The following is a 132,894-nucleotide window of genomic DNA, read 5'->3' as shown; positions in this document are numbered from 1 at the left end:
GTACTGATTGGCCCTTATGGGTGTAGTACTTTCCTATGCATATTATTTCCCCACAAGGGAGGTGCCTGGTTGTCGGTGAAGGGTTTTTAATCCAAGAAACTGGACCTACCCTTGCCTTCCTTGAATCAGCTCTGATTGCCTCCATTTCTCCAGGGGCTATTATGGTTTAGAACTTTTCCCTCGACTAAAATTGAAAATATGACCCTTGCAAGTTAAGCTCTCCCCAGTGAATAAAATAAATAAAAATTATGTATATTTTGTTACAATAATAATCACTGGTCAACACTCCTTTTTCTGGCCAATATTACATTGATTTTTGGTTTTGTTTGACTTTTTGATAAATTTAATGTCCCATTGAAAAGCATAAAAGATGTGAAAAATATACTGATCAGAAGGGGCTAACTTACATATTGCATGAAATTATTTTTTAGATCATGCAAGTCGTATCATGTAATACACATTAGCATTTCATTCTATATAATAACAGATTAACATAGTAAGATAATTCAGATACCACTAGTTACTGCATATGAAAACTTGTATGATTTTCTTCTATGTTGGTTATTAGCATAATTTTGTTAATTGATTATTATTATAATCAAAACGAAGCGTTAAACCTACTAGAGTCATACAACGCTGCAGGGCAGGAATTGATGTGGGATCTAAGGATAAGTAAGGATGAAAAAGACAACAGAGGTAAAGTTAGGAAGGGCTGTAAGGAGTGCTCCTCTTCAAGGGGGGCTCCTTGGCGTGGTGAAGAGGCTCTTGGTCTGAGGAATTAGCCCTGTCGGTCTTCTTCCTCAGACCGAACCTAATTACCCCCCATTCTCCCCTCCCCTATCCCATCCTCCCCATCCTCCCCTTTTTCCATTCCTCCTCCTCCTCCCCACCCCTCCCTTTTGCCCTTCTTCTTTTTGGCCTTTGGGATTTCTCCCACAGGCGCGCTAGTTCCTAGGTAGGGGAAAGGACACCGGGGTCCATCCCATTCCGTTGAGGTTCTTGGCGGTGGCGTAGTTTGCCGTGGAATCTGGATTGCCTGGGGATGTCCCGATCCCTCTCCGGTATCCCGGAGTAGCTTTGGGTGTCTTTCGGGCGACGGGTGTATCTCAGGAAGCCACCTTTCGGATTCCGGGGGTGGTGGCCAAAGGAGGTATGCTTTGTGGCGGATATCCGGCCGCCCTCTCTTTTGTCCACCGAGGTAGCTCGGCAGATGTGAGGTTGCTATCCCGGATTGCTGGTTTACTGGCATGAAGGGTAGGGTATGGCACGGGTTCCATGCTGCATCTGCGCTACTAGCGGTGCTGAGGTCCTCTTGGGCGCGGAGGGAGATTTCAGGCCCTTTCATTCCTCCTGGGAACTATTCCTCCCCGCTCCCCCCTTTTTTTATTTTTTATTTTTATTTTCTTTTCTTCTTTCTTTTTTTTTTAAAAACAAAAAGCAAAGGAGTAACCTAACCATGGCAGCCCTAGTCCATGAACCCACTACCCCCGGGCCCCTTCTTGATACCGCACCCCATTCTGACCCTGCCTTGTGTTTAGACCACTCTTCGGACACTCCTGATGCCCCTGTACCTCTTGCTGGTGCTGTTTCCTCACCCGCTTCAGGTACCAGGGCTTCGACTGACTCCTTCGATTTGTCTGAACTCCGCTCTCCTTTGACTATGCTTCCGGCTTCTCCCTCTACGGTACGGCAATTTTCGAATCGCCCGCCCATTTCACGCCGGACCAACTCCGGTCCTACTCCTAAACGCCAACGTCAATCTCCTGATGATGCTCCTTCGTTACCTTCCCATTCTACTCGGAAAAGACCGACACGTCAAGCACTCCCTCTCCACGCTCAGTTTTGGACCACACAATGGACTAAATTCTTTACTTTAAGACCGACTTCTTCTTCTGCCTACCTTTCTGACCATAGTATTGGCAAAGCGCTCCTGCGTCATGTTGGTAGAGATATTTCATTTCATGCTCTCAAGAGCGGTATGCGCATCGTCACTGTCCAGAATGCTACCCAAGCTCATGATCTTTCTCTCCTTTCGAATATCGATACTACTCTTATCACTATTGAAAAACATCTTTCTCTCAATTCTTGTAGTGGTACTGTCATTCTGCCCCATACCATAGTCCAACAGAAATTCCAGTCATGTGGCAATGACATTTTTGAACAGCTGGAACTCCAGGATCTCCCAATCCTCAAAGTAGACACTTATGTCCTTCCTGCCCGGGGGCGGAGACGTTACCCTTGCAATGTGGCTCGTTTAACTTTTGACAGCCGAGAACTCCTGTCCTCTGTATATGTCGTGGGACATCGGTTACAAGTTCGAAAGGTGATACCTACACCGCAACAATGTAGAAATTGCTGGCGTTTTGGTCACCCAGCGAAATTGCAGATCTATGGCCGAATGCCCAGTCTGTGGTGCCGACGACCATTCTAATACATCTTGCAGTCAACCTCCATCTTGCCTTAATTGTAATGAAGCTCACCCTTCGTACTCCCGCCGTTGTCAGGTCTACTTAAATGAACGTGAAATCCGTTGCCTCAAAGAGGCAGAAGGTCTCCCTTATGCTATGGCAGTTACTCATCTCTGCCTCCAAGGGAGACTACCCCGTGTTTCTTATTCTCGTGTTTCCAAACATCCCCCCACTTCTGGGGTCCCATCTTCTGCAGCCTCCTCTGTTGTTACCCCTCCCATAGCCACTACGGCATCTAATCCTTTTGCTGTCCTTGGCTCTGACGTCCCGACTACAACTCAGTCTGTTCTCACATCTTCGCGTCCTTCCTCACAAGCCCCAGTATCAACAAGACCTCGTACGACACCTAATACCAATCGCCCCTCTACTCAGAAGTCCAAAAAATCCACATTGCTCAAATCTTCTTTGCCCCTTCCTTCCCTTCTTCCACCTCCACACTTTACCTTTCCAGTCTCTGTATCTAGTTCTTCCCCTCTCTCTGGCTCTATTACAAGTGTGGAGATTCACCCTCCTCCTCGTACTATGCCTTCCACCCCCGTCCCCTCCCAAGTTTCTCCCTCTTCTGCCACCTCCCAGGTTTCTGCCTCTTCTGTCCCCCCCCACACTTCATCTCCAGTCCCTTACACTCTTCCCTCCCCCTCTACTTTGGTACAGTCCATTACTGTCCCAATCTTTACTCACCCTCCTCCTTCTATCTCCAATATGGTCTCCCATACATCTTTGAATTCAGAAACACTTGAAGCCATTTCAGAATATATTGCAGAGACTAAACCTTCAATGGACACTGATTCACTTCCTGTTCCTTCTCTTCCCTCTCCTCCATCTTCACAACCCCATTCTTCGCAACGCTCCGTTCCTTCGCTACTTGAACGTCTTCCAATGCCACCACACGTTGACTTTTCTAACCCCTCTAGTCCGTAGGTGCCTTTACCTACAGATTCCTGGTATTTTCTTAATCGCCAATCATGGCCTATTTACAGTGGAATATCCGTGGCCTCAGGGGTAATCGGGGTGAGCTTCAGATGTTGCTTTCCAGGTTTTCCCCTGTTGGTGCTTGCTTACAAGAACCAAAATTACACTCGGCTGTTTTCCAACCTATCTCAGGCTATAATTTATTGTATTCTTCGGATCCTTTCTCAGATGGGACCTTTAATGAAAGTGCCCTTCTTCTACGCAATGATATTCCGTACTGTCAACTATTTGTCCATACCTCGCTGCATTACACTGCAGCCCGTATCCACTTGAATAAGTGGTTTACAATATGTTCTTTATATCTCTCTCCTTCTCGGGCATTTTCTATCCCAGACTTTGCCTTTCTTGTTTCATCCTTACCACCACCACTTCTGTTACTTGGTGATTTTAATGCCCACCATTTCCTCTGGGGGGGGGGGTCTCATTGTGACTCACGTGGCATCCAGTTGGAGGCTTTTCTCGCCTCTCACCCCCTCCATGTTTTAAATACGGGTACTCCCACCCATTTTGATCCTCGTACTCATACTCTCTCTTGCATCAATCTATCAGTCTGCTCTTCCTCCACTGCACTAGACTTCACCTGGTCTGTTCTACCAGACTTACATGACAGCGATCATTTTCCGATCATTCTTACTTCTCCTTCCTATTCACCACCTTTCCGTAGCCCTCGCTGGCAATTTGATCGGACAAATTAGGATCTTTACTCACACCTCACTGCTTTTAGTGAGGTTCCTTCTTCATCCTCCATTGATGAGCTCCTACACATCTTCTCGACGTCAGTTTATACCGCAGCTTCTCATTCTATACCCCAAACCTCAGGCAGGCATTCTCAGAAGTGCGTGCCTTGGTGGTCTCCTGCTTGTGCTCGTGCAGTACGTTTGAAATGTGCTGCATGGGGCAGGTACCGGTACAATAGAACCGCTGAGAGACTTCTTGATTTTAAGCAGAAGCGTGCGATCGCTCGCCGTGTCATCCGTGAAGCTAAATGCACTTGTTGGCGAGACTATGTTTCCACCATCACCTCTGCTTCTTCTGTGAGTGCAGTCTGGAAAAAAGTGAGGAAATTGAGTGGTAAATACTCTCCTGACCCGGCTCCTGTTCTAGGGGTCGCTGGTGTTGATGTAGCAAACCCTCTCGACGTTGCCATTGAACTTGGCACTCATCTGGTCCGTATTTCCCGAGGGCTCCATCTATGCCCCTCGTTTCTTTCCTCAAAGTCTGCCAGAGAGTTAGTACCCTTGGACTTTTCTTCTCTCAGAGAAGAACAGTATAATGTGCCTTTTGCACTTCAAGAACTGGAGGCAACGCTCTCAGCTTGCCGATCATCGGCAGCTGGGCCTGACGACATTCATATTCGTATGTTACAACATTTACATCGGTCAGCCCTTGTAGTCCTCTTACACCTCTTCAATCTTATTTGGGCACAAGGAGTTCTTCCCCAGCTGTGGAAATCTGCCATTGTTCTCCCTTTCCGCAAACCGGGTACTACAGGACATGATGCCTCCCACTATCGCCCCATCGCTCTTACTAGTGCAGTTTGCAAAGTGATGGAACGTCTCGTAAATCGACGTTTAATGTGGTATTTAGAGACACACAACAGTCTCTCCGCTAGTCAATATGGCTTTCGTAAGGGTCGTTCTACCATAGACCCCTTACTACGCTTGGATACGTATGTTCGTAATGCCTTTGCGAATAATCACTCAGTTATTGCCATATTTTTTGACCTTGAGAAGGCATATGACACAACTTGGAGGTATAATATTTTGGCCCAGGCCCATTCCTTAGGCCTCCGAGGCAATCTACCATCCTTCCTTAAGAACTTTTTAACTGACAGACATTTCCGTGTTCGAGTCAATAATGTGCTTTCCCCGGACTTTGTCCAAGCTGAAGGTGTCCCTCAGGGATGTGTTCTGAGCACAACACTTTTTCTCCTTGCTATAAATGATTTGGCCTCTGTTCTTCCACCCAATATTTGGTCATCACTCTATGTTGATGACTTCGTTATTGCTTGTGCAGGCGCTGACTGTCATCTCATTGCAGTTTCTCTCCAGCATGCGGTCGACCGTGTTTCCACTTGGGCCACCACGCATGGGTTTAAATTTTCCAATACCAAAACTCACCAAATTACTTTCACTAGACGCTCTGTCATCTCCGATCATCCTTTGTATCTCTATGGCTCTCGTATCCCCGAACGTGATACAGTCAGGTTTCTAGGCCTTCTCTTCGACCGTAGGTTATCCTGGAAACCTCACATTACCTCTCTGAAGGCAACTTGTCACAGCCGGCTAAACCTTCTTAAAACCCTTGCTCATCTTTCCTGGGGAGCTGATGGTCGAACTCTGCTTCGCCTACATTCAGCCCTCGTTTTATCGAAACTCGATTATGGTGACCAGATTTATTCAGCGGCCTCTCCTGCTACTCTCTCTAGCCTTAATCCCATCCATCACCAAGGATTACGTTTATGCCTTGGTGCTTTTCGCTCTTCCCCTGTTGAGAGCCTCTATGCAGAAGCGAATGTTCCATCCTTGTCTGATCGCCGTGATGCCCATTGCCTTTGCTACTATGTACGCTCTCACGATCTCCACAATCCTTCCATTTATAGAATCGTCACCGATATTAGTAGACATTCTTTATTTGTTCGCCGCCCCTGTTTGCTCCGTCCCTTTTCTCTTCGCCTACATTCGCTCTTGTCTTCCCTTCAGTTACCACCTTTATATGTTCATGTAGCATCTCACTTTTTCCTACCCCCCTGGGAAGTTCCAGCTGTTCGGATCTGTTCTTTCTCACTCCCTCGCTCGAAAGCCCAACTGCCTACGGTAGCTTCCCGCTCTCTTTTTCTTAATCACTTCCACTCTCATTCTCATGCCATCGCTGTGTACACAGATGGCTCTAAGTCTTCAGACAGTGTCGGATTCGCAGCAGTGTTTCCGATCAGCGTCGTGCGAGGGCATTTACTATCTTCGGCTAGCATTTTTACTGCTGAATTGTATGCCATTCTTGCAGCACTTATTCGTATTGCATCTATGCCTGTGTCATCATTTGTGGTAGTCTCAGACTCCCTTAGTGCTCTACAGGCTGTACGAAAATTTAATACATCTCATCCCCTAGTTCTCCGTATCCAACTTTGGCTACGACGTATCTCTACCAAGCATAAAGATATTGTTTTTTGTTGGGTCCCTGGTCATGTCGACGTACAGGGCAATGAACAGGCAGACACTGCTGCACGGTCAGCAGTACATGACCTACCAATTTCCTATAGAGGTGTTCCATTTCTGGACTATTTTGCTGCAATAGCTACCCACCTTCACACCCGTTGGCAACAACGTTGGTCAACTCTGCTCAGTAACAAACTTCATTCTATTAAACCGAGCATAGGCTACTGGCCGTCTTCTTGTCATCAGTGCCAAGGTTGGGAGACCATTCTCTCCTGCCTTCGCATTGGCCGCACTCGTCTTACTCATGGGTATCTCATGGAGAGGCGCCCTGTTCCTCTCTGTGAGCTGCGTCAAGTTCCAGTATCGATTAGCCACATTCTGTTAGACTGCCCTCTCTATAAACGAGCACGCAGAATTTACCTCCAACGTCGTCTTCGTTCTACTACTCTCTCTTTACCTTCCCTTCTTGCTGATGGACCCTCCTTTAATCCTGGCTCTCTCATTGACTTCTTGACAACGACTGATTTACTCCACAAACTCTGATGATGATATCTTTCGCACTCCCCTCAGCCCTTTCTAGCTCAGTCTCTTGCTGCCCTTTACCCTTAAACCATCCACTGCCCCGCTGTTATCCGTAACCTATTACTCATCCATCTCCCTTTTGCCACCTGATGCCCTCGCTTCCTTCCTGCCCTGTAGCGCTGTATAGCCCTTGTGGCTTAGCGCCTCTTTTTGATAATAATAATAATAATGTGGGACTAAAACAAGTCATGGTGGTTTTTCGGTTCTCTCCACACCATAGATACACCCAAGTTTAAACTTTTCCTTTGCCCATTTTTTCCACTGCCGTCAGCATTCTACACAGGTTTACAAACCATACTGGGAGCCCAAGACATGTTCTCCAAGTGTCACTCCAAAATTAGCTTGTTTTACAAACTCTGTGATTTTTTTTCTTTGCTTTTGCAAAAAGTATTTGCCACAAATGTAGCAAAATGCACTGGGATTGTTTAAGCAGACTTTTCGTGAAGAACTCATGTTTATCTGGAAAAAATAAAAGTTACGATATTGTTAGGTGGTCGTTGTTAATGCAGCTTTCGTTAAATATTAAATCATTAAAAAAAAAAAATTCTAATCGTTATTAAAATCATCTGTATATACAAATCGTCACTACATATACACAAGCTATGGCTAAGATTCCTGTTAATTACCTGGAGTTACCTGGAGAGAGTTCCGGGGGTCAACGCCCCCGCGGCCCGGTCTGTGACCAGGCCTCCTGGTGGAACAGAGCCTGATCAACCAGGCTGTTACTGCTGGCTGCACGCAAACCAACGTGCGAGCCACAGCCCGGCTGGTCAGGAACCGACTTTAGGTGCTTGTCCAGTGCCAGCTTGAAGACTGCCAGGGGTCTGTTGGTAATCCCCCTTATGTATGCTGGGAGGCAGTTGAACAGTCTCGGGGCCCTGACACTTATTGTATGGTCTCTTAGCGTGCTAGTGACCCCTGCTTTTCATTGGGGGGGATGTTGCATCGTCTGCCAAGTCTTTTGCTTTCGTAGTGAGTGATTTTCGTGTGCAAGTTCGGTACTAGTCCCTCTAGGATTTTCCAGGTGTATATAATCATGTATCTCTCCCGCCTGCGTTCCAGGGAATACAGGTTCAGGAACCTCAAGCGCTTCCAGTAATTTAGGTGTTTTATCTCCGTTATGCGCGCCGTGAAGGTTCTCTATACATTTTCTAGATCAGCAATTTCACCTGCCTTGAAAGGTGCTGTTAGTGTGCAGCAATATTCCAGCCTAGATAGAACAAGTGACCTGAAGAGTGTCATCATGGGCTTGGCATCCCTAGTTTTGAAGGTTCTCATTATCCATCCTGTCATTTAGGGCAGGTATACAATATCTCAGAAACTAGAGCCAATATGAAAAACCTACTGACATTTTCGAATTCAGCAACCCCAAAATACCGTAAATACTTTTAAATATCTTTGATAATTTTTTTTTTGACCAGTGTATTATTGATTGTAGACTTTGAAATCAATCAAGCTGCTATTACATCGCATGCTATTACATTACTTTTTAACAAGTCACTAGAAACTAGCACCTTCCCGACACTACTCAAGACAGCAAGGGTTACACCAATACATAAAGGTGGTGACCCTACAGACGTAAACAACTATAGGCCAATATCAAACTTACCATTGCTTTCCAAAATCTTTGAGAAACTCGTGCACAGGAGACTATATTCATTTATAACGTCACAAAACATACTCAACCCCTGCCAATTTGGATTCAGGAAAAATAAAAGCACTAATGATGCAATTATAAAAATGCTAGACCTGCTTTACACAGCATTGGAAAATAAAGAATATCTGCTAGGAATTTTTATTGACCTAAGAAAAGCGTTTGACACAGTAGACGACGGCATCCTACTCCACAAACTTGACCACTATGGCATAAGAGGCCATGCGCTTGCATATTTTAAATCTTACCTTTCTAATAGGTATCAGTATGTCACCATTAAAGACACAGCATCAACAACACGGCCACTTGATACTGGAGTTCCGCAGGGAAGTGTCCTTGGACCCCTGCTCTTCCTCATTTACATCAATGATCTTCCAAACATATCCCAACACCTGAAACCCATTCTCTTTGCTGACGACACGACTTATGTCATCTCCCATCCTAATCTTGCCACCCTCAACACCATTGTTAACGAGGAGCTGCTCAAAATATCGACTTGGATGACAGCCAATAAACTTACACTTAACACTGGCAAAACCTACTATATTATGTTTGGTAGCAGAGCAGGTGTTGCGCAACTTAACATTAAGATCGACAACACTCTAATTGCCAGACATAATAAGGGCAAATTCCTTGGCCTATACCTCGACAACAACCTAAATTTCAGCACCCATATCCAACACATAACAAAAAAGTATCCAAAACGGTGGGGATCCACTCCAAGATACGATACTACGTACCGCAAACTGCCCTTCTCACACTATACCATTCACTTATATATCCATACCTCACCTATGCTATCTGTGCTTGGGGTTCAACTGCAGCAACACACCTAAAGCCAATAATAACCCAACAAAAAGCTGCAGTAAGAATAATCACTAAATCCCATCCCTGGCAACGCAACCCCCCCCCCCACTCTTCATAGATCTAAACTTACTCCCTGTTCAGAACATCCACACTTACTACTGTGCATTCTATATCTACAGGACTTTAAATTCCAATATTAACGTTTACCTAAAACGGTTTCTTGATAGTTGTGACAGGATCCACAGGCATAACACCAGACACAAACATCTTCATGACATTCCCCGTGTTCGACTAAACCTTTACAATAATTCAATGTATTTCAAAGGACCTAAAATCTGGGACACCCTACCTGAAAACTCGAGAGCTGCAGACACACTCATCACTTTCAAAACTACAGTTAGAAAACATCTTATGTCCCTGATCCACCCCGACAACTACCTACATGATAACCACCTGGTGGTTCACAATTACACTCACTCACCCACTGACTATAAACCCAGAAATACTAATCTCAATCTTAAAATAATAAATCCTAACTAGTCATAAGTTTGCCTATGATACTCAAATATAAACACCTTGTATTGTGCCAAAACAAAAGCATTCACATTGCTAAACTCACAAATTATGATGTAGTCACTTAGCCTTAATACCATAATCTGTAAGGATTTAATGTTAAGAATTAATCTAAGTCTGCTCGAAATGCCTAGCCATGCTAGGTGTCCTAGTGGCCCCCTCTGTAATTAGTATTTTATAACATGTAAACCACACAATACCCAAAACCTGTAAACCCCACATTGTAACCCTTATAGAGAATAAACTTGAATTGAATTGAATTGAATCGAATAGTGGGAGATTTCTTGCTGCCGGTGAGGTGGGTTATTGATCCAAGGAACTGGACATCCTTTTCCTTGGATCGAACCTGAACACCTCCCAGGCGCTATTTGACCCCTACGGGCTAAGCTCTTTCCCCTTATTATAAGAATAATGTGCCACGTATTAGTTTAATATGTTTATTATGCACCCCATACCCATCCTGTGGGCGGTAGTCAAAAGATTACAGAGGTACATAATGGGTCCAGGGACTGGGCCTCAAAGTTTTGATAGCTGAGCAAGTTACAGAGGTAATGAATTCACAATTTACAAAGGTAATGAACTCACAATTTACAAAGGTAATGAACTCCAGGTAGGTCTAGTCACAATCATGACAAGTTACAAAGGTATTTACAGATTACAGAGGTACACAATGGGTCCAGGGACCGGGCTCCAAAGTTTTGATGGCTGAACTAGGTACAAGGTAATGAACTCACAAGTTACAAAGGTAATGAACTCACAAGTTACAAAGGTAATGAATACTGTAAGAATGGTTACTTACGTTTATACATGGCTGCAATCATGAACAAATTTTAGAGTAATGAGCAATTCACACTTCCACACCCGGTCACAACTGTAGTGAGTTATTGGTGCAAATGTTGATTGCTGAGTCTCTCTGTCTCACACACACACACACACACACACATACAAATTCTTACACACACACACATAAACACACACACACACACACACACACACACACAAACTCATACACACACACGCACACACACGTATACCACGTATGCCATGCGCAAAACCATGTTTGGTCACCATATATATACAGGAGCCCGCTGCCTCATTCATCCTGCTGTGCTGTACTGTGCCACTCCCTGTGACTGCACACCCTCCTGTGCAACAGTTTAGTGCTGTGTGCTGTGCTGTATGCACACTCTCCTGTACAACAGCGATGATATCAGTGAAGATCGTGCAGCTGTAGCCACAGTGAAGCGTCAGATACAACCACGAAACTGTAACGTCAAATGTTACAAGTACAGCGACAATAAGTACAGCAAAACAATCTTCAACAGCAACGGGACCAGTAACAAGAGTCGAATCCTGCAGAAGCAACAACAGGAAAGACGGTGAAGGCATCAACAGCAACAGCAGGAAAAACAATGGAGACGAGGAGTGGAGGAGAAATAAAAACCGTAAAGGCAACAGTAGGAGCAGTCAAGGCAATAAAGACAACAGCGTCAGAAAAAAAAAATGAAGAGGGACGAATGATCAGTTGTGAAGAGGTGATACAGGTGAGTGTATATGGAACAGGTGCAAAACAAAATTTTTAGATGAGCCAAGGTGTACGAATGGTTGCCACGAGGTTGTTAGTAGGCTGATGCGTCTCTTACCAGCATGTAATAAAACACCTGCCTCTTAAGGAGTTACCTGGAGTTTACCTGGAGAGGGTTTCGGGGGTCAACGCCCCCGCGGCCCGGTCTGAGACCAGGCCTCATGGTGGATCAGGGTCTGATCAACCAGGCCTCTCAGGAAGGGAAACAATACCTGTTTCTCAAGGAGGGAAACAATACCTGCCTCTCAGGAAGGGAAACAATACCTGCCTCTCAAGTGAGGGTGCTGTGATTCTGGTGAAGGACTCTTGATCTAAGGAACTGGAGCTTTTTATTTATATACACACACATACAGCGAAGAGGTGGGGCCAGGAGCTGTGACTCATCCCCTGCAGCCACAAATAGGTGAGTACACACACACACACACACACACACACACACACACACACACACACACACACAAGGAGCTAGGACTCGACCCCTGCAACCACAAATAGGTGAGTACACACACCGGCCAAACTGATTTTCAAGACAGAAATGGTGCGGAACAGGATCCTGCAAGAGAAATCATGGCTGAAGGAATCATCTACACAAAAATAGAACGACAGCATCTGTGGGAGAAGACACAGAAACGAAAGGGGCTAGGAAGAGAGACAAGGACAGTCAGCAGAGGACAACCAGAGCCGGTTAGAGCAACAAGAGCAAGTACACACAGAACCACCCTCAGAACCCCATAGCCAAACACGCTATCCCAACACAGAACACAATCCACACTTACAACCCCCGCCCCACACTATGCTGTAGAATCCAACAGCACACTGCCAGGTCCCCCACCCCCACAGACACCCCAGAACACAATGGTGGAGAGAAAACTGAAGGTATGGTACACCAAAGCTGATGGTATAACGAGTAAGTGGATGGAGTGGCACGAGAGACTCAAATAGGCATCACCAGATATCATAGCTCTCACCAAAATCAAGCTCACAGGAACAATAACAGATGCCATCTTTCCAACGGGATATCAGATCTTGAGGAAAGACAGAGGATTTTGATGAGCTGGAGAGAGGAGAAGCAAGAGGCTACATATGGAACACTTCAGTCTGGAGGCCCCAAAGTGGTGACTGCAGTGAAGTATATCCCACTACAGAACAGAAGGAGGCCAAGGCAATAATATGATGAGAGTAACAGAGTGATGGTTGACACACTGGCTGAAGTGGCCGGAAGGGCTCATGCGAGCAGGGCAAAGCTGCTGATTGTGGGTGACTTCAATCACAAAGAAATTGACTGGGAGAACCTGGAGTCACATGGGGGCCCAGAAACGTGGAGGGCTAAGATGATGGAGGTGGTACTGGAAAACCTCATGTACCAACACATAAGGGACATTACCAGAGAGAGAGGAGAGGACGAACCAGCGAGACTGGACCTAGTATTCTCCGTTCTCTACGTGGTCACTGGCCTCGGGGCCAGTGACCACGTAGTTCTGAGATTCGAATATATAGTAGATTTATAAGTGAAGAGGGAAGCAGGAAAGGATGGACAAATGAGGCCAAACTACAAGAGAGGGGACTACACAGGCATAAAGAATTTCCTGCACGAGGTTTAGTGGGACAGGGCACTAACAGGGAAGTCGGTAAATGAGATGGAATATGTGACAACAATATGCAAGGAAGCTGAGGAGAGGTTTGTACCCAAAGGTAACAGAAATAATGAGAAGGCCAGGATGAGCTCTTGGTTCACTCAAAGGTGTAGAGGCCAAAAGCAAGTGTGCTAGAGAATGGAAGAAGTACAGAAGGCAAATAAACTAGGAGAATAAGGAGAGCAGTTGTAGAGCCAGAAACTAATATGTACAGGTAAGAAGGGAGGCCCAACGACAATGCAAAAATGACAGCAGCAAAAGCCAAATCTGACCCGAACCTATTCTACAGCCACATCAGGAGGAAAACAACAGTCAAGAACCAGGTAATCAGGCTGAGGAAGGAAGGAGGGGAGATCACAAGAAACGACCGAGAAGCATGTGAGGAGCTTAACATGAGATTCAAAGAAGTGTTCACAGAGGAGACAGAAGGGAACCCAGAAAGATGGAGAGGTGGGGTCCACCATCAAGTGTTAGACACAATTACATACAACCGAGGAAGAAGTGAAGGGGCTGCTAAGCGAGCTAAATATCTCAAAGGCGATGGAGCCGGATAACATCTCTCCATGGGTCCTGAGAGAAGAAGCAGAGGCACTAACAAGAAGCATGGCACTAACAACAATCTTCAACATATCTATCGAAACAGGGCGACTGCCTGAGGTATGGAAGACAGCAAATGTAGTCATAGTTTTTAGAAAAGGAGACAGACACGAAGCATTAAACTACAAACCAGTGTCACTGACATGTATAGTATGCAAAGTCATGGAGAAGATTACTAGAAGAATGGTGGAGCACCTAGAAAGGAATCAGCTTATCAACGACAACCAGCACAGTTTCAGGGATGAGAAATCCTGTGTCACAAACCTATTGGAGTTCTATGACAGGGTGACAACAGTAAAACAAGAGAGAGAGGGGTGGGTAGATTTCGTTTTCCATGACTGTAAGAAGGCTTTTGACACAATTCCACACAAGAGATTAGTGCATAAGCTGGAGGACCAGGCAGGTATAACAGGGAAGGCACTGCAATGGATCAGGGAATACCTGTCGGGAACACATCAGAGAGTCATGGCATGAGACGAAGTGTCAGAGTGAGCGCCTGTGACGAGTGGGGTTCCACAAATTCAAATTCAAATTCAAATTCAAAGTTTATTCTCTATAAGGATTACAATGCTGAGTTTACAGAAATTTGGTTATTGTTTGGTTTACATGTAGTAAAATTGTGATTACAGAGTGTACCACTAGAACGCTTAGCATGGCTAGGCATTTCGGGCAGACTTAGTTTTATTCTTAATTGTAAAATATTACAAATTATGAGGTAAGTTGGTATTAAGGCTAAGTGATTAAATACTAGTTTGTGAGTTTAGCAATGTGAATGCTTTTGTTTTGGCACAGTACATAGTTTCAGTATTGGAGTATCACAGGATTCATTATTTTAAGATTGAGGTTAATATTTCTGTTTATGGTCAAATGAGTGAGTGAGTGTAAGTGTGAACCACCAGGTGGTATTCGTGTAGTTAGTTGACGGGGTGTATCAGGGAGATAAGATGTTTTCTAATGGTAGTTTTGAAGGTGATGAATGTGTCTGCAGGGGTCAGTCCTAGGACCGGTGCTATTTCTGGTATATGTGAACGACATGACGGAAGGGATAGACTCAGAAATGTCTCTGTTTGCAGATGATGTGAAGTTGATGAGAAAAATTCAATCAGATGAGGACCAGGCAGAACTACAAGGGGATCTGGACAGGCTGCAGGCCTAGTCAAGAAACTGGCTTCTAGAGTTCAACCCCACCAAGTGCAAAATCATGAATATTGGGGAAGGACAAAGAAGACTGCAGACGAAGTACAGTCTAGGGGGCCAGAGACTACAAACCTCATTCAAGAAAAAAGATCTTGGGGTGAGTATAACACCGGGCACATCTCGTGAGGCGCACATTAACCAAATAACTGCTGCAGCATACGGGCGCCTAGCAAACCTAAGAATAGCATTCCGACATCTTAACAAGGAATCGTTCAAGACCCTGTACACTGTGTATGTCAGGCCTGTATTGGAGTATGCAGCACCAGTTTGGAACCCACACCTAGCCAAGCACGTACGGAAATTAGAGAAGGTGCAAAAGTTTGCAATAAGACTAGTCCCGGAGCTAACCTGGAGTTTACCTGGAGAGAGTTCCGGGGGTCAACGCCCCCGCGGCCCGGTCTGTGACCAGGCCTCCTGGTGGATCAGAGCCTGATCAACCAGGCTGTTACTGCTGGCTGCACGCAAACCAACGTACGAGCCACAGCCCGGCTGGTCAGGAACCGACTTTAGGTGCTTGTCCAGTGCCAGCTTGAAGACTGCCAGGGGTCTGTTGGTAATCCCCCTTATGTATGCTGGGAGGCAGTTGAACAGTCTCGGGCCCCTGACACTTATTGTATGGTCTCTTAACGTGCTAGTGACACCCCTGCTTTTCATTGGGGGGATGTTGCATCGTCTGCCAAGTCTTTTGCTTTCGTAGTGAGTGATTTTTCGTGTGCAAGTTCGGTACTAGTCCCTCTAGGATTTTCCATGTGTATATAATCATGTATCTCTCCCGCCTGCGTTCCAGGGAACACAGGTTCAGGAACCTCAAGCGCTCCCAGTAATTGAGGTGTTTTATCTCCGTTATGCGCGCCGTGAAGGTTCTCTGTACATTTTCTAGGTCAGCAATTTCACCTTCTAAGGGGTATGTCCTACGTGGAGAGGTTAAGGGAAACCGACCTGACGACACTGGAGGATAGGAGAGATAGGGGGGACATGATAACGACATATGAAATACTGAGAGGAATTGACAAGGTGGACAGAGACAGTATGTTCCAGAGATGGGACACAGCAACAAGGAGTCACAATTGGAAGTTGAAGACTCAGATGAATCACAGGAATGTTAGGAAGTATTTCTTCAGTCACAGAAAGTGGAACAGTCTGGGAAGTGATGTACTGGAGGCAGGATCTATACGTAGCTTTAAGAAGAGAGAGGTATGATAAAGCTCATGAGGCAGGAAGAGTGACCTAGTAGTCACCAGTGAAGAGGCAGGGTCAGGAGCTGTGACTCATCCCTGCAACCACAACTACGTGAGTACAACTAGGTGAGTACACACACACATACACACACACACACACACACACACACACACACACACACACACACACACACACACACACACACACACACACACACACACAGGAGCTCAACACAAGATTTAAAGAGGTATTTACAGTGGAAACCAGTAGGACTCCAAGAAATCAGAACAGGGGGGCACACCAGCAAGTGCTGGATGAGGTACATATAACCAAGGAGGAGGTGAAGAAGCTGCTATGCGAACTTGACACCTCAAAGGCGGTGGGACCAGACAACATCTCTCCATGGGTCCTTAAAGAGGGAGCAGAGATATTGTGTGAGCCATTAACAAAGATCTTCAACACATCATTTGAAACTGGGCAACTCCCTGAGGTATGGAAAATGGCAAATGTAGTCCCAATTTTTAAAAAGGGAGACAGACATGAGGCACTAAACTACAGACCTGTATCTCTAACGTGTATAGTATGCAAGGTCATGGAGAAGATCATCAGGAGGAGAGTGGTGGGGCACCTGGAAAGAAACAAGTGTATAATTGACAACCAGCACGGTTTCAGGGAAGGAAAATCCTGTGTCACAAACCTACTAGAGTTTTATGACAAGGTGACAGAAGTAAGACAAGAGAGAGAGGGGTGGATCGACTGCGTATTTTTGGACTGCAAGAAGGCTTTCGATACAGTTCCTCACAAGAGGTTACTGCAAAAGCTAGAGGACCAGGCACACATAACAGGAAAGGCACTGCAATGGATCAGAGAATATCTGACAGGGAGGAAACAACGAGTCATGGTACGCGACGAGGTGTCAGAGTGGGCGCCTGTGACAAGCGGGGTTCCACAGGGGTCAGTCCTAGGACCTGTGCTGTTCTTGGTATACGTGAACGACATAACGGAAGGGATAGACTCAGAAGTGTCCTTGTTTGCAGACGATGTGAAGTTAATGAGAAGAATCGAATCGGACGAGGATCAGGCAGGACTACAAAGAGATCTGGACAGGCTACAAGCCTGGTCCAGCAACTGGCTCCTTGAATTTAACCCTGCCAAATGCAAAGTCATGAAGATTGGGGAAGGGCAAAGAAGACCGCAGACACAATATAGTTTAGATGGCCAAAGACTGCAAACCTCACTAAAGGAAAAAGATCTGGGGGTGAGTATAACACCGAGCATATCTCCTGAGGCGCACATCAATCAGATAACTGCTACAGCATACGGGCGCCTGGCAAACCTACGGATAGCGTTCCGATACCTCAGTAAGGATTCGTTTAAGACTCTGTACACCATCTACGTCAGGCCCATACTGGAGTATGCAGCACCAGTTTGGAATCCACACCTAGTCAAGCACGTCAAGAAATTAGAGAAAGTGCAAAGGTTTGCAACAAGACTAGTCCCAGAGCTACGGGGATTGTCCTATGAAGAAAGGTTGAGGGAAATCGGCCTGACGACACTGGAGGCCAGGAGGGTCAGGGGAGACATGATAACGACATATAAAATACTGCGCGGAATAGACGAGGTGGACAAAGACGGGATGTTCCAGAGATGGGACACAGACACAAGAGGTCACAATTGGAAGTTGAAGACTCAGATGAATCAAAGGGATGTTAGGAAGTATTTCTTCAGTCATAGAGTAGTCAGGCCACGGAATAGCCTAGAAAGTGATGTGGTGGAGGCAGGAACCATACATAGTTTTAAAGCGAGGTATGATAGAGCTCATGGGGCAGGGAGAGAGAGGACCTAGTAGCAATCAGCGAAGAGGCGGGGCCAGGAGCTGTGAATCGACCCCTGCAACCACAAATAGGTGAGTACAAATAGGTGAGTACACACACAATGGATCAAGGAATACCTGACAGGGAGGCAACAACGAGTCATGGTACGTGAAGAGGTATCACAGTGGGCGCCTGTGACGAGCGGGGTCCCACAGGGGTCAGTTCTAGGACCAGTGCTATTTTTGATATATGTGAACGACATGATGGAAGGAATAGACTCTGAAGTGTCCCTATTCGCAGATGATGTGAAATTGATGAGAAGAATTAAATCGGATGAGGATGAGGCAGGACTGCAAAGAGACCTGGACAGGCTGGACATGTGGTCCAAAAACTGGCTTCTTGAATTCAACCCTGCCAAATGCAAAGTCACGAAGATTGGGGAGGGGCAAAGAAGACCGCAGACAGAGTATAGGCTAGGTGGACACAGACTACAGACCTCACTCAAGGAGAAAGATCTTGGGGTAACCATAACACCGAGCACGTCACCGGAGGCACACATCAACCAAATAACTGCTGCAGCATACTGGCGCCTGGCAAACCTGAGAATAGCGTTCCGATACCTTAATAAGGAATCGTTCAAGACACTGTACACTGTGTATGTTAGGCCCATACTGGAGTATGCAGCACCAGTCTGGAACCCTCACCTGGTCAAGCACGTCAAGAAGTTAGAGAAAGTACAAAGGTTTGCAACAAGGCTAGTTCCAGAGCTCAGGGGAATGTCGTACGAGGAAAGGTTGAGGGAAATCGGACTGACGACACTTGAGGACAGAAGGGTCAGGGGAGACATGATAACGACATACAAGATACTGCGGGGAATATACAAGGTGGACAGAGACAGGATGTTCCAGAGAGGAGACACAGAAACAAGGGGTCACAATTGGAAGCTGAAGACTCAGACGAGTCACAAGGACGTTAGGAAGCATTTCTTCAGTCATAGAGTCGTCAGGAAGTGGAATAGCCTAGCAAGTGAAGTAGTGGAGGCAGGAACCATACATAGTTTTAAGAAGAGGTATGACAAAGCTCAGGAAGCAGAGAGGTAGAGGACCTAATAGCGATCAGTGAAGAGGCGGGGCCAGGAGCTGAGTCTCGACCCCTGCAACCACAATTAGGTGAGTACACACACACACACACACACACACACACACACACACACACACACACACACACACACACACACATACACACATACACACGCTGGACAGGCTGCAGACATGGTCCAGCATTTGGCTCCTGGAGTTCAACCCCACCAAGTGCAAAGTCATGAAGATTGGGGAATGGCAAAGAAGACTGCAGACGGAGTGCAGTCTAGGGGGCCAGAGACTACAAACCTCACTCAAGGAAAAAGATCTTGGGGTGAGTATAACACCAGGCACATCTCCTGAGGCACACATCAACCAAATAACTGCTGCAGCATATGGGCCCCTAGCAAACCTCAGAACAGCATTCCGACATCTTAATAAGGAATCGTTCAGGACCCTGTACACCGTGTACATTAGGCCCATATTGGAGTATGCGGCACCAGTTTGGAATCCACACCTAGCCAAGCACGTAAAGAAACTAGAGAAAGTGCAAAGGTTTGCAACAAGACTAGTCCCAGAGCTAAGGGGTATGTCCTACGAGGAGAGGTTAAGGGAAATCGACCTGACGACACTGGAGGATAGGAGAGATAGGGGACACATGATAACGACATGCAAAATACTGAGTAGAATTGACAAGGTGGACAAAGACAGGATATTCCAGAGATGGGACACAGCGACAAGGGAACACAGTTGGAAGTTGAAGACACAGATGATTCACAGAGATGTTAGGAAGTATTTCTTCAGCCACAGAGTAGTCAGGAAGTGGAATAGTTTGGGAAGCGATGTAGTGGAGGCAGGATCCATATATAGCTTTAAGCAGAGGTATGATAAAGCTCACAGTTCAGGGAGAGTGACCTAGTAGCGACCAGTGAAGAGGCGGGGCCAGGAGCTTGGACTCGACCCCTGCAACCTCAACTAGGTGAGTACACAACGGAGAGCAGGATCGCAGATAAACAACGAGGCTTTAGGGAAGGGAGGCGGGTGTGAAGAGGTTTTCATTTCATTTATAGATTTAGAAAAGGCATATGATAGAGTGGATAGGGGAGCAATGTAGCAGATGTTGCAAGTGTATGAAGTAGATTGTATGTTAATGACAGTAGTTAAGAGTTTTTACGAGGATAGTAAGGCACGGTTTAGATTATGTAGGAGAGAGGGAGATTATTTCCCAGTAAAAGTATGCCTTAGACAAGGATGCATGATGTCACCATGGTTGTTCAATATATTTATAGATGGGGTTGTAAGAGAGGTGAATGCTCGCGTGTTTGGAAGAGGTTATCTGGATACCTGGAGGTTATTCCGGGGATCAACGCCCCCGCGGCCCGGTCCACGATCAGGCTTCCTGGTGTGGGATTAAAAGATTAACACTAACACAAAGTGGGAGTTATTACAGTTCCTTTTTGCTGATGACACTGTGCTTTTGGGAGATTCTGAAGAGACGTTGCAGAGATTGGTGGACGAGTTTGGAAGGGTATGTAAAAGAAGGAAATTGAAAGTGAACATAGGAAAGAGCAAAGTGACAATGATAACAAAAACTCTAGGCAATGAAAGATTGGAGGGAGGGAGTATGGGGGACGTGAATGTATTCAGATATTTGGGAGTGGGCTTGTCAGCAGTTTGATCTATGAAAGATGAGGTGAATCATAGAACTGATGAGAGGGGAAAAAGTGTGTGCTACACTTAGGAGTCTGTGGAGACAAAGAACGTTATCATTGGAATGTGAAGCCGAAGAATGAGAATGGAGATGAGGAGTGGAAGATCTCGAAGACGTTACAGGGGACGGGGTTCACTAGTAGAAGCAAGAAGGCAAAAACTGAGGAGCACTGTTCCATGTTAAGCAGGTCCACCTCATATCCAACCCTTCTCACTCATAATTAGGGGTTAAGAAATGATGTTGTGTAAGATATCCTCTGTACCAAGATACCGTTGTGTTGCTGTATCAAACAAGTATGCTGAAAATGGTATACAATACTGACAAGTTGATTAGTAGGACACATGTGCATCCATTCTTTCTTGCTTTCATTCGTCTCTATGTCGGGGTTTCTCTCCAATTAGCCATTCTTTATTACTCTGTGATGTAGTACCAATATAAATATATGTTCATTATAATCTGGACGAAGCTCGAACCCGTGGATACGTGTGTATGGAGCCTACGCTCTACCATTGGGTTGTGATAATTACAACAGGAAAGCACAACCTAAAATACATTATGGACGATTATAGTTAAATTCGCTACTAACTGGATGGGATTCAAATCTGAAGTAACATATAAAGCATACGCTCTATTAGTGGCAGAGGCGGCTGCTACACAAGTTTGTAGTTGGCGTTGCAAATAGTAGCGCCTGCTAAAAGTACCTGAAATAGTTGTTGCCTTTATATTGTAACCACCACGGTGCATTGTAGGCTTCGTACACAACGTTAAGTAGACGAGCGTGTGGGAGGGGATACCCGTGGGTGAGGCTGCACCAATCACTTCGTGGGTCAGTGTTTACACCATATAATCTCCCTGTTGATGTAATTAATTACGGGTTAGTCCGCCAGGTGAGGGCAGGAATGAGGCTGTGGGTGAGGGTTAGGATGAGGGCGTGGGTGTTGGCAAATGTGAGGATATTAGTAAGGTCAGGGCTGAAGATGAGGTGCGAGGGTGTGGGTGAGGTCAAGGCAGTGGTTAAGGTCGAGGGAATGGAAGAGGTCGAGGCAGTGAGTGAGGTCGAGGCAGTGAGTGAAGTCGAGGCAGTAGTTGAGATCGAGGCAATGGGTGAGGACACACAAGGGAGGGAATTCCTCTAGGACGTATTGCTTCATCATCAGAAGGATATTTCGAGTATTAATCTTGAGTTCCTTCAGTTTCTTGTACATCCTTTCATACCGTACATACCTGCGCGCGTACCGTGACACACTGACAGCAGGTAATGAACTATGCAACATAGAGTAGATTGATTTTTTATATGAAAGAGTGATGGGAAGGGTGGTAGGGTAGAACTTCATGGATTTCTTGTTAACTTTGTTGACATTCTTATTTTCTTGCTTAACCTCTTGTCCTTAATGTCAATGGGCATAGTATGCCCAGAACAATGTTATATCTCTCTTCTCTGACGCCGAGGCACTTTCTATGATTCTGAACAGTGAATGCATCATCTCTAGTCCCTAACGTCAAGGGATCCCTTACGCCCTGAACAATGATCCATCTCTCTTTGACGTCAAAGGACCTTCTATGGCTCTGAACAGTGCTCCATATCTCTGACATCAATTGTCTATGACCCTGAATAATGATCTTCGCCTCGCTGACATCAATGCATCTCCTGCGACCCTGAGCAATGTTCCACCTCTTCTCTTCCACCTTGCTCTGATTAAGTCACCTACTGATATGAAATTCTTAATTCTGTTCCTTCCTTCAGTGTTATTGTTTCTAAGTTAAATAAGCAATATAATTTCTTAAAGCTCTATATAAAATAGGTGAATAAGGATTCTTGTCTGTTGACAGGGAGGAGGCAGCAGTAGACGCAGCAAACCACGGCGGGTGGCGCAGATGGAGGAAGACCTGCGAGCGGCCCTTATTCTCTCCTTCTGCAGCCCTTCTACTGTCCCTTATAAGGTTATCGCCGCACCAGATATCTCGTAACGTCAGTGTATGTGTATACTCACCTAACAATGTATGTGTATACTCACCTAACAATGTATGTGTATACTCACCTAACAATGTATGTGCATACTCACCTAACATGTATGTGTATACTCACCTAACAATGTATGTGTATACTCACCTAACAATGTATGTGTATACTCACCTAACAATGTATGTGTATACTCACCTAACAATGTATATGTATACTCACCTAACAATGTATATGTATACTCACCTAACAATGTTCGAGGAGATTTGAGCTCAGGTTCTACCATCGACTGGTGTAGATCATGTCTGACTGTCACCCTAACTATGGTGGAAACCATGAATTAGTCAGCCTACTCCACTCTCCTGACGCTCAGTGACAAACAGGAGTTTATCACCCTATTAGATACCACTGTTCTTCTTTTTCTATTCTCTCACATGTCGAATAGTACGTCCTCGTCGATCTTGTTTACATCCAGTTAAGTGTACCTATTTAGGAATGATCTGAGGGGTATGAACAACAGGTCACACACATAACAAATTAAAATTAAAGTGAAAAATGTTTTAAGAAAAAACAAAAACTTTATCAAAATTATTTGTTTATTTAATGTTTAAAGAAACAGTACGCCAGGTAAATAATTAATATTTCAGATTATTAACATCAACTCCTAACACTTAATTATTAAAACTTCCTAGCTAAAATCCTAAATGAACTGTAAAAAGTAACTTATCTAAGTTGCAGGGCGCCAGTACATCCCCAGGTGCAAAGTATAAGGAAAAAAAAAGCTTTCACTCCTTAGCGTGTAGTCTAGTTTAATAGCTTTAACAGGTACCCATCCTGTTAACTCCTAGTCTCGTCTTAGCATCGGACAAACTCGTCTATCACTGCCCTGTCTATCACTGAGCACGACGAATTTTTCTCCGACGTTGTCACTACTCTTAACAGCCTCACTGTATCTTCCCTCCTTGCTGACGGAGCCACCTTTGACAGACTCCCTCTTCGACTTTTTGACAGCAACTGATTTTTTACACAAACTTTGATAATCCTTCCTTCAGCACTCCTCACAGCCCTTCCTAACTTTACCTTTGTTGTCCTCTCCACCCTTATTCATCCTTTGATCCTGCATCAATTCCTACCCTGTAGTGTTATATGACCCTAGTAGGTTTAACACTTCTTTTTGATAATAATAATAATAATAATAATAATAATAATAATAATAATAATAATAATAATAATAATAATAATAATAATAATAATAATAATAATAATAATAATAATAATAATGTTAGCTCCTAGTACAAGTCACTGCTATGTCTCAGATAACACTGATTCATTTATTCCATTCATTCATCCCATCCCTGGCAACAACACCCCTCCCCCACTCGTCATAGATCTAAACTTACTCCCTGTTCAGAACATCCACACTTACTACTGTGCAATCTGTATCTACAGGACCTAAAATTCCAATATTAACCTTGACCTAAAACACTTTCTTGATAGTTGTGACAGGATCCACAGGCATAACACCAGACACAAACATCTCTATGACATTCCCCGTGTTCGACTAAACCTTTACAAAAATTCAATGTACTTCAAAGGACCTAAAGTCTGGAACACCCTACCTGAAAACTCTAGAACTACAGACACATTCATCACTTTCAAAACTACAATTAGAAAACATCTTATCTCCCTGATCCACCCGGACAACTAACTACATGATAACCACCTGGTGGTTCACAATTCCACTCACTCACCCACTGACTATGAAGCCAGAAATACTAATCTTAATCTTGAAATAATAAATCCTAACTAGTCATAAGTTTGTCTATGATACTCCAATATAGACACTTTGTATTGTGCCAAAACAAAAGCATTCACATTGCTAAACTCACAAATTATGATGTAGTCACTTAGCCTTAATACCATAATCTGTAAGGATTTAATGTTAAGAATTAATCTAAGTCTGCTCGAAATGCCGAGCCATGCTAGGTGTCCTAGTGGCCCCCTCTATAATTAGTATTTTATAACATGTAAACCACACAATACCCAAAACCTGTAAACTCCACATTGTAACCCTTATAGAGAATAAACTTGAATTGAATTGAATTGAATCCTGGAGGAATACATTTCTCCTCGCGCAGTTGACAAGCACTTCTCAGATCTGTCATTTCAGCAGAGCCTTCAACATAGGAGGGATGTGGGTGGCCTTACTGTTATGTACAAGGCCAATATTGTCAAAGTACCACACTTGGATCCACTTCGAGGACAGCGTGAAACAAGCTTTTATGCCACAAGACGGGCAGAAAGCAGCAACTTCACTCTGGCTGTACCCTTCTCCAGAACATCACTCCATCTGAGATCATATATACCCAGGATGACTCGAGTATGGAACACATTCGTACAGCATAATGATGTCAACGAGATAAAGTCAGTTGATCACATGAAAATGCTGGCCCACAGATGGCTCCAATTTCATCCTGTTCCCTACTTGTATGTCTCATAACAATAAAAATGCTTTCAAATGAGCTGATGTAGGTAACAGCTCTTAGCTTGTCAATAAAGCTAGGGATCCTTAACCTTGTCAAACCCTGTGAAAAAAAGAAGAAAAAGACAAGAATTCCTCATAACGTCAAAACTAACATGTTCTGGCGATTTTAACCGTAATTATATAAACTCGATAAACGTCTTAATATTTACTTTAGAAGTTAACGGAAAAATGACATTAAATAAATGCAAACATAATGGAGTGAATGAGATGTGAGTGAGAGCTGGTTGTGTTACAGGTGTTGGAGGAAGGTCTGAGGGCAGTAGAGGCATCCTTGAGGCAGCTGGTGGGTATAGTGAGGCCCTACAACACTCTCCTCACACTCTTACATCATGGATACACTCACCACATCCACCATCTCCAAACACGCCTTGCAAATCTTCAGGTAACGCCTCTCATATATATATATATGTATATATATATATATATGTATATATATATATTTATACGTATATATATATATTTTTTTTTTTTTTATTATCACACCGGCCGATTCCCACCAAGGCAGGGTGGCCCGAAAAAGAAAAACTTTCACCATCATTCACTCCATCACTGTCTTGCCAGAAGGGTGCTTTACACTACAGTTTTTAAACTGCAACATTAACACCCCTCCTTCAGAGTGCAGGCACTGTACTTCCCATCTCCAGAACTCAAGTCCGGCCTGCCGGTTTCCCTGAATCCCTTCATAAATGTTACTTTGCTCACACTCCAACAGCACGTCAAGTATTAAAAACCATTTGTCTCCATTCACTCCTATCAAACACGCTCACGCATGCCTGCTGGAAGTCCAAGCCCCTCGCACACAAAACCTCCTTTACCCCCTCCCTCCAACCCTTCCTAGGCCGACCCCTACCCCGCCTTCCTTCCACTACAGACTGATACACTCTTGAAGTCATTCTGTTTCGCTCCATTCTCTCTACATGTCCGAACCACCTCAACAACCCTTCCTCAGCCCTCTGGACAACAGTTTTGGTAATCCCGCACCTCCTCCTAACTTCCAAACTACGAATTCTCTGCATTATATTCACACCACACATTGCCCTCAGACATGACATCTCCACTGCCTCCAGCCTTCTCCTCGCTGCAACATTCATCACCCACGCTTCACACCCATATAAGAGCGTTGGTAAAACTATACTCTCATACATTCCCCTCTTTGCCTCCAAGGACAAAGTTCTTTGTCTCCACAGACTCCTAAGTGCACCACTCACTCTTTTTCCCTCATCAATTCTATGATTCACCTCATCTTTCATAGACCCATCCGCTGACACGTCCACTCCCAAATATCTGAATACGTTCACCTCCTCCATACTCTCTCCCTCCAATCTGATATTCAATCTTTCATCACCTAATCTTTTTGTTATCCTCATAACCTTACTCTTTCCTGTATTCACCTTTAATTTTCTTCTTTTGCACACCCTACCAAATTCATCCACCAATCTCTGCAACTTCTCTTCAGAATCTCCCAAGAGCACAGTGTCATCAGCAAAGAGCAGCTGTGACAACTCCCACTTTGTGTGTGATTCTTTATCTTTTAACTCCACGCCTCTTGCCAAGACCCTCGCATTTACTTCTCTTACAACCCCATCTATAAATATATTAAACAACCACGGTGACATCACACATCCTTGTCTAAGGCCTACTTTTACTGGGAAAAAATTTCCCTCTTTCCTACATACTCTAACTTGAGCCTCACTATCCTCGTAAAAACTCTTCACTGCTTTCAGTAACCTACCTCCTACACCATACACTTGCAACATCTGCCACATTGCCCCCCTATCCACCCTGTCATACGCCTTTTCCAAATCCATAAATGCCACAAAGACTTCTTTAGCCTTATCTAAATACTGTTCACTTATATGTTTCACTGTAAACACCTGGTCCACACACCCCCTACCTTTCCTAAAGCCTCCTTGTTCATCTGCTATCCTATTCTCCGTCTTACTCTTAATTCTTTCAATTATAACTCTACCATACACTTTACCAGGTACACTCAACAGACTTATCCCCCTATAATTTTTGCACTCTCTTTTATCCCCTTTGCCTTTATACAAAGGAACTATGCATGCTCTCTGCCAATCCCTAGGTACCTTACCCTCTTCCATACATTTATTAAACAATTGCACCAACCACTCCAAAACTATATCCCCACCTGCTTTTAACATTTCTATCTTTATCCCATCAATCCCGGCTGCCTTACCCCCTTTCATTTTACCTACTGCCTCACGAACTTCCCCCACACTCACAACTGGCTCTTCCTCACTCCTACAAGATGTTATTCCTCCTTGCCCTATACACGAAATCACAGCTTCCCTATCTTCATCAACATTTAACAATTCCTCAAAATATTCCTTCCATCTTCCCAATACCTCTAACTCTCCATTTAATAACTCTCCTCTCCTATTTTTAACTGACAAATCCATTTGTTCTCTAGGCTTTCTTAACTTGTTAATCTCACTCCAAAACTTTTTCTTATTTTCAACAAAATTTGTTGATAACATCTCACCCACTCTCTCATTTGCTCTCTTTTTACATTGCTTCACCACTCTCTTAACCTCTCTCCTTTTCTCCATATACTCTTCCCTCCTTGCATCACTTCTACTTTGTAAAAACTTCTCATATGCTAACTTTTTCTCCCTTACTACTCTCTTTACATCATCATTCCACCAATCGCTCCTCTTCCCTCCTGCACCCACTTTCCTGTAACCACAAACTTCTGCTGAACACTCTAACACTACATTTTTAAACCTACCCCATACCTCTTCGACCCCATTGCCTATGCTCTCATTAGCCCATCTATCCTCCAATAGCTGTTTATATCTTACCCTAACTGCCTCCTCTTTTAGTTTATAAACCTTCACCTCTCTCTTCCCTGATGCTTCTATTCTCCTTGTATCCCATCTACCTTTTACTCTCAGTGTAGCTACAACTAGAAAATGATCTGATATATCTGTGGCCCCTCTATAAACATGTACATCCTGAAGTCTACTCAACAGTCTTTTATCTACCAATACATAATCCAACAAACTACTGTCATTTCGCCCTACATCATATCGTGTATACTTATTTATCCTCTTTTTCTTAAAATATGTATTACCTATAACTAAACCCCTTTCTATACAAAGTTCAATCAAAGGGCTCCCATTATCATTTACACCTGGCACCCCAAACTTACCTACCACACCCTCTCTAAAAGTTTCTCCTACTTTAGCATTCAAGTCCCCTACCACAATTACTCTCTCACTTGGTTCAAAGGCTCCTATACATTCACTTAACATCTCCCAAAATCTCTCTCTCTCCTCTGCATTCCTCTCTTCTCCAGGTGCATACACGCTTATTATGACCCACTTCTCGCATCCAACCTTTACTTTAATCCACATAATTCTTGAATTTACACATTCATATTCTCTTTTCTCCTTCCATAACTGATCATTTAACATTACTGCTACCCCTTCCTTTGCTCTAACTCTCTCAGATATATATATATATATATATATATATATATATATATATATATATATATAATATATATATATATATATATATATATATATATATATATATATATATATATATATATATATATATATATATATATATATATATATATATATATATATATATATATTCAATTCAATTCAATTCAATTCAAGTTTAATCTCTATAAAGGTTACAATGTGGGGTTTACAGGTTTTGGGTATTGTGTGGTTTACATGTTATAAAATACTAATTACAGTGGGGGCTACTAGGACACCTAGCCTGGCTAGGCATTTCGAGCAGACTTAGATTAATTCTTAACATTAAATCCTTACAGATTATGGTATTAAGGCTAAGTGACTACATCATAATTTGTGAGTTTAGCAATGTGAATGCTTTTGTTTTGGCACAATACAAGGTGTCTATATTGGAGTATCATCGGCAAACTTATGACTAGTTAGGATTTATTATTTTAAGATTAAGATTAGTATTTCTGGGTTTATAGTCAGTGGGTGAGTGAGTGTAATTGTGAACCACCAGGTGGTTATCATGTAGTTAGTTGTCCGGGTGGATCAGGGAGATAAGATGTTTTCTAACTGTAGTTTTGAAAGTGATGAATGTGTCTGCAGCTCTAGAGTTTTCAGGTAGGGTGTTCCAGATTTTAGGTCCTTTGAAATACATTGAATTTTTGTAAAGGTTTAGTCGAACACGGGGAATGTCATAGAGATGTTTGTGTCTGGTGTTATGCCTGTGGATCCTGTCACAACTATCAAGAAAGCGTTTTTGGTCAAGGTTAATATTGGAATTTAAGGTCCTGTAGATATAGATTGCACAGTAGCAAGTGTGGATGTTCTGAACAGGGAGTAAGTTTAGATCTATGAAGAGTGGGGGTGGGGGGTGTTGCCAGGGATGGGATTTAGTGATTATTCTTACTGCGGCTTTTTGTTGGGTTATTATTGGCTTTAGGTGTGTTGCTGCAGTTGAACCCCAAGCATAGATAGCATAGGTGAGGTATGGATATATAAGTGAATGGTATAGTGTGAGAAGGGCAGTTTGCGGCACGTAGTATCGCATCTTGGAGAGGATCCCCACCGTTTTGGATACTTTTTTTGTTACGTGTTGGATATGGGTGCTGAAATTTAGGTTGTTGTCGAGGTATAGGCCAAGGAATTTGCCCTCATTATGTCTGGCAATTAGTGTTGTCTATCTTAATGTTAAGTTGCGCAACACCTGCTCTGCTACCAAACATAATATAGTAGGTTTTGCCAGGGTTAAGTGTAAGTTTATTGGCTGTCATCCAAGTCGATATTTTGAGCAGCTCCTCGTTAACAATGGTGTTGAGGGTGGCAAGATTAGGATGGGAGATGACATAAGTCGTGTCGTCAGCAAAGAGAATGGGTTTCAGGTGTTGGGATATGTTTGGAAGATCATTGATGTAAATGAGGAAGAGCAGGGGTCCAAGGACACTTCCCTGCGGAACTCCAGTATCAAGTGGCCGTATTGATGAGGCTGTGTCTTAATGGTGACATACTGATACCTATTAGAAAGGTAAGATTTAAAATATGCAAGCGCATGGCCTCTTATACCACAGTGGTCAAGTTTGTGGAGTAGGATGCCGTGGTCTACTGTGTCAAACGCTTTTCTTAGGTCCGTAAAAATTCCTAGCAGATATTCCTTATTTTCAAATGTTGTGTAAAGCAGGTCTAGCATTTTTATAATTGCATCATTAGTGCTTTTATTTTTCCTGAATCCAAATTGGCAGGGGTTGAGTATGTTTTGTGACGTTATAAATGAATATAGTCTCCTGTGCACGAGTTTCTCGAAGATTTTGGAAAGCAATGGTAAGTTTGATATTGGCCTATAGTTGTTTACGTCTGTAGGGTCACCACCTTTATGTATTGGTGTAACCCTTGCTGTCTTGAGTAGTGTCGGGAAGGTGCTAGTTTCTAGTGGCTTGTTAAAAAGTAATGTAATAGCATGCGAAAGGACATGGGCCACTCGCTTGTACAATAATGGTGGGACGTGAGACAGAATCCCCGAGTTATTTTTAAGTGACTTTATGATCGCAGTGACTTCCGTGGGCTCAGTTGGTACAAGATAGAAGGAATTTGGGAAATTCCCATCTAGGTAGTCCCCGGCACGGGCATTGGTACGTGGGATTTTACTGGCGAGATTAGATCCTATGTTTGAGAAGAAGTCGTTTATCTTGTTAGCTGTGTCAGTGGGATGCAGTGGTGTTTCATGAGGTTTAGTTAGAACAATATTCTTGTTTTTTTTTCAGTTTGTGGGTCCCCAGAATCTGGGAAAGTGTTTTCCAGGTCTTTTTTATATCTCCTCTTGTGTCAGTGAATCTGCTGGAGTAGTACAGTTGTTTGGCTTTCTTATATAATACAAAAATCGCGAACAAGCGATACAGGATGCAAAACAACCACGGGGTAGTTGAATGATAACCTAGGCCTTTCGTGTAGCAATCAACACATCATCAGGAGTTTGCAGTGTTGCAGAAGAGGACCTCCTCATTTTTTCTGCAACATTGCAAGATCCTGATTATATATATATATATATATATATATATATATATATATATATATATATATATATATATATATATATATATATATATATATATATATATATATATATATATATATATACACACACACACACACACACACAAAGTATGATGTATGAGTTGGAGAATGTTTCTGACGTATTATGATTCAGACGCTGCTGGAGAATAACATGTCGTACGGATGTCAGCATAAACCAGAAGTGACCCGCCTCAGCACTCTTAACTCTGACCTCCACTACCGTCTTCAAGATTCTGACCTCCTGCTCGGTGACCTCAAGAACCAGGTTTTCAAGGTAAGAGGTCATATTGTCAATCAATAATATGATTAGGCTACATTTCCGTGAATTTATATATTTAAAATTGATAATAATGAAAATTATAGGTTTATCAAGCGCATCAAATATAAGGTACACTTTTAAGTTAATGATTCTCGTGTTGTCAATAGTTAGTAATTTAATATGTTTATTATGCACCCCATACCCATTCTGTGGGCGGTAGTCAAAAAATTACAGACACATTATGGGTCCAGGAACTAGGCCCCAAAGTTTTGATAGCTATGCAAGTTACTGTCCTTAAGGCTAAAAGTGGTATATTAATATTTTATAATAATGTATTGTAAGTAAGTGTAATTACTACTTGAAAGTTTTTGCCGATTATTATTATATTTATGTGAAGCGTTAAACCCGTGTGGGTTATTTAGTGCAAAGATTAGTGGAGGCCTGATCCCCTGTCCGGTAATACGGTCTGTTTGACCTGTGTCTTTAATAGACTGAATATACCTCAGTGTAACGTTCATGTGACTGACTTCACTAAAAGTATAATGGAGCTGAATACATTATTCCCACAAAGAGCTCATGACAATTGTAACTTGACTGGCTAACAGACGGCTGTCATCCACTGTCCACTTTGACGCTATTTAAAGTTATTTTCGGTGTACTGTTGTTCATAATTTCTTACGCGTTCATTTATGTAATATACTTATTCTATAACTATTTTATTGTATGTTTAATCTTTAGTCTGCCTGAGATGCATTGCACAACTGGTGGCTTTTCCACGTACGACAGAAAAATATTTAATGCTAACCTATGTAATGATATGGAAAATAAGCTTTTACTTTATTTACATTAGCAGGATGTGTATAGAGTAACTGCCACCCACTGGAGGGTCTGGTATGTATAATAATAGTAGTGTTAATCTATTACGCAGCTTGAGGAACTGCTTGGAGAAGAGAGACGTCGAGGCCAGTGTCTGGAGGACGAGACACGGAGACTGGAGGGTCAGCTGCTGGAGGTGATCACCGCCGTTGCTGTCTCATGTTAGTTAAGGTGTAGTAGGAACTGTCATTGAACTTGAAGAGAAGCGTCTGGATGCTTATGAAAGAAACTCGACCAAAGAAATTGGAGTTATCCTTCCCTTACCCTGATCAAGCATCATTACCTTCCATTTCACATGCGGTGTGTGGCGCAGATTTAGTTCCTCGCGAATGTATAATAAACGAACCAACATTGAGACAGTATAACATCATGTATTAGAGTCACTGTATCTTTCGACCTCATACCAAGGATCTGCTGAAGAGGACTTTAGAGTGAGGGCCGTGTTTTCTTCTATGATACTGTCTCAATGTTGGTTCTTCTGTCAGAGTGTCTGTATGTTGGTTAGGTGGTGACATTCACAATAACATGCGAACAGATACAAATCATATTAGTGATTAATTAGACGTTTAGGCTGTGTGTACAGTGTGGTACAGGCTGTAATAACACAAGCACTTCCGTGCCTGGAACAACTCACAACTAACCAACGAAAAAGGAAATGGAAACAAGGGGTCATTTCGGTCCATTGTAGACCATTATCATGTCGCAAGTGATAATGACCCAAGCCTGACAGAAACGTTATCTAATTTCCAATTTGTGGGTTACTTTCGATAGCTGACACTGGTGTGTCTCGCAGGCTAGGGTCAGATTAGATAACAAATTCCTCCTGGCTTGGGGCCTCTAGTCAGTATGATGACCCGCTGTTGGGAAGTATAGTCACATGACCGAGTCCTTCCACTAGCTTACTGGTCCAACTTTTTAAATATTTTAGATAAAATCGTATTAATTCAAATAATTTTACGCAGGCGAGGGTGGAGGCCGGAGCACTGAGAAGGAAGGTCGCCAGCCTCCTGGGTGACCGACCATACTGGGACCCACAACTCCTCAAGGTCGCTCTCTGCAAGTGCAGGTCAGACGTATCTTTTTTTTGGTATTATTATTATTATTATTATTATTATTATTATTATTATTATTATTATTATTATTATTATTATTATTATTATTATTATTATTATTATTATTATTAGCGAATAAAACTGATCTATGTCACGTTCTACAAGGCATGAGAGAGAAGCAGTGAGCGTTGGGTTACCATTATTATACTCTGCATGCACGACTAGACTTACTACTACTACTACTACTGCTACTACTACTACAACTACTACTACTACTGTTGCTGCTGCTACTACTACTGCTACTACTATCATTACTACAACAGTTACAACTTTTGCTACTACTACTACATATAAAGTAATATATAATTAATAATAGCAATAAAAATACGATGATTATGTTTAGCAATAAACCCGTGTGGGTCATCTAGCACAAGGAGTGGCAGATGCTCGATTCTCCATCTCGAAGTGCTCGATGAACACATTAATGACCAAGAGTTTAACATCAGGGAGGAGCTGAGTGAGAAGACTCGCCTTCTGCATGATATTGAACGCCAATATCGCGACGTTGTGCCTAGGGCTGACTACGATCGTCAGCAGCGCCGCCTTACCACCCTCAGCAACGCCCACAAGCAGCTCTCTCACGCCCACGACATGCTCAAGGATCAGCATGACGCCCTCCTTGGTACGTCGCCAATCCTTCATGCTGGCTAGGTTCCTCTTCACCTGGGAGTAGACAGGTACCTGGGTGTTAGTTGACTGTTGAGGGATGGTACCATGGCAAGGGCGGCACCATGGCGGGGGTGGCACCATAGCGGGAGTGGCACCGTGGAAGGAGTGGCATCATGACAATGGTGGCAACATGGTAGGGGTGGCACCATGGCAGGAGTGGCACCGTGGAGGGAGTGACATCATGGCAGGAGTGGCATCATGACAGGGGTGTCACAATGGCAGGAGTGGAATCATGGTAGAGGTGGCACCATGGCAGAAGTGACATCATGGCAGGGGTGGCACCATGGCAGGAGTGGCATCATGGCAGGGGTGGCACCATGGCAGGAGTGGCATCATGGTAGGGGTGGCACCATGGCAGGAATGGCATCATGGTAGGAGTGGCACCATGGCAGGAGTGGCATCATGGTAGGGGTGGCACCATGGCAGGAATGGCATCATGGTAGGAGCGGCACCATGGCAGGAGTGGCATCATGGTAGGGGTGGCACCATGGTAGGAGTGGCACCATGGTAGGAGTGGCACCATGGCAGGAGTGGTATCATGGCAGGGGTGGCGTCATTGGTGGTAGTAACATAACTTACACAAGGTCAGGCTTTGAAATAAACTCAGTAATTTTTCATTTAGGCTTTGTGTACATAGCATATAATTTTGTCACAGTAGTTTTGAGTCTACACAGATGTTTTAGGTACGTAAAAAGTATATTATATTAATGTAACTCAGGATAACCCTGTATAGTACACAAATAACCCGCAATCACGAGACTGAAACTTACTAAGACATTTCAGTAGTCACAAATTCTCCTGTTAAGTAAAAGAAGAAAAAAGACTACCATTGAAGTCTTTAGGGTAGGATAACTACTCTGACTTAACCTGGAAACTGAATGGCGTGAGGGAATGTCAACAGCTCCTGACTTACGGGTTATATTAAGACCTGTGACTGACGAGATGCGTTGGCTGATGCGTTGACAGGTGTGTACGAAGCAGCTGTGACAGAGAGGGATGAGTTGAGTGCGGAGAACCACACGCTGCGCCGCGCCGCCACGCCAAGACCAGATTGGAACAGGTAGATCACTTCTTGTAAGACCATATCTTGAAAGTCTTGATGGCTCGCAACTAGTCATCTAGCCTACTCAATATTGCAACTGTAGAGGCCGCTTATCATCGCTTATCATGAATTATTAACTGACCAAGACCTGCCTCTTCTACACCAGGGCAAATAAGCCTACACCGAAAGGTGTATTTCTAAGTTCATACGTACCTTTTAACTATAATGGGGCTTCAAGCATACTTGACGTTGAGAGTTAGTTTAATATGTTTATTATGCACACCATACCCATCCTGTGTGGAGTAGTCAAAAAATTACAGAGGTACATAATAGGTCCAGGGACTGGGCCCCAAAGTTTTGATAGCTGAACAAGTTACAAAGCTAATAAACTTTTACATGTCTATATCTGTCACAATCATGGCCAAGTTACAAAAGTAATGAACCATCTACATGCCTATACATAGTCACAATCATGAACAAATTATAAAGTAATGAGCCATTCACACGTCCACTCCGTTGAGAAACACGATTGTTCACTTGCTTAACAATCCTTGCAGCTTTAAATCTAGATTCCAGACCTTCAACCGAAGCACTGATTTACGCATTGCTGTTGTCGTTTCTGCTCTCTTTGCTGTTAATGGTCTTGCTGTCACTTGTGTTCTTTTCCTGTGCAGGGCAGCTGAGTACGTGGAGGGAGGCATTAGTCGCTGGAGGGAGCTGTCTTGTGGTAAAAACAGCGACCAGTTGGTCGACGTTCTCATCTCCGAGCTGACAGGCTCTCAGCTCTCCACCTCCAGTGAGTTCATTGATTGCAAGGTGGGTACACATTTAGTTTAATGTGTAGGAGCGACATACACTGGTCAGTACACACGTAGCTCGCTGTATAGGGACGATATACGCTGGTCAGCACACACACTTGGCTCTCTATACAAGAACGACATACACTGGTCCCTACACACCTGCCTCGTTGTATAGTGACGACATACACTAATCACTACACAGGGATAACAAGCATGGTATAGGCCCACCTAAGCAATAATGGACAATACCGTCACAAGAACAATTCACAACTAGCTCACAAATTGGAAATGGAAACTAGAGGGCGTTGTTATGCGTCCTAGCGATTTGCACATCAATGGTTCAAGAAGGCCCGAAGCAGCACCTAATTTTTAGTTTTAATTTTTTAGTTGTGAAAAAAGAGTGACAATATTTACCAGATTTTTTGATCTGATCATTTGAGCTTCCAGTATTGACGAGAAGAAGAGATCAAGAGCACCTCAGCAATAGTTGAGGTACTCTTGCAAATATATTTACCAGGTAACATCAAACGTTTCCTCCTTTGTAATGAGAGCCAGTAAATTCAGTAATAATCATAAAATATAATTCACCATAAACACGCGCTTAGGAAAGGAACCTGGTCACGACGTTTCACTCCCTCCTGGACCATTGTCAAATCACAACTGACTTGGCACAATGGTTCAGGACGGACCGACATGTCGTCAAACTTTTTTTTTTTCCGAAGTGAGAATTTTTGGTGCATTTTCCAGCCACGATGTGTTGTGACATTTTGTTCTTCTTGAAATATGTGACGAAGTTCATATTTTAAACATTCAGTTTGAAATTGTTATATGTATTCAGATCTTTCCTCAGTTTCATTTAGATGTGAATATGGTTACAAAAGCTTGATTGTTCATAATCGTGTGGAAACTATACAAATAATGGTAGTTGATTGTCAAGGAAGAAGAGTAAGAATATTCGTGTCAGTTGTTACTAATATGGTGTGAGGTGTATGATATAGTGTGTGTGTGTGGGGGGGGGGAAGGGTTGTGTATGTTTTGTGACTATGTGGAGGACAGGATCACCCTCCTACCTGAATGTGTCATACCGGAGGGTATGTCTGTGGACATGGCGTGTAGGACAATACACCAACCTACCTAAATGTGTGTGTACCTATCTATATGTACTCACCTATATGTGGTTGCAGGGGTCGAGGCACAACTCATGGCCCCACCTCTTCGCTAGTCGCTACTAGATCACTATCTCCCCGCTCCAAGAGCCTTATCACACCTCTTCTTAAAGCTATGTATGGATCCTGCCTCCACTACTTCACTCTCCAGATTGTTCCACTTCCTGACAACTCTAAGGCTAAAGAAATATTCCCTAACATTCCTATGACTCATCTGAGTTTTCAACTTCTAGGTGTGTACTCCTTGTTCCTGTGTCCCATCTCTGAAATATTTTAGCCCTGTCCACCTTGTCAATTCCTATCAATATTTTATACTGAGAGGAACTGGCAAGGTTCCTTATAGCCCTCCTATCTTCTAATGTCATCAGGTTAGATTCTCTTAAACTCTCTTCGTAAGACGTACCCCTTGGCTCCGGAACTGGTCTTGTTGCAAACTTTTGCACTTTCTAATATCTTGACGTGTTTGACCAGATATGGGTTCCATACTGGTACTGCATATTCCAATATGGGCCCGACGTACACGGTGTACAGAGTCATGAATGACTCAATACTTAGCTGTCGAAATGCTATTCTCAGGTTTGCTAGGCGCCCATATGCTGTAGCGGTTATTTGGTTGATGTGCGCCTCAATAGACGTGCTTGGTATAATGCTCACTCCAAGAACCTTTTCCTTAAGCGAAGTTTGCAGCCTTTGATTCCCTAGCCTGTACTCCGTCTGCGGTCTTCTTTGTTCCTCCCCAAGCTTCATGACTTTGCACTTGGTAGGGTTAAACTCCAGGAGCCATTTGTCGGACCAAGCCTGTCAAAGAGCCCCTTGTAATCTTATCTGATCCTCGTACGCTTGTATTCTCATTATTTTCATATCATCAGCGAAAAGGGACGCCTCTGAATCAATTCCTTCAATCATATCATTCACATATACAAGAAAAAGCACCGGACTCGGGACTGACTCTTGTGGAACCCCACTCTACACATGAACCCACTCTGACACCTCATCACGTACCTATACTCGTTGTTTCCGTCCTGTCAGATATTCCCTGATCCATTGCAGTGTTTTCCTTACTATTCATGCCTGCTCCTCTAGTTTGTGAATCACTGTCTTGTGTGATACTGTACTCACCTATTTGTACTCATCTGTTTGTGGTTGCAGGGGGGTCGAGTCTTAGCTCCTGGCCTCGCCTCTTCACTGGTTGCTACTGGGTCCTCTCTCCCTGCTCCATGAGCTTCATCATACCTCGTCTTAAAACTATGTATGGTTCCCGCCTCCACTACGTCACTTTCTAGGCTATTCCACTGTCTGACAATTTTATGACTGAAGAAATACTTCCTAACATCCCTTTGACTCATCTGACTCTTCAACTTCCAATTGTGACCTCTTGTTTCTGTGTCCCCTCCCTGGAACATCCTGTCTTTGTCCACCTTGTCTATTCCGTGCAGTATTTTATATGTCGTTATCATGTCTCTCCTGACCCTCCTGTCCTCCAGTGTCGTCAGGCCGATTTCCCTTAACCTTTCTTCATAGGACATTCCCCTTAGCTCTGGAACTAACCTGTGTGTGTGTGTGTGTGTACTCACCTAGTTGTACTCACCTAGTTGAGGTTGCAGGGGTCGAGTCCTAGCTCCTGGCCCCGCCTCTTCACTGGTCGCTACTAGGTCACTGTGTGTGTGTGTGTGTGTGTGTGTGTGTGTGTGTGTGTGTGTACTCACCTAGTTGAGGTTGCAGGGGTCGAGTCCTAGCTCCTGGCCCCGCCTCTTCACTGGTCGCTACTAGGTCACTCTCCCTGAACCGTGAGCTTTATCATACATCTGCTTAAAGCTATGTATGGATCCTGCCTCCACTACATCGCTTCCCAAACTATTCCATTTCCTGACTACTCTGTGACTGAAGAAATACTTCCTAACATCTCTGTGATTCATCTGTGTCTTCAACTTCCAACTGTGTCCCCTTGTTGTTGCGTCAATTCCTCTCAGTATTTTGTATGTCGTTATCATGTTCCCCCTATCTCTCCTGTTCTCCAGTGTCGTCAGGTCGATTTCCCTTAACCTCTCCTCGTAAGACATACCCCTTAGCTCTGGGACTAGTCTTTTTGCAAACCTTTGCATTTTCTCTAGTTTCTTTACGTGCTTGACTAAGTGTGGGCTCCAAACTGGTGCCGCATACTCCAGTATGGGCCTAACGTACACGGTGTACAAGGTCCTGAACGATTCCTTATTAAGATGTCGGAATGCTGTTCTGAGATTTGCTAGGCGCCCATATGCTGCAGCAATTATTTGGTTGATATGCGCTTCAGATGTGCCTGGTGTTATACTCACCCCAAGATCTTTTTCTTTGAGTGAGGTTTGTAGTCTCTGGCCCCCTAGACTGTACTCCGTCTGCGGTCTTCTTTGCCCTTCCCCAATCTTCAAGACTTTGCACTTGGTGGGATTGAGCCAATTGCTGGACCATGTCTGCAGCCTGTCCAGATCCCTTTGCAGTTCTGCCTGGTCTTCGATCGAATGAATTCTTCTCATCAACTTCACGTCATCTGTGTGTGTGTGTGTGTGTGTGTGTGTGTGTGTGTGTGTCTGACAGGGAGTGTAGGACAATATACCAGCCTTTCTAATTGTGTGTGTGTGTGTGTGTCTGGCAGGGCGTGGAGGAGAGTGTGCCAGTCTACCTGAGGTATGAGGGCAGCGTCAGGAACCGACGTCTGGGCAAGCGAGACGTCTCGCTCGTCATCGACGACATCTGGAGAGAGAAGAGGAGGCTGGCAAACAAAGACCCCATGGACGAGTTTGTCGATAGCTACTTCAAAGAGAGGTGAGGTCTGGTCAGGTCTTAACCTCATCCGGAAGACATGACTTTGCAAAGTAATATGAAAATGCTGATATATAAAGATTTTTTTTAAATGATTTTAAACGTACAAAGAGTGTACTTCCCACAAGTTACATGTAGCAAGTACTTTCAAGGGCTGCGATGGATGTAAGTGTGACTGACCAAACATGCTCACAGGTACCACATGGAGGAGGTGAGAGCAGAGTGGTGTTACTCCTTAGCTGACGCCTGCCAACGACTTGCTTACGAGGAGCAGGTCAGTTTCATATTAGTTTAATATGTTTATTATGCACCACATACCCATCCTGTGGGCGGTAGTCAAAAGATTACAGAGGTACATAATGGGTCCAGGGACTGGGCCGCCACAAAGTTTTGATAGCTGAACAACTTACAGTGGTTATCTGGAGGTTATTCCGGGGATCAACGCCCCCGCGGCCCGGTCCATGACCAGGCCTCCCGATGGATCAGGGCCTGATCAACTAGGCTGTTACTGCTGGCCGCACGCAGTCCAACGTACGAGCCACAGCCCGGCTGATCCGGCACTGACTTTAGGTATCTGTCCAGCTCTCTCTTGAAGGCAGCCAGGGGCTTATTGGCAATTCCCCTAATGCTTGATGGGAGGCTGTTGAACAGTTTTGGGCCCCGGACACTTATGGTGTTTTCCCTTCGTGTACCAATGGCGCCCCTACTTTTTATTGGGGGCATTTTGCATCGCCTACCCAGTCTTTTACCTTCGTAGGGAGTGATTTCTGTGTGCAGATTTGGGACCATTCCTTCCAAGATTTTCCAAGTGTAGATTATGATATATCTTTCCCTCCTGCGTTCCAACGAGTACAAGTCAAGTGCTTCCAAGCGTTCCCAGTAGTTAAGGTGCTTGACAGAACTTATACGTGCAGTAAAGGATCTCTGTACACTCTCTAGATCTGCGATTTCACCTGCTTTGAATGGAGATGTTAATATACAGCAGTATTCCAGCCTAGAGAGAACAAGTGATTTGAAAAGGATCATCATTGGTTTGGCATCTCTCGTTTTGAAAGTTCTCGTTATCCATCCTATCATTTTCTTTGCACGTGCGATCGTGGGACTGTTGTGATCCTTGAAAGAGAGATCCTCAGACATTACTACTCCCAGGTCCCTTACATTATTTTTCCGCTCTATTGTATGGCTGGAGTCAGTAGTATACTCTGTTCTAGTTATTATCTCCTCCAGTTTTCCATAACGGAGTAGTTGGAATTTGTCCTCATTGAACATCATATTGTTTACCGTTGCCCACTGGAAAACTTTGTTTATATCTTCTTGGAGGTTAACCGCGTCCTCAGCAGATGACAGCCTCATGCAGATCCTAGTATCATCCGCAAAGGATGATACGGTGCTGTGGTGTATATCTCTGTCTATGTCTGATATGAGGATAAGGAATAAGATGGGGGCGAGTACTGTGCCTTGTGGAACAGAGCTCTTCACTATGGCAGCCTCCGATTTAACTCTGTTGACCACTACTCTTTGTGTTCGATTTGTTAGGAAGTTGAAGATCCATCTCCCCACTTTCCCAGTTATTCCTTTAGCACGTATTTTATGGGCTATTACACCATGATCGCATTTGTCAAATGCTTTTGCAAAGTCTGTGTATATTACATCTGCATTCTGATTTTCTTCCAGTGCATCCAAGGCCATGTCATAGTGATCCAGTAGTTGTGAGAGGCAGGAGCGACCTGCCCTGAACCCATGTTGCCGTGGATTGTGCAGATTTTGGGAATCCAGGTGATTTGCAGTCCTGCTTCTTAGCACTCTTTCAAAGATTTTTATGATGTGGGACGTCAGAGCTATTGGTCTATAGTTCTTAGCTAATGCTTTGCTGCCACCTTTATGGAGTGGGGCTATATCCGTTGTTTTAAGTGATTGTGGAATTTCACCCATGTCCAAGCTCCTCCTCCATAGTGTACTTAGGGCACGCGAGAGGGGTTTCTTGCAGTTCTTAATGAAAACAGAGTTCCACGAGTCTGGGCCCGGGGCTGAGTGCATAGGCATGTTGTCAATGGCTTTTTCGAAATCTATCGTAGTTAGGGTAATGTCGGAAATCTGGCATACATTTATGGAGTTTTGAGGCTCATTCATGAAGAAATCATTTGGGTCGTCGATCCTCAGACCGATTAGTGGTTCACTAAACACAGAGTCGTACTGGGATTTCAATATTTCACTCATTTCCTTGTTGTCATCTGTGTAAGTCCCATCCTGTCTGAGTAAGGGCCCGATACTAGATGTGGTATTTGCCTCGTTTTTGGCATATGAAAAGAAATATTTTGAATTTCTTTCAATTTCACTAATAGCTTTAAGCTCCTCCTGCCTCTCCTGGTTCCTGTAAGAGTCATTTAACTTAAGTTCGATAATTTCCACTTCCCTGGTCAGCGCCTCCTTTCGTGTATCAGATATTCTAGCACTCCTGAGGAGCTCAGTGACTCTTCGTCGTCTTCTGTAGAGGGAGCGTCTTTCTCCAGTTTACTCCTGCTCTTCTTCTTTCTTAGGGGAATATGCCTAGAACATGCTTCGGCTGCCAGGAAGTTGATCCTTTCAAGGCACTGGTTTGGATTCATGTTATTTAAGACATCTTCCCAACATGTTTCGTTTAGGACATGGTTTACCTGGTCCCAGTTGATGTTCTTGTTGTTGAAGTTGTATTTTGTGAAGACACCTTCACAGGTACATGCATTCTGCTGATCACGACCCCTATGCATGTACGTCTGGACTTCGATTAGGTTGTGCTCAGAATTAGTTGTTTTTGATATTCCTATGTCTCTTATCAGGCCCTCATTATTTGTGAATATAAGGTCAAGTGTGTTTTCTAGTCTTGTTGGCTCCACTATCTGCTGGCTTAAGGTGTGTTTTTCGCAGAGACTTAGTAGCTCATGTGTGTGTGACCTTTCATCTGCGCTACCTCCGGGGATTGTTTCAGCTATAACATTATTTGCTACATTCTTCCATTTTGTATGCCTTAGGTTGAAATCACCAAGCAGTAAGATGTTTGGGGATGGAGCTGGAAGGTTTTCCAAACAGTAATCAATTTTCAGTAGCTGTTCCTTGAACTGTTGTGAGGTTGCATCTGGTGGCTTGTATACAACCACAATGACTAGGTTTTGGTTCTCGATCTTTATTGATAGAACTTCAACTACCTCATTTGTGGTGTTCAGCAACTCCGTGCAGATAAGGGACTCTTTGACATACAGGCCAACCCCCCCTTGTTGCCTGTTTTTTTCTGTTTATATCTGGTCACAATTGTAATGAGTTATTTATGTAGACATTTATACTCTTTTTGCTATATAGCATTAACTAAACTACAGTAGGCTTCTTTTTAATTATAATAATAATAATTTGCTATACTAGTGACGCTTTGCTTCCCGCTCCTATTACATGTTCAGTTGTTTTCCAAAAATTGCCTTCTCAGTGGCGTCGCTAGGGCGGCATCTTTAGTGTCACTCCCATGTAATCCAAGGGCTGGGGGATGGGGGGTGTAAACTACAGTTACGTCACTACTGCATGACCAATGACTAATGTTTAGCAATGAGAACGTTTAAGGGCCATAAACCGAAGAGAATACTTCTCAACTTTATTAATGATAAAATAAATAATCGTAGTAATATTGAGTAAACATAAACTCAAATACCACTTTGAGTACAGCCAACAGATCCTACATTTATTCATCTTCAACAATGCAAAAAAAAATGAAAAAATAAAGAAAAACATTGCAATATCAGAGAAACACTAGTTCCGATTTGACCTTGAGTACAGGTAACATCTCAGTGAATCTGATCTTACATTTCCTTGCCTTCAATCCTGCAGGATCATTTATCACATCACCAAAACCAATGATTTTCCCTATTGTTACAAAAAACGCGATTCTAAAAGCTTAGAGATATCCAGTGAATACTAGAAAGGACTGCCCTTCTAGCATCCAGCCTGTTACTGGGTTTTCGTAACAATTAGTCAGTATCCTTGTCCAATTATCCATTAGAATTCAGTATGATTCAGTAGTGCTTCAGGATTACAACTGGTAGGCTACTAACTAGAGAAAATAAAATTTAACAAATTAAATTAAATTAATCACAGTAATCAAAATAATATTAATCACTTCTCTCGTGTACAGTAGTATTGTGCTGATAGCACATATCACATTTTTAATTCTTAAGTACCGTCTGGTACATTAACATTTAATAAAATATTACAAATATGTACAATTAAGTTTGTGTGTATGTGTGTAAGTGCTCTAAGTAGTTCGCTAGGTCTCAAGACTCGACTAGACTTGAACAAGTGACTGACAAAGTCCTCAAATAAACTAACTTCTTGACCAACTGACAATCAGAACAGTCTGCTTGAACAATAAAAAGAATGCTAAGCCCAATAGCAATATAACAAGCAACTGCGACACAAAATCAGGAACAAGGAGATAACATAACGACACTAAGTAGGGACCATCTGCAGATCCTCTACAAAAGTCACAAAACTCCCATACTACTGAATCTAAGTTCAGCATAAGAAAATCCCCGACTGTGATAATACACAGATACCAGTACAAATTAGGTCAGAAGCTACAGCTCAGGACCTGAGTTGCTCAGAGTGTCTATGCGACACACAACCTCAGTACAATGTCGAAAATCACTAAGTCTATACAATGTTCTGTGAACAGAGTCTCCAGAACTAACAAGAATAATGAGACAAGAGACTATCTTCCAACAAGGGCCAATAAGGGAGATTTAGGCACTTGTCAGGAATACGTCCAACCACCAAGAGAGTCTAGACCAGACTGAATACTTCAGGCGAGGTGAGGACATCCCCCCTCGATCACGTGATAGCTCCGTGGACAGCTGCAGCTCAGGAACAGAAGCCGGCAGAGTAACGAGCCACAAGCGATAATTACAGTAGTTAGACAATCAAGACTTGAACTTTGAGCACATAATATATGTGTTACATCCTACCTAACAACATAACTAAGTCAAATAATAATATAAAGCAATATATTCACGATTTAGCTATTATCGCAAATGTAAGCAGTATAAAATTATATGAAAAGGTAATAAACATGTAATATATATACATAATATATATTGCAACCCATTCAAGGGTTGCAACACCTATATAGGCCTATTTGTATTCTGTAATCATATAATAGGCGACATAAAAATGAAGGATTCTTCTCTTATGTTGGTGCAGCACTGTTTTGTGCATTAGTGTCACCTTCTTTAGAGGCTCTGTGGTGTCACCCGGGGCGGCCCATCCCCCGCCCCCGCCTTACGACGCTACTGACTGAATGAACATAGGTGGGCGGCTTCTCTCCTGGATCAAAACCTTCCAGTCCAACAGAAAGACTTTAGTGCTTTTTCCGAAGACATAGAAGCTTATTTAATGAATATGAACTGTTCATGCCTGATATAACACAGTATATTACTAAGTGCTATTCTCGTGCAATCCAGTTGTTGATATCCAGAAACTGAAGTGAACAAAAGCCGCAAAAATTTCTTCTCTGATCATATATTGTTAAAATAAAGCATAAATAGGGAACTTCTATGTAAAACCAAAGCTTTAAAATGCTAGTATCAATAAGGTAATTTATTCTCTATGCATTTTCAGTGTTGCTGGAAAGACGCAATGTTTAGCAGCAAAGTTAAAAATGATGTAAGCGTTTTCCTTCATCAGATCGGTCTATTCTGGGGCATCCTGTGTGGTCAGGTCCAGGAGCAGGTGTACCACCACCAGGTCGATAGTGTCAATAACCTCTACGACGTCCTCAAAAGCCGGGACCCCGAAGATAAGGTCAGTCATATTGAATGATCAGTGTTCCAGGTCACCTTTATCAGTGTTCCAGGTCATCTTTATTAGTATTCCAGGTCATCTTTATCAGTGTTCCAGGTCATCTTCATCAGTGTTCCAGGTCATCTTTATTACTATTCCAGGTCATCTTTATCAGTGTTCCAGATTATCTTCATCAGTGTTCCAGGTCATCTTTATCAGTGTTCCAGGTCATCTTCATCAGTGTTCCAGGTCATCTTTATCAATGTTCCAGGTCATCTTTATCAATAATTATTTCCTGGGTCTCCGTTTCTAAGCGTGACTTTCATATATTGCATCTTTCATTTGAATATTTCATAAAATAATATGCTAGAATATTCTATAGATTAAATCACACAGAAAGCAAAAATTCAGGATAATAAAATTAAGTTTTACAGATGAATGGCGAGTTATGAATAAGAAATAAGGTACGACTGAATTATGGTAGGCATTAAGCTCACTAGCGTTACAGAACAGGTGAAAGTTTTTCTTTTCCGGGCCACCCTGCCTTGGTGGGAATCGGCCAGTGTGATAATAATAAAAATAATAATAATAATTACAGTTAATCGATTTATGCTCAGTCTAAACATGTACAAAAAATTTAATATTTGCTATTCTAGGTTATGTTGTCAGTCAGCTAAATCACCAGCCAGCCTAACAGCCAAGTAGTCAGCTAATCAATATACCTCCCATGACAGGGAGTGGTGAGCCGAGGGGAGGTGGAGGCGGCCATAAGACAAGTTTTTCCCCTCAAATCAGAGAGTAATGTCAAGGTTCTCATGGAGACAGCGGCTCGAGCTTCCTCACTCAAGGACCCCACGGTCATCAAGTATCATAACCTTTTCTCCCAGGTGAGTCAGCCTTCCTTAGGAGGCAACTTCTTTCAGATGAGACAACCTTTGTAATAATTTAGGTAGAATTATCGGCAATATGTTGAGTAAAAGGACTCGTGTGCAACAAATATGACATTTTATAATGACAGCATTTCACTCTCCATGAGCTTCGTCAAGCCTTTACTTAACAAAGCTCACCAGTAAAATGGCATATTAGTTGCAGTTCAACATCTTTTTTATGCATCCCATACCCATCCTGCGTACATGTGTCCATCTACCTAACAGAGGCAACTTTCTCAGATGAGGCTCATTCGCCGCTTAATATCGGTCAAGGATGCACTGAAACGTATTTCAGTTTTCTTTTCTACTTTGTGATTTAAGTAAGTTTATTCAGGTTAACACAAATACAGTTACATAGATTATCATACATAGCAGCATATGTGTAAAGAACCTAGGATAACCCAAAAAATTCAGAGTGACTTGTTTCCATTGGGGTCCTTTTCTGAAGTCTCCCAGATGTACATCTTCATCTCATGTGAAGCAACAGCATATAAGGTACATAATAAACTAGCCCCTTATGCGGCTAGTTTATTATGTACCATCACAGGATGAATTGCTGGTGCACGGTAAACCAGCCGCTCAGGAGGCAAGAATACTAATATATTGGGAATGAAGAAGCATCTTGTGCCGAAACGTTTCCTTTAGCTAGATTCCTGAAATGTACATAAGTGCCTTCATTCACATTAGATGATGTGTTGGTGTACAGGGCAGCACGGGAACCAGGACGGGGCTCGTCACCGAGGTGACACAACAAGCGAGGGACGAGCAGGACGCCTACATCCAGGAGGTACTTGATGAACTGGGGTATGCTGCTATGGACGTCTCCGTTAACGAGTTGAGTCGCGCCTTCACCATTGTCGACCCCAGGATAGGTGAGTGTTCCCTCTTGCCCCAGGATAGATAAGTCGCCTCAGGATAAATGAGTCTTCCTTCTCGCCTCAGGATAGGCAATTCTCCCTTTTCACTCCACGAGAGGCGAGACTTGCAACTTAGTAATTACCATTTTTTAGTGGTAATAAGGTACATGTTTTGAGATGGTATTTGTATATTGTATTGTGCACATTAGCTATATAAAAAAATGTAAAATGTGAAATGACTGCATTTTTTTTGTTGTAACTATTTCCAGTGGAGTATGAAAAACACTCCTTGACTTTTGTAATCCTGTTCTTTTGCACTACCACTCACAGGATGGACATGGCGGTGCAATAAACTGGTGTATATACACCAGTAGATGTATGAGCTGTTTTAATGACCTTTCCAGAGCAACGGGAGTTGGATGCATACCTGGAATGGATCTTCAATACCACTAAGAACCAACTTAAATCTACCGCCCCTATACCTCTTCCCTTGCTGGCAGCCAGACTCCAGACTGGTCATATTGTCAGGGTAGGGGCCAGGTCCTGAGCTGTGAATCAGTGTGGGGGGACCAAGACTTCTGCTGTGGACCAGTGTGGGGGGACCTGGACCTGAGCTGTAGACCGGTATGGGACACAGTTCCAGAGCTGTGGACCAGTTAGGGGGGACCAGGACCTGAGCTATGGACCACTGTGGGGGGACCAGGTCCTGAGCTGTGGACCAGTGTGGGGGACCAGGACCTGAGCTGTGAACCAGTGTGGGGGACTAGGACCTGAGCTGTGAACCAGTATGGGAACCAAGTCCTGAGCTGTGGACCAGTATGGGAACCAGGTCCTGAGCTGTGGACCACTGTGGGGGGACCAGGTCCTGAGCTGTGGACCAGTGTGGTGGACCAGGTCCTGAGCTGTGGACCACTGTGGGGGGACCAGGTCCTGAGCTGTGGACCAGTGTGGGGGGGGACCAGGTCCTGAGATGTGGACCAGTGTGGGGGGGGACCAGGTCCTGAGCTGTGGACCAGTGTGGGGGGGGACCAGGTCCTGAGATGTGGACCAGTGTGGGGGGGGACCAGGTCCTGAGATGTGGACCAGTGTAAATTGTCATAACTATTAAGGAAGCGTTTAATGATTTATTTGTAAATAAATTCATAAGCGCTAAACCCGCGGGGGTCATGCAGAGCCTGAAGAATGGGAAGTATTCAAAATTTGATCCATTGAAGGGAATGTGTAACTATAATTCCTCATATCAAATTATTATTATTATTATTATTATTATTATTATTATTATTATTATTATTATTATTATATAAAAAGCCTGCGTTAATCTTGCGCCTAGAAATAAATTAATTTTAGTTATGTTTCGACATATGTAACATTTACGTTTGACATATTTTTGTGTGGAAATGTAAAATAATAAAGTGAAATAAATATTAACTTTCCAGTGTTTTTTTTTCAAATATCATTTCCAAGTAATTTAAAAAAAATATATATATGCCCTGATCCACCATGAGGCCTGGTCACAGACCGGGCCGCGGGGGAGGGCGTTGACCCCCGAAACCCTTCCCAGGTATATATAACGTAATGGTGAGTGGTGGAAGGGATTACTCTCTCGGGTAATTTCGTCCATATACCGTACTTCCAGGTCTGCTACCTTACCGTCTGACACTTTCCATGTTTGTTACTTTTCCCTGTCTACTACTTTCCCTGTTTACCACAATCTGTCTGCTACTTCCCTGTCTGTCACTTTCCCGTCGTCTGCTACTTTCCCCTACCTGCTTCTTTACCGTCTACTACTTTCCCTATCTACTTTTCTGTCTACTACTTTGTCTTTTTCCCTATCTACTAGTTCCCCCTGTCTGCTACTGTGTCTGCCGATTTCCCTGTCTTGGCTGTCCTATAACCACCAAAATACAGTGAGGTAAGACTGATCACATTACGCTAAATCAGTCGCATGCTAAGATTTTTTTTATTGAATATAATTAGATACAATTAGATGAGTACAATTACTGCATGATAGTTACACAATGGGAACAAAAGCAGTGTTTCCCATTCATATTCCATGTCTGTCAGACATGGAATATGACACAGGTACACATTGCATGTTTAAATAAAATATGGCACAGGTACACATAAGTACAATTGTCATACATAATCTAAATTACTTAGGATAAACTCCAAGAAGGTCAGAGTGACTTATTTCCACTTTATCCTTGTAATATCACAGGTCAGCGACAGTATTTCATGTTGCCCAGACTAATGAAAATAAGGAATGCCCTGTTGTGACTCGCAGAGCACACTACAACTTTTGCAGTTATCCAGAGAAGAAACCTTCCAATAAACCTGTACTTGGGCAGTTATCTAGAGAAGAAACCTTCAAAGAAACATGCACTTGGGCAGTTATCTAGAGAAGAAACCTAAGAAACCTGCACTTGGGCAGTTATCCAGAGAAGGAACCTTCCAATAAACCTGCACTTGGGCAGTTATCTAGAGAAGAAACCTTGTACAGTAAAAGAACACAAGTGCAACTAATGTGACATTTTATTGTGGCAACGTTTCGCTCTCCAGGAGCTTTGTCAAGCCGATGCAAACAGTATTTGGACACAGAGGGTATATATAAAGGCTCAGAGGTGCAATACTAGTGAGGTACCATATCGATGTTCACAGGTGGTAGTAGTAGTAGTAGTGACAAAAGTTGTAGTAGCAGTAGTAAGACAATATGGTAGAGCAATTAATTCGTACATGAGTGAAAGGATATAAAAGCTATTACTTGGGTAACATAAAAATAGGTTGGACAAACATAGACTGGAAAGAGAAGGCCTGTTTCAGTGTTCACCCTCTGTAATGTGCCCTGTGTAGTATAACAGGAGAGACTATGTGATGGCAGGGTTTACTGTTTTCAGGAGGATTCTAGCTAAGACTTCAGAGATGGTGAAGCTGCCGTTGTTTTGTTTAATAGTATTCGAAACAGCGATCAGTGCTGATTCGAGGCACTTGCGTCTGCGGAAATTAGTTTCTTTGATCACTAATTGGGCGTCCCTGAATTTCATGAAATGATTGGTGGAATTTCGGTGTTGTACACAGGCGTTGTTCAGGTTATTGTTCCTACATGCGTAAATGTGTTCATTGAGGCGGGTGTCGAGTTTTCTTGCTGTTTCACCTACATAAAACTTGTCACAGCCTCCACAGGGTATAGTGTAAACCCCTGCATTGACTGGTTCATGGTGCTTTGATTTTGTCCTGGTTAGATCCTTTACTGAAGTGCTAGAAGCGATGGCGACTCTGATGTTAGCTAGTGAAAGTACTTTGGAAACGTTCAGTGCAACCTGGCTGTTGGGAAGAATTATAACCTTGTTGGGAGTGGTGTTGGTGCGTGGAGAATTAATGATCTGAAGAGCTCTTTTCTTGCAGTCTTTGATGAAAAAGGAAGGAAAATGTAACTCAGTGAAGGTTTGGTGAATGTATGTACATTCCTCGTCAAGAAACTCAGGACTACAAATTCGGTATGCTCTTAGGAAAAACCCGATGATGATGCCTCTTTTGGTCTTGGTATCTTGACTGGAATAGAAGTGTGTGAGATCATTTTTATTGGTAGGTTTCCGATAAACTTGAAATCTTAGGTTGTTGTCTTTGTGAATGAGGACGTCGAGGAAAGGTAGCTTGTCATTGGACTCTTCTTTTAGTGTAAACTGGATCGCCGGTTCACCTTCAAGGACCATAACATTGTATCAATCGCATCTGCTAGAAAAATGACAGGATGGATAATGAGAACCTTCAAAACTAGGGAGGCCAAGCCCATGATGACACTCTTCAGGTCACTTGTTCTATCTAGGCTGGAATATTGCTGCACTCTAACAGCACCTTTCAAGGCAGGTGAAATTGCCGACCTAGAAAATGTACAGAGAACTTTCACGGCGCGCATAACGGAGATAAAACACCTCAATTACTGGGAGCGCTTGAGGTTTCTAAACCTGTATTCCCTGGAACGCAGGAGGGAGAGATACATGATTATATACACCTGGAAAATCCTAGAGGGACTAGTACCGAACTTGCACACGAAAACCACTCACTACGAAAGCAAAAGACTTGGCAGACGATGCAACATCCCCCCAATGAAAAGCAGGGGTGTCACTAGCACGTTAAGAGACCATACAATAAGTGTCAGGGGCCCGAGACTGTTCAACTGCCTCCCAGCACACATAAGGGGGATTACCAACAGACCCCTGGCAGTCTTCAAGCTGGCACTGGACAAGCACCTAAAGTCAGTTCCTGATCAGCCGGGCTGTGGCTCGTACGTTGGTTTGCGTGCAGCCAGCAGCAACAGCCTGGTTGATCAGGCGCTGATCCACCAGGAGGCCTGGTCACAGACCGGGCCGCGGGGGCGTTGACCCCCGAAACTCTCTCCAGGTAAACTCCAGGTTCAACTGCGTTGAGCCTTGCCTGAAGATTCCGTACATCAAAACGTTTGGGAGTTATTACGAGGGCGTCGTCCACGTAACGTAACCAAGTGACGCTTGAAGGGATGATGTTTGCGAAGTGTTCGGACTCTAGGTGTTCCATGTATAAGTTGGCTAGGACGGCACTGATGGGGGACCCCATTCCCATGCCGTAGGTTTGTTTGTAGAGCTTGTTGTTGAAAGAAAAACAGTTGAAATTAACACAGAGTTCAATCAAGTCAACAAAATCTCCGGGAGGTAGAGGAAGATTAAGGTCCTGATTGACTTTACGTCGTAGAACCTCGATGGCTTTTGTGGTAGGTACTTTTGTGAAGAGGGAAGTCACGTCCAAACTGCTTAGTTTCTTGTTACGGATGGAGAGGTTGCAGATGCGGTTGAGAAGGTCGCCTGAGTGTTTAAGATGAGCGGGGCTGATGGTCCCCAGAAGGCAGGAAAGATGTTTGGCAAGAACTCCTTCTAGTTTGTGTGGAGCACTGCCTATACCTGACGTGATGGATCTGAGAGGAATATTGTGTTTATGGGTCTTGGGTAAACCATACATGTGTGCTGGTTTAGGGTTGCTTGGTAACAAGTACAGAAGTTTCTTCCCTTCTCTAGTGCGTTTGAGTATTTGTCTGGTTTTGTATAGAAAATCTTTGGTGAGTGTTTTTCACTTGGACAACGAAATATGGATCCCAGGTTACAACCTATACAGATGTGACAGAGTGAACAGGCAAAAGGGGGGGGGGAGGGTTGGCCTGTACATTGCAGAGTCACTTGTTTGCACAGAACTGCTTAATGCCTCAAATGATGTAGTGGAAGTTTTAGCAGTAAAGATCGAGAACCAAAACCTAGTCATTGTGGTAGTGTACAAGCCTCCAGATGCAACATCCCAGCAATTCCAGGAACAGCTGTTAAAAATTGACCACTGTCTGGAAAATCTTCCAGCTCCTGCACCCAACATCTTGCTCCTGGGGGATTTCAACTTAAGGCACCTAAAATGGAGGAATATAGCAAATAATCTTGTTGCAGCAATAACACCAGGAGGCAGCTCTGATGAAAACTCCCACTCACACGAGCTTTTAAATCTCTGCACAAAATTCAATTTAAACCAGCAAATAATAGAGCCTACTAGACTGGAGAATACACTAGACCTCATCTTCACTAACAATGATGATCTGATAAGAAATGTCACCATATCAAAAACAATATACTCAGATCACAACATAATTGAGGTTCAGACATGTATGCGCGGAGCCCCAGACCGACATAATGAGACTAGTCACGAGGGAGCATTCACCAAATTCAACTTCAATAACAAAAACTTAAAGTGGGGCCAAGTAAACCAAGTCCTAACCGATATAAGCTGGGAAGATATACTAAGCAACACAGACCCCAACTTATGCCTAGAACAGATTAACTTGGTGGCACTCGATGTATGCACAAGGCTTATTCCTCTATGAAAAATTAAATCTTCATCAGAGTACAAAACAAATTCTGGCCACAAAATAGAGCGAAACACCAATGTCAAAGACCTGGGAGTGATCATGTCGGAGGATCTCACCTTCAAGGACCATAACATTGTATTAATCGCATCTGATAGAAAAATGACAGGATGGATAATGAGAACCTTCAAAACTAGGGGGGCCAAGCCCATGATGACACTCTTCAGGTCACTTGTTCTATCTAGGCTGGAATATTGCTGCACACTAACAGCACCTTTCAAGGCAGGTGAAATTGCTGACCTAGAAAATGTACAGAGAACCTTCACGGCACGCATAACGGAGATAAAACACCTCAATTACTGGGAGCGCTTGAGGTTCCTAAACCTGTATTCCCTGGAACGCAGGCGGGAGAGATACATGATTATATACACCTGGAAAATCCTAGAGAGACTAGTACCGAACTTGCACACGAAAATCACTCACTACGAAAGCAAAAGACTTGGCAGACGATGCAACATCCCCCCAATGAAAAGCAGGGGTGTCACTAGCACGTTAAGAGACCATACAATAAGTGTCAGGGGCCCGAGACTGTTCAACTGCCTCCCAGCATACATAAGGGGGATTACCAACAGACCCCAGGCGGTCTTCAAGCTGGCACTGGACAAGCACCTAAAGTCGGTTCCTGACCAGCCGTGCTGTGGCTCGTACGTTGGTTTGCGTGCAGCCAGCAGTAACAGCCTGGTTGATCAGGCTCTGATCCACCAGGAGGCCTGGTCACAGACCGGGCCGCGGGGCGTTGACCCCCGGAACTCTCTCCAGGTAAACTCCAGGTTGAGTGCTGATGGGTTCGTATGTAGACTGATCATTCAAAAGGTCCATCATTTTAGTGTTGTAGCCACTGGTGTTGATTATGACGACTCCACCTCCTTTGTCAGCGGTGGTGACGATAATGTTAGGGTCGTTGGCGAGGTCCTTAAGGGCAGTGATGTATCGTCTAGGAAGATTAGGAGGTGGAGTCGTCATACTCAACACCAGTGACTACAACACTAAAATGATGGACCTTTTGAATGATCAGTCTACATACGAACCCATCAGCACTCAACAGTGCGAAACACTCACCTAAACCAGCACACATTTATGGTTTCACCAAGACCCATAAACACAATATTCCTCTCAGACCTATCACGTCAGGTATAGGCAGTGCTCCACACAAACTAGCCGGAGTTCTTGCCAAACATCTTTCCTGCCTTCTGGGGACCATCAGACCCGCTCATCTTAAACACTCAGGCGACCTTCTCAACCGCATCCGCAACCTCTCCATCTGAAACAAGAAACTAAGCAGTTTGGACGTGACTTCCCTCTTCACAAAAGTACCTACCACAAAAGCCATCGAAGTTCTACGACGTAAAGTCAATCTTCCTCTACCTCCCGAAGATTTTGTTGACTTGATTGAATTCTGAGTTAATTTCAACTGTTTTTCTTTCAACAACAAGCTCTACAAACAAACCTACGGCATGGGAATGGGGTCCCCCATCAGTGCCGTCCTAGCCAACTTATACATGGAACACCCAGAGTCCGAACACTTCGCAAACATCATCCCTTCAAGCGTCACTTGGTTACATTACGTGGACGACGCCCTCGTAATAACTCCCAAACGTTTTGATGTACAGAATCTTCAGGCAAGGCTCAACGCAGTTGAACCGGCGATCCAGTTTACACTAGAAGAAGAGTCCAATGACAAGCTACTTTTCCTAGACGTCCTCATTCACAAAGTAGATAACAACCTAAGATTTCAAGTTTATCGGAAACCTACCAATAAAAATGATCTCACACACTTCTATTCCAGTCAAGATACCAAGACCAAAAGAGGCATCATCATCGGGTTTTTCCTAAGAGCATACCGAATTTGTAGTCCTGAGTTTTTTGACGAGGAATGTACATACATTTACCAAACCTTCACTGAGTTACATTTTCCTTCCTTTTTCATCAAAGACTGCAAGAAAAGAGCTCTTCAGATCATTAATTCTCCACGCACCAACACCACTCCCAACAAAGTTATAATTCTTCCCAACAGCCAGGTTGCACTGAACGTTTCCAAAGTACTTTCACTAGCTAACATCAGAGTCGCCATCTCTTCTAGCACTTCAATAAAGGATCTAACCAGGACAAAATCAAAGCACCATGAACCAGTCAATGCAGGGGTTTACACTATACCCTGTGGAGGCTGTGACAAGATTTATGTAGGTGAAACAGCAAGAAACCTCGACACCCGCCTCAATGAACACATTTACGCATGTAGGAACGATAACCTGAACAACGCCTGTGTACAACACCGAAATTCCACCAATCATCTCATGAAATTCAGGGACGCCCAATTAGTGATCAAAGAAACTAATTTCCGCAGACGCAAGTGCCTCGAATCAGCACTGATCGCTGTTTCGAATACTATTAAACAAAACAACGGCAGCTTCACCATCTCTGAAGTCTTAGCTAGAATCCTCCTGAAAACAGTAAACCCTGCCATCACATAGTCTCTCATGTTATACTACACAGGGCACATTACAGAGGGTGAACACTGAAACAGGCCTTCTCTTTCCAGTCTATGTTTGTCCAACCTATTTTTATGTTACCCAAGTAATAGCTTTTATATCCTTTCACTCATGTACGAATTAATTGCTCTATCATATTGTCTTACTACTACTACTACAACTTTTGTCACTACTACTACTACTACCACCTGTGAACATCGAAATGGTACCTCACTAGTATTGCACCTCACTCTGAGCCTTTATATATACCCTCTGTGTCAATATACTGTTTGTATCGGCTTGACAAAGCTCCTAGAGAGCGAAACGTTGCCACAATAAAATGTCACATTAGTTGCACTTGTTTCCTTTTACTTTACATATTGTCGGTAATTCTACGAACATTATTACAGAAGAAACCTTCAAAGAAACCTGCAATTGGGCAGTTATCTAGAGAGGAAATCTGCACTTGGGCAGTTATCCAGAGAAGAAACCTTCAAAGAAATCTACACTTGGTCAGTTATCCAGAGAAGAAACCTTCAAAGAAATCTACACTTGGTCAGTTATCCAGAGAAGAAACCTTCACTTGGGCAGTTATCCAGAGAAGAAAGCTTCACTTGGGCAGTTATCCAGAGAAGAAACCTTCACTTGGTAAGTTATCCAGAGAAGAAACCTTCACTTGGGCAGTTATCCAGAGAAGAAACCTTCACTTTGTAAGTTATCCAGAGAAGAAACCTTCACTTGGGCAGTTATCCAGAGAAGAAACCTGCACTTGGGCAGTTATCCAGAGAAGAAACCTTCACTTGGGCAGTTATCCAGAGAAGAAACCTTCACTTGGGCAGTTATCCAGAGAAGAAACCTTCACTTGGGCAGTTATCCAGAGAAGAAACCTTCACTTGGTCAGTTATCCAGAGAAGAAACCTTCAGTGATGAATGGTTTTGAAAACCGACAAGTTGAAGAATTGAGACACTTATGCAACACATGGGAATCTTTATTGAAGAAACGTTTCGCCACACAGTGGCTTCATCAGTCCAATACAAAGTAGAAGTGGGTAAGTAGAGTAGAAGTTTGAGGTAATCAGTCCCTCAACCTGGATTCGATGTGTTCAGTCCATCACTCTTGTGATGAAGCCACTGTGTGGCGAAACGTTTCTTCAATAAAGATTCCCATGTGTTGCATAAGTGTCTCAATTCTTCAACTTGTCGGTTTTCAAAACCATTCATCACATCTGTCAGACACTGCAACATCATGGGATCTTGGTACAAAGACTTCAACATTTGCCCAACCTTTGGACGACGACCTACTTACACTAGTGGCAGGTCCCACTGTGATCCCGCCTCCTCCTGCTTCAAGTCATCTTACCGCAGTATATAAGCCACCTCTCTGGCCCTATGCTGCACTTCCTACAAGAGTGATGGACTGAACACATCGAATCCAGGTTGAGGGACTGATTACCTCAAACTTCTACTCTACTTACCCACTTCTACTTTGTATTGGACTGATGAAGCCACTGTGTGGCGAAACGTTTCTTCAATAAAGATTCCCATGTGTTGCATAAGTGTCTCAATTCTTCAAGAAACCTTCACTTGGGCAGTTATCCAGAGAAGAAACCTGCACTTGGGCAGTTATCCAGAGAAGAAACCTTCACTTGGGCAGTTATCCAGAGAAGAAACCTTCACTTGGGCAGTTATCCAGAGAAGAAACCTTCACTTGGGCAGTTATCCAGTGAAGAAGCCTTCACTTAGGCAGTTATCCAGAGAAGAAACCTTCACTTGGTCAGTTATCCAGAGAAGAAACCTTCACTTGGTCAGTTATCCAGAGAAGAAACCTTCACTTGGTCAGTTATCCAGAGAAGAAACCTGCACTTTCAAATTCAAATTCAAATTCAAAGTTTATTCTCTATAAGGATTACAATGCTGAGTTTACAGAAATTTGGTTATTGTTTGGTTTACATGTAGTAAAATTGTGATTACAGAGTGTACCACTAGAACGCTTAGCATGGCTAGGCATTTCGGGCATACTTAGTTTTATTCTTAATTGTAAAATATTACAAATTATGAGGTAAGTTGGTATTATGGCTAAGTGACTAAATACTAGTTTGTGAGTTTAGCAATGTGAATGCTTTTGTTTTGGCACAGTACATAGTTTCAGTATTGGAGTATCACAGGATTCATTATTTTAAGACTGAGATTAATATTTCTGTTTATGGTCAAATGAGTGAGTGAGTGTAAGTGTGAACCACCAGGTGGTATTCGTGTAGTTAGTTGACGGGGTGTATCAGGGAGATAAGATGTTTTCTAATGGTAGTTTTGAAGGTGATGAATGTGTCTGCAGTTCTAGAGTTCTCAGGTAGGGTATTCCAGATTTTAGGGCCTTTGACATACATTGAATTTTTGTAAAGGTTTAGTCGGACACGGGGAATGTCATAGAGATGTTTGTGTCTGGTGTTATGCCTGTGGGTTCTGTCACAACTATCAAGAAAGCGTTTTAGGTCAAGGTTGATATTAGAGTTTAAGGCCCTGTAGATATAGATTGCACAGTAGTAAGTGTGGATGTACTGAACTGGGAGTAGTTTTAGATCTATGAAGAGTGGGGGGGGGGTGTGTTGCCAGGGATGGGATTTAGTGATTATTCTTACTGCAGTTTTTTGTTGGGTTATTATTGGCTTTAGGTGTGTTGCTGCAGTTGATCCCCAAGCACAAATAGCATAGGTGAGGTTTGGATAAATAAGTGAGTGGTATAGTGTGAGAAGGGCATTTTGCGGCACGTAGTATCGTATCTTGGAGAGGATTCCAACCGTTTTGGATACTTTTTTGGCTATATGCTGGATATGGGTGCTGAAATTCAGGTTGTTGTCAAGGTATAAGCCTAGGAATTTTCCCCCATTATTTCTGGTAATTAGAGTGTTGTCAATCTTAATGTTAATTTGTGCATCTCCTGCTTTGCTACCAAACATAATATAGTAGGTTTTGTCAGTGTTAAGCGTAAGTTTATTGGCTGTCATCCAAGTCGATATTTTAATCAGCTCCTCATTCACAATGGTGTTGAGGGTGGCAAGATTAGGGTGAGAGATGACATAAGTCGTGCCATCAGCAAAGAGAATGGGTTTCAGGTGTTGGGATACGTTTGGAAGGTCATTGGTGTATATGAGGAAGAGCAGGGGACCAAGGACACTTCCCTGCGGAACTCCAGTATCAAGTGGCCGTGTTGCTGATGCTGTGTCTTTAATGGTGACGTACTGATACCTATTAGTAATGTAAGATTTGAAATAAGCAAGCGCATGGCCTCAGTTATCCAGAGAAGAAACCTTCACTTGGTCAGTTATCCAGAGAAGAAACCTTCACTTGGGCAGTTATCCAGAGAAGAAACCTGCACTTGGTCAGTTATCCAGAGAAGAAACCTTCACTTGGTCAGTTATCCAGAGAAGAAACCTGCACTTGGTCAGTTATCCAGAGAAGAAACCTTCACTTGGTCAGTTATCCAGAGAAGAAACCTTCACTTGGTCAGTTATCCAGAGAAGAAACCTGCTCTTGATCCCGAGGTTTCACTGGTAGTTTATACGGCTCATGCATCCTTCACAACCCTTAAACCCATCACAAACAACAACAATGATAAAAAAAGGAATACAGGTTGGTGTCAGGGCCCAACATGCAGTCCCTAGACACTCTTAATGTGTTAAAACTAAGACAACTTAAAGTTACATAGTGTTACGTAGGCAGGGCACTCGCCTCACACTGAGTGTCCGAGGTTCAATCCCCGGCACAAGTGGAAGCGTTGGGTATGTTACCTTACACCTGCTGTCCATGTTCACCTAGGTACCTGGGTGTTAGTTACCTTACACCTGCTGTCCCTGTTCACCTAGGTACCTGGGTGTTAGTAGGTACCTGGGTGTTAGTTACCTTACACCTGCTGTCCCTGTTCACCTAGGTACCTGGGTGTTAGTTACCTTACACCTGCTGTCCCTGTTCACCTAGGTACCTGGGTGTTAGTAGGCACCTGGGCGTTAGTTACCTTACACCTGCTGTCCCTGTTCACCTAGGTACCTGGGTGTTAGTAGGCACCTGGGCGTTAGTTACCTTACACCTGCTGTCCCTGTTCACCTAGGTACCTGGGTGTTAGTTACCTTATACCTGCTGTCCCTGTTCACCTAGGTACCTGGGTGTTAGTTACCTTACACCTGCTGTCCCTGTTCACCTAGGTACCTGGGTGTTAGTTACCTTACACCTGCTGTCCCTGTTCACCTAGGTACCTGGGTGTTAGTAGGTACCTGGGTGTTAGTTACCTTACACCTGCTGTCCCTGTTCACCTAGGTACCTGGGTGTTAGTAGGTACCTGGGTGTTAGTTACCTTACACCTGCTGTCCCTGTTCACCTAGGTACCTGGGTGTTAGTTACCTTACACCTGCTGTCCCTGTTCACCTAGGTACCTGGGTGTTAGTAGGTACATGGGTGTTAGTAGGTACATGGGTGTTAGTAGGTACATGGGTGTTAGTTACCTTACACCTGCTGTCCCAGTTCACCTAGGTATCTGGGTGTTAGTAGGTACCTGGGCGCTAGTTACCTTACACCTGCTGTCCCTGTTCACCTAGGTACCTGGGCGTTAGTTACCTTACACCTGCTGTCCCTGTTCACCTAGGTACCTGGGTGTTAGTTACCTTACATCTGCCGTCCCTGTTCACCTAGGTACCTGGGTGTTAGTAGGTACCTGGGTGTTAGTTACCTTACACCTGCCGTCCCTGTTCACCTAGGTACCTGGGTGTTAGTAGGTACCTGGGTGTTAGTTACCTTACACCTGCTGTCACTGTTCACCTAGCAGTAAGTAGGTACCTGGGTGTTAGTTACCTTACACCTGCTGTTACTGTTCACCTAGCAGTAAGTAGGTACCTGGGTGTTAGTTATCTTACACCTGCTGCCACTGTTCACCTAGCAGTAAGTAGGTACCTGGGTGTTAGTTACCTTGCACCTGCTGTCACTTCACCTAGCAGTAAGTAGGTACCTGGTATTAGTTACCTTACTCCTGTTGTCACTGTTCACCTAGCAGTAAGTAGGTACCTAGGTGTTAGTTAACTTACACCTGCTGCCACTTCACCTAGCAGTAAGTAGGTACCTGGGTGTTAGTTACCTTACTCCTGCTGTCACTGTTCACCTAGCAGTAAGTAGGTACCTGGGTGTTAGTTTACACCTGCTGTCACTGTTCACCTAGCAGTAAGTAGGTACCTGGGTGTTAGTTACCTTACACCTGCTGTTACTGTTCACCTAGCAGTAAGTAGGTACCTGGGTGTTAGTTATCTTACACCTGCTGCCACTGTTCACCTAGCAGTAAGTAGGTACCTGGGTGTTAGTTACCTTGCACCTGCTGTCACTGTTCACCTAGCAGTAAGTAGGTACCTGGTATTAGTTACCTTACTCCTGTTGTCACTGTTCACCTAGCAGTAAGTAGGTACCTAGGTGTTAGTTAACTTACACCTGCTGCCACTTCACCTAGCAGTAAGTAGGTACCTGGTATTAGTTACCTTACTCCTGCTGTCACTGTTCACCTAGCAGTAAGTAGGTACGTGGGTGTTAGTTTACACCTGCTGTCACTGTTCACCTAGCAGTAAGTAGGTACCTGGGTGTTAGTTATCTTACACCTGCTGTCACTGTTCACCTAGCAGTAAGTAGGTACCTGGGTATTAGTTACCTTACACCTACTGTCACTGTTCACCTAGCAGTAAGCAGGTACCTGGGTGTTAGTTACCATACACCTGCTGTCACTGTTCATTTCGCAGGAAGTAGGTACCTGGGTGTTAGTTACCTTACACCTGCTGTCACTGTTCACCTAGCAGTAAGTAGGTAACTGGATGTTAGTTACCTTACACCTGCTGTCACTGTTCACCTAACAGTAAGTAGGTACCTGGGTGTGTTAGTTACCTTACACCTGTTGTCACTGTTCACTTAGTAGTAAATAGGTACTTAGGTGTTAGTTACCTTACACCTGCTGTCACTGTTCACCTAGCAGTAAGTAGGTACCTGGGTGTTAATTACTTCACATTTGCTGTCGCTGTTCACCTAGCATTAAGTAGGTACCTGGGTATTCGTTACCTTACACCTCCACTCAAGGGAGGTTCCTTGATGCTGGTGAGGGGCTCTTGATCTAGGGAATTGGATCTGTGCTCTGGTTCCCTGAATTGAGCCTGAATACCTTCCACCCCCCCACGGGTTTAGCGCTCCCCCATAATTATAATAATACCTTAAACCTGCTGTTCCTCTTCACCTAGCAACAAGTAGGTACCTGAGTGTTGAGGGGCTCTTGATCCAAGGCATTGAATGGGTTTTCTCCCTTAGATATAACATTATTGCCTCCTATTCCACAGGTTATATGTCCCCTATGGGTTTAGCACTTTCCTCTGAATATAATAATCCAGAGGTTTAGTGACCCAAGATAACCAATTAAAGCCGTGTCATCAGACTGTCTTGCTTATTTTCATTAGGTCATCTTAAACCTATCATCCAGGATGTGACCCACACCAGTCAACTAACACCCGGGTGCCTACTTAGTGTTAGGTGAAGACGGGCAACAGGTGTAACAAAACAGCAACTGTTTCCCCTTGTCAAGGGATTGAACCCAGGTCTTTCAGTGTGTTAGCTGAGACTACTACCAGTTAAGCCATAAGCACTTATATACTCCTGCAAAAATGGGCAGTAGGTGTAACACGACTTACCCAAATGTTGTGCTGTCTGAGTGGCTAACATTTGTGCACCCGCAGCTCATTATGTGAGTGGTAGCACATGTAAAAGGATTGCAGTGGTAAAAGTGGGTCTTTGTCAAGCTCCGTAATTAAATCCAGGACATTTCTGTTGTGTCATTCGCTCTACAACTGATCTAAAGGTTGACTGATTTCCTCTTGATTTCAGCACCGGTCTTGATAGTTTACGGACATCTCGCTCTGCACAAGGCATTAAGTTTTCCTTTTAATTTTTAAGTTTGCTTGTCTGTCCTCCCTTCATGGTGCTATTCCTCAAGTGTTACATAACCCCTACAGTTTAGTACTTCTTCATAAATATAATAATACGTACTGTAATAATACAGTAATTGTCAAGCCTGCATGGCCGGCTTGACACATTGGGAATGACACCAAACACCATCTCCCTTTTTCTATTCAGCATATTTTATGCAGTCAAGAGAGGCTTCTTCATGCTTAAGAGCTCTAGATCCAAGGAATTGGACCTATTCTCTCCTTGTATCAAAACCAATTGCCTAATTTCCAGGTGCTGTATAAGCCCTACAAGTTTAATGCTTCCTCCTCCTACTTGTAATACATGTAATAATAATAATAGTAATAATAATAATAATAATAATAATAATAATAATAATAATAATAATAATAATAATAATAATAATAATAATAATACTGTATTGTATTTATAATAACAATAGCAAAGAGATCATGGGGCATGGCAATCACTGTTTCAATTAGAGTGCAAACCATGTTGCAATGCCTGGGTTTAGGTGGTGAGGTCCACCTTTCATGTGTGTTAATATGTCTATGGGACTTGCCAGGATGTGTTCACCAGACCACATCATGACAGACTGTCTTATGTAGCTGTCTTAGAACACCATGTATTCATTTTTAGCCATTCCTTTCTCTCATCTGTGCTCACACTCTTAGAAAACTTTTGTATGATTTATAATTAGGATACTGCCTATTTTTTGTATTCTTTACATAATTATTGTGTTAATGTTGCAGTTTAAAAACTGTAGTGTAAAGCACCCTTCTGGCAAGACAGTGATGGAGTGAATGATGGTGAAAGTTTTTCTTTTTCGGGCCACCCTGCCTTGGTGGGAATCGGCCGGTGTGATAATAAATAAAAAAAAATGATGTAAAATGGATTACTGGATGAATTTGAAATACTGTACATGAAGAGCTGTGAAAGAAAGCAACATTTGTTGAAGGCATAATAGAAGGAAATTTAAATGCAAGATTTGTCATAAGAACATACTTGAATGTCATAGAATACTTTAGCAATTATTATGTAGTGTGAAAAGCTTCATTTATAAGGACACTTTACCGTGTTTCAGTATGAGTCATGTTCGATTTTTTAAATATAAAATTAACAGTACAAAAATACACTTTCATTTTATAAAATGCTGTATGCTGCAAAGTACCATGAGATTCATTTTCTTTCAGGCTGATTAGCAAAGATGAATAAACAGTATAATGATAAGATAATAGTGGCACCAATGGTTAGGGTGTGTACCCTACCATTCAGGTTATTAGCCATTGACTATGGCACAGACCTGGTGTACACAGAGGAGACGGTCGATTTCAAGATGCTGCGTTCTGTTAAAAGAGAAAATAGTAAGTACAACAATGACTCATTGATAACTGTATGTATAAGTGATAGTTAATCCAGTGTCTTGTGTATAGTACGTACTTCCTTGTGAAGGTATAAATCCACATGGGAGACACTTTTTCTCTTTATTCAAATGAAACATATAACAGTATGTACATATATAACCAATAAAAATGTAATAAATTCTTATCAGTGCCAAGAGTTTAGTGCATAAATTGATTATTTTATTATTATTATTATCATTGCCAAGTAATGAACCTCATGGCAACAAAATCTTGAAAAAAAAAAGTTGTCATGTACATATTTATTATTATTATTATTTTATTAACACACTGGTCGATTCCCACCAAGGCAGGGTGGCCCGAAAAAGAAAAACTTTCACCATCATTCACTCTATCACTGTCTTGCCAGAAGGGTGTTTTACACTACAGATTTTAAACTGCAACATTAACACCCCTCCTTCAGAGTGCAGGCACTATACTTCCCATCTCCAGGACTCAAGTCCGGCCTGCCGGTTTCCCTGAATCCCTTCATAAATGTTACTTTGCTCACACTCCAACAACACGTCAAGTATTTAATAACCATTTGTCTCCATTCACTCCTATCAAACACGCTCACACATGCCCGCTGGAAGTCCAAGCCCCTTGCACACAAAACCTCCTTTACCCCCTCCCTCCAGCCTTTACTATGCCGACCCCTACCCCGCCATCCTTCCGCTACAGACTGATACACTCTTGAAGTCATTCTCTTTTGCTCCATTCTCTCTACATGTCTGAACCACCTCAACCCCTCCTCAGCCCTCTGGACAACAGTTTTGGCAATCCCGCACCACCTCCTAACTTCCAAACTACGAATTCTCTGCATTATATTCACACCACACATTGCCCTCAGACATGACACCTCCACTGCCTCCAGCCTTCTCCTTGCTGCAACATTCATCACTCATGCTTCACACCCATATAAGAGTGTTGGTAAAACTATACTCTCATACATTCCCCTCTTTGCCTCCAAGGACATGTATATGTAGAATTATTATTATTGTCGTTACATTCATAGAGGAAGTACTATGCCTGTAGGGGTCATGAAGTGTCAGGGGGGATGGGAGGTAATCAAGTTAGATCCAAGAAAGAGGAGGTCATGTTCAGTTCTTTGGATCAAGAGCCCCTTCTCAGCATCAAGGAACCTTCCTTGAGGGGGGGAGGGGGAAACATGTCCATTAATTTAAATGGTGTACCATCATTTATATTAGTTACTATATTACTTCATGGATTTCTTTTAGACATTGGTGATTTTTAATTTACATACAGTAAAACCTAAATTTAATGGACTAGTAGAAGAAAGCAGGTGCCTGGTAGTATTAATGTCCATTGTTTCTGAATCATTTGACCCAGCAGATTTTGTCTTGTATTTCTGAGGTCCAATACCTTGAGGTCCATCAAATGAAGGGTTCAGTAGAGTGTTCCAGAACTGTAATGCAGTTAAGAATTAGGCATATTATGAAATATCTGCTGGACAGTAATCCATTTCTCATATATAATTTTTTTGTATTATTTCAGATGCCTTGGGTACAGTAGACTTCATTGACAAGTCAGATGGAACAGTTTTCTTTCGTACGTGTGAGAGAGAAAGAACAAAGGTGATTTTCCAGATTGGAACGAGTGATGCACAGAGAGCTCTCAAAGTTGGCAAGATGGTGTAAGGCTTGAAGAAACAGTATTTACAATTCTACGTGTATTAGCTTTTGTATTTGTGATTACTGTACCTATTTATAGCTACAGGAGCCAAGCTATGCTTTTGATGTCCCATCTTCAGTGTTTAGTCTATTAAATAATTTTTAACATATCTACTGGTTATAACACTTAATACTTTTGGTTGCATCGTCTTCCACTTTTATACCACTCTGTGAAGGAAAACTTTTTAGTACATAAACTTTCTCACTGTATTATACTCAGTTTACAACTGTGGCCTCTTGTTTTTCCTGTTGGTGCTAAGACATTTTCTTTGTCTATTTTTCATATCCTTTTATCTTATGCAGCATGTGGTAATTACATCTCTTATTCCTACTGTCACCTAATCAGTATTTTTATAATTTTCAGCATTTCTGTCTTATCCACATTTTTATTTTTTGGGGAGAAAACATCACATTATCCATTTTTTTGTCTAACATATGTTGTGAATCTCCATGGGGAAGTGAAGAATCCTTTCTCCATTAGCCATGCATGTCGTAAGAGGCCACTAAGATGCTGGGAGCAATGGGTTAGTAACCCCTTCTCTTGTATAAATTGCTAAATGTAAAAAGAAGAAAACTTTACATTTCTTCTTTTTCGGGTCACCTTGCCTCGGTGGGAGATAGCTGTTGTGTTAAAACAAATATTTTGTGAATGGCTTTTTTCAGTATTTCTTAATCTATATGACTGGTATATAAAGTATGTGAGGGATATTTTTTGTCCATTGTGACTCCTCAGTCTGTCTGTGTCTGATGTTTGTCTGTGTTTGAATATTTTATCGGTCATTTACTTGTAATGTGTGTGCACTTCTGGTAAGACAGCTATTGAGTGAAGGATAATGAATGTGTTCTCTTTTATGGGTCACCCAAATTTGGTGTGAGATGACCAGTGTATTAAAAAGTTATCCATTTTTGTCATTTGGTTTATTCTTGCTTTCTTTCATTTACATTACATGATACCTATATGTATTAAATTCCATCCTTTATTTGTTACTCGACTTGCTTAATTTATCCAAGTCTTCCTGTAGGGATTTACAATAAATTAATTATGTGAGTGATGCTTGGTTACCTTCCTTAATGCAGTGGAGAGGTTTGAATAATTTGTGCATTGGGGTATGAGTCTTGTCCTGGAAGGGTGCCAGTCTTACTATAAGATTCCTGCCTGACTTCAGACTCAGTATTTCTCTCAGCATAAATGTTGGGGATCTTTCCCCTTTAGTCTAAATTTGCTGACATTGCAGATAACATGGAACAAATTATAGGTATCAGTTGCATAATGAGAAAAATAGACTTTGAATAGTTACTTGCTTTGTGATTAGAATTTATGAAATGTGAAAGTACGTTGGTCATTATTAAAGCAGCAAATTGATAATGATAATGTAATTTTGGGGAATCAAATTCAAAATGGGAATTGACACAGTTACTTTTTGCTGATGATACTGTGCTTATGGGAGATTCTAAAGAAAAATTGCAAAGGTTAGTGGATGAGTTTGGGAATGTGTGTAAAGGTAGAAAGTTGAAAGTGAACATAGAAAAGAGTAAGGTGATGAGGGTGTCAAATGATTTAGATAAAGAAAAATTGGATATCAAATTGGGGAGGAGGAGTATGGAAGAAGTGAATGTTTTCAGATACTTGGGAGTTGACGTGTCGGCGGATGGATTTATGAAGGATGAGGTTAATCATAGAATTGATGAGGGAAAAAAGGTGAGTGGTGCATTGAGGTATATGTGGAGTCAAAAAACGTTATCTATGGAGGCAAAGAAGGGAATGTATGAAAGTATAGTAGTACCAACACTCATATATGGGTGTGAAGCTTGGGTGGTAAATGCAGCAGCAAGGAGACGGTTGGAGGCAGTGGAGATGTCCTGTTTAAGGGCAATGTGTGGTGTAAATATTATGCAGAAAATTCGGAGTGTGGAAATTAGGAGAAGGTGTGGAGTTAATAAAAGTATTAGTCAGAGGGCAGAAGAGGGGTTGTTGAGGTGGTTTGGTCATTTAGAGAGAATGGATCAAAGTAGAATGACATGGAAAGCATATAAATCTATAGGGGAAGGAAGGCGGGGTAGGGGTCGTCCTCGAAAGGGTTGGAGAGAGGGGGTAAAGGAAGTTTTGTGCGCAAGGGGCTTGGACTTCCAGCAAGCGTGCGTGAGCGTGTTAGATAGGAGTGAATGGAGACGAATGGTACTTGGGACCTGACGATCTGTTGGAGTGTGAGCAGGGTAATATTTAGTGAAGGGATTCAGGGAAACCGGTTATTTTCATATAGTCGGACTTGAGTCCTGGAAATGGGAAGTACAATGCCTGCACTTTAAAGGAGGGGTTTGGGATATTGGCAGTTTGGAGGGATATGTTGTGTATCTTTATATGTGTATGCTTCTAGACTGTTGTATTCTGAGCACCTCTGCAAAAACAGTGATAATGTGCAAGTGTGGTGAAAGTGTTGAATGATGATGAAAGTATTTTCTTTTTGGGGATTTTCTTTCTTTTTTGGGTCACCCTGCCTCGGTGGGAGACGGCCGACTTGTTGAAAAAAAAAAAAAAAAATGTAATTATCATAATGTTAGAAGTGATTCAAGTGCTTTTTATATATAATAAAATTAAAATTGTATTTAACAATAATTCTACGAGAGGGCTGAGTTACTGCTCTTATTTTGCTATACCATTGTGGTTGTATTAAGTTTTTGCAGTGCTAATGAGTTGGAATGGTAATATACAAAATATTGGATGTTAATACGAAGTGTTAGGTTTTAGTGTGAAAAGCTGAGTTTTAATGTTCATTTTTAACCCTCTTTTTTTCTTTAATATTTGTCCATCAGTTCCTGATAGTTGTTTTCCACTCCATGAAAGGTGGAAATGGGTTTTTGTATTGAAAATGATTAGAGGTGTAATGAGTCACAATAGAAGTATTACTACTAGTAACTAAATATATCTTGGTAGTGAGGTGCTACAGATACCGGATACAAAGTGACTATAAAAGATAGTGAAAGAATAGGTAGCAATTATGATTACTAAGCAGACATGTGCAGTGTTATTGCTTTGATGAATATTCTTTATTACATTCCTGGAAGTTGAAGTAACAATTGATAACTCAAATGTAAGATCATAGTTTTATACATGGGTGTGTAGTCACTTATTGCAATGTCCTGCCAACAGTGAACCATATGTAGCTGGCTTGGATGTAAATATGGGGTGCCCAAAAACATTCAGCTTGAAGGGAGGCATGGGAGCAGCTCTCCTTACTCAACCAGACAAGGTTTGTTATTTACTCAGTAGTCTGCAGAAAAGTTGATGGATATTTTTAATATTTTTCAACATTTGTGTTTGGCCTGTCATATAATGCTAAATGTAAAAATTTTTAAGAGGATAAAAGTTTAATTATGACTGGTACAAAATAATTACAGTAACATGAAGTGAGATTTTTCTAACACATCAGCTTTTTCCTGGAAAGGTAAGGTGACTCAGAAAAGGAAGCAGTCACCATTACTTATTCTTTTGGTGTCTTAGAGAAATGTACTAGCATCACATTTCAAATGGCCCTCCAAACAACATCCCATCTGTCCTTAGAGTGTAGGCACTGCACTTCCCACCTCCAGTACTCAAGAACTTTCTGTTTGTTCAGTGTAGTTAATTTGTAAGAAAGACAATGATGAATTGTTTATTTGAATTTGTAAAATGATTACTATTTCTTGTGGGGCCAAGAATGCGATTTACGAAGAATATGTGTGCTATTTACATTTGCCATAAATAATACAGTATTGTATAAGAAAGATTTTTTATTTCAGGTGAAATCTATACTCAGCACTCTTGTTCAAGGCCTTTGCATACCAGTAACTTGCAAGATTCGTCTTTTAAAGACACTGTCAGAGACAATAGAACTATGTAAGGTGATAGAGAAATGTGGGGTATCTGCCATTGCTATCCATGGCCGCACTAAAGAGGAGAGACCCAACCATCCCAATCATAATGACATGATCAGAGAAATAGCTAAAGCTCTTAACATCCCAGTTATTGCAAAGTGAGTACTCTACTATAAATATTGAGTTTTATAAAAAATTACAGCACACAAGGAAAAATATAGTAATATTCTTACAGAATCTTGATTATTAATATTATATGAGCATTTGACTCCATGGGGAAGTGGAACAGAATTCTTCCTCCGTAAACCATGCGTGTCATAAGAGGCAACTAAAATGCCAGGAGCAAGGGGCTAGTAACCCTTTCTCCTGTATAAATTACTAAATTTAAAAAGAGAAACTTTCGTTTTTCTTTTTGGGCCACCCTGCCTTGGTGGGATACGGCTGGTGTGTTGAAAGAAAGAAATGAGCATTTGACACACCTACTCACAATTTTGGGCTACCTTGGACAACTACCAAGTTCTTCTTTCAATGTACCAGCCATATCCCACTGAGGTGGGGTGGCCCAAAAGGAAAAACGAAAGTTTCTCCTTTCAAATTTAGTAATATATACAGGAGAAGGGGTTACTAGCCCCTTGCTCCCGGCATTTCAGTTGCCTCTTATGACACGCATGTCTTACGGAGGAAGAATTCTGTTCCGCTTCCCCATGGAGATAAGAGGAAATAAACAAGAACAAGAACTAGAAAGAAAATAGCAGAAAACCCAGAGGGGTGTGTATATATATGCTTGTACATGTATGTGTAGTGTGACCTAAGTGTAAGTAGAAGTAACAAGACATACCTGAAATCTTGCATGTTTATGAGACAGACAAAAGACACCAGCAATCCTACCATCATGTAAAACAATTACAGGCTTTCGTTTTACACTCACTTGGCAGGACGGTAGTACCTCCCTGGGCGGTTGCTGTCTACCAACCTACTACCTAGAACTACCAAGTTATGATTTGATAATATTTAAAGGAAACACATACTATGCAAATTTAAGAATAATTTTATTATTTCCAGTGGCGGTTCAAAAGAGATAAAGTGCCATGAGGACATTGAGAAATTTCGACAAGAGACTGGAGCATCAAGTGTGATGATTGCACGAGCCGCCATGTGGAACTGTTCTATTCTCAGGCCTGAAGGTCCACTTCCACTTGACACAGTGGTCAGTTTCTGTGTCCTGTATACAACAGTTTTTATGGGTTTATATAATAGTAATGTCACAGTTAATCATACATGTCACCATCAAAAGTCAACATAAAAATGTTATAAACCTAAATTTTTTTTTTTTTTGTAATTTTTGAAGATTTTAATTTTATTATTTTATTATAATTTTTATGCACAACCTTGAGCCTACACACAGATTCAGCCATCCTCACATTTTAATATGTTGATGTGCAAGTATTGTACCTAAAGAATGCTGGTGTTTTATGCATGATTAAAAATCAAGGTGCAGAATTTTACTAATAAATACTTTATTGATTCTTACTGAGCCTTTAACAATTTCAGGGTCCAGAGGCCAAATTTCAGTGCTCACCAGGGTCCAAGAATTTAAAAAAAAAAAATTTGTTATTTTTTCTTATGAAATGATAGAGAATCTTTTTCTGAAGGTAATAAAACAAAAAGTACGAAATTTGATGGAAAATTGACGAAATTATGCTCTTGCGAATTTTGATGTCAGCGATATTTACAAATCGGCGATTTTGCCGACTTTGACTCCCATTTTAGGCCAATTACATTATTCCAGTCTACCAAATTCTTAGCTATTTCACTAATATTACTGTACTTCTATTCTATCGATTGAGCACAAGAAATTGCCAAGTCAACTGTTTCAATTACAAAATAAAGAGATCGGAAATTGGTAATTTGGCCAATTTAACACAAAGTTCAAAATATTCCAATTTCAAAATAGGGTCCAGAATAAACAATGTAGGTATTCCTGGCAATAAGCTAACATTTCCTCTGTTCATTAGTTATGTTTTGAGGCTTTACAAATGAATTCCATTTTGATTTTTTATTCACATAATGAATTTTTATTCAGACCAAAAAATTGAAGATTTACTGTTATGCAATATTGTAATAATTGTATAAATATCATCACCACATTTGTGAATGTATATTAGACCCAGCAGCTGGCGTGTATTAGATGTGTGATGTCATTTGTTTAAACTTGAACATCGGCAAAAATTTAACGTTTCCGCTACTTTGAGCTCAGTTTCAAGCCATTTCCAGTGCTAAAACCAATCAAAATCATTTCTATTTCTGTAATATGTCTTCCATTCTATCAAATGAGACCAAGAAATCGCAAATACAACTATAAAAAACATATGAAAAAACATTGCAAAGTCACAGTTTCAGTTTTTTTTCCTCTCATTATACACTGTGTGCTGCAGGATTTGTTTTATGTGGTGCACACACATACCACATAAATGTATTCTCTCATATCTAGGCCCAAATTTACCACTCACAGCTTATCAGAGTGAGCTGAGCTCATGGCATAGATCTACAGTTTGGGCCCTGAACATAAAGCCGTAGATCTATGGCACGGACCGTGAAAGGGTTAACAATGGTAGGTTCTTGACTGGTGAGGAAGGTTTTTGAAGAAATTTGAGTGCTTGGACTCTCATTGGCAAAAAGCATTTGAGAAATATTTGTCATGTACAGTATTACCTTGTGATAGGTGTCATACATATAAGAAATAGTATACAGTTCCTACGAAAATTTTTCCATGAAGAATAATTATCATAATTTCCATCTTCCAGGCTGAGGCTTACTTGAGGTACTGTATAGATTATGATAACCCATTCACATACAGCAAATACACCATTCAAAACATGTTGCGGGACCTTCAGGATACTCCTCGGGGCAAAGCTTTCCTGGAAACACAGACTCTGCAAGAAATATGGTAAGCAATTGATCACCCATTATCTGACTCCAGTTGATCGGAGGGTGTTTTGGATTTTTGAATTATTATTATAATCAAAAAGAAGCGAAAATTCCAGATGTATGAAATTTTATGGTCCCTGTTTTTTCCATAACTTATTTTTTACTTTATCTGTTTAAGTGGTCTGTACATAGGCATCCTGTAGTTCAGTTAATAGCACCCTCAGCTTGCATACTGAGGGGTCTGTAGATCGATCCATGGCATGGATAGATATGTTGGGCGTGTTTTCTCACACCAATTGTTCCCTGGGTGTTAGTCAATTGTAGTGGGTCACATCCCAGGAGGTATTAGTATACCTTATAGGGCTTGGCCTTGAAATGATTTGAGGTAGGATAACATCAAAAGTTGGGAGGGAGAGGAGGGGATGTGGTGGCAGTGGTGGCAATGGTGGGAAAAGGAAGTGGTGGTGGGTGAGTGCAAGGAGAAGAGAATTTTTTATTATTATAATCAAGGGGGAAGTGCTAAACCCGTACGATTATACAGCGCCTGTGTGGGGTGTGTGTGGAAGGTATATATTATATTATCACACCGGCCGATTCCCACCAAGGCAGGGTGGCCCGAAAAAGAAAAACTTTCACCATCATTCACTCCATCACTGTCTTGCCAGAAGGGTGCTTTACACTACAGTTTTTAAACTGCAACATTAACACCCCTCCTTCAGAGTGCAGGCACTGTACTTCCCATCTCCAGGACTCAAGTCCGGCCTGCCGGTTTCCCTGAATCCCTTCATAAATGTTACTTTGCTCACACTCCAACAGCACGTCAAGTATTAAAAACCATTTGTCTCCATTCACTCCTATCAAACACGCTCACGCATGCCTGCTGGAAGTCCAAGCCCCTCGCACACAAAACCTCCTTTACCCCCTCCCTCCAACCCTTCCTAGGCCGACCCCTACCCCGCCTTCCTTCCACTACAGACTGATACACTCTTGAAGTCATTCTGTTTCGCTCCATTCTCTCTACATGTCCGAACCACCTCAACAACCCTTCCTCAGCCCTCTGGACAACAGTTTTGGTAATCCCGCACCTCCTCCTAACTTCCAAACTACGAATTCTCTGCATTATATTCACACCACACATTGCCCTCAGACATGACATCTCCACTGCCTCCAGCCTTCTCCTCGCTGCAACATTCATCACCCACGCTTCACACCCATATAAGAGCGTTGGTAAAACTATACTCTCATACATTCCCCTCTTTGCCTCCAAGGACAAAGTTCTTTGTCTCCACAGACTCCTAAGTGCACCACTCACTCTTTTTCCCTCATCAATTCTATGATTCACCTCATCTTTCATAGACCCATCCGCTGACACGTCCACTCCCAAATATCTGAATACGTTCACCTCCTCCATACTCTCTCCCTCCAATCTGATATTCAATCTTTCATCACCTAATCTTTTTGTTATCCTCATAACCTTACTCTTTCCTGTATTCACCTTTAATTTCCTTCTTTTGCACACCCTACCAAATTCATCCACCAATCTCTGCAACTTCTCTTCAGAATCTCCCAAGAGCACAGTGTCATCAGCAAAGAGCAGCTGTGACAACTCCCACTTTGTGTGTGATTCTTTATCTTTTAACTCCACGCCTCTTGCCAAGACCCTCGCATTTACTTCTCTTACAACCCCATCTATAAATATATTAAACAACCACGGTGACATCACACATCCTTGTCTAAGGCCTACTTTTACTGGGAAAAAATTTCCCTCTTTCCTACATACTCTAACTTGAGCCTTACTATCCTCGTAAAAACTCTTCACTGCTTTCAGTAACCTACCTCCTACACCATACACTTGCAACATCTGCCACATTGCCCCCCTATCCACCCTGTCATACGCCTTTTCCAAATCCATAAATGCCACAAAGACCTCTTTAGCCTTATCCAAATACTGTTCACTTATATGTTTCACTGTAAACACCTGGTCCACACACCCCCTACCTTTCCTAAAGCCTCCTTGTTCATCTGCTATCCTATTCTCCGTCTTACTCTTAATTCTTTCAATTATAACTCTACCATACACTTTACCAGGTACACTCAACAGACTTATCCCCCTATAATTTTTGCACTCTCTTTTATCCCCTTTGCCTTTATACAAAGGAACTATGCATGCTCTCTGCCAATCCCTAGGTACCTTACCCTCTTCCATACATTTATTAAATAATTGCACCAACCACTCCAAAACTATATCCCCACCTGCTTTTAACATTTCTATCTTTATCCCATCAATCCCGGCTGCCTTACCCCCTTTCATTTTACCTACTGCCTCACGAACTTCCCCCACACTCACAACTGGCTCTTCCTCACTCCTACAAGATGTTATTCCTCCTTGCCCTATACACGAAATCACAGCTTCCCTATCTTCATCAACATTTAACAATTCCTCAAAATATTCCTTCCATCTTCCCAATACCTCTAACTCTCCATTTAATAACTCTCCTCTCCTATTTTTAACTGACAAATCCATTTGTTCTCTAGGCTTTCTTAACTTGTTAATCTCACTCCAAAACTTTTTCTTATTTTCAACAAAATTTGTTGATAACATCTCACCCACTCTCTCATTTGCTCTCTTTTTACATTGCTTCACCACTCTCTTAACTTCTCTCTTTTTCTCCATATACTCTTCCCTCCTTGCATCACTTCTACTTTGTAAAAACTTCTCATATGCTAACTTTTTCTCCCTTACTACTCTCTTTACATCATCATTCCACCAATCGCTCCTCTTCCCTCCTGCACCCACTTTCCTGTAACCACAAACTTCTGCTGAGCACTCTAACACTACATTTTTAAACCTACCCCATACCTCTTCGACCCCATTGCCTATGCTCTCATTAGCCCATCTATCCTCCAATAGCTGTTTATATCTTACCCTAACTGCCTCCTCTTTTAGTTTATAAACCTTCACCTCTCTCTTCCCTGATGCTTCTATTCTCCTTGTATCCCATCTACCTTTTACTCTCAGTGTAGCTACAACTAGAAAGTGATCTGATATATCTGTGGCCCCTCTATAAACATGTACATCCTGAAGTCTACTCAACAGTCTTTTATCTACCAATACATAATCCAACAAACTACTGTCATTTCGCCCTACATCATATCGTGTATACTTATTTATCCTCTTTTTCTTAAAATATGTATTACCTATAACTAAACCCCTTTCTATACAAAGTTCAATCAAAGGGCTCCCATTATCATTTACACCTGGCACCCCAAACTTACCTACCACACCCTCTCTAAAAGTTTCTCCTACTTTAGCATTCAAGTCCCCTACCACAATTACTCTCTCACTTGGTTCAAATGCTCCTATACATTCACTTAACATCTCCCAAAATCTCTCTCTCTCCTCTGCATTCCTCTCTTCTCCAGGTGCATACACGCTTATTATGACCCACTTCTCGCATCCAACCTTTACTTTAATCCACATAATTCTTGAATTTACACATTCATATTCTCTTTTCTCCTTCCATAACTGATCATTTAACATTACTGCTACCCCTTCCTTTGCTCTAACTCTCTCAGATACTCCAGATTTAATCCCATTTATTTCCCCCCACTGAAACTCTCCTACCCCCTTCAGCTTTGTTTCGCTTAGGGCCAGGACATCCAACTTCTTTTCATTCATAACATCAGCAATCATCTGGAGCACAGATCCAATTCCCTAGATCAAGAGCCCCTCACCAGGGGAGAAGAGAAGGTATGGTAGGTAGGGGTATAGAGGGAGAGAACAAACAGCAGTGTGTGGAGGGCAGGAGTGTTTTTCTGTATTGTTGTATTTATCAGGAAAACATGAAGCAAGTAGCTGCTTCTGTCTGTAATAAAATGCAGAGGGTGCTTGTGCTGCTATGACACGTATTTTCCATGTTAGATATCATGTTAAAGCAAGTACTTAGTCTTTCACACACTCAATATAATTTTGTGTATCATTAATTTCACACGCTTAATAATTTTGTGTATCATTAAATTAAATGTGTATAATATAGTAACTGTCAATTTTTTTACTCATTTATTGTATATTACAGTGTAATGTGGGGTCTGGATGAATACTTCAAGACACAGTTGGCAAAACAAAGTGAGTCTCGTAATTGTATGCACTTTGAACACAAGAGTGGCAAGACAGCCATGCCTCCTAGTGCCGACCATGTAGGTATTATCAAGAGAGAAGAAAATGGCCAAGAAATTGTTGAGATGCCCATCCAGTTTATACGTGGAAATTTTAATAATGCCGATCTTCCAAAAATGCTTCTAAATGTGAGTATTGTTTACATTCGTATTTGTTACGTCATACAGTAGTAGACTGTATTTGGCTATGAATCATGACCCAGGAAAGCCAGTAGAAGACAGATAATGTAGAGTCTACACCACTGAAAGGTGACACGTACAGTAAACCCCCATACAAAATGACTTTGGATTGCACAGTATTCTTGATATACAGACTTTATCAGGTGAGGTGCTCTAAGCTGGTACTTCATACTCTATATAATATGTGAGGCTTTCCTTAAAGGGTTGTGAATGACTGTAGAGTATTTATAAGCACTGTACCTTGTGGCTTAGCGCTTTTTTTTTATTATAATAATATAAGAACTGTAATATTAAACTCATGGTAACTGGTGCAATGATCATATTACAGACGTATGTGTTTCGTAACAAGTTATCTCATCCTCACTATGACCATGTTGTTGTTGATAAATTCTTCTCGGCTTCAGTAGTTGTGGATGGCATCAAGTATGCTTCAACACTCAGGTGAATATTTGGTAACTGATTTTTCCCCAAATTATACTTCCAATTTTCTCTCGTATACAAAATTTTATATAAATATATTTGACATTTGCAAGGTTTCAGGTACACCTTGCTGCTACTACTTACACTTACTATAGTTTTTTTTTTTTTTAACAAGTCGGCCATCTCCCACCGAGGCAGGGTGACCCAAAAAGAAAGAAAAAATCCCCCCCCCAAAAAAAAAAATACTTTCATCATCATTCAACACTTTCACCTCACTTACACATAATCACTGTTTTTGCAGAGGTGCCCAGAATACAACAGCTTAGAAGTATATATGTATAAAAATACACAATATGTCCCTCCAAACTGCCAATATCCCAAACCCCTCCTTTAGAGTGCAGGCATTGTACTTCCCATTTCCAGGACTCAAGTCCGGTTATATAAAATAACCGGTTTCCCTGAATCCCTTCACTAAATATTACCCTGCTCACGCTCCAACAGCTCGTCAGGTCCCAAATATCATTCGTCTCCATTCACTCCTATCTAACACGCTCACGCACGCTTGCTGGAAGTCCAAACCCCTCGCCCACAACACCCCTTTACCCCATCCCTCCAACCTTTTCAAGGACGACCCCTACCTCGCCTTCCTTCCCCTACAGATTTATACGCTCTCCATGTCATTCTACTTTGATCCATTCTCTCTAAATGACGAAACCACCTCAACAAACCCTCTTCAGCCCTCTGACTAATGCTTTTATTAACTCCACACCTCCTAATTTCCACACTCCGAATTTTCTGCATAATATTTACACCACACATTACCCTTAGACAGGAGATCTCCACTGCCTCCAACTGCCTATAGTTCTTGTTCTTGTTTATTTCCACTTATCTCCATGGGGAAGTGGAACAGAATTCTTCCGTAAGCCATGTGTGTCGTAAGAGGTGATTAAAATGCCGGGAGCAAGTGGCTAGTAATCCCTTCTCCTGTATACATTACTAAATTTAAAAGGAGAAACTTTCATTTTTCTTTTTAGGTCACCCTGCCTTGGTGGGATATGGCCAGGTTGTTGGAAAAAAAAAATTGACATCTATAGCTGGTACATTAATTTTCATTATTCAGTGGTACCTCAGGATATGAACAGCTCAAAACTTGAACAGTTATGTAAGTGTATTTATGTAAGTGCTTTTGTAAGTGTATTTTTGGAGGTCTGAAACGGATTAATCTAACTTACATTATTCCTTATGGGAACAAATTCGTTCGGTATTGGCACTCAAACAGCCTTCTGGAATAAATTAAGTCCGTATCCCGAGGTACCACTGTATATGTACTAGTGTATTCAGTATTACAAGTTAGTAAATTTTCATTTATTACAACTTTTGAGTTTAGCACTTCATTTTAATAATAATCTTTATCCTTGTATTTCTCTGAAAATTCAGCATTCTTTCCCTAGTTGTGTAGCTCAACATTTGTTTTTTTTTTTGTTTTTTTGTGTTACTTGCTCTGTACATTATTTTATATACCCAGGCAAGTTGTGTTTTATGCAGACTGCAGAATGATATCACTAAGTAAAATTTACTTCAGTTTTTATTTCAATAAACAGTGTGATGAATTATTTATCATATTTTGAAAAATAAGTTCTGTATTCATACAAAAATATGGTAAGAGTTTGTTGAACAATGCGATTGTGTTAGCAAATTCCAATGTAAGGCAGAGCAATGACAGTACACCTTGGATTTAATGGACATCTATTTATTATTATTTATATTTATTTTTTTTATTATCACACCGGCCGATTCCCACCAAGGCAGGGTGGCCCGAAAAAGAAAAACTTTCACCATCATTCACTCCATCACTGTCTTGCCAGAAGGGTGCTTTACCTTCTCTTTGTGTGTGGGAAAATGTATATTTCATGTGGTAAAATTTTTTTTTTCATACTTTTGGGTGTCTTGCACGGATTAATTTGATTTCCATTATTTCTTATGGGGAAAATTCATTCACATAGCGATTATTTCGCATAACAATTACCCCTCTTGCACGGATTAAAATCGTTAACCGGGGGTCCACTGTAATGGACCTCTATTTATTATTATTATCATTACAATAAAAAAAGACCCCTCTTTATTATCATTACTGTCAAAACAGACTTCTATTTAATGTAATCAATTGTAAGTTTTTATCAGATTCTACTCATTTTTTCTTATTAAACTCATAAAAATGCATCCTTTCAATCTTTAAAAAAAAATTTCCCAACATCTTGCAACATTCACAGGAAATTTATTTTCTGAGTATGCCACAGTTTATGGCTTAAACTCCATAATCTAAGTTATACTAATAGTAGGTATGGGCAGTCTTTCTGGAATAGCTTCTCATTATAAAGTATTTATAATGAGAACTCCACACTACACACATTCACTGTGCACTCTCAGGTTTTTCAGTAAGCATACCAAAAGTCCAAAATTGGACTTACGGTATGCTTATGTATACATTGAAATAGAACATATTTCATTTTGTAATGAAAGGTTAACAGATATAATCCTGTAATTCCTATCTTTGAGAGACCAAGTTGAACAAATTTTATTACTTACAGGGAAAAGAGCAAAAGATACGCTGAACAGGGAGCAGCAGCCGTTTGTCTGCATGCTTTGGGAGCAGTCGACAAAACTTACGGTTTTGTTCCTGCTGATGGTGCAAGAAAATACCAACATGTTGTGATGAAGGATCAGTGTGAAAGGGAGAAGACAACGAAGAGAGTGTGTGCAGAAAATGATGATCTTGAAGAAAAGAGTGAGGATACAAGGAACTCCAAGAGAATAAAATCTAAAACCAATATTTTTGAAAATAATTTTAACGTGAATCATATACAGACTGAAGAGTGTAATGACTTAAAAAGACCTGTAAATTAAAGAATATTAAGACTAGGATGATGATTACACACTAATAGTAATTAAATATTGTAACGGAACCATTTCAATGTGATATTTAACTTTTGGAGTATGCAGTACTAAATTGCAGTAGTACAATAAAACACTGGGCAATTAAATGTAGATGAAAAAAATCACTTTATTTATAATTGAGTGTACATCATATTTTTTCTTAAAAAATTACTTCAAAAGTGTGGTATGGTTTTGTAATACCTGTGCACTGCCCATACTGTACTCACTCAGCTATGGTAGTATGTGACCTCTTTAGTTGCTCTAGCTTTATGGGGGGAACACATCCAGTGCTTCATTTTTTCTCTCATTTCACATGTATTGTACAGGTCTTCTTTAAACAAACCAGCTGTATCCCACTGAAGCAGGGTGGCCCAAAAAGAAAAAAAAAAGTTTCTCTTTTTAAGTTTAGTAATGTATACAGAAGGGGTTACTAGCCCCTTGCTCCCAGCATTTTAGTCGCCTCTTATTACATGCATGGCTTATAGAGGAAGAATTATGTTCCATTTCCCATTTTGAGTTTGGAAGCCATCAAAAACTTAAAATTGTATATTCACAAAAAAGTGCTAAATCCCTTACACTGACATGAATTGCAGTTAAATGCATGTCTTTACATACTGTACATCCACTGCTTAGCTGGTTTTAAGGGATGTTGAAATACCCTGGACTACTAATAGTTGGTGTTGTAAAGTTGGCAATAAGCTGCCACATATTATTTCAGAACTATTTTTTTCCAAATTACTGTATTTGTGTGGGCATCATGTACCTATCTGCCTTATAGTACAGTATCTTCCACCTTGAGCTGACTCAACATAAATCACCTTATGGGGGGGGGGGGGGGCAGAGGCCTTAATGCTGTTAAGTCTCTACTTATGAAACTGGAGCAACCATTCCCTTCCTTGGATCAAACCTAATAATCTTCGATTCCCCAGGTACTATATTTTACATTTATATATAAGATTGTAATAAAGTTGGTAGAATTACCGACAATATGAAAAGTAAAAGGACACAAGTGCAACTAATGTGACATTTATTGTGGCAACGTTTCGCTCTCCAGGAGCTTTATCAAGCTTGATAAAGCTCCTGGAGAGCGAAACGTTGCCACAATAAATGTCACATTAGTTGCACTTGTGTCCTTTTACTTTTTATATATAAGATGAAGAAGCTGCCAGTGGCTAGACAGAACTTGCAAAATGATTTTCAATTATTATTATTATAATCAAAAAAGTGCTAAAAATGGTTTTCAATTGTATTACAAATCTGCAGACTTGTGATTAACCCCACCCTCTCAAGGGAGATGCCTTGATGCTGGTGAAAGGGCTCCCCATTCAAGGAACTGGACTTATTCTTCCCTTGGATTGAATCTGAATGGTTCCCATTCTCCAGGTACTATATGATCCCCCTCCCATTACAATACAAACAAAGTAGACTTCTGGCACTTAAGCAGGTTGAAGGTATAGCTTAAATGTCTGAGGACCTATGAATAAATAGTACCAGTGAGAGGCCTTTGATCCAAGGAAAGGAACTTAAACTCCCCTTAGACTGAACCTGAATGCCTTCATTCCCCAGGCACTATATGACCTCCTCATGAACAGAATAAAATGAAAGAATATTATTACAATCAGAACTAAGTGCTAAAAATGAAAGTATAAATAAATGGGAACTTAAATTTGTAACAGTTTTATAACTTACTATCCCATGAACACTTGTTATTTAGAGAAGCCAATGAAGAAAGATCTGCACAATTTCAAGCGTGAGTAGTGGATATCCAGAATAATGATGGAATTTGATGTATAGCTGAGTGGTCTACCACTGAGCTACAGCTTACAATATATAACAAAAAAAAAAGGCCAGAGGACACCTGTCGAGGGCCTTGCAGAACACCATTGCTGATGAATATAATCAAACTAGAAGCTAAACTCAAAAAGGTCAGATTCTTGAAAAAGAAAGTAACAGTGTGTCAAGCAGAGAATATGTTGACATTTTATATAAGTACAAAAATAAACATGTCTGATTAAATAATGACATTGTATACAAATACGTACATTATTATTATTATTATTGTTGTTGTTTTTAATTAAGTGAACTTATTACTCATTCATCATCTGTACTGTTGTCATGGCTATATGCTGCATTATATTTGGCTTTAACAAGTCCTTCACCTGAGGAAAAAATCAAGTTAAATAATTAATTCAGGTAAGATATTTTTAATATCACCAACATACATTGCAATGGATGCCTTGTTGATATTTTTATAGTGTGTATGAATTTTAAATAAAATAATGAATTTTATCTCATTTTCAACATTTTTTTATCAATATCATATGAATTTATTCTATCATTAAGCCTGCTGCTTCAAATTTTAAGAACTTCTATCAATATATTAAGGTTGAAACAGTAAAATTCAGGCATTGTAATCTATGAAAACAGCTTCAGAAATAGAAGAATCCCTCTTTAGCAAACATTTTTTTGCACATCCCACATCTTGAGTGCCTAGGGATAACTACAATTATGAATAAATCAGTCAGAATTATTAAGACCAGTAGGATTACTAAACTTTAGGTAGCAATTCTCTAAATATGCCTCATACTGTGAATGGCTTATTTGTATTAAATTTGAAACAAAGGTCAAATAATGATCCAAGAAGATTTGGTGTTCATATATAGTGCTTCAAAGGTCAGGGTTAAATTGAGAAAGAGGAGTTGTAAGCCTAAAAAAATAAATTTTCACCCTTTCACTGTCTGTCATGTAGACCTTCATTACTGATGCCAGGGTAGATCTATGTCTTGACCTCAGCTCACTCAGATAAGCTGATAGCAGTAAATTTTGGCCTAGATATGAGAAAATGGGTCTGTGCAGTCACTGTGCACAGTATAAAAAGAATCCTGCCCTACATGGTGCATGATGGGAAAAGCAAAACCTTGACCTTGTGTTTGATTTAAAATAGGAAATTTGAGATGTTTTCTAGGATTTTTTATATGGTTTTATTGGCTGTTTCTTGGTATCATTTGACAGAATGGAAGACATACTACTGAAAGAGAGATGCTATTGTAATACTGTATTAGGTCTGCATATTTTAATTTTATTAATTACTTTAATATGGATTTACAAATTGCATAGATCAATAGCTTACCTCATATTCTTGTTCGGTGGAGAGATCAAAAGCTGCCATAACACTTGTTGGGGAGATCATAATAGAATGATGCGCCAAAAGTTTAATACAGTTGCGTAAACGTCCAATTGTTTTCCGAATGTCAACAGGGACCTGTGGAAATACAAACTGAAATCTCACACACACACACACCAAGAATAAAAGAAACACAAGACGTGCTAACAGAGTTTCCCCTATAAAAGGCTACTGTGCTAAAAAATACTGGATAAACAAGAGCATCTAAATAACAGGTATGTGTTCAGCTTTTTAAAACGAACAACACAAAGTCATATGAAACAAGATATTACCTCTTCAAAGTTCACTGTGTAGGATGAGGATTGTTCCTGGGGAATTATTGGTGTTATGTATACATAACCATTTGCTCCAAAGACAACTCGTGCACCACACGGAAGGTCGTGCATCCTCTGCTTATCCTGCACAATAAGTGACGGTGACACAGCCAACAAGGTGCCTTGGGACAGCTGCCAAGTAAACAACAACAGGTATTAATTGTAATAATTATTACAAAGCACATTAAAAGTGCATGAACCTGGGCAAAATTCACACAAAGCATAATTAAAATCAATAAATACCTAATCAAACAATTTATAAATGCAGTACAATTAAATTATGTATTTTAATGTACAAAAATGAAACTAAAGTCAAGAACAATATTTGTGTAAGAAATAATACTTAAAAATCACAAGCAAACAAATCAAACCTTTGCAGACATATTTGCAAACAATACATTCCAGTCATGCAGTGTCTTCTTGACTAATCCAAATTGTTACGATGACGTTATAACTGTACTTGACTATGCACATTTATTCTACTTCATTTCTAAAACAGTTTCATCCAGTAACTACCTTTGAAGGATACAAAATACTTCCTATAACTTTGTTTTTACACATTCGTATATGTCACTTCAAAATACTCCAACATTATGCTATCGTATAACATATTTTATACAGTATTTCCTAATCTTTCAAACATTCCCTCAACTTATTAATTTAATCTCTGTATTTATGATTATAACATTAAAAAATAGTCATTGATGGGATTATGTTACCCAAAGTATTAAATTATTAAATTTGTGGGTTATTCAGCATATATTACTTTACAGTGCATATATATTTTATGATTAATAAGAACCTACTAACCAGAATGGGAAATACATAATACTTTACTCAACAAACCTTTCCAAACTTGGTAGATCGAGCAGCAAGTCTTAGTAATCCATCATCAGTAATCTTTTGAACTTCCACACAAACCAAGTCACCATTTTTCAGCAGCCCTCGCATGCCACGCTCATCCTCCAAATTGCTTCGTCGCTAAAATTTCAAAATAAAACAGAAATGCTTATACATGATAGTTCATATGAAGGCATTTATAAAGCAACATGATCATAGAGGGAAGGAGGAGCAGCAACTATGCTCACAAAAGCAATTTGAGCAGGTTATCTCAAAGCCCCTCCCATCCCTTGGTAGTATATGAACAATCTGTCATTAAGGACATATATATGCACACATGCATGCAAATACACACACTTTTTTTTTTTTATAAAGCACCGGCCATCTCCCAAGGTAGTGACCCAAAAAATAAGAATACTGCTCATCATCACTCTTATCACTCTGTGAGCATGTTTGATAGGAGTGGAGGTTAGCTGGAATGGGGTCCTGGAGGTAAGAAGTACAGTGCCTGTACTCTGAGGGATAGGTGGGGATATTTGGAGTTTGGAGGGGTATCTGAGCTGTAGTATTGGAACACCTCTGGCAAGATGATGGTGAAAGTGTTTCTTTTTTTTCTTTTTTTTTTTTTTGGGGGGGGGGGGGGAGGGGCCCCTTACCTCAATGGAAGACAGCAGATGTGTTAAAAAAAAGCTTATATTATAATGTTAAACATTTACAGAAATGCTCTGAGGCACTAACCAGAAACACTTAAGGTACAAAATTTTGCTAAAATGAACGTGAATAGCAAGAGACTTTTTTCAAGAGGCACAAGTGAATTTAAAATATGAACACAGTACAGATCTATATGCAACTACAGTGGTACCTCGGTATACGTCCACTATGGAATAAGTCCAACTTGGTATACGTCCTGTTTGGATGCGAAAATTTTTGCTTGGTATACGACCTTTGCTTGGAATATGATTTGCGTGCTAGAACTTATATGGGTCAAAATGAGTCACGACCTCTCATTTGAGACAAAGCCACAACTGGGCAGGCCAATGGGTCTGGATGTGAGTGATGGTGATGTGGAGGGGCACAGGGAAGAGCTGACCACTGAGGAGCTGCAGGAACTTGAGAAGGAGGTGCAGAAGACTAAGATGGATGCACTCTCTTCAGGCTTGGAAAAGGAGATAAAGGAAGCCCCTACTTCATTTATCAAGGACAATGTCACATTTCCAAAACATTCTGAGGAGAAGGCAGAAGCAAAGTTCTTTGGACAGATTTTTATGAGAAGTTTTTACAAAGTAGAAGTGATGCAAGGAGGGAAGAGTATATGGAGAAAAAGAGAGAGGTTAAGAGAGTGGTGAAGCAATGTAAAAAGAGAGCAAATGAGAGAGTGGGTGAGATGTTATCAACAAATTTTGTTGAAAATAAGAAAAAGTTTTGGAGTGAGATTAACAAGTTAAGGAAGCCTAGAGAACAAATGGATTTGTCAGTTAAAAATAGGAGAGGAGAGTTATTAAATGGAGAGTTAGAGGTATTGGGAAGATGGAGGGAATATTTTGAGGAATTGTTAAATGTTGATGAAGATAGGGAAGCTGTGATTTCGTGTATAGGGCAAGGAGGAATAACATCTTGTAGGAGTGAGGAAGAGCCAGTTGTGAGTGTGGGGGAAGTTCGTGAGGCAGTAGGTAAAATGAAAGGGGGTAAGGCAGCCGGGATTGATGGGATAAAGATAGAAATGTTAAAAGCAGGTGGGGATATAGTTTTGGAGTGGTTGGTGCAATTATTTAATAAATGTATGGAAGAGGGTAAGGTACCTAGGGATTGGCAGAGAGCATGCATAGTTCCTTTGTATAAAGGCAAAGGGGATAAAAGAGAGTGCAAAAATTATAGGGGGATAAGTCTGTTGAGTATACCTGGTAAAGTGTATGGTAGAGTTATAATTGAAAGAATTAAGAGTAAGACGGAGAATAGGATAGCAGATGAACAAGGAGGCTTTAGGAAAGGTAGGGGGTGTGTGGACCAGGTGTTTACAGTGAAACATATAAGTGAACAGTATTTAGATAAGGCTAAAGAGGTCTTTGTGGCATTTATGGATTTGGAAAAGGCGTATGACAGGGTGGATAGGGGGGCAATGTGGCAGATGTTGCAAGTGTATGGTGTAGGAGGTAGGTTACTGAAAGCAGTGAAGAGTTTTTACGAGGATAGTGAGGCTCAAGTTAGAGTATGTAGGAAAGAGGGAAATTATTTCCCAGTAAAAGTAGGCCTTAGACAAGGATGTGTGATGTCACCGTGGTTGTTTAATATATTTATAGATGGGGTTGTAAGAGAAGTAAATGCGAGGGTCTTGGCAAGAGGCGTGGAGTTAAAAGATAAAGAATCACACAAAGTGGGAGTTGTCACAGTTGCTCTTTGCTGATGACACTGTGCTCTTGGGAAATTCTGAAGAGAAGTTGCAGAGATTGGTGGATGAATTTGGTAGGGTGTGCAAAAGAAGAAAATTAAAGGTGAATACAGGAAAGAGTAAGGTTATGAGGATAACAAAAAGATTAGGTGATGAAAGATTGAATATCAGATTGGAGGGAGAGAGTATGGAGGAGGTGAACGTATTCAGATATTTGGGAGTGGACGTGTCAGCGGATGGGTCTATGAAAGATGAGGTGAATCATAGAATTGATGAGGGAAAAAGAGTGAGTGGTGCACTTAGGAGTCTGTGGAGACAAAGAACTTTGTCCTTGGAGGCAAAGAGGGGAATGTATGAGAGTATAGTTTTACCAACGCTCTTATATGGGTGTGAAGCGTGGGTGATGAATGTTGCAGCGAGGAGAAGGCTGGAGGCAGTGGAGATGTCATGTCTGAGGGCAATGTGTGGTGTGAATATAATGCAGAGAATTCGTAGTTTGGAAGTTAGGAGGAGGTGCGGGATTACCAAAACTGTTGTCCAGAGGGCTGAGGAAGGGTTGTTGAGGTGGTTCGGACATGTAGAGAGAATGGAGCGAAACAGAATGACTTCAAGAGTGTATCAGTCTGTAGTGGAAGGAAGGCGGGGTAGGGGTCGGCCTAGGAAAGGTTGGAGGGAGGGGGTAAAGGAGGTTTTGTGTGCGAGGGGCTTGGACTTCCAGCAGGCATGCGTGAGCGTGTTTGATAGGAGTGAATGGAGACAAATGGTTTTTAAGACTTGACGTGCTGTTGGAGTGTGAGTAAAGTAACATTTATGAAGGGATTCAGGGAAACCGGCAGGCCGGACTTGAGTCCTGGAGATGGGAAGTACAGTGCCTGCACTCTGAAGGAGGGGTGTTAATGTTGCAGTTTAAAAACTGTAGTGTAAAGCACCCTTCTGGCAAGACAGTGATGGAGTGAATGATGGTGAAAGTTTTTCTTTTTCGGGCCACCCTGCCTTGGTGGGAATCGGCCAGTGTGATAATAAATAATATATAATTTTTAGTAAAAGTCAAACCTGATGAGCTTCAACCAGGTCCAAATAAGGAAAAGAGACAGAAAAGAGAAGGAGACTCTCCTTCCAAACAATAACATTTCCTTCTCTCTCTTCTCAGCACCATCCTAGTAGGCACTCGACTTTTTTAAGCAAAGTGAGGTTAAATTTGCATTTATTTCATCTAATTTATGTGTGTATTTTAGTATTAAGCAGTGTTTAAGTTACATATTTTAGTATTAAGCAGTGTTTAAATTATTTTAAACAACCCCATCAATGTATAATATGCCAATAACAATAAGATTTTTTCACGGGAGTGGATTAATCGTTTTCCCTATACAGTGGACCCCCGGTTTACGATATTTCATTCCAGAAGTATGTTCAGGTGCTAGTAATGAACGAATTTGTTCCCGTAAGGAATATTGTGAATTAGATTAGTCCATTTCAGACTCCCAAACATACACGTACAAACGCACTTACATAAATACACTTACATAATTGGTCGCATTGGGAGGTGATCGTAAAGCGGGGCTCCACTGTATTTCTTATGGGAAAATTCGTTTGGTATACGTCCCGTGTGGTATAAGTCCAAGGTCCTGGAATGGATTAAGGATGTATATTGAGGTACCACTGTATTATACTTTCTGTTTACCTAGCACCTAAACCTTTTGAAGGTGTAAATCTCATTTACCTGTTCTCCTCCTGGTAAGTGAATATTTGACAGTCTGAGCTCTGCATCCAATCTTGAATTTACATCAACTTTCCACCTGTTGTTCTGGACTTGTGTAATGCGTCCAACAATTGTATCACCAACTGCACCTGTTAATGAAAACTCATTCACAACTTTGTACCTCAACTTAATATCAAGTCCTATTAATAACCTTGCTGAATACTGTATGGTACTGCAGTATCTATCCTGTACTAATAAAAAAAACATTCTTTTAAAATGCCAATGCACTATACCAATTATGACAATGAGTAAGGTGAGATGTCTATGATACCTGATGGAAGTAAGTCAAAGAACTTTGTGATTAGTGTCTGTACTTGCCACTGAATTTGTGCAAAAATGGTAAATCTTTGGAACTGAACATAGTAGATATATGGTACACTGCATTTGTGTACTGATGATAGAACTAATGTCATCAAAATAAAATAAGTACAGTACAGAAAACACTCAAAATATTTCAAATTTTCTGAATCTGTTTCTCAATAAAAACTTAACACAGTATCCAGCAATATGCACAAAGTTCCAAATTGTTTTAACAGTACGTGAAATTAGCCTTATACCTTGATATACCTGGCGCAAGGGGGTCACAGTTATGAGACGATTTACTCGAGTTACATAACCTGCAACTGATGCTACCTGAACACCTTCTTCCATATATGTGCCATGACCTCTGAAAAATAAGTACATGTATAATGCATGTGTATTTTTATATTCTATCCCTACCAACATTTGTCTTTCTTTCATAGTATTAACAGATACTAAACTAGCAACTAAATATTAAAATTACAGTAGTTTTTCTTGTTAATTTACCTGATAATTAAGAAATGCATACCAGAATATATACATACAGTACAAATAAAATAGTCTCCTCACTAGATACTGAATTTATGAACCAAAATGCAGAGAATTTTAAAAAATTAGAAAAAGTATACTATTTATTGTAATGATAATGGGAGAATATTGAGACTATTAAATGACATAGTCAAATTAATGAACAAATAAGGAAGAAAAGTGAGACCTCCCTTTTATTTCCCAATTACAGTATTTCCATATTTAAATGAAGCCAATGCTCTACTACTTTATCTTATTGGCCCTCCTTAAAATTCATCATTTCAATGATTCAGAATATTTTAATGTACCTTAATAAAGCTATAGTTACCTCATAAAACTAGTATCTTGGGATATCACCTCTCCTGGAGTAACTAGCCTAGGTCTTGACGAACCTTGGGCACCAACCATTGCCTTCACTCGAGGGAGTTCACTCGCTAGTTGAATTTCCATGGTTATAACCTGAAAGTACCAGAAAGTATACAGAGGATTATTAATATATTTAGTATGTAGTTGCTAATTATAAAAAAGAGATTGTTGTTAGTTCAACTGAATATGTAAAAGATTGTACAGTGCTGGATAATTTGAGGAAATTGAGTTTCATCTAGGAAATAGGATTTACTCAATATTCCTTGGATGAAGAGCCCTTGAACATCAAGGCAGCCCCGTTCAAGGGATATATATATTACATATTCCAATTTTGTATACGATACATATTTCAGCTTAATTACCCACTATTGTTTCATTTGTTTATGAAGGGTTAACTTATATTAGACTTTGTTAGTGATAAGTATTGGATTTAGGAGTTCTTGTACATCTTAGTATTCAAGGATACAGTTACCTGGAGTTTACCTGGAGAGAGCTCCGGGGGTCAACGCCCCCGCGGCCCGGTCTGTGACCAGGCCTCCTGGTGGATCAGAGCCTGATCAACCAGGCTGTTGCTGCTGGCTGCACGCAAACCAACGTACGAGCCACAGCCCGGCTGGTCAGGAACCGACTTTAGGAGTAATTTTAGCCATATTATAGATACCAAAATCAGTAATAAAAAAATATAGAAATTATGTTTATTTAGTAACTGAATGAGACATAGCAAGGATTTGTAAATTATTATTATTATTATTACTAGCCATGGTAAAGTGCTAAAACTGTAAGGATCATATAGAGCCTCGGAGAATGGGAGGCATTAAGTTTATTCAGGTACAAGTACACATAAATAAACTTACATACATTATCATACATAGTAGCATATGTGTAGATCACTTAGGATAACCCAAAAAAGCCAAAGTGACATATTTCCACTGGGGTCCTTGAGCCTATTTCCATTTAGGTTCGATCCAAGGAAGGGACGGCAAGGCCAAGGGTTTTATATAATAAAAAAAAGTGCTAAATGCGTATGAGTTAGAGCATCAAGACTTACTATTATGTACTGTATTACAAATGAAGTCCTTCTATTGGAAATGTATAACAAATGTAGCTTTCTTGCAGGACACGTGTGGTGCACTTGCAGGTTTCCTTCCTCTCCTGTTGTGTCATAGAAGCTACGGCAACCTTAGTAATAAATCTTGGGTTTAAAGAGCGCCCATCCTAGGAGTATAAAGAAACAGGATCATCCGGACTAACGACTAGACAGAAAAATTATAATGTCAATGTTGTTATTGTTGATACTGGGAGGGTTGTTGAGGGCCACCAAAAGTTGCGCCTCCCGAGAGGCGGCCCTAGGGAAGCTGCAGCCGGGTATGGGCGGGAATTTTAAATGAAACATGTTCCTCTAGAGAGAATTTTTATCATGATCAATAAATAATACTAATAATAATAATAATAATAATAATAATAATAATACTAATAATAATAATAATAATAATAATAATAATAAAATCAAGCGCTAAACCTGAACGGGTCACACAGTGCTGCTTTATTATCAATTTAAGTGCTAAAACCATAAGGGTTATTCTGCGAAAGTAGGAATGTGCAAAGGGTAGGGGTGTGAGAGAAGCAGGGGCATGTAAGGGTAGGGGTGTGTGAGGGGCAGGGATGTGTGAGGGGTGGGGTTAGGAGAGGCAGAAGAGATAGCAAGAGCAAAATTTAAATCAAGATTAGTGCAACAGGCTAGTTTCTGTTAAAAAAAAAAGTCCAAGAGTCTGCATTAAAAGTGTGATTTTCAGCAATGAAGTCAGTTAGAGTGTGTTGGGGCAGCGAAGATATCGGAAACGAATCCTGTGTGCCCGCTGATAGAACAATTTATTGAGATATAGTGGACTGGCAGTGGTGCTAGACAGCCCATTCAAAGCAGGTTCAGGTAGAGTGGGTCCCTGCCCGGATCTTTATGAGGTGACCCAGCATCTTGCAGAGCGTTGCTTGTTTTTTTTTCCATGTTGTCCGTGTGTCGCATGTGTTTGATATGTAAGCAGGAGAGTGTAGTATCCCAAACACAACAGCGTTGTAAAGAAAGCCAGACAACAATTTGCTGTGGTCCAATTCGGACAAACGTTGTTGCTAGTACTTACCTATTTGTGGTTGCAGGCGTCGAGGCATCACAGCTCCTGGCGCGTGGCATTGTGAGAGATCATTGAAAACTGGTCAGAGAAAGACATACCTTTGTGGAAAATCGGGAGATCACTAATAACTAAGCGGCTGAGTCTGCTTATTCATTGCCCCTGCATCGTCACGTCCAGCGACACAGCAAAAATGATTTCTTTGTGCTTAATAGTTATGTGACAAAACCAAAGCTGTATACGAAAGATGATGGAGTGAGGGAAGTCGAATTTCTGGATACCTGTAATGCACGTTAGGTTGGAGGTCCGAAACAACCATTAATGACATCGTGGAAAGGGAAGAAATGAATATGTCTGGAAACAGAAACCGGAACAAAATATTCCAAAAGACTCTACAGGCGGTGCAACATCCTCCAGTGAAAAGCAGGAGCATCATGAGTACGCTAAGAGACAACACAGTAAATATCAGGGGCCCAAGACTGTTCAACTACCTCCTAGCATACATAAGGGGGATTACCAATAGACCCCTGGCTGTCTTCAAGAACTGGACAGATACCTCAAATCAGTACCTGACCAGCCGGGCTGTGGACCGTACGTCGGCTTACATGCAGCCAGGAGTAACAGCCTAGTTGATCAGATTCTTACCCACCGTGAGGCCTGGGCATGGACCGGGCCGCGGGGGCGTTGACCCTCGAAACATCTTCCAGGTAAGAGGTTACACGGACACCCTTGCCGATCCAGATGCCCACGACATTATACTCTGTTTATATTTATTTGGAAGCACTAAATCCTTAGGGGTTATACAGCTCCCTGGAGAATGCAACGCATTCAGGTTGAATCCAAGGAAGGGGAGGACGTCTCACTCCTTGGATCAAGGGTCCCTCGTTATCATCAAGGCACCTGCATTGAGGAGGGACGCTTACAACAGTTGCCCAGCAGCGGACAATGTATAATGAGGACAAATGTCCCAGGGAAAGAAGACAGGGAAAAATTCATTACTAATGCTGACGGCAGGGGTAGAGTGACGTGACCACACTCTTCCAACGTTGTTGCAAATGTCACAGCTGTGACACTAACATTGCTACTAACTGAAGCTGTCGTTTAGCTAAATCGAAGAATGTGTTCTTCAAACTTATTATATCAAAAAAAGATTCTTTGAATAAATTTCTTGTTTGTGGTCTTACCAACAGCAAAAGGCAATTCGACTTCGTCCATAGTGCCTTAAGCCAGTGGAATCACTGGCTTAAGGCACTTGCCTTTTCTTTTTTTATTCCTTGCATTTCGTCCTCAGCATCGCTATGTAGCACTTGACCTGTTGAAAGTTATGATGAAGAAAGCACATAGAAAAGAATATGCTGCTTTTCACTGACAATTAAGTCAATGGACTCCATCAGTAGCTTAGTGGTAAAATATTCGGTTTATAACTGAAAGATCCGGTAGCAAGAAGGCACTGACTGTCGACAACCTAACTTAATTATATTTTGTACAAAGCAGTTCTCAAGTATATACTCTTGCATAACAGATTAGCTGGTCCGAGTTTCATAAAGATAAATCAATTAGTTTCCGCGATATAACAGAGACCGATACATCTTTCCTAGAAAACTAATGGCAGGTATACTCTACACATATGCTGCTATGCATGATAATTCTATAACTATATTTATGTATACCAGATGTAAAGTGAGTATAAAAATTCTACGGATGTACCAAGCCAAATTTCAGAATATGATTCATCTCATATTTTTAAGATTAGTAAGTGAAGCTACAGAAAACGAGGCATGTAATTTCTTACAGAGCCATCTTATTTTCTTTTTCATGTATTTGATTTACTGAGTGTGTTGTTATTATTAAAAATCATAATGGATTTGTACTGTATCTGAAAGTCAGGCTGCTAAACACAATGAAGTTTTTAAAAGAAATGGAAACATAACTTTGCCTTTTGGGATCTGTTATCCTTGGTAGTTTACACATCTTACTGTGTAAGGCAATTGTTATCATCCAAAATTGTGTAAAATTATACCCAAATAAACTTACCTACTCATTTAAAAACTCGCAGGCATCTTACATATTTTGATCTCAGTTGTAGACCTCTTGGGAGGGAGGGTTGACTTATCGTTCACAGTTCTCTCCAGGGAGCTGTTTAGTTTAATATGTTTATTATGCACACCATACCCATCCTGTGGGTGGTAGTCAAAAGATTACAGAGGTATATAATGGGTCCAGGGACTGGACCCCAAAGTTTTGATAGCTGAGCAAGTTACAAAGGTAATGAACTCCAGGTAGATCTGGTCACAATCATGGCAAGTTACAGAGGTAATGAATCATCTACACTATTTCTTCAGCCACAGAGCAGTCAGGAAGTGGAATAGTTTGGGAAGCGATGTAGTGGAGGTAGGATCTATACATAGCTGTAAGCAGAGGTATGATAAAGCTTACGTTTCAGGGAGAGTGACCTAGTAGCGACCAGTGAAGAGGCGGGGCCAGGAGCTTTGAATCGACCCCTGCAACCTCAACTAGGTGAGTACACACACACACACACACACACACGCAGCTGAGCTGCACTTCTCTGCATTTTGTGGGTTGTGAAGTGCAATTACTATAGGCCTGTTGCATGAGTTGAGGTACCGGGGGTTGGTGTGTCATACCTGGCATACCTATCTTTACACCGTGACAGGTTTAATTATTATTATTATTATTATTATTATTATTATTATTATTATTATTATTATTATTATTATTATTATTATTATTATTATTATTATTATTATCATTGTTTTGTAAAAAATCCAAAACGTCATAATCATAACTAGAGTGTTAGAGGTGATGTCAAAGATTGCAAACTTTAACATTCTTGTAAAGCAAAGTAATTACTGAGATTCTCAGAAGGGATACCTTTAAGAGGATAAACTGAATTTGTTTGTCTTCCAATTGCCATGGGATATTACCCCATTCCAATCTACCATTCCTCCATTTCCCCCCAAACTACTTTTAAATCACAACCAAAACTTCGCCTTGAAGCCAAACATGATGCCTTAAGCTGTATTGATAACTTAGTCACACAGCACACACTCTCGCAAATTATTTACGTTGATGGTTCTGTTCACCAATCCACTGGTGCAGCTGGTAGTGCTGCTGTTGTCGTACAGAGTGATGGCTCTCTTAAAGAATTTGGAGCACGCATCAATAATTGGGCCTCTACACTTCAGACAGAACTGTTTGCCATACTCCTTGCACTGAAATGCATCTATGTATCTAAGATTGACAGTTTAATTGTAACTGATTCTCTGTCATCCATAAATGCTCTCAACTCATTAAGTATAAATTGCGGCATGCTTGTGTCAGAAGCCAGACACAGGTATGGTAAGATTGTGGACAGTGGAGTCAGAGTGCACATGCTGTGGATTCCATCTCATATTGGTCTTCAGATGCATGATAGAACTGATAAATTGGCTAAGCTGTATGCTTTCAAAGAGGGAGGAGATTACAATCTTGGCTTGTCATGTAGTAGTTTGAGAACAATAAAACGAAAAGAACTTCAACTGAATTTTATTGACTTAAGACTCAGGGAGATTGACACCAGTCAGTCCATCTATCATCATTCTATCACGCAGGAGGAGCCACATGTCTATGGTGCATCCAACAAAATAAGCAGACTCTTGGATGTCACTACCGCCCGGCTCCGGCTGGGTTACAAGTATCTTTGGCAGGTTAAATCACCACCACCAGATGTAGACCAAACGAAATGTAAACTTTGCCATATGGACTATTGTCACACCCTGCGTCATTATGTACTGGAGTGCGATAAAATTAATGAATTTAGAAACAACTCACTCAGAAGTGTTCAAGAAATGGCAAAGTATTTTATCCACAGTGGTATATTACAGACCATTCTGGAGAAATACCCTGACTTTGCTAGCTGTAAATAATGCATTACCACGTGTGTGTGTGTGTGTGTGTGTGTGTGTGTGTGTGTGTGTTACTCACCTAGTTGAGGTTGCGGGGGTCGAGTCCGAGCTCCTGGCCCCGCCTCTTCACTGATCGCTACTAGGTCACTCTCCCTGAGCCGTGAGCTTTATCATACCTCTGCTTAAAGCTATGTATGGATCCTGCCTCCACTACATCGCTTCCCAAACTATTCCACTTACTGACTACTCTGTGGCTGAAGAAATACTTCCTAACATCCCTGTGATTCATCTGTGTCTTCAGCTTCCAACTGTGTCCCCTTGTTACTGTGTCCAAGCTCTGGAACATCCTGTCTTTGTCCACCTTGTCAATTCCTCTCAGTATTTTGTATGTCGTTATCATGTCCCCCCTATCTCTCCTGTCCTCCAGTGTCGTCAGGTTGATTTCCCTTAACCTCTCCTCATAGGACATGTCTCTTAACTCTGGGACTAGTCTTGTTGCAAACCTTTGCACTTTCTCTAGTTTCTTCACGTGCTTGGCTAGGTGTGGGTTCCAAACTGGTGCCGCATACTCCAATATGGGCCTAACGTACACGGTGTACAGGGTCCTGAACGATTCCTTATTAAGATGTCGGAATGCTGTTCTGAGGTTTGCCAGGCGCCCATATGCTGCAGCAGTTATTTGGTTGATGTGCGCTTCAGGAGATGTGCCTGGTGTTATACTCACCCCAAGATCTTTTTCCTTGAGTGATGTTTGTAGTCTCTGGCCCCCTTGACTGTACTCCGTCTGCGGTCTTCTTTGCCCTTCCCCAATCCTCATGACTTTGCACTTGGTGGGATTGAACTCCAGGAGCCAGTTGCTGGACCAGGTCTGCAGCCTATCCAGATCCCTTTGTAGTTCTGCCTGGTCTTCGATCGACTGAACTCTTCTCATCAACTTTTGTGTGTGTGTGTGTGTGTGCTTGTGTGTGTGTTTGTGTGTGTGTGTGTTTGTGTGTGTGTGTGTTTGTGTGTGTGTGTGTATGAGTGTGTGTGTGTGTGTGTGTGTGTGTGTGTGTGTGTGTGTGTGTGTGTGTGTGTGTGTGTGTGTGTCTGTGTGTGTGTGTGTGTGTGTATGAGTGTGTGTGTACTCACCTATTTGTGGTTTCAGGGGTCGAGCCATAGCTCCTGGCCCCGCCTCTTCACCGGTTGAGTGTATGTGCGTGTGTGCGTATGAGTTTGTGTATGAGTGTGTGTGTACTCACCTAGTTGTACTCACCTAGTTGAGGTTGCGGGGGTCGAGTCCGAGCTCCTGGCCCCGCCTCTTCACTGATCGCTACTAGGTCACTCTCCCTGAGCCGTGAGCTTTATCGTACCTCTGCTTAAAGCTATGTATGGATCCTGCCTCCACTACATCGCTTCCCAAACTATTCCACTTACTGACTACTCTGTGGCTGAAGAAATACTTCCTAACATCCCTGTGATTCATCTGTGTCTTTAGCTTCCAACTGTGTCCCCTTGTTACTGTGTCCAATCTCTGGAACATCCTGTTTTTGTCCACCTTGTCAATTCCTCTCAGTATTTTGTATGTCGTTATCATGTCCCCCCTATCTCTCCTGTCCTCCAGTGTCGTCAGGTTGATTTCCCTTAACCTCTCCTCGTAGGACATACCTCTTAGCTCTGGGACTAGTCTTGTTGCAAACCTTTGCACTTTCTCTAGTTTCTTTACGTGCTTGGCTAGGTGTGGGTTCCAAACTGGTGCCGCATACTCCAATATGGGCCTAACGTATACGGTGTACAGGGTCCTGAACGATTCCTTATTAAGATGTCGGAATGCTGTTCTGAGGTTTGCTAGGCGCCCATATGCTGCAGCAGTTATTTGGTTGATGTGCGCTTCAGGAGATGTGCCTGGTGTTATACTCACCCCAAGATCTTTTTCCTTGAGTGAGGTTTGTAGTCTCTGACCCCCTAGACTGTACTCCGTCTGCGGCCTTCTTTGCCCTTCCCCAATCTTCATGACTTTGCACTTGGTGGGATTGAACTCCAGGAGCCAATTGCTGGACCAGTTCTGCAGCCTGTCCAGATCCCTTTGTAGTTCTGCCTGGTCTTCGATCGAGTGTATTCTTCTCATCAACTTCACGTCATCTGCAAACAGGGACACCTCAGAGTCTATTCCTTCCGTCATGTCGTTCACAAATACCAGAAACAGCACTGGTCCTAGGACTGACCCCTGCGGGACCCCGCTGGTCACAGGTGCCCACTCTGACACCTCGCCACGTACCATGACTCGCTGCTGTCTTCCTGACAAGTATTCCCTGATCCATTGTAGTGCCTTCCCTGTTATCCCTGCTTGGTCCTCCAGTTTTTGCACCAATCTCTTGTGTGGAACTGTGTCAAACGCCTTCTTGCAGTCCAAGAAAATGCAATCCACCCACCCCTCTCTCTCTTGTCTTACTGCTGTCACCATGTCATAGAACTCCAGTAGGTTTGTGACACAGGATTTCCCGTCCCTGAAACCATGCTGGCTGCTGTTGATGAGATCATTCCTTTCTAGGTGTTCCACCACTCTTCTCCTGATAATCTTCTCCATGATTTTGCATACTATACATGTCAGTGACACTGGTCTGTAGTTTAATGCTTCATGTCTGTCTCCTTTTTTAAAGATTGGGACTACATTTGCTGTCTTCCATGCCTCAGGCAATCTCCCTGTTTCGATAGATGTATTGAATATTGTTGTTAGGGGTACACATAGCGCCTCTGCTCCCTCTCTCAATACCCATGGGGAGATGTTATCTGGCCCCATTGCCTTTGAGGTATCTAGCTCACTCAGAAGCCTCTTCACTTCTGTGTGTGTGTGTGTGTGTGTGTGTGTGTGTGTGTGTGTGTGTGTGTGTGTGTGTGTGTGTGTGTGTGTGTGTGTGTGTGTGAGTGTGACTCAACAATCAATATTTGCACCAATAACTCATTACAGTTGTGACCGGGTGTGGAAGTGTGAATTGCTCATTACTCTACTACAATTTGTTCATGATTGTAGCCATGTATAAACGTAAGTAACCATTCTTACAGGATTCATTACCTTTGTAACTTGTGAGTTCATTGCCTTTGTACCTAGTTCAGCAATCAGAACTTTGGGGGCCCAGTCCCTGGACCCATTACGTACCTCTGTAATCTGTAAATACCTTTGTAACTTGTCATGATTGTGAATAGACCTACCTGGAGTTCATTACCTTTGTAAATTGTGAGTTCATTACCTTTGTAAATTGTGAGTTCATTACTTCTATAGCTTGCTCAGCTATCTAAACTTTGGAGTCCAGTCCCTGGACCAATTATGTACCTCTGTAATCATTTGACTACCGCCCACAGGATGGGTATGGGGTGCATAATAAACATATTAATATCTAAACTTTGGAGTCCAGTCCCTGGACCAATTATGTACCTCTGTAATCATTTGACTACCCCCCACAGGATGGGTATGGGGTGCATAATAAACATATTAAACTAACTAACCAATTGTCGATTTTATTTTGCCTATAAATCGAGAAAACCTCATCCAACCGGCTTCAAATTTTCATCATTTATGCACGGTAACGAGGATTAAATTCTGGGCACAGCTGGCATGTTCACGTTCCCTGTGACCAAAGTTACTGAACACATTCACAGCATCTTGAAATGACTCAGATAGTTTCCAAAATCCTCAGTGGCGGAGCTTCAAATGCTGAGAAAAAACGATAAGAAATTCGACGATGGTGGAGAGTGAAATTCAGCTGTGTAGGAGCAAAGTTGACCATTTTATGTGTAAACAAATGAGAAATTTGTATTCCATTAAATCACGTTAAATAATTTTGTTTACCTCTTCTGAGACATCTTAGGACCAGAAAAGTAACCATTAAGCTTACTTTGCATGTAAGGAGATTTGATGATTTAGTAACAGAACACAAGAAATGGGACCCGTTGGAGTCTATGTCATAAATGGCTTTAAATTTTCGCCTCTGGTGTAGTTTCCTGACTACAAATTTCACGCTGTCATTGGCTGGCATAAGTCCCAATTGGCCAATTTTATTGAGTAAATAGTGATATTCATGATTTCATTGACTATCTAAAGAATACTTATCTGATTTGTTCCACTACACCGTGACAGTAGTACTGATTTGTTCCACTGCACCGTGAAAATAGTACAGAATTGTTCCATTGCACCGTGGTACCGTGACAGTAGTACTGGAGTTACCTGGAGAGAGTTCCGGGGGTCAACGCCCCCGCGGCCCGGTCTGTGACCAGGCCTCCTGGTGGATCAGAGCCTGATCAACCAGGCTGTTGCTGCTGGCTGCACGCAAACCAACGTACGAGCCACAACCATTTGTTCCACTGCACCGTGATAATAGTGCTGAATTGTTTCACTGCACCGTGGTACTGTGACAGTAGTACTGATTTGTTCCACTGCACCGTGGTACCGTGACAGTAGTACTGATTTGTTGCACTGCACCGTGGAAATAGTACAGAATTGTTCCATTGCACCGTGGTACCGTGACAGTAGTACTGATTTGTTCCACTGCACCGTGGTACCGTGACAGTAGTACTGATTTGTTCTATTGCACCGTGAAAATATTACAGAATTGTTCCACTGCACCATGGTACCGCGACAGTAGTACTGATTTGTCCCACTGCACCGTGGTACCGTGACAGTAGTACTGATTTGTCCCACTGCACCGTGGTACCGTGACAGTAGTACTGATTTGTCCCACTGCACCATGGCACCGTGACAGTAGTACTGATTTGTCCCACTGCACCGTGGTACCGTGACAGTAGTACTGATTTGTTCCGCTGCACCGTGGTACCGTGACAGTAGTACTGATTCGTTCCACTGCACCGTGGTACCATGACAGTAGTACTGATTTGTTCCACTGCACCGTGGTACCGTGACAGTAGTACTGATTTGTTCCACTGCACCGTGGTACCGTGACAGTAGTACTGATTTGTTCTATTGCACCGTGAAAATATTACAGAATTGTTCCACTGCACCATGGTACCATGACAGTAGTACTGATTTGTCCCACTGCACCGTGGTACCGTGACAGTAGTACTGATTTGTCCCACTGCACCGTGGTACCGTGACAGTAGTACTGATTTGTTCCACTGCACCGTGGTACTGTGACAGTAGTACTGATTTGTCCCACTGCACCGTGGTACCGTGACAGTAGTACTGATTTGTTCCGCTGCACCGTGGTACCGTGACAGTAGTACTGATTTGTTCCACTGCACCGTGGTACCATGACAGTAGTACTGATTTGTTCCACTGCACCGTGGTACCGTGACAGTAGTACTGATTTGTTCCACTGCACCGTGGTACCGTGACAGTAGTACTGATTTGTTCCACTGCACCGTGAAAATAGTACAGAATTGTTCCACTGCACCATGGTACCGTGACAGTAGTACTGATTTGTTCCACTGCACCGTGGTACCGTGACAGTAGTACTGATTTGTTCCACTGCACCGTGGTACCGTGACAGTAGTACTGATTTGTTCCACTCCACCGTAATACCGTGAAAATAGTACAAAATTGTTCCACCACACCGTGGTAATAGCCTCCCTGACTCAGTTCCAATAATAAAGATTTCCGTACCATCACACACTCAGTCAGTATAGTAATTCACCTTAATAAATCGACTGAGAATAGACTATAAATTTAAACAATGGGGATAAAAGTGCACCAGATATATATCGACGAGGTTAAATATATTTTAGAAGATTTTAGTGTAGGAATTAACACCGCGCCCCAGCTGAGCTGACGACGTCCAGCCAGACAGAAAGATGCAGGCTTCAATATTGAGCAGAATTTCCACTGTAGCGAAGGTAAAATGTACTGGTGGTGTTAGTTGTGTGATGTAGATGATGTGGCAGAGTTGCTGGTGGTCATGGCTAGGGGAATTGGGTAGGATCTTTCATTATCTGAGGGTTTAAGAGGTTTTCCCTTCACCGCCGGTATGGACAAGTAGAACTCGGATGTAATAATAATGATAAACTATGCAGTTTTTTAATTCTCTTTTAAGCGGATTATAGGTTATTATATTACCTTTTTTGGGGAATGATTTTTGGAAATGATCGATTTTATAATGGGGTATTATACCCGCTGCTTCCCTGCCGTATATGCTATGTCAGTTTGGTTATATTCCTTAAGGTATACGTATTTACTTATGTTACAAGTTTAAATGGTTTGTTTAGGCATAAGTTTACACTATTTTTGGATGATTATGATTATCTTGCATAATAACGTAGATGTACATTACCGAGGATAACCCAAAAAAGTAGGACTGTGATGTATTTCCATTGGGATCTCTGATATAATGTACTTTTAATAGTTTAACTATTAGATACATGATTATTAACAGTAAAATTAAATGCATTAAAATGAATTACAATAAGAATTGATAAAATAGAAATAAAATTCACGAGAATGAATTACATGATGACACTCTTCAGGTCACTTGTTCTATCTAGGCTGGAATATTGCTGCACTCTAACAGCACCTTTCAAGGCAGGTGAAATTGCCGACCTAGAAAATGTACAGAGAACTTTCACGGCGCGCATAACGGAGATAAAACACCTCAATTACTGGGAGCGCTTGAGGTTTCTAAACCTGTATTCCCTGGAACGCAGGAGGGAGAGATACATGATTATATACACCTGGAAAATCCTAGAGGGACTAGTACCGAACTTGCACACGAAAATCACTCACTACGAAAGCAAAAGACTTGGCAGACGATGCACCATCCCCCCAATGAAAAGCAGGGGTGTCACTAGCACGTTAAGAGACCATACAATAAGTGTCAGGGGACCGAGACTGTTCAACTGCCTCCCAGCACACATAAGGGGGATTACCAACAGACCCCTGGCAGTCTTCAAGCTGGCACTGGACAAGCACCTAAAGGCAGTTCCTGATCAGCCGGGCTGTGGCTCGTACGTTGGTTTGCGTGCAGCCAGCAGCAACAGCCTGGTTGATCAGGCGCTGATCCACCAGGAGGCCTGGTCACAGACCGGGCCGCGGGGGCGTTGACCCCCGAAACTCTCTCCAGGTAAACTCCAGGTAAACATGAGCATTAGAAAAAAAAAAGTACAAGTTAAATATTAGCTCTACAAGAAATCACATTACTCCATTTCTATGGCTTTATTCAATAAGTACTTTTTAGTTATTTTCCTAAACTGGCATATGCTGAGACTGTCCTTGAAATGGTCAGGCAGTCCGTCCCATTCTTTTACTGCTGTATAGTAGGTGTTTGAGTCCTGGCCGCCTGTTGTATGTGTTACAAAATTGTGTTCACTCTCCTCTAATGCCATACTAGTTTTGGTTCCTAACCTTGACAAAATTTGCAGTGAAATATTCTGAACACTTAGCAATTTCGTAAGCATGATTTACCTTCAGCTGCCTTACCCTATCAGCATCTGTTTTTTTTTTCTTTTGTATGTGGGGACCATTATATAGCTTGTTTTTGCACTTTATTGTTATAACATTTTTTAATAGTAATTTAAACTTTGAGATATCCCACCTTGGCTTATTTCAGAATTGAGCTCCATCTATAACCTGTCTTTCAAAGCCTAAGGCAATTTCTTACATACTGTCTCCAAACTATTTAGTCAGTGTTTGAAAATGGAGTTTGTTTGCAATTTTTAGATTTCATTTGGATTATTAACCTGCATTATTGTTAAATTGAAGGGAGGTGCTAAATTCATAGGATCATACAGCACTTATGGAATGAGTGGCAATCAGATTTGATTCAAGGAAGGGGAGGACAAGTTCAATTCCTTGGATCAAGAGTTCCTCACCAGCATCAAGGAACCTCTGAGGGATTATTAGCCTGGAGGGTTAGTAGCTTGAGATAACCCAGTAAAGGCACTATGTCTGGCTTATTTCCATTGGGGTCCTTAGATCTTCCCAGAATGGAACCCACCATTGTCTGCTAAAGCCCAGGTACAGTACTTCTAGGTAAATGTGGGCAACAGGTGTAAAGAAACATGCCGAACATTTCCATTTGTGACAAGATCAAACGGAGGTTTTTCAGATGGAAGGTGAAGGTGCTACCACTTGAAACTTAAGCCCTATGTTAGTGTTATCTGTTAATTAAAGTGAACCATATATAACATCACATAATACATAGAGACAATGAAAAGTTTTGAAGTGCAAACAAAAAATGGAGACATTGAGTTGATTGTCAAATACATTTGACAATCACAGTAATCACTTTTCTAAGTCTGGTGCTGCATATCTGACTGAGCCACAGTGAAATATTGACTTAGATTAGGAGAAGGGCAACTATCTAATGTATGATACTACCCACCAGGATGCCACTTTTTTAATGCCTACCTTGGGAGTCTAACCTGGGTTCCTTTGGTTGATAGTGTAAGTAAGTAAGTTTATTCAGGTATACACAAATACAGTTACATAGAATTATCATACATAGCAGCATATGTGTAGAGAACCTAGGATAACCAAAAAAAGTCAGACAGAGTGACTTATTTCCATTGGGGTCCTTTTACCTTATTATTATAATATAAAGGTTATATTTTCTTATTATTCTATAATGAAGATATCTTCTTATCATACTAAAAAGACCATCCACTACACGAGGGTCACCAAGACTATTCACAATATGAGGGTCATTACTAGGAATAAGGCAAAATTTACACGCATGTTAGCTAAAAAATAGAAAATCATTCCCCTCCCTTTCTGTAGCTACATTCATCAGACACCTTTTGGCACTCTTCTTGAACTGGTTCATGCTATGACTGGCTTTGACATGTGTGGGTAGTCTGTTCCATTCCTTTATTGCTGTACAATAAAAGGTGTTTGAAGCCTGGCCAATAACTGTGGGTACTACAAAGTTGTGCTCTCTCCCCCTAGTACTATGATTGCTTTGGTTCCCAACCTTGACAAAATTGACAGCAAGATATTCTGGACACTGTTTGTGAGCAATTTTATAAACATGATTTAGCTTCAGTTGTTTTACTCTGTCTTCAACATTCAGCATATCCAACTGCTGTTGACTTTATTGGGTTATCCTAGCTTTATTTTATTTTTACACAGTTGAATTTATAGGGTAAGAGCAGTTATCATACCTCAGAATATATTTCTATGTAAGGCAATTGTAAAAATTTATTTGTTAAATATTAATTTACCACAGAGATACAGGTCACCTTATTTGGGGCTGACACCTAAATTTTGGCATAACAATATGAACAGCTGTTTTTAGCATTTACTCATTTATGTATGTATTTTAAAGTTAAAATGTGTAAATTTTTTAATATTTTCAGTTGAAGGATTTTCCAGTCAAAATCTCTTTATGTTGCAACTCTCAGATTTCATTCTCTTGTTCAATGCTTTCAATGTTTTTTTCACAATCAGTTCATGTGTCTTGTCTGTTAGTGCTTGTGTTTGTTCTGCTATTTATGCAATTCGTTTCAAATTAAATTACAGTAGACTATATCACAGCTTTCCCCACTCAACAGGCTCGTCTTGCCCAGAGCCCAGCAGCCACAAGTGGGTTAGCTTCTGTTAGCCAACATCGTCATGCATCTCATGAGGCCGATTTGGTGGTGATTGGCTCTGGTCCTGGAGGCTATGTGGCAGCAATTAAGGCTGCACAGCTTGGCATGAAAGTAAGGAAACTTAATTTTTTTAAAATTGTGTGTGTGTAGTACTGGTGCACTTAGTTTTTGTTATAGCGTTGTCAGTATGTTCTGTAGCCATAAGATTTCATGGTGGTGCTGTATAAAGATGATTTAAGCAACATTTGATCTGGTCAGTAACTGGATAGATGATTGAATGAACACAATCTTACTGTTGGCTAGGGAACACCTTGACAAAAAACTGTGGGTCTTTAGTATTGAGACATGGGCATTTATACATGTACAGTATATATTTCCTGTATACCATACCAATTTACTTGTATGGAAGTGGAAGTAAAGCATTTATCCTGGTCACTGTAAATCTCATGCGCTGTAATCCTTATGTATTCTTTGTAAACAGGGACCTTTTTTTTTGATGGTTATGCTAGGTGTTATAATGTAAGTACCAACAGTACATTAAAGTAAATTAATTCACATTGAAATGTACAATATTTTGTATTAGGTTGTCCCATAATATGCCCAGCACTTTTAGCTAGTTCAAAAGTATAGATAGGAAAATAGCTACACATCTATGTATATTATATATCATATACAGTGGACCCCCGGATAACGGTCACCTCCCAACTCGACCAATTATGTAAGTTTATTTTTGTAAGTGCTTTTGTAGGTGTATTTTTAGGGGTCTGAAATGGACTAATCTAATTCACAATATTTCTTATGGGAACAAATTCGGTCTATAACGGCACCCAAACAGACTTCTGGATTGAAATAATATCGTTATGCGGGGGTCCACTGTATGTACTTGTATAATACAGTACTGTACCAGACATGAACTCGAAGTATTAATTTTATTTTTGTGCGAGGCCTTTTTGTTGTACAGTATGTTGAATGCTCTCAAGACGATAGTACAGTATACATGTATTTTAAATTACATGTATAACAAGAATTTAATTGCATGAAATGAAGAGCCATTTAATGCATTTCATTTTCAGAATTGATTTTCACCAACAGACAGTTTGTGTGGAGAAGAATTCTACGTATGGTGGAACGTGCCTCAACGTTGGCTGTATTCCTTCAAAGGCCCTTCTCAATAACTCCCATTACTATCACATGGCAAAAAGCAAAGATTTTCTTGAACGTGGAATTGAGGTGAGATACTTATATGGGAGATAAATTATTTCTGATGTTCTGAAATACAGTACAGTATTACAGATGAATGCCAGTGATCTGATATTACCAAATCATCAATTGGTCAGAAGTCTTCTATAATTTCCTACTGAAGAAGAATGCCCCTGGCATTTTAGTTGCCTCTTACAACACTCATGGCTTACGGAGGAAGAATTCTGTTCCACTTCCCCATGGAGATAGGAGTAAATAAACAAGAACAAGAACTAGTAAGAAAATAGAAGAAAACCCAGAGGGGTGTGTGTATATATATGCTTGTACATGCATGTGTAGTGTGACGTAAGTGTAAGTAGAAGTAGCAAGATGTACCTGAAATCTTGCATGTTTATGAGACAGAAAAGACACCAGCAATCCTACCATCATGACTCAAGAAATCGTAATGACACGATTGCAAACAAACCATACCCCCGGCCGGGATTGAACCCGCGGTCATAGTCTCAAAACTCCAGCCCGTTGTGTTAGCCACTAGACCAGCTAGCCACAATAAGATTCATCCAACTAGGTATATTTCTACACCATAGGAAGGTTAGCACAGGCACCTCTGTGACCACAAATGCAAGTTTTTAGACTGAGACTATGAGACTCTATGACCGCGGGTTCAATCCCGGCCGGGGGTATGGTTTATCCTACCATCATGTAAAAACAAGTACAGGCTTCTGTTTTACACTCACTTGGCAGGATGGTAGTACCTCCCTGGGCAGTTGCTGTCTACCAACCTACTACCTAGATTCTTGAACATTTATTTGTATTCATTTAATTTCCATTAAAAAATAAACAGCTTGCATATTTTGCCCTTTCTAAATATCATATCTATTTACATGTGAGAGATGCTAAACAGGAACTATACCATTTAAAAAAATAGAAAATTTATTAAATTGCATATCAAATAGTTTTGTATACATCAGTGAGAATAAATTACCTAGTTTATATATTCCTTATCTCAACCCTCGACTGCATGAAGTTATGTTATAATAAATGATACAAAGATCAGGTGGGGCTTGCACCCATACAGGCGATTCCTAAAACTCACAGGCCAAAGTGCCTAACCACTGGTCCATGATGGCCTAACAAGATTCATCAAACTGGGTATATTTCTAAACACCATAGGATTGTTAGCATGGGCCCCACTGTGACCACAGGTGCAGGCTTTTACAGGCAAATCCCACACTAGTATGGCAGAGGCATTCTCTGGCTCAAGTCCTCTCAAAGCTGCCATCATAATTCTGCATTACTGATTTGGACTAACTTCAAACCTTGGTACTTAGGCAATAATATTTCTACCAGAGCTGTTAACTCAGATTAATAGACTTTTCAAGGTTAGCAGTGGTTCTAGAAATAAATTTCATGCACGATTCATAATAACTTCTCTGATATGAAATGTGCTCAGTATTGTAAATTTATAATCCATGTCAAAGTTTGAGGCAATTATGATTCATAATATTTTTAGGGGTTTAATTTTTCTCATTTTACAGGTTGATAATGTAAAACTAAACTTGGAGAAACTTATGGGAGCTAAGGATAAAGCTGTGACAGCTCTCACTGGAGGCATTGTTCACCTCTTCAAGAATAATAAGGTCCTTGGTCTCAGGGTTAGTGTTAATGTAATTTGTTCTGTGTTGTAAGTTGGATGAAATAATAATAGTTAAGATAATTTTTAAATTCTGAATTTCTATTGTACTCCACAGTAAAACCACTCATAATGCTGGGGTTATGCTCCTGAAAATCTGTGCCTTATGAAAAATAGCTTTTTGTAAAGTGAGGAACATAAAGAAACAATTGGGTAAAGTTTGACACCTCCAGATTAATTTTTTTTTTTTTTTTAATTTTTAATTATTTTACTACGTTGAAATGGCTACAGTTTATCTTGCCTTACTTTTTAGTTGTTACTTGCTGACATGGAAGTATGTGGAGAGGATTGATGTGGCTCTAATAGGCTGAGGTGAAAGTCTGTTCTTGTGTTGAACTTGATGCTGACTTGGCATTAGTTCACAAGTTCTTTGTAATATGTGCATCACTGATTTGACTTACCCTGCAGTATTTTATTCACTTAACAATAAAGCCGGTGTGATAATAAAAAAAAAAAATAACAATAAAGCATCATTGCTTGCTCTAAAACCCTCAATAAAGCATCATTGCTTGCTCTAAAACCCTCTACAGACCAATTTTCTGTGAAAAAATCTGCAAAAACACTGAATTACTCGTGTAATTCCTGTTTATCTTCAAGATTTTCTTCCCCATCCTCCAAAAAGTCAAATTACTTCATTTACAGGTATTTGTTTAATCCTAAGGTTTGGTATACTAGTATACTAGTTTCCCTACGTGTTGGAGGTATGTTCTGAGGTCATTTTTCTTATCTGTTACTTACTATAAAGTTTCCTGTACATTGTTACCACCCTTACCATGTTTTACCAGTTTTAGTTTATGTAACACAAGGTGTAAATTATTAGGTTAGACTTTAGGGAAAGGGAATCCAACATCTGTAAGAATGTCTTTGGTGTTTAGTTGTTATAATAGTCTCAGGAAGTTGACCCACCATGTGCAATAGAGCAGTTTAAAGCACTGAAAATTTATCATCCTAGCTCTTAAATTTAATCCTGCCCAGATCATTTTCCACTGTTTTAATTTTTACTTAATTTTTCAGTTTTTACTTTTGTATTTTAATTTTTTTTTCTCATACAGGGTCATGGTAAGATCACTAGCCCTAATGAAGTGACAGTTTTGCAAGAAGATGGTACAAATGATATTGTAAAAGCCAAGAACATTCTCATTGCCACTGGATCAGAAGTTACTCCATTTCCTGGTATTGAAATTGATGAAGACGTTATAGTGTCGTCAACTGGTGCACTAAAGCTGAAAAAGGTTCCTGAAAAAATGATTGTGATTGGTGCTGGAGTCATTGGTTTGGAGCTAGTAAGTAGTTCATTCTTGCTGTTTTCTTAATTTGGTTTGTTTCATTTTTCTTTTTCCTGTGATTAGGCATTTATTGGGTGGGTTTGGTCCTATTATTCAGTGGGAAACTGTTTTTGTCACATATCTTTCATTAAGCTTTTTGGCAGTTTCTTTATAATTATTTGTACCGAAAAGTTTTACTTAATGATATGGCCATAGTCTTTCTTTATTATCTTCTCACTCCTTTTTTTTTTTTAGCCAATATTTTTTATGCATTTCTTGTTTATTCTGATTTGCATGCAACTTTTTATGTCTTATTTATTATTAAAATCATGTAAAAATAGTGTTGTCAGGATTGATTTTTTTTTCCTCTTTTTGGCTTTTCATGTAGTGTTTTTTTTTTTTATCTCACCTTGTCCTAAAATAACTGTTTTGGCCCTATTTAGTTTTCTTTATTTACTTATGATTATTTTGCAATTATCTTTTTCATCCCAGTTCCTTGTGCAACATACTCTATTATTGTGATTAGCTAACTGAATTTTGAGGCTTAGTCACAATCTTTTATGTGGCTTTGTAATCTTTTGGCTATCACTGTCAAGATAAGTATGAGGTGTATAATGGAACTCATCAAACTTACTGTTCATCTTGAAGGTAGTCCTCTTTTTCAATTCTTATTTGTTCTTGACCACATTGGCATAACTAGTCCATGATAGTTTTATATAAATCTGCCTCTTACCGACTGTCATGTGATTGATCAGGTCTGTCTTCATAATTTTTTGTTGCCCTTACTATAGTTTATCTGTTCTTCTTTCAGGAGACCCCTGAGTAAGCTGTATTAATCTTTGTATTGCAACTTTATTTAATACACAGGAGGTTTTATGACATTCTGAATTAAAAAATAGCTTTCCTAAAAGTTGTAAAGTTAAAATTGTCTTGTGCCAGTGTTTAACCCAACTAAAATGTGCTGATGTTCCTATAAAAAATAGTCAGTGAAGAGATGTTAATGATTTTCACAACAATCTATCTTGGTTTTAGGGATCTGTATGGTCTAGACTGGGTGCACAAGTGATTGCAGTGGAGTTTTTGAACTCAATTGGTGGTGTAGGAATTGATGAAGAAATCTCAAAGAATTTCCAGAGAATCCTTACAAAGCAAGGCATAAAGTTCAAACTGAGTACAAAAGTTGTCAGTGCCTCTAAGGAAGGTGAAAAGATCACCGTGTCTGTGGAGTCTGTAAAAGATGGAAAGGTACGTACCATTATATAGCAGTATACGTCTCTAAAATTTACAGAGGAAATAGTTTCAAGCTGATTATCTGTATTTGATATTTGCATTGGAGAACTTTTCCAAATTAACAATTTTACAGTTAAAAGTAGTTTAATGTTTACTGTTCATTGCTATCACATTTTTTTATTTTTAGCTTCTAAAATTTTGTCCATTTTTTAACTTAAAGTACAGTAGAACCCCTGTAGCTGCAGATTCGGTTTCCATGGTTTTCCTAGGTTGAGAAATATTAAGGAGGTTGCAGTTGGTGATTTCATTTTTTATCGTCAGATTTCATTAATTTTTTTTGTTTGAATAAGAGTTCATAAAACATGATCATATAAAGTTTCATTGAAAGTGGTCAGCAATAAATGAATAAAAAATAATACATTGTAAATTGGATTTGGCAGCAAACGGGCACATAGTGGCACTGCCAACAGTCAACAGTCAGTAGGTCAGACAGATCAGTCAGTCAATCAGTAGGTCGGTCAGTCAGCCAGTGTTTATAGGGTTCATTACTATCCATGGTTTTGGGCATCCGTGGTAGGTCTTGGAACGTATCACTTGCAGATACAGGGGACTACTGTATATAAAAATAAAAGATTGAAGAGGTGACATGTACACCTTTTTGCATTCAAATGAAAATTTACTTAGATTAGGACTTACTTTTTTAGTCTTTTGGAGTCTTACTACTCAAGCTGTATATAATAGGCAGTTTTATGTGCAGATTTCTTTAGCATTGTTTTGGGTGTATTTTCATACATTTTTTAATCCAGTTCATGACATTACTGAACAACCTCCTTAACTCTTACATAGGTATATAAATTTGGAATTGGGAGGATGGAAATGCTTTGGTTTCACAATTTGATGCACAGAAATTTCACTTCCAGTGTGCGTGAGCGTGTTAGATAGGAGTGAATGGAGACAAATGATTTTTGGGACCTGACGAGCTGTTGGAGTGTGAGCAGGGTAATATTTTGTAAAGGGATTCAGGGAACCGGTTAGCCGGACTTGAGTCCTGGAAATGGGAAGTATGATGCCTGCACTTTAAAGGAGGAATTTGGGATATTGGCAGTTTGGAGGGACTTCTAAGGTGTCGTATCTGAGTGTCTTTGCAAAGGCAGTGATTATGTATGAGTGATGGTGAAAGTGTTGAATGATGAAAATCTTTTCTTTCTGTTTAGGGTCATCCTGCCTCGGTGGGAAATGGCTGATGTGTTAAAAAAAAAAAAAATCACATAACCTGTTTTACAGGTTGAATGATTTTGAGGTTCTAAACTTTCTTCATATTTAAAGGGAACAAAGAACAAAGGAGTTCAGTGTATGAGTGAAGAAAGGACTAGGCTTCTTTTTCTGCTGTTTTATGAAAAATGAATGATACTGCATTTCAGAAAGAAGATTTGGATTGTGATACACTACTGGTTTGTGTTGGTCGCCGTCCCTACACTAACAATCTTGGTTTGGAAGAACTTGGGATAGAGAAGGATGCAAAGGGAAGAATTCCAGTTAATTCACGTTTTCAGACTGTGATTCCTAAGTAAGTTTCATTATTATTTTACTTACTTTTTTTTTTTTTTTTTAATATTTTCCTTTGAGTTCATGAATCATGATAATGAATGTCTTTTTCCTGTTTTGGTGGGAGATAACCAGTGTTATAGAAATTCATTTGATTCTGTAAGATTTCTTTTCTTGGAATAAAATATTTTGGTCTTGAAGTGGATCATCTACAAACTGGGGACATTTAATATTTGTCTGAATCTTTTATCTTTGCATTTGGTATATATCATCGTAATGCCTTTTTGCCATAACTTGTTTGGCTTATTGTATCTGGTATTCCTTCTGTTGGTCGTTTTACTCTCATGCCTATCTGCCTCAGTACTAAGCATTCATAATGCCTTTGATCATCATTTAGATATGGTTATATTTGGTTTTTTGATATTTCCATGCATTGTTATATGCTGCTTCCAGACCCATTCTTCTGACTTAACCCTTTCACTGTTCAGACCTTAGAAATTAATATTACTTTGTGTCCACTTTAAAAAAAAGATCTCAATTGGTTGAGAATCTTTTCCTGAAGGTAATGATGCCAAAAGTGCAAAATTTGATGGAAAACTTGCTTGATTATGCAGGTGCAAAGTTAGTAGTCTGGACGCAATTTATTCATCGGCGATTTTGCTCAATTTGAGTCCTATTTCAAGTCATCCATTTCTCCTTTTGAGCAGATTCATAGCTTACATTGTGTACAAGTTGTCTTCACGTTGGTGCAGTAGAATACACAACAGCAACACTCCCATTCTCGTGCAACACACCTTTTTGAGAGCAAGTGATGCTATTTATGAGTGAAGGCATAAGAAAGGAATGTTTTTCTACAGTTACCCCCTCCCAGTAATACTATAGTGTGTATGTATGCACGTTTGTGGCAATTTAAACCATTGAGAAAGAACAGCACAAATCCTGTACAAATTACAGGGTACATTGTTTTTCAAAGTTATTTGATTGTTTTAAGATGTAGTTATGTACAGTACATTCAAATGTAAGCCATTATTATAAGTTACCAGATCACAAAGTGGAAGAGACTTGAACTCATGAAAATTGTATTGCACCGTGAAGCTTAGAATAAATGAATTCTATTGTACTTTATTTGGCTTGACTTCATCTATTGTGATTTTTTTTATTACAATACAGGCTTTTTTAAATTTTGCCGATTTCTTGTCTTAAATTTGTTTTCTATTTTGTTTTTTCCAGAATACCCCATGATATTGTCAATGGAATTTATAACTTGAAAAATATTTATTTAATTTCCTCTTATGTTTCTACTATATTTAATTATTTTATATATCCTGTTGTACATTTTTTTTATTAACCCTTATTTTACAACAAAAGCAACCTGTAAAGAAATCGAAATTTGAAATGCGAGAAACTCTGTATCCAGTGTTAAATTTAGAACATTGTAAATGCTTCTAATCCCAAGCATTAGCATACAGAATTCAAAATATTGTGCATTCAAAAATTAATCAAAATTTTACTATAAGGTGGCTGGAAACCTACTAATGTGACTTTTAATACAGAAACACATCTTTACCTTTGCCTTTCATCTTCATAAATACCACCACTTCTGGTTCTGAACATAAGATGCATGTAATTGTTTAATAAATTGATTATTTTGTTTTGCAGCATCCATGCCATTGGCGATTGTATCCATGGACCTATGCTGGCCCACAAGGCAGAAGATGAGGGTATAGTTTGTGTGGAGGGTATTGCAGGTGGCCCAGTTCATATTGATTACAATTGTGTCCCTTCTGTTGTTTATACTCATCCAGAAGTGGCATGGGTTGGAAAAACTGAAGAAGATCTGAAAGCTGAGGTAATAAACATTGTAGCTGTATTCCTAAATGTTAAAGAAGTCATATCTGTACCTTTTTATATACCAGAATGAAATGAGGTAGTTACAAAATATACAGATTAGTATGACTCACGAAATCGTAATGACACGATTGCAAACAAACCATACCCCGGCCGGGATTGAACCCGCGGTCAGAGAGTCTCAAAACTCCAGCCCGTCGCGTTAGCCACTAGACCAGCTGGTCTAGTGGCTAATGCGACTGGCTGGAGTTTTGAGAGAGACTGACCGCGGGTTCAATCCCGGCCGGGGTATGGTCAGACTAGTATACGTATTTGTGTTTATACAGCACTTAATATTTTTAACCTCAATTGACATCACCCACCAAGGCATGGTGACAATAGGTGTTTTATGAAAAGTCAGTTCTGATTCAAGCTATTCAAATAGGATTCTATGAAGTGTTCATAGTTGACCAATAGTCCTTCCATCATGTTTTGAAATAGCATTATGAATAAGAATATTTTCTTGTAATTGTTAAATATTCCTTTCTTTTTTGTTTTTACAATAGGGCGTGGAATATGCTGTTGGAAAATTCCCCTTTGCAGCAAACTCACGTGCCAAGTGCAACAACGACACAGATGGCCTTGTGAAGATTCTGGGTGATAAAGACACAGACCGCTTGCTTGGTGCACACATCATTGGACCAGGTGCAGGGGAAATTATCAATGAAGCTGCCCTTGCCATGGAATATGGAGCGAGCTGTGAAGATGTTGCTAGAGTTTGTCACGCCCATCCAACATGTTCGGAAGCATTCAGGGAAGCCAACTTAGCAGCGTATTTTGGCAAACCTATTAATTTTTAAAAAGTATTTGTTGATTTAAGATAGTTGCATGAAGTTAAATAAAAAAGTTAACTTTTTGTCAGCCATATTATCAATGAGAGTTGTATGGGACATTTTTCACCATTGGAGTTATTCAGAACATGATCATCATCATTTTTTTTTGTCATGAACTCTTGTGTTATCTGTTTTGCCCTAAGACCTCTTAAGCTTTATACTGTACCTGTTTAATATTTATACTGTAATTGTTTTAATTTACATTCACTGTTTTGGCATATGTGCATTTTATCAGTCAAATATGTGAATTCTGATGTTGCTGGATATAATTAGGTTTAATATATAAATTGATTGAATTGTAAAGTTCAGTATTTTATTCTGTATACTTAGTCATGCTAAATTTCAAGAGGAAATTCAGTTAAAACACTAGCTATTTTCACTATCTGGGGTCACATTTGTATATAGCTGTTCATATCTGTATTGCTTGTCATATCTTTTTGAAAAAGATGCAAGTTGTAAATTATCTCACGAAGAGGTTTTAATATTTAAGTAAATATACATTATTTGAACTATTTTTAATTATCTTTTAAGACGAACATACTTTGAGTGGATTTAACACTATACATGGAAAGATTATAACTAAAGTTGAAGGATAGAGACACTTGTGCAATATATGGGAATCTTTATTGAAAAAACGTTTTACCACAGTGGCTTCAGTTTTATACAAAGCAGGGAGGAATAAGGAGAGGAGGAGTTTGAGGTAATCAGTCCCTCAGCCTGGAGTCGATGTGTTCAGTCCATTAATCTTGTAGAAAGTACTTTCTACAAGACTGATGGACTGAACATGTTGACTCTAGGCTGAGGGACTGATTACCTCAAACTCCTGCTCTCCTTATTCCTCCCTGCTTTGTATAAGACTGATGAAGCCACTGTGTGGTGAAACGTTTCTTCAATAAAGATTCCCATATATTACACAAGTGTCTCAATTCTTCAACTAGTCGGTTTTCAAAACCATTCATCACAACTAAAGAAGTTAACATTAGAGCTGCTCAAAGTTGTACACAAGAGAAAACTTTGGCTAATTTTTCCCTATTGGTAAAGGGCTGACTGATGATTAAGGACAAACAAGTGATCCTCTGCTTGTTTGTGTAAATTGTATATGGACAGCTACATTATGGTTGAGGAATTTGCCTGCTAGAATGACTCCATGAACTGCAATAAGGTTTCCAATACCATGAGAGACTGTCTAGCCTGAATTAAGTACGACCGGAAAACTTGACTATGATGCTATTGCCGAGTAGTGCACAGACACTTGTATACTCCTGTTTTTCCCTAACCTGGTGCATTGTATCCCCTGAGGGACCCCTCAAGGGAGGTTCCTTGATGCTGATGAGAGCTCTTGATCCAGAGAATTAGATCTGTGCTTCAGTTCCCTGAAATGAGCCTGAATACCTTCAATCCCCTCCCCTACAGGTGCTGTATAATCCCTATGGGTTTAGTGCTCTCCATGATTATAATAATTGAAAGAAGGTTTCTTGGTGTAGGGGCTCCTAGATCCAAGGAAGTGGACCTGACCCTTGGATCAAACCTAGTTGCCTCTCATTTCTAAGACATGCTCTTACCCCCTCTTTCTTTTTGATTATATTAATAATAATCTTACCCTCTCTGGGTTGAGTGCTTCCCTCTTGAATGTAATAATAAAAAGTGCTGTATGACCCTTTCGAGTTTAGCAATTGTCTAGTATGAAACTGCCCCTCGAGGGAAGTGCCTGGATACTGGTAAGGGAGTGTTGATCCAAGGAACTCTTCTTCTCTCATTTGGACTGAACCTGAATGTCACCCATTCCCCTGATGCTATGTGACCCATAGCTGTATGACCCTTGTTGGTTTAGCACTTTCTTTGATTATGATTAAGTACCTAATAATATGTTCAAATGTACTGCTCAAATAGTACGTGGCGACGTGTACTTAGCTCTGTGAAGACCTGTTTGTGCGTCTCTGTGAATCTGAACCAGGATGCCCTCTCTTGAGCAACTTTACCAGCAGCTGAAAGAAGAGCTTAGGGCTGCTAAGCTGGAGATACGGCGATTAACGGAGGAGAACAAGAGGATTCGTAGTAATCCTCCTGTTGTGAGTCCCCAGGTTAAGAGGGGAACTTGGTCAGTGGCCGGGCAACATGGAACCAAGCTGAGGATCAAGAAGACTGTTGGAGAGGCAGAAACAACGAGAAACCAGAAGACTACTGTGGAAACTTCCAACCCATTTTCGGTGCTACCTGACGAATGTGGGTGTTCTACTGGGAATGCCACAACGAGCACCAAGGAAGCATTGGCAGACGTGAGTGAGACATCCCTAGAAACACCAACGAAGACCATCGAGAACGTCTTGACGAATTCCACAAGTGAAGGTGTAGTGCTACCTAACGAATGTGAGTCGACTACTGGGAACATCACGACGGACGTCGACAAGGAAGGTAAAAACATTGTTGTTGTTGGGGATAGCCAGATTAGGTACATGGATAGGGCATTCTGCTTGAAGGATAGGAGTAGGAGGCAGAGAGTGTGTTTTCCTGGGGCTGGGATGAAGGATATTGTTAGCCATCTGGATGACATTGTGAGAGGTAATGGGAGAAATCCTATTATCTGTCTCAGTGCTGGAGGCAACGATGTTGGCAGACGTAGGAGTGAGGACCTGATTAGCAGGTATAGGTTAGCAATAGAGATAATTAGGAGGAAGGGTGGGAACCCTGTCATATGTGGTATTTTGCCAAGGAGAGGAGTTGGAAATGAATGGTTGTCCAGGGCAATTGGTGTCAATTGCTGGCTGGACAAATACTGTAAGGAAAATGCAGTAACATTCATTGACAACTGGGACCTCTTCTATGGCAGAAATGACATGTATGCCAGGGATGGGGTTCACTTATCTAGGTTTGGGGTGGGAGCACTGGCCAATGCAGTGGAGGGAGCTGTTAGGTCTTTAAACTAGGAATAGTTAGTGGTATGGGTTTTGGCGGGAAAACAGTGAAGTCCCAGTGTAGTAATATGAGTACTAGGAGAACTAGTAATAGGCAAAACGAGGTGGATATTGGAAAGCCAGTGGCACTAGGTGACAAGGACAGTAATAGGTTTAGTGGAATAACAGAAAGGAGCAGGAAGGGTAAAGAGAAAGGAGGGTCCTTAAATATATATTACACAAATAGTCGTAGTGCTAGGAATAAGATGGACGAGTTGAGACTAGTTGCTAGTGCAGGTAACATTGATGTATTTGCCTTAACTGAGACGTGGTTCAATACGAAAAATCGGGACATGCCTGCTGAATGTCACATACAGGGATTTAAATTGTTCCAAGTAGACAGAAGTATCGGGAAGGGGGGTGGGGTGGCACTGTATGTCCGAGATCGCTTGAACTGTTGCATAAAAACGGGTATTAAGTCTGAAGTAACACATACAGAGTCTGTTTGGATAGAATTTTCAGAGGGACATGAAAAATTGATTTTAGGTGTGATATACCGTCCCCCAAACTTAGATAGGGACCAAGGGAGACTACTATGGGAGGAAATTGTTAAGGCCACAAGGCACGATAATGTAGTAATTCTAGGAGACTTTAACTTTAGTCATATTGATTGGAATTTCTTGACTGGGAATTTAGAATCAAACGACTTCTTAGAAGTAGTTCAGGATTGTTTTTTGAAGCAGTTTGTGATACAGCCTACAAGGGGAAATAACCTTCTTGACTTGGTTTTGGCAAACAAGGAAACTCTTGTTAATAATTTAGAAATTACAGAGGAACTCGGCACAAGCGATCACAAATCAATTACCTTTAGCATTGAATGGAAGTATGACAGTAGGGATAATTCAGTACTGGTCCCAGATTTTCGCTTAGCAGATTACAATGGGCTTAGAGAACACTTATCATCTGTGGACTGGGGTAACGAAGAGAGCTATCAGTATGACAGCTTTCTTAACACAATACATGCTGCCCAAAGGACATTTATCCCATATAAGGAAATTAGATCGAATAGAAATGACCCCAGATGGATGAATAATAGGCTCAGATATCTTTTAGGACAGAAAAAAGGAATTTATAGGCGCATCAAAAGAGGTGAGGGTCATCTTATGAATCAGTATATTGACATTAAGAGGGACGTTAAAAAGGGGATAAGAAAAGCTAAACGGGACTATGAAATTAAAGTTGCTAGGGATTCGAAAACTAACCCAAAAAGTTTTTTCCAGGTTTATAGAACAAAAGTTAGAGATAAGATAGGTCCCCTTAAAAATAACTCTGGGCATCTCACTGACAAGGAGAATGAAATGTGCTCTATTCTTAATAATTATTTTCTCTCGGTTTTCACTCAGGAAGACACTAACAATATCCCAGTAATTAATTTTTATAGTGGGCCTGATGATGATAAATTATGCAATATCACAGTCACTACCGAATTGGTTATCAAACAAATAGACCGGTTAAAGCAAAATAAATCCCCGGGCCCTGATGAACTTTTTTCAAGGGTTCTTAAAGAGTGTAAAATGGAACTTTGTGAACCATTGACTAATATTTTTAATATTTCTCTTCAAACAGGTGTAGTGTCTGATATGTGGAAGATGGCTAATGTAATTCCTATTTTTAAAGCAGGGGACAAGTCGTTACCGTCAAATTACCGCCCAATAAGCCTAACCTCAATTGTAGGCAAATTACTAGAGTCAATTATAGCTGATAATATAAGAAGCCATCTGGATAAGCACAGCTTGATTAATGATACTCAGCATGGATTCACGAGGGGCCGTTCCTGCCTAACTAATTTATTAACCTTCTTCAGTAAAGCTTTTGAGGCCGTTGATCATGATAAAGAATTCGATATTGTTTATTTAGATTTTAGTAAGGCTTTTGATAGAGTACCGCACCAGAGACTGTTAAAAAAAGTGGCAGCTCATGGCATTGGGGGAAAAGTGCTGTCATGGATCGAGTCATGGCTCACTAATAGGAAGCAGAGAGTATGCTTAAATGGGGTTAAATCCGAGTGGGGATCTGTAACAAGTGGCGTACCACAGGGATCAGTCTTAGGCCCGTTGTTGTTTATAATATATATCAATGACCTTGATGAGGGTATTACTAGTGATATGAGCAAATTCGCCGATGACACAAAGATAGGTAGGATAATTGATTCAAACGTAGATGTTAGGGAACTTCAGGAGGATTTAGACAAACTCTGTTCTTGGTCAGAAAAGTGGCAGATGCAGTTCAGTGTAGATAAATGCAAGGTTCTGAAGCTCGGGAGTGTCCATAACCCTAGCACTTATAAGTTAAATAATGTAGAACTTAGCCATACAGATTGCGAAAAGGACTTGGGGGTTATGGTGAGCAGCAACCTTAAACCAAGACAGCAATGCCTAAGCGTACGTAATAAGGCAAATAGATTACTGGGATTTATATCAAGAAGTGTAAGCAACAGAAGTCCAGAGGTTATACTGCAGCTTTATACATCATTAGTAAGGCCTCACCTAGATTATGCAGCTCAGTTCTGGTCTCCATATTACAGAATGGATATAAATTCGTTAGAAAACATTCAGCGTAGAATGACTAAATTAATACATAGCATTAGAAATCTTCCTTATGAAGAAAGATTGAAGAGACTTTAATTACATTCTCTTGTTAGAGGAAGAATGAGGGGAGACCTGATAGAAGTGTATAAGTGGAAGATAGGTATTAATAAAGGGGACATTAATAAGGTCTTGAGGATGTCTCTCCAAGAGAGAACCCGCAGTAATGGATTTAAATTAGACAAGTTTAGATTTAGAAAGGACATAGGAAAGTATTGGTTTGGAAATAGGGTAGTTGATGAGTGGAACAGTCTACCTAGTTGGGTTATTGAGGCTAGGACTTTGGGTAGTTTCAAATTTAGGTTGGATAAATATATGAGTGAGAGGGGTGGGATTTGAGTGGGATTTGCAAATTGGGTTGCGCAAATGTTTTGTTAGTGGGATGGATTGTAAAGGACCTGCCTAGTATGGGCCAACAGGCCTGCTGCAGTGATCCTCCTTTCTTATGTTCTTATATCAAAATAGCGTAAGAATTAGTATTAGTCTGTCCGAAGTGCCTAGGCACGATAGTGGCCATATTTGTATTTAAAATCTTATAACATGTAAACCACACATTGTAAGCTTTACAAGGAAATAAATATTTGTATTTGTAATATGTGACCCATAGTCACATTGCACTTGTGGAATGGCTACTATTTGAATAAAGTAGAAAAAAATAATGGTTGAAACTTGCACTGTTTGGCCTGTGTGGGTTTAGGGCTTTTTTTGAATGCCAAATAATAATGCAGGAACTGGCACTATCACTCGTGCAGTATAATGATGACCAACAATGAAAAAAAATGATGTACTTCAACTCTGAAAGCTGTATGACCCTGGTAGGTTTAGCGCTTCCTTTTGATTATAATAATAATAATAACGCTTTTTTGATAATAATAATCGACTTTGAAAGCAGTGCTGTATGACTTATGGGTTTGGTGCTGAGTTATAATAATTCAATTTTGGAAGGTGCCATGTTGCCGGTGATGGAGTCTACACCCAAGCTATGACCCACTACTACTACTCTGCACCTCTCCTTCCGACAGTATTTAAGTCTCCACATTGTTGCTTGATCTTCAGATAGTTCCTGACTATGGAACTGAACTTCTCCAGGCTGAGGGACTGACAACCTCAAATTCTACGACTTCAAGGGTGATGGACTGATTACATCGTCTTCACATCTCTACTGTTCCTGCCTACTTTCTGTATTCGACTGAAGAAGCCTACCGTGTAGGCGAAACGTTTCGGAATAAAGTTGCCTAACTGTTGCCTACGTGTCTTACCTACCAACCTGTCGGTATTGTATACCATTTCGATGTTCAGTGGAATGGATATTATAACAAAACCTATCAGATTTTTTTTTATATTGAATGCACTAAGCATTGCTCAGCAGGACCTGACATCACCCATCATTACTTAACCTCTGTTTCATCAAGAGAAGCTTTCTTGACTCTGGTGAGGGGCACTTGATCTAAGGGAAATGGACCTCCCCGTCCTTTCTTTGGATCAAACTTGTTTGCCTTCCATTATCTCAGGTAGGCAACTGTATGCCTCCTTGCTGCTTATCATTCAACCCATGACTCTTGCCCAGACAACTCGCCTACATCTAACCTCACTCAGCACCTGATGTGTGAGGTGTTGTCACCTTCTCTGAGTGAAGTATTACCTCAGGGTTTAACATATAAAATGTCCTTTTCTTGCCTCTTTTTCCTATTCCTCTAAAAATATGCGAGTACAATAAGCACATGATAGCATTTGGGTTTTATTTCCTATTTTCACTGGTATTTTTTTCATGTTAGCAGGTGGGGTTAGCACTTAGTTGTGATTATAATAATAATTCATATTAGCAATCTGCATTTTATTGTGTTGTAATGCATGACTATGGATGAATTAATAGAAGAATGCATATAACAGGCCCAATTGCTGTAACCACTGAACCAAAGAGCTTAAAATAAGATTATTTTACAATCAGCCCCTCAAGGAAGGTTCCTTGATGTTGATGAGGGGCTCTTGATTTAGGGAATTAGATCTGTGCTCCAGTTCCCCGAATTAAGCCTGAAAGCCTTCCACATCCCCCCCCAGGCGCTGTATAATCCTCCGGGTTTAGCGCTTCCCCCTTGATTATAATAATAATTTACAATCAGCACTTCTGTGGCATGGTTTTATCAGCAGCAGCAACTATGACTAGTACCTTATCCCACAGCCCCAGAAGGTTTCACAGTTCATCTGTTCTCATACCCCTCAAGGCCACATAGCACATAAACTCAAGATAAGTATAAAGGGGTACTCAAAACCAGGAGTCTTGCAAGTAGTAGGATGAGTGGTTCCAATGTATGGGTTCCCATGTGGATACTTCTATAATTAATCTCCGTGTGGGTTTTCGTATAATCTGCATGTGGGTGCCCACATAATCTCAATAAATGTGTCACAAGTCATTGCATTTTGTGTCTTTTTCCACTACTTGTTATTATCACGTACCTTTGCATGCAACAACAATGCAACAACAGCTTCGTAGCATCTTTGGCAGACGATACAAAATATGCATGAAGTCGCTTCAGCAGAGCCGGATTAAGATTTTGTAGGCCCCTGGGCTACAGGTGCTGTGAGACCCCCAGTAATATTTTCAAATACAATACAATGCAATTTTTATTTCTTTGCAATGGTTACAATGTGTAATTTACATTTTATAAAATGTTAACTACAAAGAAAGCCACTAACATGCCTGAGTATTTCGGGGAAAAAAGTTAAAGAAAGATTAATTGAAGAGTCAACACTTCATCATATACGTGATGTAATGACACACTATAATTACAGCAGTAGATGTGAACCCTTTTCACTTAATCTCCGCAGGTCCCTGGGCTACAGCCCTTGGAGGCCCTCCAGCTGGCGGAGGCACCTAGGCTGCAGCCCCTAAAGCCCATGCCTTATTTTCGGCCCCGCGCTTCGGCAGTAGACACAAAAAACTGCAAGCAGACAACAAAGCTACCAGTGGCTAGTAGAAAAATAACATGATTCTCAATGGTTATTAATTCCATCTGCTTAGATATGGAAATAATGAAGAATTAACACTAGATGCAAAACACAGAAGGATCATCTTAGTGAACCAAAGGAACTCGTAAAAGACTTGGGGTTTAATGGTGGATGACACAATAAGTCAAATGCTGCAGAAGCCAGAAGAAAGTGACAGGATGGATAATGAGAACTTTCAAAACAAGAAAAATAGCGAGATGTATATTAATGCATTTACTGCCCTCAGAGCCATTTAAATTGCTGGTAAAGCCTGAAGTACTTGGAGTGGAGAAGATAGCGATATATACATGTAAGGCACTTGAGGGTCGGGTTCCACATCAACTTACTACAAAAATAACTAACTGGAGTGAAAGATATGGGAGGAAGTACAACACGAACCCAGTAAAAAACGGAAATGCGTCATAGGCACAATAAGAACATTGTGTCAACATTCTTGGTCCCAGACTCTTCCACCTACTACCAGCAGATATCAAAATTATTTACGGAACAAATATAGAAGTGTTTCAGGAGAAAACTGGACCACTACGTCTGCAAAGTGCAACGTTTTGCTAACCGCAACAGTCTGGTTGAACCGGCAATCTACAAAAAAGACTGGTCCCAGACCAGTCTACGAGGATAAAGACAAGTTCAAAAGTGATCACAGGTAAGCGCGTTTAATCCCTGTCTGGGTTCCTTTGTAAACCCTAAGAGTCCCTGCGAAAACCCGTGTATGTCCCTGTGTAAACCCGTGTGAGTCCTCATATAATCTCCGTATAATCCCGTGTGGGTTCCCAGCTCCACTGATGTAGTCGGGGAGAATCTCTCTGGAAATTGGATTTAGTAGTTTTCATTTTCTCAGTCATAAAACAGCCATCAAAAGGTCGCTTGACAGCGACAACAAATGAAATTTTCAATAAAAGTGGAAGCCAGAGGCAGTAGTGGAGATGACGCTCACACGCTCCAGTATGCATGTGTATTTGTATGTATGTACGTATGTGTGTGTATATATATATATATATATATATATATATATATATATATATATATATATATATATATATATATATATATATATATATATATATTGGTTACAAGGGTCGAATGTTAGCTCCTGGCCCCACCTCTCAACTTGTCGCTTGCCAGGTTCACTATCACCTAGCCTAGCCTTGTGGGCCCTATCGTACCTTCTCTTACAAGTATGTATGGAGTCTGCCACTATCACCACTTCTTGGTCGAGGTCATTCCACTTCCCGACTACTCTGAGAGTATGAAATGCTTACTGCCATCTCTGTAACTCATCTGTGTCAAAAGAACATAAGAACATAAGAAAGAAGGAACACTGCAACAGGCCTACTGACCCATGCGGAGCAAGTCCATGTCCCCTCCTTAACTTCCAGCTGTGCCCTTGAGTACCTGTTGTCTGCCTCTCAAATAGCCTATCTTTTGTATGTATGTGTGTACTCACCTATTTGTTGTTGCACAGCAGCGCTGTATAGCCCTTGTGGCTTAGCGCTTCTTTTTGATTATAATAATAATAATGTTGTTGCACAGGTCGATTCACAGCTCCTGGCCCCGCCTCTTCGCTGATCGCTACTAGGTCCACTCCTTCCCTGCTCCATGAAGTTGATCGTACCTGTGTGTGTCTGTGTACAGATGTACATAGATCCATACATGTATACAGCTAACTATCACATATACACAGTGTGCATACATATACGTGGGTTTACAGATGTACATAGATGTTTATATAGACATTTAGTGGCCACTTTATTAGGTACACCCTTCTAGTACTGGGTAGAGCCTTCCTTTGTTACCAGGAACAGGTTCAATTTTTCGTGGCGTAGATTCCTTAGAGATCCTGGTCAATGTTGACATGATAGCATAATGCAGTTGCTGCAGATGTGTCGGCTGCACATTAATGATGCGGATCTCCAGTTCCACCACATCACAAGTATTTACGCCAAATTGTGATTCTAACATCTGCGTGTCGCAGCAGAAATCGCCATTCATCAGACCAGGAGACGTGTTTCCAGTCGTCACCTGCCTAGTCTTGGCGAGCCTTTGCCCACCGTAGCCTCAGTTTCCCGTTCTTAGTTGACAGAAGTGAAACTCAGTGTGGTCTGCTTCTGCTGTATCCCATCCACTTGAAGGTTCGACGTATTGCTCGTTCAGGGATGACGTTCGCGTAACTACCGCCCACTGGATGTTTTTCTCTACACCATTCCCTGTAAACTCTAGTCAATCTAGTGACTTTTAAGTGTGAAACTTCCTCATTCTGATCTTTAGCCTGAACAACTGAACCTCTTAACCATGTCTGCATGCTTTAAGGCATTGAGATGCTGCTACGCGATTGGCTGATTAGATATTTACAGTAACGAGCAGGTTTACCTAATAAAGTGGCCATTAAGTGAAAGTCCAGTAATCTGACACATGCACTCCTTATATCTCTATACATCTTTTATGTCTTTCTATGTCTTTTATATCTTTACACCTCTTATGCCTCTCTCTCTATATATACACCTCATTACATTTCTTCAGAATTTCCTTTCCAATTTTTCTTCTCTGTCTCTCCTTTCTGTTTCCTGTCTCTGTCCATTTCTTTTCTGTTTCTCCCCGTTTCCTCCCTGTCTTTCTCGGTTTCTTCCCTGGCTCTCCCTGTTTCTCCCTTCTCTATTTCTTCTGTCTCTATTTCACTCTGTATTTCTTTTCATTTTCTATTTCTTCCGTTCTTCATTTCTTTATTCCATCTATCACATTTTCCATAAATCGAAGAATATTTTACTTCATTATCAATGAATATAAAAAAAAATGAAGTGTTGACATACGATATTACTGTTCCTGCTGGTCCATTATCAGTTAATGAATCATATTCATGGGGAGGCGCTAAACTCATAGGGGTCGTGCCCTGCCTTAGGATTGGGAGGTAATCAGAACTTATTTAGCGAAGATATAGCATGTTAAGAGTATGTTACATTATATTCGGCGTATGTCACACACCCATATAAGCTACCTTCCGACCAGCGAACCAGGTGCTAAGGGTTTAGCAGTCAGGGGCCTCGTCGTTATACCAGTACTTCGGTTCAACCAACCAATCACAAGGAAGCCAGATAAAGCTGTGAAACGATGTGGTACACTCGTGAAGCAGCTTCGGCAGACTTGCCTTCCCTGCTGGTCATCACAGTTTATCGTGTCTTATGCTTGCATTTACCTTATTGATTATAGTGTCTTATGCTTACATTTGCCTCATTTTATATAACTGTAAATACTGTACATAGGCTATATATGTTGTAAATCCCAGCTTATTTTTGGTGAAGGATTTTTTTTAACACGTTGGCCGTCTCCCACCCTGCCTCGGTGGGAGACGACCAACCATCATTCAACACATTCACCATCATTCACGCATAATCACTGTAATTGCGGAGGCGCTCAGATACTATAGTGTAGATGTCACTCCAAACAGCCAATATCTCGAACCCCTACTTTAAAGTGCAAGCATTGCACTTCCCACCCCCAGGACTCAAGTCCGGCTAACCGGTTTCCCTGAATCCCTTCCAAAAATATTACCCTGTTCACACTCCAACAGCTCGTCAGGTCTCAATAACCATTCGTCTCCATTCACTCATATCTAACACGCTCACACATGTCTGCTGCATGTCTAAGCCCCTTTGCATACAAAAACCTCTTTTACTCCCTTCCTCAGTCCGTTCCTAGAACGACCCCTACTCCTCCTCCCCTCCACTACAGATTTATACACCCTCCAAGTCATCCTATTTTGCCCCATCCTCTCTAAATGACTAAACCACCTCAACAACCTCTCTTCAGCCCTCTGACTAATACGTTTAGTAGCTCTACACCTCTTCCTAATTTCCACACTACGAATTCTCTGCATAATATTTACACCACACATTGCCCTTAGACACAACATCTCTAATGCTTCCAGCCGCCTCCTCGCTGCAACATTTACAACCCATGCTTCTCCCCCATGTAAGAGTATTGATGCCACTATACTCTCGTACATTCCCTTCTTTGCCTCCGTGGAAATATATTAATTTATTTTTTTTTGCTGTTTTATTGCTCGATCCCAAGTGGTTATCGCATTACGGCAAAATGTGCAGGTCAGACTATCTACATCTGTGTACCTAACAGAAGAGGAAGAGCAGCCCCCAATTCCTCGGATCAAGAGGACTCCCCTCAGTAGCGCCAAGGAGCCGCCGCCCTCTTGAGAGGAATTAAACAATATAAACAAGAACTCAACTGATAAAGGCGAGTTAACATCTCATTACCACCGACAAATTAGGCAGACATTCCGCAGGAGCGATGTCCTAATTAATCTCTCTCTCTCTCTCTCTCTCTCTCTCTCTCTCTCTCTCTCTCTCTCTCTCTCTCTCTCTCTCTCTTTCTCTCTCTCTCTCTCTCTCTCTCTCTCTCTCTCTCTTCCTCCCTCTCTATCTCTTCTTCACCCTCCGTCTCTATCTCTCTAGGATGGTATCTCTTATTAGATAAAACACATTTCGGGAGCAACCTCGAGAGACAAGCCATTGGATGGCCAAAATGCTTTGAAGTTAATTTGCCTTTGTAACTCGACCTAGAGTCAGCTGGAATAATCTCCGCCCCTTTAGACGTATTTAGAATGTTAATTACAAATTGATTCATTCTTGATATTTTTTTTAGAAATGCTGTATGGTAACACACACACACAATTTTGTGCTAACATGCCAGGGATACAACTAGAGAGAGAGAGAGAGAGAGAGAGAGAGAGAGAGAGAGAGAGAGAGAGAGAGAGAAAGGAGAGAGAGAAAGAAACAGAGGGGATGAACCAGAAAAATTGGACCTAGTATTCACCCAAGCAAATCTGACGTATATGAAATAGAATATAAGAGAACCCTGGACGCTGGTGACCACACAATACGGAGTTTGGAATACCTTGTGGAAGTAAACATGAAGAGAAACAACAGGGAAGGGAGAAACCAGTCTTCAGAAGAGGAGACTTCAGAGATCTGAGACATTAACTGAGCACAACACAGTGGGAAATTGAGATGGAAGGAATGATAACAAATGAAGTGACGCAATATTTAGCTGGAAAGCGCTGGGAGGCAGAGAAAAAAATCATACCCAGAAGCAAAAGAATCACTGATGATAAAAGAGAGAGCCATGGCAACCATAGATGTAAATAGGAAGAAGCTAAAAGTAAAAGAATATGTGAAAATATGGATAGCAAACAAAACAGAGGAGCCAAAATGCGGACGGGTGAGAAGAGACAGGGAGAGACAATATGACTGAAACATCACTGAAAGCCAAATCTCAACGGAGTTTACTATATGGTGACATAATAAGGACGACCACATTAAAGGGCCAGGTACTAAGACACATACACAAATAACCCGCGCATAAGAGATTGGAAGTTATGAGAAGAGGAAGTTTGCTGGTGAGCTTCAGTGTCGCCTCTACACTCAAAGTTACCTGCCTCTTACGTCATCTTAATGAAGAATGGTTCCTAATTTATTTACAACTCACATATCATTTAAAAATATAGTAATTGTGGTAAAAATATGCGTTTAACTTAAATCTATCTCCCACTAAGATGAGGTGAAAAAAACACTCGCCATCATTCACTCAATAGCTGCCTTGATAAAAATGCACATACATCACAATTCCAATAACCCTCCGATGTAATTCTCTCTCTCTCTCTCTCTCTCTCTCTCTCTCTTTCTCTCATTCTGTAAAGAGGCCTCAGAATAGTTGTCCAGTGATTGCATGGAACAAAGTTTGCCAACATCAGGAGTGAAGTGGTCGCTGCAGTGTCCTGACATTCACCAAGCAACGACGTTGTTGCAAGGCTTGTCTAGGTGTGTATGTGTGTGTGCGCGGGGGTCGAGTCACGGATCCTGGCCCTTCTTCTGTAGTGAGAGAAGCTTCTTTTCCTTCCTATCTTCCGGGGCGCTACCATACCCACTCTTGAAGCTGTGCAATGACATTACCTCTATCACCTCCTCGTTCAGATAATTCCACTGGTTCCTTACTGGCAGTGCCACAACGAAGCCTCTTCACCACCACTACCAACCACTACCACAACAACCACCACTACCAACCACTACCACAACAACCACCACTACCAACCACCACCACCACAGCAACCACTACTGCCAACCACCACCACCACAACAACCATCACTACCAACCACTACCACAACAACCACCGCTACCAACCACCATCACAAGAACCACCACTACCAACCACTACCACAACAACCACTACTACCAACCACCACCACAACAACCACCAGCAACCAACCACCACCACAACAACCACTACTGCCAACCACCACCACCACAACAACCACCACCACAGCAACCACCACCACAACAACCACTACTGTCAACTACCATCACCACCACAAGAACCACCACTATCAACCACTACCACAAGAATCACCACTACCAGCCACAACCACAAGAACCACCACTACCAACCACTACCACAACAACCACCACTACCAACCACCACCACAACAACCACCAGGAACCAACCATCACCACAACAACCATTACTGCCAACCACCACCACCACAACAACCACCACTACCAACCACTAGCAACCACCACCACAAAAACCACTACTACCAACCACCACCACCACCACAACAACAACCACCACTACCAACCACTAGCAACCAACACCACAACCACCACCACAACAACCACTACTACCAACCACTACCACAAGAACCACCACTACCAAGCACAACCACAAGAACCACCACTACCATAACAACCACCACTACCAACCACCACTACCAACCACCACCACAACAACCACCAGCAACCAACCACCACCACAACAACCACTACTGCCAACCACCACCACCACCACAACAACCACCACAACCAAACACCACCACCAACCACCACAACCACCAACACAACAAACACTACTACCAACCACCACCACCACAACAACCACTACTGCCAACCACCACCACCACAACAACCACCACTACCAACCACTACCACAAGAACCACCGCTACCAACCACAACCACAAGAACCACCACTACCAACCACTACCACAACAACCACCACTACCAACCACCACCACAACAACCACCAGCAACCAACCACCACCACAACAACTACTACTGCCAACCACCACCACCACAACAATCACTACTACCAACCACCACCACCACCACAACAACAACCACCACTACCAACCACTAGCAACCAACACCACAACCACCACCACAACAACCACTACTACCAACCACTACCACAAGAACCACCACTACCAAGCACAACCACAAGAACCACCACTACCATAACAACCACCACTACCAACCACCACCACAACAACCACTACTGCCAACCACCACCACCACAACAACCACCACAACCAAACACTACCACCAACCACCACAACCACCAACACAACAAACACTACTACCAACCACCACCACCACAACAACCACTACTGCCAACCACCACCACCACAACAACCACCACTGCCAACCACTACCACAAGAACCACCACTACCAACCACAACCACAAGAACCACCACTACCAACCACTACAACAACAACCACCACTACCAACCACCACCACAACAACCACCAGCACCAACCACCACCACAACAACCACTACTACCAACCACCACCACCACAACAACCACCACTAGCAACCACCACCACAACCACCACCGCAACAACCACTACTACCAACCACTACCACAAGAACCACCACTACCAATCACAACAACAAGAACCACCACTACCAACCACTACCAACCACCACCACAACAACCACCACTACCAACCACCACCACAACAACCACCAGCAACCAACCACCACCACAACAACTACTACTACCACTCACCACCACCACAACAACCACCACTACCAACCACTAGCAACCACCACCACAATAACCACCACAACAACCACTACTACCAACCACCACCACCACAACAACCACCACTACCAACCACCAGCAACCACCAACCACCACCATTACATCAACCACCACTACCAACCACCAGCAACCAGCAACCAGCATCACAACCACCACCACAACAACCACTATTACCAACCACCACCACCACAACAACCACCACTACCAACCACCAGCAACCAGCACCACAACCACCAACACAACAACCACTACTACCAACCACCACCACCACAACAACCACTACTACCAACCACCACTACCACCACAACAACCACCACAACCAACCAGCATCTCGTCTACACACTCCCAGTATAACACGGCCGAGGTGGTGATCAAAGAAGCGTCAGCCATTATCAAGGAGGATCAAAGAGAGGTTCAGCCTCCTGAGTACATAAAGAGGATTTGATCACCCTAATGAAAAGGACAGGATTACGCTCCTTGGCCTCCCGGGGGGGGACGGCGGTGCCCTTGGTTGAGGGAGGGGGCGCCGCCCCTTCCTGGTAAGATGGAGGCGAGTAATATTTATAAGAAAGAACTAAACCTGTAAGGACCATGAGGAAAGAGGAATAATTAGGTTTGATCCAAGGATCGGGAGTGATCCTTAATTCCTTGGATCAAGAGCCTTTCAACAGGCACCTCCCTTGAAGGGATACTTTGTTTTTTCAATACAATTTTTATCTTGGTTATAGAAACACGCAAGTGTTGTGCACACAGGTATTTTTCACAC

General features: G+C 41.3%; 4 protein-coding genes across 9 annotated transcripts; 3 read left to right on the top strand and 1 right to left on the bottom strand.

Moving 5' to 3' along the window:
• The first annotated feature begins 21,930 nt into the window (after positions 1 to 21,930).
• LOC128687156 (translin-associated factor X-interacting protein 1-like) lies at positions 21,931 to 48,605 on the top strand. Its single transcript, XM_070092566.1, has 14 exons — positions 21,931 to 22,071; positions 22,838 to 22,948; positions 25,748 to 25,894; positions 31,711 to 31,851; positions 32,765 to 32,873; positions 34,168 to 34,446; positions 35,460 to 35,553; positions 36,210 to 36,351; positions 40,131 to 40,300; positions 40,493 to 40,571; positions 45,998 to 46,114; positions 46,828 to 46,980; positions 47,729 to 47,894; positions 48,284 to 48,605. The coding sequence occupies exons 1-14, from the start codon at positions 21,931 to 21,933 to the stop codon at positions 48,424 to 48,426; spliced, it is 1,992 nt and encodes a 663-aa protein (XP_069948667.1). The 3' UTR covers positions 48,427 to 48,605.
• Positions 48,606 to 59,869: 11,264 nt separating this feature from the next.
• On the top strand, positions 59,870 to 81,856 carry Dus2 (Dihydrouridine synthase 2). 5 transcript variants are annotated; one of them, XM_053774801.2, is made up of 10 exons: positions 59,870 to 59,906; positions 64,445 to 64,615; positions 66,167 to 66,305; positions 69,491 to 69,590; positions 70,120 to 70,352; positions 71,257 to 71,401; positions 72,999 to 73,141; positions 77,199 to 77,427; positions 77,807 to 77,919; positions 80,487 to 81,856. In XM_053774801.2, exons 2-10 carry the CDS (start codon positions 64,459 to 64,461, stop codon positions 80,800 to 80,802), a joined length of 1,575 nt encoding a protein of 524 aa, XP_053630776.1. In that variant the 5' UTR covers positions 59,870 to 59,906; positions 64,445 to 64,458; the 3' UTR covers positions 80,803 to 81,856. The 5 variants fall into 5 exon arrangements, with proteins under 5 accessions (XP_053630776.1, XP_053630775.1, XP_053630778.1 ...); XM_053774800.2 differs by lacking the exon at positions 59,870 to 59,906 and adding an exon at positions 59,913 to 60,055; XM_053774803.2 differs by lacking the exons at positions 59,870 to 59,906; positions 64,445 to 64,615 and adding an exon at positions 59,913 to 60,055 and having other exon boundaries at positions 66,167 to 66,246.
• An 85-nt stretch (positions 81,857 to 81,941) lies between these two features.
• Rrp4 (exosome complex component Rrp4) lies at positions 81,942 to 91,877 on the bottom strand. Of its 2 annotated transcripts, none has more exons than XM_053774798.2 (8): positions 91,558 to 91,877; positions 90,472 to 90,611; positions 89,873 to 89,982; positions 89,277 to 89,404; positions 85,177 to 85,311; positions 84,289 to 84,462; positions 83,963 to 84,094; positions 81,942 to 82,991 (listed from the first exon to the last, which is right to left on the bottom strand). In XM_053774798.2, exons 2-8 carry the CDS (start codon positions 90,591 to 90,593, stop codon positions 82,920 to 82,922), a joined length of 873 nt encoding a protein of 290 aa, XP_053630773.1. In that variant the 5' UTR covers positions 90,594 to 90,611; positions 91,558 to 91,877; the 3' UTR covers positions 81,942 to 82,919. The 2 variants fall into 2 exon arrangements, with proteins under 2 accessions (XP_053630773.1, XP_053630774.1); XM_053774799.2 differs by having other exon boundaries at positions 90,472 to 90,602.
• A 10,327-nt stretch (positions 91,878 to 102,204) lies between these two features.
• LOC128687368 (dihydrolipoyl dehydrogenase, mitochondrial) lies at positions 102,205 to 116,209 on the top strand. Its single transcript, XM_053774797.2, has 9 exons — positions 102,205 to 102,360; positions 106,009 to 106,158; positions 107,140 to 107,277; positions 108,786 to 108,902; positions 109,993 to 110,223; positions 111,238 to 111,450; positions 112,857 to 113,002; positions 114,640 to 114,829; positions 115,374 to 116,209. Exons 1-9 carry the CDS (start codon positions 102,319 to 102,321, stop codon positions 115,665 to 115,667), a joined length of 1,521 nt encoding a protein of 506 aa, XP_053630772.1. The 5' UTR covers positions 102,205 to 102,318; the 3' UTR covers positions 115,668 to 116,209.
• The last annotated feature ends 16,685 nt before the right edge of the window (positions 116,210 to 132,894 follow it).

The sequence above is a fragment of the Cherax quadricarinatus genome, chromosome 40 (assembly GCF_038502225.1).
Source record: "Cherax quadricarinatus isolate ZL_2023a chromosome 40, ASM3850222v1, whole genome shotgun sequence".
Taxonomy (NCBI): Eukaryota; Metazoa; Arthropoda; class Malacostraca; order Decapoda; family Parastacidae; genus Cherax; species Cherax quadricarinatus.
The sequence above is the reverse complement of the archived record's forward strand: the minus strand, read 5'-3'. Positions and strand labels throughout refer to the sequence as shown.

What these genes read in the sequence shown, in the direction of transcription:
- LOC128687156 (XM_070092566.1), top strand. Translation starts at nt 21,931, where the DNA reads ATGAGGGCGTGGGTGTTGGCAAATGTGAGGATATTAGTAAGGTCAGGG. An exon ending in GTGAGTTCATTGATTGCAAG is followed by an intron (nt 36,352 to 40,130) that starts GTGGGTACACAT and finishes TGTGTCTGGCAG; the next exon opens with GGCGTGGAGGAGAGTGTGCC. An exon ending in CATTGTCGACCCCAGGATAG is followed by an intron (nt 47,895 to 48,283) that starts GTGAGTGTTCCC and finishes TGACCTTTCCAG; the next exon opens with AGCAACGGGAGTTGGATGCA.
- Dus2 (XM_053774801.2), top strand. Translation starts at nt 64,459, where the DNA reads ATGAATAAACAGTATAATGATAAGATAATAGTGGCACCAATGGTTAGG. An exon ending in CACTTCCACTTGACACAGTG is followed by an intron (nt 71,402 to 72,998) that starts GTCAGTTTCTGT and finishes TCCATCTTCCAG; the next exon opens with GCTGAGGCTTACTTGAGGTA. An exon ending in TTCCAAAAATGCTTCTAAAT is followed by an intron (nt 77,428 to 77,806) that starts GTGAGTATTGTT and finishes ATCATATTACAG; the next exon opens with ACGTATGTGTTTCGTAACAA.
- Rrp4 (XM_053774798.2), bottom strand. Translation starts at nt 90,593, where the DNA reads ATGGAAATTCAACTAGCGAGTGAACTCCCTCGAGTGAAGGCAATGGTT. An exon ending in ACTTACCAGGAGGAGAACAG is followed by an intron (nt 85,312 to 89,276) that starts GTAAATGAGATT and finishes TTGAAATTTTAG; the next exon opens with CGACGAAGCAATTTGGAGGA. An exon ending in GATCTACCAAGTTTGGAAAG is followed by an intron (nt 84,463 to 85,176) that starts GTTTGTTGAGTA and finishes TTTACTTGGCAG; the next exon opens with CTGTCCCAAGGCACCTTGTT.
- LOC128687368 (XM_053774797.2), top strand. Translation starts at nt 102,319, where the DNA reads ATGCAGGCTTCAATATTGAGCAGAATTTCCACTGTAGCGAAG. An exon ending in ATAAGGTCCTTGGTCTCAGG is followed by an intron (nt 108,903 to 109,992) that starts GTTAGTGTTAAT and finishes TTTCTCATACAG; the next exon opens with GGTCATGGTAAGATCACTAG. An exon ending in TTTCAGACTGTGATTCCTAA is followed by an intron (nt 113,003 to 114,639) that starts GTAAGTTTCATT and finishes TTTGTTTTGCAG; the next exon opens with CATCCATGCCATTGGCGATT.